The 132,782-nt window shown below is 41.5% G+C and overlaps 2 protein-coding genes across 2 annotated transcripts; one reads left to right on the top strand and one right to left on the bottom strand.

Moving 5' to 3' along the window:
• The first annotated feature begins 9,792 nt into the window (after positions 1-9,792).
• On the top strand, positions 9,793-16,877 carry CD8A (CD8 subunit alpha). Its single transcript, XM_008008502.3, has 6 exons — positions 9,793-10,688; positions 10,777-11,130; positions 11,706-11,816; positions 12,018-12,128; positions 12,906-12,936; positions 15,528-16,877. Exons 1-6 carry the CDS (start codon positions 10,517-10,519, stop codon positions 15,577-15,579), a joined length of 831 nt encoding a protein of 276 aa, XP_008006693.1. The 5' UTR covers positions 9,793-10,516; the 3' UTR covers positions 15,580-16,877.
• Positions 16,878-24,351: 7,474 nt separating this feature from the next.
• Positions 24,352-86,428, bottom strand: RMND5A (required for meiotic nuclear division 5 homolog A). Its single transcript, XM_008008504.3, has 9 exons — positions 85,706-86,428; positions 64,669-64,811; positions 53,493-53,627; positions 51,949-52,049; positions 37,393-37,559; positions 36,246-36,411; positions 32,112-32,214; positions 30,494-30,648; positions 24,352-28,824 (listed from the first exon to the last, which is right to left on the bottom strand). Exons 1-9 carry the CDS (start codon positions 85,845-85,847, stop codon positions 28,761-28,763), a joined length of 1,176 nt encoding a protein of 391 aa, XP_008006695.1. The 5' UTR covers positions 85,848-86,428; the 3' UTR covers positions 24,352-28,760.
• Between the last annotated feature and the right edge of the window lie 46,354 nt (positions 86,429-132,782).

Here is a 132,782-nt window from a genome sequence, read left to right as displayed (position 1 = left end):
TTTTGGGAAGCCAAGGTGGATGGATGGATGCCTTGAGTCCAGGAGTTCAAGACCAGCCTGGGCAATATGGTGAAACCCCACCTCTACTAAAAGTACCCAGGTATGATGGTGCACGGCTGTAGTCCCAGCTACTTGGGAGGCTGAGGTAGGAGGATTGCTTGAACCCAGGAGGTTGAGGCTGCAGTGACTCCACTGGACTCTAGCCTGGGCAAAAGTGCAAGACCCTCTCTCCAAAAAAGAAAAAGAAAGAAAGAAAGAGAGAGAGAGAGAAAGAAAGAGGCAACAAACACAATGTTATCTATCATCAAAAATTAATTTTAGTGATCTATTAGTTGCTGTATTAGTTTGCTAGGGCTGTTTTAACAAAGTACCACAAACTAGGTGGCTTCAACAAAAGAAATGTATTGCCTCACATTTCCAGAAGCTAGAAGTCCAGGATCAAGGTGTCAGCTGGGTGTGTTCCTTCTGAGAGCTAGAGAAGGAATTTGTTCCATGCCTCTCACCTAGCTTCTAGTCAGTTGCTGGCAATCTTTGGCATTCCTTGGCTTGTAGAAACATCACCCCATCTCTGCCTTGTTTTCAGATGATGTTCTCTGTGTGTGTGTCCTGATTGCCCCTTTCCATAAGGACACCAGTTATATTGGATTAGAACCCATCCTAATGGCCTCACTTGAACTTGATTACCTCTGTAAGGACCCTATCTCCAAATAAGGTCACATTCTGAGATGCGGGAGTATAAGACTTCAACAAATGTACTTGGGGGGACACAATTCAGCCCATGTTAGTTGCCAAATCTAGAAGGCCTTCTTCCAATTTTGTTGAAGGCAAAGACTTGGGAACCATTGACCTGCACATAGGTTTGTTACCGTCTTTAGATTTATTCACTTTCTCAGGTTTTGGAAGCCCTAAACTAGGTTGTACTGAAGCCTACCAAGTAGCCATCAATGACACCATTCTTCTTTCACTTAAAATTGATTGCTGAAATTGATTAACTTGGAAAGTGTTGGGGTATTATAATTATTTTAATGTAATTTCAAGACAAATTCCAACACAAACAATATTATGATACAATGCTTTTGTCTTTTTTTCTTTCTTTCTTTCTTTCTTTCTTTCTTTTTTTTTTTTTTTTTTGAGATGGAGTCTCAGCCTGTCACCCAGGCTGGAGTGCAGTAGTGTGATCTCGGCTCACTGCAACCTCCACCTCCTGGGTTCAAGCAATTCTCCTAACTCAGCCTCCTGAGTAGCTGGGATTACAGGCACTTGCCACCATGCCCAGCTAAGTTTTTTTGTATTTTTAGTAGAGACGGGGTTTCACCATGTTGGCCAGGCTGGTCTCAAACTCCTGACCTCGTGATCTGCCCACTTCGGCCTCCCACAGTGCTGGGATTACAGGCATGAGCCACTGCACCTGGTCAAAATGCTTTTATCTTATCATATATTTTAAACTTGTTAAAATTGTTTTCTTCTTTTTTTTTTCTTTTTCTAAGCTGTTTCTTAAGTGCTAAACTTGATTTTCATAAAAACCTTGGAGCTAAAGATGTAGTTCATTGGATTCAAGGAAAATTAAAATACTGCCGTTAACCTCATTGGTGAAGCTGGTCTTCAATGTCAAACCAATTAACAAATCAGACTTACATTCCGTTAAAAAAAAAAAAAGGAAGAAGTCTGATTCCTTCTGTAATTATAATGAACATGTTAATATGCATCCTTATAATGACTGTCTCACCTCTGAATTCTAGCTCAACGATAGAGAGCTGAGTAGAGTGATGAAGCCTCAAAGTCTGCTGTGAGGCACTCTGCCTCCTGTATTCCTCCCAGATGACCCTTTTTTTTTTTTTTTTTTTTTTTTGAGACAGAGTCTTGCTCTGTCGCCCAAGCTGGAGTGCAGTGTGACGCGATCTCGGCTCACCACAAGCTCAGCCTCCCAGGTTCATGCCATTCTCCTGCCTCAGCCTCTCGAGTAGCTGGGACTACAGGCGCCTGCCACGATGCCCGGCTAATTTTTTGTATTTTTAGTAGAGACAGGGTTTCACTGTGTTAGCCTGGATGGTCTCGATCTCCTGACTTAGTGATCTGCCCACCTCGGCCTCCCAAAGTGCTGGGATTACAATCATGGGCCATGGCGCCCAGCCCCCAGGTGACTCTTTACCTGAATACTGGGGACTCTTCTCAGGAGAAATGCATTCTTTGGCAATTTCTAACGGATGGAAATTACATGAAAAATGTTTGGATTTGTCTTTTTATTGGTGGCCCAGAGGATTATGCCCCCACCTCTAGGGCATAGTAAAGACCAGGAGGGTGGGAAGTTTGCCTTTCAGTTTTAAAGTGGAAAATAAAACAATCATGAACGAATAGGCCAGAAAGGAGAACCAGCACAAAGCCTAAACACAGGAACTTGTTCTTGGGCAGATCCATTTTATGAAGAGAGAACCAATGGGAGTTGAGAATCTGGAAAACAATTTCCTTAAAATTATGTGTATCCCCAAGGACAGCTTCCATGTACTTCCAGAGAGATGAACACTCTGGTTCAAGAACCACTGAACATAAAACTGTGGCACATTCACAAGATGATACACCACACAGTATTTAAAATAAATCTATATGTATCAACGTAGCTCAAAGACACACAATATGATGACATATCTGTATTTTGAAAATCTCAGAAAATAAAATTATATAGCATTTTTATATACATACACTTATACACGTATACATATGTAGTAAAAATTTCAAAACAGAGACGGGAAAGTTGAAAGTAAATGGATAGAAAAATATACATTATGCAGGCTGGGTGCAGTGCTTCATGCGTATAATCCCAGCACTTTGGAAGGCCGAGGCAGGTGGATCACTTGAGGTTGGGAGTTTGAGACCAGCCTGACCAGCAAGGAGAAATGCCATCTCTACTAAAAATACAAAATTAGCCAAGCGTGGTGGTGCATGCCTGTAATCCCAGCTACTCTGGGGGCTGAGGCAGGAGAATTGCTTGAACCTGGGAGGTGGAGGTTGTAATGAGCCGAGATCGTGCCATTGCACTCCAGCCTGAGCAACAAGAGTGAAACTCCATCTCAAAAAAAAAAAAAAAAAAAAAAAAAAGAAAGAAAGAAAGAAAAAGAAAAAGAAAGCTGTGTTGCTTATGAATAAAAGGTAGACTTCAAAACAAAGTATTACCAGAGGTAAAGACGGACATTTCATAATGATAAAAGAGTCAATTCATCCAGAAGACACAACAATTCTAAATGTGTATACACCTAATAACAAAGCTTCAAAATATAGGAGAAAAAATATAGACCGAATTAAAAGAAGAAATAGACAAATCTACACTCATTGGAAATTTGGCATCCTTCTCTCTCAGCTCTATAGGAAAGGTAAAAACATTGAAAATTAAAACACTTACCATCTTTCTGTCATAATGAACAAAACTCCAAATTTAGCTTTTGGTGAGAAGGTGGGTGGGGTGGTATTTAGAAGGGTACCATTTTATCTATAAGGTTCATATGAACATTATATGAACAAAATCCTAACACTTCTAAGTTATAAAGAGTGGGAATTTTATATTATTTGGTGTATTGCTCTATGTTAAAATGTTTTCAAAACTTTTCTTTTAAAAAAAGTGAATAGCAGAAATATTTAAATGAGTGAATAATGAATGAAGTTTGGAAGTCAACATCACTTCATCTGACATTACCCTCCACAGTTCCCCACGCTGCCCCTACCTGCCCTTCTTGGCCTTTCTCCTGTAAGTCTTCCTCATATTATCATCCACCAATGGCAAGCATGTGGGATGTCCTCATGTGGGCCAAGGGCAGACATGAGCTTACAATCTCTACCTGCCACAGGCTTTGATGTCCTCTCTGTGCCTCTCTTATCACCCTAACCTCCCCTGTGAAGTTTTTCCACCTTCTCAAGCCCCATTCTGAATTTTCTGCACTACCTGGATTCCTTGCCAATGTTTTATTTCTTGCTCTTCAATCTGAGCCTTTCCTGAAGGTTTCATATCCTCTTTTATATGTTTCTTTCCACACCACCTTCCTTTGCAATGACACCCACTCTCACAACTTATCACCTCCTTCCCAAGACTGCATCCCCAGCCCTGGCCCCTCTCCTGAACTCAAATCCTGGCTCTCCAGTTGCATTCAGAACACTTCTGTTTCAGTGTTCTTGAGATTAAAGATCTGCAACAATTTTGTTACCGAAACACCAGGGGATCCATCTAGGTCCTTCTGCTCGCCTCACAGAAAGCCAATCACTGAGAGAGCGTATTGCCAAGGGAGAAGAGTTTAGTCAGGTGCTGCATCCAAGGAGATGGGAGATCAGTCTCAAATCTATCCCTCTGACTGACTAAAATTAAGGGGTTTATATAGCAGGGAAGCCAGGTAACCATGTGTGGGAAAACAGGAAGTCGGGAGGAGTAAGGAAAAGGAGTTGGACAACAGGAAACAAGAGGTTAGTTAGGCCGTCATACCAGGTGAAGAGGCTGATGTCTTATTGTTTATAATAAGTGATCTGGTGAGTTTCAGCTCATTGCTACTATCTGGGAGCCCCAGTGGTTGGTTTCCCTAGAAAGGAACTCAGATAAGGCAAATATAACTTTCTCAGGTTTTAAGACTGCAAGGATCAGTTTCTATGTTTATTCGAAGAAACCACAAACATCAACTCTATGAGACCATTGGATCAGTTTTATAGTAAGCATGTGTCAGCACCAAGGGAGGGGGCTGACAGAGAGTCAATGCAAGGTATAACCAAAATTTTTCCCCATTACAGTTCAGCTTCTTACCCTCTCTGCCCAATCCAAACTGCAACTAAGGATTCTCCCAATTACATTTCAAACATCCTAGCTTCCTGGGATGCCCTCTTCTCTTTACTCTTGATTTCTTATAATTCACTTTGATATGTGCAAAGATGTATATGTTTTTATACTTGGCACTAAGAGTATTTTTGATCTGAGAATGTTTGTCTTTAATTGTGAACATTTTTCAGCCAAGCTTTCTTCCTGTATTTCTTCTCCACAGTCCCTTTGTTCTTCCCTTTCTGAAATCCTATTAAACACTTCACCATGCTAATATATCTCAACAGCTGTTTCAAACTGCTTCTGTCTTCATCTTCCTGTGTTGCATTCTCTGTGAATTTCTCCATACTAGCTTCCAATTCACTAATTATCCCTTCAACCATGTCCAACCTAGAGTATATCCTAGTTTAATATGTAGAGTGTTCATTTCCAGTATGCTCAGTATTTACCATCTTCAACTGTTCTTCTTCAATTTCTGCATTTTCTACATTTGTTGTTCTCTTTGTTTTAAATTTTTTTCAAATTGTTCAATAATTTGCATCTTTTTGGAAGTGAGTTCACATTCCACTTGTTGAGTCTTTTTTATGTATACTTTGAATTTTGAGTGTGTGTGCAGGATTATCTTGAATAGAAATTTTTAAAAATCTCTTCCTCTCTTTACTCTCTCTTTTCCTGAGTTTTTTTTTTTTGTAGCCTCTGACTTTCCAGGGCCCACAGTCAGAACTAGGCCTTACATGGATGGCTGTGGACTGTCTTTCAATCAAGAGAAACCCAGATCCAAATTCCTGTTTCAAGCAGAGAGCCTGGCTCCAGCCTTCCTCTATAGGCAAAGCACTGTGAAACTCTGTTAGCTGAAGGAGTCAAATTTTTGGTGCCTCTACACTAAGAACAGACACTCAAGACCCAGGCCCAAGAATGGTTTGCTAAGAACAGATCCCAGCAAGCCAGCCCCTGATTCCAGTCATTGCCCAGCAGCTACGTCCTTGAAGATGTTTATCTTGCTTTTGTGTACATCTGCCTTCTCCCCTTCCTCCTCTTCCTTTTGTTTTTAACTATACCATTACTATGTGTTAAAGCATGGTATCAGCCAATCTTGATCAGACATATCAAATGCCTCATTCTAAACAACCTCTCTCCTAATTCTTCCTTTATCTTCAAACCCAGCTATGTGTGAAGCCTTTCCTGGCCACTCTTACTTGGAATGAACTATCTTGGCCTCCTCTGGTCTGCTGTACCCTACTTCTACCTTCTTTTAGCTTTTACTGAGCAAGAATTTCTTGAGTGTGTGCCACTCAAGTGTGTGCCAAACCCTTTGTTTGGCACCCTGGTGTAAACATGAGAGGGACAAGTCTCCTTCCTCAAGGGACCAAGGGTTTGGTTGTCAAGCTGGACAGGCAAACAAACCATTGTACTCCAGTCTGCAGATACCCAAGGTCCGGGTGACACAGAGAAGAGAAGGATGTGGTCTGTACTGTCTGGGAGTGGGAGGGGAAGGAGCTGAACCCCACAGGAAGGAGATGCTTGAGCTGGGTCTCAAGGGAGAGGAGTTTGGTAAGCAGAGAGCAGAGGTGAGAACATTCTTGGCTGAGGGAATAGCATGTTTAAGGGCTCTGAAGTGTAAAGGACTAGGGCCCTGTTGAGAAATGAGAGATGCTGAGCCTAGGAGTAGTGAAGAAGGTGACGGGTGAGAGGACAGAGACTATGAAACCAAGTGTTCAGGGCCTCACAGGCAACGTTAGGGATCCCTGACATTCTGCTAGGGATACCAGGAAGCCCTCTCAGGTTGAAGCAGGAGGTTGGCATGATGAGATTTTCACTAGAAGGGACCAGAGTAGAAATGGGAGTGTCCAGTTAAGAGGCCATTGCAAAAGTTCAGGAAAGAAGGACAGCAGCCTAGATGAACTTGGGGAACTCAGGGTGGAGGAAAAGAAGGGTGACAGAAGTGAAGCCAAGTTGATTGGTATTTCTAATTGCGATAAAAAAAAGCCCTAATAACTCTAGAGTTTCTAGCCCTGGACAAGCTAACTCCTTCCAAGAGTAGTAACATCTCCTTAGACCTGAATTGGCAATGGGGACACAGCAGGCAATTTTCCAGCTATGATTCCAGCTTGTCCCTGCAGTCCATGTCTTAGGAGCAGTGGCACAGAACCCTGATGAATTTCCTACCACTGTTCTGCCCGCTTATGCATTTTGAATATGTCTTTAGTCTACATTAAAATTTTCCATTTCCATGGACCAGTTTAAATCAGCATAGAAACTGGTTACTATCTTACCCTATCTACTTCTGGATATTTTTTAAAATAAGGGGCTTGCTTAAAGGAGTGCAGTCATTCACATTTCTTCATGCCATCCCAAGTGAGTGCTGCAGTGTGGGGTTTGGGAGCTTACCTGGAAGTGATGGATAGGCCTAACCCAGCCCTCTGCACACCTGGTCTACAGAAAGTATCTCCAGAACTCGTGCAATTGCATCTGTTCTGCCTACTGCAAGGCGGATGTCATTGTGGTTACATCGAAAATCCACCACGTTCTGCAAAAAATATCATTGGGGTCACAAAGCCTCCTTGATGGGTTTGACATGTTGCCTTGTCCTCTCCCCTCCAACCCCCATGGTGCTCTGTACAAAGGGGCTGTCACCCCCACCGGCTGACACTTTTCTGAGCTGCAGGGCTAGAAGGCCCCCAAGCTGATTTCCGCGAGACTAAGATGGAACTACTCTATTTTAAAGCAGTACACCCCCAAATCTGGTCATCATCATACTCAGGGTCCTGATTTCCAAGATCCAAATATGTGGAGGTTGACTCTGGCCCCCTCCATGCTTCCACCACTGGGCAAGTGCAGTTTCGTATCTAGTCATCTTCCTTACCACCCTCTTGATTGTAGCCTTTGGCCAGCAGGGCCATTTGACACTCCTGATACAGTGCTGGTGGTACTGGGCAAAATGGCAAACTACCATCTACAGCAAGGATCGATGTGTTGGTGGCCTGTCTGGACTTGATTGCTTCCTTGTCTCCCTCATTCATGTGAATTGAGGGACAGCACTGTGTCTACACAGCGAGGGACCCACATACCATGCACATGCACACACACACACATACACACACATATGCATACATCGATATGCCAGTTATAACCATCATTGCAAAGGTGTTTTCTTTCCCAGCTACCTCATCTGCCATCTGAAAAAGCTGCAGGTACTGGTGCAAGCCCTCAGTGATACAGATACATTATATCTACTACAGCCTTGCCTTGCTAGTGTTGCAATAATGAGAAATTGCCTAAATATCCACTAACAGCAGAATTACATTATGGAACACCCACATAAAATGCCCCCATTTATAAGAATGAGGTGGATCTACATCTGCTGAAAGCTCTCCTTCCACTGTGAAACAAGATATGTTGCAAAAATACGTATCTCATACAATCCCACGTGTCTAAGATGATGTATAAACATCTGTTTAGGTACAGATAATATCTGAGGGACACATTCAACTGTAACAGTGGTTTTCTGGGGGGAGCAGATGACAATGACGAGAGTTGAGACAGGGGACTTTGTGTTTGTTTTTGTACAATAATACATTGCACTGTTGTCACTTAAAAGACATTTTTTAAAATTTCAGAATATAAAACGTTACATGTTCCATGTTAGAATAAGCATCTTGGATGCTTTGAGGGAGCTGGAAGGGGGTACTGAAATCCAAATAATTAAAAAAAGAAAAAAAAGTCAATCCAGGCCCCGATATGGTGGCTTACACCTGTAATCTCAACACTTTGGAGGCCAAGGCAGGGCAGAGTACTTGACCTCAGGTATTGGAGACCAGCCTGGGCAACATGGTGAAACCTCATCTCTACCAAAAATGCAAAAACTCAGCCCGGCATGGTGGTGCGCTCCTGTGGTCCCAGCTACTTGGGAGGCTGAGGTGGAAGGATCACTTGAGCCTGGGAGGTAGAGGCTGCAGTGAGCCGAGATCGTGCCACTGCACTCCAGCCTGGGCAACAAAGCCGGACTCCATCTCAAAAAAACAACCAACCAACAGCAACAACAACAAAAAAACAATAGCAACAACAACAACAAAAAACCATCCAACACTTAAGTTTGGGCCTCACAAGGAAAAGGAGAGTGTAGTTCAACAAGCACAGCTCAGCCATGCTGTGTTTCTGGGGATGGAGGACACATCCTGAAGTCTGGGGCATGGTCTTCACCCAGCAGAACTCATAGGTGGGGCAGATAGACATGTGGAACACAGAATGCCAGGTGTCTTGTCTCTAGGATCAAGCAGTAGTAATGTGAGGTGCAGCCACAATGGGATCCAAAGTGGAAAGACTCAGAAACCCTGAAGAAATGGGAAGAGGGCATGCCACTGGGGTTAGAAGGTTTCAGGACAGAAACAGGCAAAAAGGAAGGATGAGCCTGTAGTCGCAGCTACTCAGGAGGCTGGGGCAGGAGGATCACTGGAGCCCAGGAGTCCCAAGGCCAGCCTGAGCAAAACAGCCAGACTCCAGTCTTTTTTTACAAAGAAAGAAAGAAAGAAAGAAAGAAAGAAAGAAAGAAAAGAAAGAAAGAAAGAAAGAAAGAAAGAAAGAAAGAAAGAAAGAAAGAAAGAAAGAAAGAAAGAAAGAGAAGAGAAAGAAAGAAAGAAAGAAAGAAAGAAAGAGAAAGGAAGGGGACACAAGTGTGCTAGGGACAGAAGAGAGAAAACCGCCTCCACCCAAGCATTCACCCAGGTCACCCACACCTCCCGGCCGAGCACCCAGAGCTGGGGGTGAAAGAAATGAGGTCCAAATGAGACTGCACAGGAGCTGCCTCCAGGGCTTTCACAGACCAGCATTCCAGGCGGATCTACAGCAAGTGCAAAGGCGTGAAAGCACAGAGCGCAGGGGTTGAATAACCTCAAGCCTGTGAAACTGCAGCTGCAGCTGCAGGTGTTTGGGAAAGGCAGGGCAGGGGGCTGTGCGGAGGCTGGGAGGAGCCAGCACCCAAGGGCTGGTCAACCAAGCTGAGGGTTGAGTTTCCATCCAGCAATGCAGGACATGGGAGGCTGCAGGAGTGACGCTGTTAGATCCCCTTTATGAGAATAATAATTTTTATAACAACGTGGCTGGAGGACTGGTCAGGAGAGAGACTAGTGTGCGGGCTGTTGCAAAGGCTCCAAGAAGAGATGCGACTGTTTGGTGAGTTTCGCCGCTGGATGAAAGGCCGGAAGGATGAGGTCAGCAGCGCACTGACACCGCCACCCAAAGCTTCGGCTGCTGCCGCCCTCATGGAAATTTCCTGGGGGAAGGGAGAGGGCCCTTCCTCGGTGAACACTGGGGCTGCTCTGCGCGAGTTCCTGAGAAGCGGGCAGGTGGCTAGCTCCTCTTCCTTTTCAGCCCTCAGTGCCCATTTTGCCAACAAAAAGCCCCAGGGTGACAGTATAAGAGACGCCTTTAGTGAAGGCAAAGGAAGGGACACTCCCTCCTTTCCTGCCGACTCTCACCCTCACTTCTTGAAATCTTTGATCTCCCTTCACCCACTCTGTCACTCTCCTAACACAACCATTTCCAGGGACTATTTCCAAGCCCTTTTCCTCATCCCCGAACCCGCAGTTTTCAGCTGCCCCCAGTTGCCTGACCAGGCTGCCTCGACGGCCGCATTCACGGGCCCCAGCCTCCTCACCGGGCTGGAAGGCGACAACCGCGAAAAGGAGGGTGACTTTCCTCGGCGGGGGCTTCGGGTGACATCACATCCTCCAAATGCGAAATCAGGCTCCAGGCCGGCCGAAGGGCGCAACTTCCCCCCCTCCGCTCCCCACCTGCTCCCGCGCGCCTCCCGTGGCGCCCGAGCTTCGAGCCGAGCCGCGTCCTGGGGAGCGTGTCATGGCCCCACCCGTGACCGCCTTGCTCCTGCCGCTGGTCTTGCTGCTCCGTGAGTTTGCGACCCCCGGAAAGGCAGGGGATGGGGCGGGCGGGGGGCGCGGGTCTCGGGGCTCAGCCTCGCTGCCTGCTGCCTGCAGACGCCGCCAGGCCAAGCCAGTTCCGGGTGTCGCCGCTGGATCGGACCTGGAACCTGGGAGAGACTGTTGAGCTGAAATGCCAGGTGCTGCTGTCCAACCCGACGTCGGGCTGCTCGTGGCTCTTCCAGCCGCGCGGCACCGCCGCCCGCCCCACCTTCCTCCTATACCTCTCCCAAAACAAGCCCAAGGCGGCGGAGGGGCTGGACACCCAGCGGTTCTCGGGCAAGAGGTTGGGGGACACCTTCGTCCTCACCCTACGTGACTTCCGCCAGGAGAACGAGGGCTACTATTTCTGCTCGGCCCTGAGCAACTCCATCATGTACTTCAGCCACTTCGTGCCGGTCTTCCTGCCAGGTCCGGGCGCGGGGTGCGGCACCTCTCCGCGTGGGGCTTGGGGTTCACCTCAACCTGTTTTCCACACATAGGCCCTGCTTTCAAGCCTCTTAGCGCACCTGGAAGAGACTTAGATATTGTTCCCATTTCACAGACACAGCAAACTGAGGCTAACGTGCGCCTGAGTAGGGACTAGGAATAGTATTTTACGTCCGGCCGATCTGGGCTCGAGTTCGGATGCTTGTGTGATTCTGGGCGAATGACTTAAATTCTCTACGCCTCCGTTTGTTCGTGGGTAAAATGCGGACAGCAATCAACCCGCGCTCCAGGGTTGCTGGTTGCCCGGGAGAGAAGACAGGTGCAGGGGAGCGGGCTCCTACGCTTGGGCCAGGCGCCGCGTGGCTTGGCTAAGCCAAGGCCCGAGCACAGGGCCGCGCGCATTCCGGGGTACCTATCCCGTCTCCTCTGCCATCCCTTCTCCCAGGAAAACCGGGGGGAGGTGTTCCCGTGGGGAAAGGCGCGCGAGGCTGTGGCCGGGGCGGGGGCGCGTCCATAATCCCAGCCTGGCCCCCAGCCACGCTCTGTTGCCCCTGCAGCGAAGCCCACCACTACGCCAGCGCCGCGACCACCCACACCGGCGCCCACCACCGCGTCGCAGCCCCTGTCCCTGCGCCCAGAGGCGTGCCGGCCAGCGGCGGGGGGCTCAGGTGAGGCGTGCTGGGGCTCGGGGCGGGGGCGGCACGGACCGCGGGGAGAGCCCATGCCAAGGGGAGCCCTGATACTGTAGGTCAAGGGCTATCCAAGTGGTGGGAAACCGAGTCCTGAGGTGGAGAGACGTGCCTGGGATGGCGGGGCGGTTGAGAGGTCCCGGGCCCGCTCCTGAATGTCGGCGTCTTTGGTGTCGTCAGTGAACACAAGAGGGCTGGACTTCGCCTGTGATATCTACATCTGGGCGCCCTTGGCCGGGGCCTGCGGGGTCCTTCTCCTGTCACTGATCATCACCCTTTACTGCAACCACAGTAAGTCCCGAGGAATCGCGGCCGGGTGGAGACGGCTCTGCTCCTGCCTTTGGCGCTGCTAGCTCCAGGCGGACCTTGTGGGGTGTGGGGTTGAGATTTCTGGGACTCCCGAGCTGCCCCGCAGGTACAGGCACTTCTTTCCTGGAGAGAGAATGCGGGAAAGCCCTTCCCGCTCCTTGCGCTCTCAGAGAGGTTTTGGGAGACAAAGCCCTGTTCCCAGAGCCGCTGCAGCGGGTGTGTTCGGTCAGCGAAGCCCGCAGCGCGCGCACATGTCGGGACACAAGACAAACGCCCGCCAGGAGGCGGCCGCTGCGGCCCTGGGTCAAGTGCCCAGGGGGGTTAAGTCAAAACCACGACCAGTTTGAGGTTCGTCCTTGGCCCTCTTCCCGCGAACCGCCTACTCTGCTTTGGGTCCCATGCAAGGGAGGTGCCGGATCAGGTCTGCAGGCTCCCTGCTTTCGCCCGCGTCTGTAGTTGCAATTTTTAAAAAATTGATGCTTGAGACGAAGGATGGATAAGAAGCCCTTACTCGGCTCTCAAGAGTTATAATCCTCAAAGAAATAGGGGAGAATTCGTAGGGGCAATTCCCTATTTGCCTCATCCAATTTCAGCCCATGATGGTTCTGAAATGATTTTTTGTAAAATCAAAAAACAGCAACAGCAGCAACAACAACAACAACAACAACAACACTAAAACAAAACAAAAGAAAAACACTGTCTTTGGGGACTACTGGTGGATGGGGGCACTCACTTTTTCCCTTCTTTTTCCTTATCCAGGGAACCGAAGACGTGTTTGCAAATGTCCCAGGTGAGTCTCTTGGAACACTCAGCCTGCTCACCTTGGCCAGCCCTGGGGTGGGGTCCTGGTTTCCCCAGTAGCAAATAGTAGCAACTTTTCCCAGAGAGAGGTCATGGCCGTGGAGTCCTGGGGCAGGGAGTCAGGTAGTTTCTGAGCAAAGAGAGGCCAAGGCTGGCATCTGGCCTGCATCCTTGAGAAAAAGTAGGCCCAGGTTAGGCTGGTGTGGACACAGTGTGACTCCAGTAAATCTCCATCTTATTTGGCCTGGCACTTAAAAAAAAAAAAACAAAAAAACAAACAAAAAAGAAAACCAAAAAATCCTGAGGGATTCCCTCAATTCATCCTAGCTCCTTGGAGGACCTGACCTCCTCTTTATTCTGATTATTCCGTCTGGGTTTTGTTATTGTCTTAAGAAAACCGTTTTTTTTTGTTTTTTTGTTTTTTTTGTTTTTTCCTACTTGGCTGGTCTAGTTTTTTGAGGGAGAGCCAATCTTTTATCAGCTGAACCAAAAACATAATGGCTTTGCTTCCTAATTTCTCTGTGTCACGTAGGACCTTGTTTTGCTGTCAAGGACTGGAGTAGAAAAAAGGGGAATGAGATGCAGGGACAATTAGCTCCCTGGCAGCTCAAGTGAGTGCCCCATCCAGTTTCAGCCCATGATCATTCTGAAATGATTAAAACACACACACACACACACACACTCTCATTGTTATAAACCTCCTCTCTTCACCCGTTGGCTGAGGCATCCCTGTGGTAGCATCTAACAAGTGCCTGCTCTAGTCAGACCTGTGATAGGGGTAATACACCCCGTCTCTCTTAATCCTCACAGCAACCTTGTCCCATCTCACGGCTCAGGGATTAGTAAAGTGGCAAAGGCACAATTAAACTCAGATTATCAATGATAACAACCATTTGATGAAAGCCTCTAATGCATGTTACTTGCTTTATAGATAGACTTTTTTTATTTTAAGTTTTATAACAACCTTTAAAGTAGTCACAATTACCTGCATTGTACAAATAAGGAAACTGAGGCTTAGAACATTTAGTGATTTGTCCAAGGTCATACTGCCGGGGAGCTGCAACTTCCATCCAAAGCTCAGACACCTTCCCCGTGGCTGCAGGCTGAAGTGTTAAGGATAACCGAATATGTACACCAGTTCTATTCAGTAGATGAAATATTTTACATTTTATACCTGGAGTTTGCATTTTATACACCTTTACATTTTTCTGAGGAAATCCAAATTCAGGACTTTACACGTTGTTATTTTTACCAATGAATTTCCAATGCATATGTTATAGGTGATATACCAAGGGGATAAAGACTTTTTAAAAATCAGCCGGGTATTGTGGTGCATACCTATAATCCAAGCTACTCAGGAGGCTGAGGCAGGAGAATCTCTTGAACCCAGGAGGTGGAGGTTGCAGTGAGCTGAGATCGTATCACTGCACTCCAGCTTGGGTAACAGCAAGATTCCATCTCAAAAAAAAAAAAAAAAAAAAAAAAAAACAGGAGAAAAGTTTTAGCATTTTTATTATTCAGGGTACACTTGGGAACTTTTGTAGGAGGATCATCCCTTTTCTCAAAACTCTTATTTTGAGCTGAATAACTGAGAATAAAGTTCTGCCTTAAAATACAAAGCTATACAGATTAAACACATCTGGGGAATTCCAACACCTGAGTTATAATACTCAGTGATGATGGTGGGCCGCTCCACTTCAACAGAGAGGTTTTAGAGGGCCGAGAGTGCAGACATGACACTCATGATGAATTAGCATGTCTACGAAGTGCTAGCCTGGTGCTGAATTCACACTTTTTTTTCTTTCTTTCTTTCTTTCTTTTTTTTTTTTGAGATGGCGTCTTGCTGTGTTGCCCAGGCTGGAGTGCAATGGTGTGATCTTGACTCACTGCAACCTCCGCCTCCTGGGTTCAAGTGATTCTCCTGCCTTAGCCTCCCGAGTAACTGGGACTACACGCGCCCGCCGCCACGCCCAGCTAATTTTTATATTTTTAATAGAGATGGGGTTTCACCATGTTGACCAGGATGGTCTCGATCTCTTGATCTCGTGATCCGCCAGCCTTGGCCTCCCGAAGTGCTGGGATTACAGGCGTGAGCCACTGCACCCGGCCACTAACACGTTTTTAGTTACCCTAACATCATTTGGCTGATGATGGTGATTTGCTCACATCCTCCTCGCTCCCTGTGATCCTCCGGGGCTGAGAATCAGGTCAGCTAATGACTTTGGTTATCAGTCTCACTCTCACACCTCTGTGAAGACCTTGACAAGGGCTCCAGGAAGCTACACTAACTCCGTTTAATCCTGGCTCAGCCACCACCTAGATGTGTGACCTTGGGCAAGTTTAACTTCTCAAGCTCAGCGCCCACCCTTAAGGCTGCGGTGAGGATTACATGAGCTGCCGCAAGTAAGGCATTTAGCAGGGGTGCTGTGCTGAGGTCATTCAGCCAATCCCATGCTGGTGCCCCTGGAGCAGGTTCTCAGACTTTTCAAAGGCTAGGGGTTTGGGAGGCTGGACATGGCCGGATGGAAGCTGCACCGATGGGGTTCTCGCTACAATGATGGTCGCTTTCCTTTCTTTCAGGCCTGTGGTCAAATCGGGAGGCAAGCCCATCCTTTCGGAGAGATACGTCTAACCCTGTGCGACAGCCACCACGTTACTTCAAACTGAGATCCTTCGTTTTGAGGGAGCAAGTCCTTCCCTTTCATTTTTTCCAGTCTTCCTCCCTATGTATTCATTCTCATGATTATTATTTTAGCGGGGGTGGGGTGGGAAAGATTACTTTATGTGTTTGACGGGAAACAAAACTAGGTAAAATCTACAGTACACCACAAGGGTCACAATACTGTTGTGCGCACATCGGGGTGGGGTGTGGAAAGGGGCAAGTCAGAACTACCCGCAGAGTTCTCAGAATCATGCTGACAGAGCCGGAGGCACCCATGCTATCTCAACCTCTTCCCCACCCATTTTACAAAGGGGGAGCTAAAGCCCAGAGACAGCTTGATCAAAGGCACACAGCAAGTCAGGGTTGGAGCAGTAGCTGGAGGGACCTTATCTCCCAGCTCAGGGCTCTTTCCTCCACACCATTCAGGTCTTTCTTTCCAAGGACCCTGTCTCAGGGCGAGTTGCTTGAGTCTCCAACTGCAAGGGAACAAGTACTTCTTGATACCTGGGATACTGTGCCTAGAGTCTGGAGGAGGTAATGAACTAAAGACAACTGCCTTTGGCAGAGTTATATAATGTAAACATCAGACTCTTTTTAAAATATAATCAAGTCTAAAATTCTGTAGACCTAAAATAAAATGAAGGGGTGAGCTTAACCCTTGAAATCTAATCCCTCTGTCTCTAAAGAAAATCTCTGTGAAACCGCTACATGGAGGCGAAATTGCTCTCCCAGCCCTTGCATTGCAGAGGGGCGGGTGAAAGAGGAGAGGCCACTCCTTTACAAATAGAATTTGAGCATCAGTGAGGTTAAACTAAGGCCCTCTTGAATCTCTGAATTTGAGATACAAACATGCTCCTGGGATCACTGATGACGTTTTATACTTTATAAAGACAATTGTTGGAGAGCCGCTCGCACAGCCCTGGCCTCTGCTCAACTAGCAGATACGGGGATGAGGCAGACCTGACTCTCTTAAGGAGGCTGAGAGCCCAAACTGCTGTCCCAAACACGCACTTCCTTGCGTACAGTATGGTACAAGCAATGCCTGCCCATTGGAGAGAAAAAACTTAAGTAGATAAGGAAGTAGACCACTCATAATTCTTCACCTTAGAAATAATCTGTTAATATGGTATACTTTCTTCTTGATTATTTTCTATGCATACGTGTAAAATATGTCTTTCTTTTTAAAATGGGATTGTACAATGTTGTTATAAGTGGCTTTAATGAATAAACATTTGTAGTATCCTCTTTAATGGATAAATAGCATCCTATTTTGGTTGTGCCATCATTTATTTAACTATTACCTGGTATTTAGTTGTTTCCAAACTTTTCCTACTATAACACTACTAAAATGTTGCATATATCTTTGTTTCTTTAGGATAAAGACCTAAAATTATTGAATCAGTCCTCACCTTCACCTGAGCCTGCCATTTTCACATCAATCAAAATAGATTAGCTTCATCCTGCATCACCCTTCTTCCTTTTGTTCTTTCTTGGTAACAGATGAGACGATGCTCCTTTCATGATAAATCACAAAGTCGTCTTGTTGTTGAGGTAAAATATATGTACTGAAAATTGCTTAAGTTGTAAATGTACAGCAATGACATCATAAAGGAAACACACCCATGTAATCAGCCCTCCAGAAGTCTGTTGTAAGTTTTAAAACCAAGATACTTTTAGAGAACAGAAAGCAAGAGTGGCTTTCCATTCCCTAAGTGAAGTAGCCTGTGTCTGTTAAAGCAGAAGAGAAAGCTGAGATATTACCCATGAGACAAATTCCCCATGTCGCTCCTCCCTGAGCCCAGCTGATCAGAGCCAGGAGGTGCCTGGCATACTGAGGGCCCAGTCAGGGCAGGTGCCAGGTTTTGAGGCCTCCTGTGGAGGCAGGGCCTGGGCTCCAGGCTGTCTCCGGATTCTCCGGGGAAGGATGAGCATCTCACAACACGTCGCTCCCCTTCTCACGGGAGAAACTTGTGAAGTTGACCCTGGAGCACCAATGAATGTCAAAGAATCTGTGCCAGGGCAAAAACGGGAAAGGGGTATTTCTGCCACTAGCAGCATTTCCTCTTCAACCTTGAGCTCAAAGTTGGTGGTGGTGAGTGGTGGAGGGGCCACGCTTGGGAGGCTCTGGAGAGGGCCAAATACTTACTATTTTTTATACCCTCAAAACAACCAGGATTTCACTTGCCACAAGTAAAATGGTAAACAATAATTTGGACATTAAAAATATCAATATAGGAACATCCGTTCATTAGAGCTGGCCCTCTGGACCAGGAAGAAAACAGAAAACAAATCTGCAAGCCATGCAGGCCTAAAGCACGCTCATGGTGGGCTGTGAATTCAGGCTTAGGAATCACTGACAACCACGGACCTCCAACCTGTTCATTCTACACATGCAGAAGGAGCACCCACAGTTCAGAGCTGCCAGCCTCCAGTGCAACAATGTTTCATTTGCCAATTGCTAGCCTGAGACATTGGTTCTACAAACCCTCTTACCATGTATGTGGAAGATGCCCATAACAGGTTTTTTTTTTTTTTTTTTTTTTTTGAACCTGAAAAACACAAAGGAGAGAAGTGACTCCTCTGTTATGCTGTAAACTTGGTATCAGCTGCTGGAATCCAGCCTCAATGTGGGTCATTTAACATTCATTCATTTAATAAAAACATATCCTATTCGTGGAAGAGAAAAGCCAGAGAGAAATTTGTCATTTTCCTTCTCCAGCTTTCAATTGGTTTTAAGAGAGCCCACTCTACCTTAGAAAATTTCCCACGAATCTTTATCCAAGTGGGTTGGGGAGAAATCTCCCTTTTCTGTCAGCCAGAAGCTGCCCCCATTCCTGTCCTGGGTCTGTGTGCAAATACTTCTCTGCACACAATTTTATAAATACCTGGGGGCAGCCCCACTTAAGCTGCTCCTAAAAGCAGGGTTGAGCAGCGTTTCTCCACCAAAGGGAACTAAAAGAGGCCTCAGTAGCATAGTGGTTAAATGCAGAGGCTCTAAACCAGCCTCCTAATACCGGGCACAGCGGCTCAGGTCTGTAATCCCAGCACTTTGGGAGGCCACAACAGGCAGATCGACTGAGTCCAAGAGTTCGAGACCAGCCTGGGAAACATGGTGAAACCCCATCTCTACGAAAAATACAAAAAAATTAGCCAGGTATGGTGGTGCACACCTGTCGTCTCAGCTACTCAGGAGGATCTCTTGAGCCCAGACGTTTGAGGCTTCAGTGAGCCAAGACTGTGCCACTGCACTTCAGCCCGCGCGATGGAGCACAACCGTCTCAAACAAAACCAAAATAAACCAGCCTCCTGGCTCTGCTACTTATTAACTATGAGTTCTCTGGCAAGCGACTTAATGTCTTGATCCCTCAGTTTCCCCACTTATAAAATGGAACTAATAATAGTCCCTACCTCAAAGTACATGAGTTTATATATGTTTTCTCAGTTGCCTAGAACAGCTCATGGAACATGGTAAGCAAATAATAAATATATGCTGAAAAAATGAACTTGCACTGAATTTTTCTAAACCGGTGTCGTACTGATTATACTCTGAATGCAGCTACTTGAGTCTGATTCTTCTCATTTCTGTTCTTTCCCCAAAAAGGTAAACAGTAGCCCTTTCTGATCGATATATATGTTATTACATATACCCCAGGATCTCAGCACCCAGTGCACGGCAGGGCAACATCTCAGGAAACCTCTGTCCCAGATAGACTCAGCCAGCCCCTGACAGCACTGTGTCATTTGAAATTCCCCTCAGCCTTGAATCCTGAGTACCACCACGTGACTTCTGCTGTTGATGGCTGTGGCCATTCATTCCACAAGGGAGCTCTGTCATCCTCTGGGCAGCTGAGGAAGGGCAGAGGAGGAAAAGAAGTGTGCTGTACCATTTTGCCATCTCGGCACCTACTGAAGGCCCCTCCATCCCTTCAGACACATCTCACTTCTGAGTGCCAGTTACTATTTCCCCCTTTTCTATTCCCCCTTAGCTGACCATGGTCTGCAAATGTCATTTATGTTTTATTGACTTCATAAAACTACCAGTTATTCAACATTCACCACAGGTCAGTATCTCATTTAGGTCTCATCGAAACTATGATACAGGAACTACTATCATTCTACTTTGCAGTTGAGGAAGCAAAAGTGTAGGAAGTTTCTATCACTTGCCCAAGACCACACAATTAGAATCCGAAAAGGTGGTAATGCATCCACCTAAAAGACCACATTTCCCAGACAACCCTGCAGCCATACACAGTGAGTAAGTTGCCACATGGGACTTCCAGGAAGGCCTCCTAGAGGGGCTATCTCAACAGGGAAGTTCGCCCTTTCCCCACCCACTTTCCTCTTCCTGCCTGCCTGGAACACAGCTAGGATTAGACAAGGGTAAATTTGAGGTCGTATGTTAAGGCCATGGAGCAGAAAGGACTCTGGGACCCTGATGGTCATGAAGCCACCATACAAACCCCATGCTACCTACTCCACACCTGCCACTAAGCCTAGTCCTAACAGCACAACCTAGGAAGGACAGAGGCCCTCAGCCCCACATTTCCTGAGTCATCCTTGAAAGTTTTCAAGACAATTTAATAATTTCCCGTGAAATTCCTCTTTAGGGCAGATTAGCTCACTAATCTGAAATATCTGAAATAACTAAAGGCAACATAGTCTTGTGCTTAAGAATGAAAGAAAACCTAAAATGCTTTTCTAATCTGTTCTGAAGGGGAGAGCTTAGTCTTGAATGCTGAGGACATGTCTTCTAAGAAACATTTTTACTTCAGAGGGGAAATGACACACCAGAATCCTTCATTTGAATGGATCCAACACTTGCGCAGTGGCTAAATGTCCTATTTATTTACTGTTTATTTATTTATTTATTTTGAGACAGAGTCTCGCTCTGTTGCCCAGGCTGGAGTGCAGTAGCCCAATTTCGGCTCACTGCAACCTCCACCTCCCGGGTTCATGCAATTCTCCTGCCTCAGTCTCCCAAGTAGCTGGGACTACAGGCGCACACCACCGTGCCCAGCTAAATTTTGTATTTTTCAGTAGAGATAGGGTTTCGCCATGTTGGCCAGGCTAGTCTCGAACTCCTGACTTCAAGTGATCCCCCTACCTCAGCCTCCCAAAGTGCTGGGATTACAGGCATGAGCCACCATGCCCAGCCACTAAATGTCTTTAAAGAGAGTAAAAAGGCCAGCCCCAAGTGGAATTTGGGAGAATTTTACACAACCCACACAGTGTAGGAGCCCAATATAGAGACTGGCAAAGTTAGAAATTCATCCTTCTAGAAAACATAGATAATAGAGAGAAGTGGGAATACAGTTAAAATGCTAGAGCAAGGAAGCCCACTATCACTTGAGACAAGAACCTAATAGTGCTTCTCTAAATAATGGGAAGTTCAGAGCACTGTGTGATGAGCACATTGCCTTCCTGTATTTCCTTCATGACCTTGATTCCCACTTAGAGAACAAGTCTGCCTGGTTCACCACTCTATCCGAGACCTCCAAGAGTACCCGAGACCAATACTCAATAAATACTCACATTGACCTTAATTACCTACTGTCCTCCCTGGCTCTAGCCTTGTCCCCTCCCCAACTACCCTTCTTCCCATTATAGCTAGAGTGGGCCTTAAAAACACACAACGATTACAGCTCTCCTTTCTTTTCCAGCACCCTCTTGTTATTAACCTCATTACAGGACCTTGGCTCTACTTTTCTGTATTTTCCAGCAGATTGTAGGCTTTCATCTCAGTGCCCAGCAGAGTGGAATTTTAAAAATCTGTTAGATGAGTGACTGCTAAGACGTCATACCACATGCTAAAATACATGTCTTTTTATTAAAGGATTCTACATGCCAATGTTTAGCATGAAGCACTTTGTACTTTTCTAAGCTGAAAGGAAGTATAGCTAAATAAATGCAACATTGCCTGACACACGAGAGCTCAGTAATTAGTAGTTCTGGATTATACAAGCCTTCTAACATTGAGATGTATCACCACATTTGCTAGCATAGAAGGCTCACACAAGGATACGAAATACCCTACTGCTACAAGGAAAGTGTTTTTTGTTGCTTTTGTTTTTAAGTATTTTCTATCATAGATATATTGACAGATTTCAAAGAAGTATGGTGGATAAGTGGACCACTGCATCACTGTCTCATCATGCAAGGTTTTAAAAGCTGGCTCATAAATAGTAACACTTTTACACTGTTGGTTCAACCATTGTGGAAAACAGTATGACGATTACTCAAGGATCTAGAACTAGAAATACCATATGACCCAGCCATCCCATTACTGGGTATATACCCAAAGGATTATAAATCATGCTGCTATAAAGACACATGCACACGTATGTTTATTGTGGCACTATTCACAATAGCAAAGACTTGGAATCAACCCAAATGTCCATCAGTGACAGACTGGATTAAGAAAATGTGGCACATATACACCATGGAATACTATGCAGCCATAAAAAAGGATGAGTTCGTGTCCTTTGTAGGAACATGGATGCAGCTGGAAACCATCATTCTGAGCAAACTATCGCAAGAACAGAAAACCAGACACCGCATGTTCTCACTCATAGGTGGGAATTGAACAATGAGATCACTTGGACTCTGGAAGGGGAACATTACACACCAGGGCCTATTATGGGGAGGGGGGAGCGGGGAGGGATGGCACTGGGAGTTATACCTGATGTAAATGACGAGTTGATGGGTGCAGCACACCAACATGGCACAAATATACATACGTAACAAACCTGCATGTTGTGCACATATACCCTAGAACTTAAAGTATAATATACTTTATATAAAAAAGTATAATATACTTTATTAAAAAAAAACCAAAAACAACAAAAACTGCCTCATTAGCAGGTCACAAAATCAAATTAGTCTTGGGGAGCATTAAAAATAAAATAGCACATCACATATTTGTAGCACTCTTGTTTCGTAAAATGTTTCAGAATTCTAAATTTTGTGTACACAGGGTTATGTGATTAAGCTTCTTACTGGGTGCTAAGGAAAAAGAAAAGTTAAGAAAGGCTGTCTTCTGCTGGGATATTGTTTATTATCAAGTTTCTCTGCTGGGGGGTGAGAAGTATCAGGCTGTTTTGTTTAAAGATGCATTTTTAGTCCTTATTTTGTCATTACCAAAATTGTTTTTCATCTTTGATGCTCACCTTCCCTGTTTTGGTGGAGGGTGTAGAAAATGAATGCATTTTACCATACTGCAAATATAGCACTCCCTCAATTACCTAGATGCTTAAAGAAACACACTTGATTTTTTCAATAACTAGAGTTCAAAGCACACTAAATATAAATTTTCTTGATGACTAACAGATTTGCCCTTAGTCCTCAAGGGCAATTCTGTTCAGTAGGTGTGATCTTGACCCACCACATTTGAGAGGGAGGATACTTCCTGAAATAGGAAGCATCCAGGACACTCCTTGTAAGGGAAGCCCGTTTTCTCACGACCATGCCGATTTTGGTTCAGCAGCGTTGAGCTGAGGCCTGAGATTCTGCATTTCTCACAGGCTCCCAGGTGATGCTGATGCTGCTGGTCCATGGATCACACTTTTTGAGTCCTGAGGAGCCCAAATGCTGGAGGGAAAGGTGGTGAGAGCTTGGACTGGCCTACCAGGCCTCTTCTTCTATTACCTGGGCTACTAGCTCCAACCTGACTCGGTGGGACCACAAGGGTTTCCATAGGTAAGAAACATCCTAAAATCTCAGGTAACACCACTTCTCTTAAAAAATATACAAAAGCAGTACAGATAAATGCTTGGTCTCTACAACCTTGGCCTGCCATAGAAGACAAGGCAATTCAGTTTCTGGTCTTACCTGGTAATGCTGACAGCACAAGTTCCAGTCCCTCCAGCAGCCTGTTCATCGAGCTGTTTCCGGGCTCCACTTTACCAGTCATGCACTCACTGCCACTCTGGTCAGTACACAGGGGCAGGGTCCCCACTGTGCACAGGAGGGGCTAGAGGGGGCAGCAGCTTGGAAACATTAAAACAATTTCCTACTCAGAAACTCGGGACTCAGCCGGGCGCAGTGGCTCACGCCTGTAATCCCAGCACTTTGGGAGGCTGAGGTGGGCAGATCACTTCATGGTCAGGAGTCCGAGACCAGCCTGGCCAACATGGTGAAACACCATCTCCACTAAAAATAAAAAAAAATTAGCTGGGCATGATGGCACATGCCTGTAATCCCAGCTACCCGGGAGGCTGAGGCATGAGAATCGCTTGAACCCAGGAGGTGGAGGTTGCAGTGAGCCGAGATTGGGCTACTGCACTCCAGCTCAGGCAACAGAGTGAGAGTCTGTCTCAAAAGAACAACAAACAACTCGGGACAGTGCCCAGTCACCTCTTCTCACTGTTGGTGGCACAGAAACAGAGTAAGATGGGGACAGATACTTTCTTAAATTCTTGACACGCGGACCCTTAGCAAATGCAGACAGCAATTTTCTCTTCTCGCAATCAGCAACTCCCTACTCCCTCCCTCATACCTTTGTCACCTGGCACATTCATACAGACCGCTTCCACAAAATACTTTTTCAATGTGCATTTCTTTAATTTTTAAAAATATACACAGGAGAAGCCATGTGTTTTACATAGGAATACACACATTAACAAAGCATTTCTTATAGTTTTCCAAAATTCTATCAGTCCGATATTTATAAATTAAATATATCAGAATTCTTAAAGTTAAAATGAATTCCCTGAAACTACTGGATATGCTAGACTTTTTCCAAAATCAAATGAACAGAGGATATGGATGTGGTTTGTGTTAAATAAGGTTTATTGTTAGCTTTATTGCCTATAGTCTATAAGATGGAACTTTATTGTGCCTTTGCAAACAGGATACATTTCTTAAAAAATTGATCAAAATTTTCCATACATATAGCTCTATATGATAGATTACAGTGCAACACTATTCTCGTTACATAATTATAGAAATACTATAGAACCCAAGAGCACGGGGTAAGCAAAATAAATACAATCCTGAGCCATCTGAACAAGATGATTTGATGAATCCTTTAGTGTAAGTTTAGAAAACACAGAGAAGGAAAAAAATACATGCATACTGCAGTCATGAGCAAAATACATCAAACACCTGTTCCTTGCCAGGCGCAGGTGGGGGCAATGGTGAATTTCAGACACATGCACACTCACTCACGCTCCCATTTTCTGCTTCCCTCCCAGTCCCAACACATTCATTCCCGCCCCTTCCCCAAAAAAAAGATCAGGCACTAAATCATAGTGAACCCCACAACTGCCTTGCTGAAGGTTAAGTGACTGCTACAAGAAGAGTGTATGTAGGTCTTCACCCATAACACGAAACAAAGCAAGTGCTGTAAGCCAATTCCAGCTGCTTCTTCCTCTTTGGAAGTAAATGAAGCATATGCCCACTACTTGAACCTGTAGCGGAAATGTCTTGAAAACAAAATTTTGTTTCTCTTGCTATGTCTTGAAGTAAAATCAACAGTGGAAAATTCATCCGAAAACTAACTGCCTCATCTGCTATTAAAATACATTTGTCATTCTATTTTTGGTATCTATTCAATTATAGTTCATTAAGAACAGTTCATGAAGCTTGTACCTGCTTATGGTAAACATCGGTGTACCACACGAAACCTGCCACAGCTAGACAGGCTTACGAAACACCAAACCTTCTATGTGTCCCTTGCTAACACTCCCTCAAGACCACAGCATTCTAGTGTTACCAGAGATAAAGTACGTATAGTTAAGTGATGAAACAAAAGTATTTGGTTTGTGTCGTCACCTTATACATCCTAGTGATGAAACTAACCAAACTATGCCTCCATGCCTTCCCTGAAAATCACCTGAGTCGGCTGACTAAACAGACTGAGCAGCGTGGCTGTCAGTCCACTTTATCAGAGGTTGAGCTGGAAAACCAGAGGGCTAATGTAGTCTACCAGCAGCTTGTCTTGTGCGGATAACCAAGAGTTCTTGGCTGTTGCAGTATCCACTGTCCCAAAGGCTAAGCCACTGAGGTGGAAATAAATCACAGCATAAAGAAGACTGAACTTAAACTGCATAACCTGCGGGACTACCTGGAGAGGAGAAAAGAGGATCCTCATTTCCCACAAAACGTGGTGTGGGTTTTAGTGTCTCTGTATACATTAGCTGCTACAGAAAAGTTAAGATTTACTTCATAACTTTATTTTCAATTAAATGCTCACACACTCAAAAAATACACACTCTATGAATATGAGGTGGCTCTTTTCTTCAAAATTTTTAAAATAAAGAGGCACCAATACCCGTTCATTTATGTATTAGAAGTCTCATATAATCACCAATAAAACAAATAGCATCTGTGATGATCACACAATGGAGAAAAAAGATCAAGAGACAATCTTAGCCACTGTAAAACTGTACTTTGAACACTCAGATGCTCTGGCTAAGTCAGAATTTAAAGATTTGCTAAAAAGGTTTTATTGGTTTAGCATAGTCCCATGGCCTTTGTCTATAACTGATATGTGGAAACGGTTCCCAAGGAAATTTAAGAAACCATTCTGAAATTCTGTCTTTCATGTACATTATAATTAAATGTGACTGTTATAAACGTTGCCTCTATCATATTACCTTTTGTAAAGTAGAGGTAAAGAGACAAAAAGCATCCTCCTGGACTGCTGACGTGCAGAAAGTATCAGCGATGATAGGGTCGTGACAGCATTTATGGAGTTTCTAGGGTAGGGAGGACAGAATGCTGTACCTCAGCATCTTTGGTTAAGGTCTGGCCTCTTTAAATCCACTTCTCCCTCACATTTAGTCTCTCATGAATTTTAAGTCCATGCACTTAAAGGCAAGATGTAATTTCCATGTAATATGTCAGATTCATAAGAGTTTCAGAATTTTGGTCCTCACCCTGCCCAGTGGGAGTACACGGACCTTACACAGAAAGCTGCAGAGTCCAATGCTTCAGTTAAAGCATGTTCTTTTTAAAGTTGTCTTGAGCTGCACAAAAAACTGTCAACAGTTTTTTGGCTCCCAGCACTGGGAGAGGGATAAAGCTGAGCTCTGGCTTTTGTCCTTAAAAGTGGCCCAAGTCGACTATATGAAGTGCCTGGTCATCAAACACATTTACCACCAGCCTTCAGAGTACATCTGTCTTGTTCAAACCTTACATGAAACCTAAATGTTGTGTAGGTGTTTGGGCTGGAAAGATGACAATAAGCTAAACTTGGCCTAAGGAGAAAAAGGGTAAAACATAAAAACAAAAAAACAACACTCTAGGTTTTAATTCAAAGGCAAAAAAAATATATATAATAAACTGGTTTACACCCTTGGTCAGACTGTTGCCTGGAATTCTCTACCTTGTCTTTCATAGTCCAAAGAGTTTGTCTCTGTTCTCTTCCTTCACTGCTTTAGTAAAGAGAGGGGGAACTTCAAAGAGGACTCCAACAGTGAAGCAGAATCATGGGGCAAAAGTCGCTATGGGGCCAGAATGAGGTTGGACCAGAGAAGCACTCCAAGCTGGGCCAATCGCAACCGCTGGCGAACCCGCACAGTACTGAGTAGCCATCCACATAGGCCTGGCCACACGGCACTCAAGCAGAGCTTTTCCACAGTACTCTTTCCCTTCACGAACAAACCCCAGCTCTCCCAGGTAAACATTTCAGAAAAAAAAACATCCAGGTTGGTGTACTACTGTAAAACGCTGCCAGTTTCTAATTAACTTAGCACCAAATCTGTGATTCCCCCTCCCTCAAACCGAGTCCATCTGTAGTTTAAAATGTGAAGTGCCACATTTCTTTTTGCTTCTGTGTTTTCTTTTTTTCATTTTCTTTGAAAGTATTCCTATCGACGTTCACTCCATGTCAGATGAAATCAAGTTGCAAAATATTTGGTGATTTCCATGTAACATTCTTATACTGAAGTCACTTCAGGGGTTTCAGTCAGAATTCTGTCCACAGAAGTCTTTTCCATGTAGTTCATCATACAGAGAGACTCTTACACATGGCTATTTTTGGACAGTGCATTAAATGAAGATACCTCACAAGAGAAAAGATCATTATCTGTATCCATTAGAATAATATACAGATTCACAGTCAATGAGATGATACACTTTGCAGAAGAGAGGCATCAAACATTATACTATTCAAACACAAAAACAGCAATAAACATTCTGCACTACAGAAAATTTGCTAGCTTCTAACTTTAAGGGTTTAAAGTGATGGGTCTGGTAACTGCATTTTGGAACTGGAACATGCTGCTTTCCTTCCAGATACACAATGTTTGATGCTGGTGCACATATATAATACACGCATGCACAACACTGTGTCTGCAATGATACAATAGGGCTACCAAGACCAAGAGAGCAAATATCAACTTAAGAACACTTCTAACTTTAGAATTTCATTTTATTAAACATACTTTGAAAACAAGCACCTCTTGGCAATAAAAGCAAAAACAAACAAACAAACAAAAAAACCAAAACCAACTAAACAATAGTACTCCTTCCACTCTATGCTAACGGAAGACTTCTCACACCAGCCGGTTAAACAACGAAATTCTTAAAACACGCAGCCTGCTGGGGCTGCATGCAGAGCTAAAATGCAGGTGTGCTGACTTCTTGGAGCTGGAGCAGAGGAAAACATCAAAAAGCAAATCTGGAAACTATCACAGCTTTCTTTCTTAAGCAAATAAAAATGCAAATTAGTTTCATAACCACAATTCAATTTATCAAACTTTTTCTGAAGAATTTTCATTTACTTATGTATACATAACAGGAAATAAAACTTTTTCACAAACACTCTCAAGGCTTACGATTATCAAGAAAATGACAAAAGTAAAAGCAGGTGAAATATTAAACACATGGTGGGGAGGTCAATTTCTGTTTCTGCTCTTAAAAAGTAAAAAAATCACCATATAATTAAGTACAAAAACCTGCATTGAATGACAACTGCTGGTGTATTTACTTGATCAGAAATGAAGACCAAGAATATAATAAAGCCCTATGATAATATTCACCGGGAGCACTCCCCTCAGTGTGTGTCACTAACAGGTTGGCAAAGTTTCCGGAGCATTAGCTTATAGAAACACAGGAGTCCTTGGTTAGCTGCATTATATGGAACGTTCTCTTCTGAAATGTGCCCACGACTCAGTTTCACTTACAAATTGCAAACTAAAGTTATCTCTTCAGAAAAATATCTGTTTGGCATCTCCTGGACTTTGTTCCATTGGACAGTAGGGACATTTTAATCTAAAGACAAAGAAGAAAACACTGAGTGAAGGAGCAGGCTCAGTACTGAGCATTCAATTTTTATCTCGTTATACAGTATCTTTAACAATCACACACACATATAAGAACACACAAAAACAACAAGTCTGTTTGTATTTTGCTTTGAGGATGAATTATGCTTTCCCTTAATATAACCACGAAGATTTGAAGGGTCACAAATACATGCCACCTATGCCAGATCCTGAACTGAAAGCCTTTTCTTCATTGAAAATTGTTTCTTAAACAAAACAAAGATAACTTTTCTGGATATCATTTTTCGGGTTTTGAAAATAAATTCAATTTCTCTTTCCCAAAGGTTTAGGTTGCATCAGTCTTTAAATGAATTTCAAATGTACTGGTCACACAATCCATTCAAGGGCAGCAAATCTGATGGCAGCTTTACAAGCCCACACCAAGAACGGCCCACGTGCCTCACAGTGGCACATGAAACCAGTACAGCCTGAACTAAGATCAACAATTTTGGCTGGGCATGGTGTCTCACACCTGGGAGGCTGAGGTGGGTGGATCGCTTGAGCTCAGGAGTTTGAGACTAGCCTGAGCAACATGGCAAAACCCTGTCTCTAATAAAAATACAAAAATCATCCAAGCGTGGTGGTGTGTACCTGTAATTCTAGCTACTCAGGAAGCTGAGGCACGAAAATTGCTTGAACCCGGGAGGCAGAGGTTGCAGTGAGCTGAGACTGCACCACTGCACTCCAGCCAGAGTGATGGAGTGAGACTCAATCTCACCAAAAAAAAAAAAAAAAAAAAAAAAAAAAAAAAAAAAGCTGGGCTCACTATCTAAAATAAATTACAAATGCATATATCCTTTGAACCAGTAATTTCAATTCTAGGAATTTATGTATCAGGTATAGATAATTCACTTAGCACTGTGTTTTTTTGTTTTTTGTTTTGAGATGGAATCTTGCTCTGTCGTCCAGGCTGGAGTGCAGTGGCGTGATCTAGGCTCACTGCAAGCTCCGCCTCCTGGGTTCACGCCCTTCTCCCACCTCAGCCTCCTAACTGGGACTACAGGTGCCTGCTACCACACCTGGCTAATTTTTTGTTTTTGTATTTTTAGTAGAGATGGGATTTCAGCGTGTTAGCCAGGATGGTCTCAATCTCCTGACCTCATGATCCGCCTGCCTCAGCCTCCCACAGTGCTGGGATTATAGGCATGAGCCACTATGCCCGTCGCCTTCACTTAGCACTGTTCAGAGAAACAAATATTCATCAACAGGGAACTGGCTACCCCATCATATTTCTATACACTAGAATATACTGCAGCTTTAACCAAAAAATAATGGGGGCTGTTTCTGCAGCATAGAGAAAGATCTCCAAGACACATCACTAAGTGAAAACAGCAAAGTATAGAACATTTTTTAGTATGCAACTCCATTTGTATAAAAAAGGGGAAAATCTATCACCTACCCAAAAAATTAAAGACAAGCTTATAAATCTAATCACCAAATCCACAAACAAATTAAAAATACTCAAATCAGATACCACCCACTTTGCCAAATGAGTAGTTAAGAAATTTATTGAGTTCTAAATCTAGCTACATTTTTTTAATCCTCATCACTTCTTATCCTCCTACCAAGTTCTAAAACAAAATTTATTTGCTAACATTTTTTAAAAGTCATACACTTACTTGCTACCATTAAACATTTTATTCAGGGCATCTCTTGATATAATATGACCACAGACCAATTTCATGGGTGGATTGTTATCTGTCGTTTGCTGACGAAGAATGGGGCAGGCAAATATAGAGTGATACCAGCACTTTTTACCAAGGTCCACTTCAATCTGTTAGGAAAAAAAAGTAAAAAAGCTGAAGTCATATTTCACAAAATCATCCACATGGTAATATACACTGTGCAGTAAAGAACACTGATCATATCTATTCACCTGAATGTAACTTTCTATAGCACTCTTCTAACTCGGATGAACAGTCTTAGTGATTCAAAGTGATAAATTAGCCTTCAAGATTATTTTCAAGAAAGCTGACAAACTGTAAAAACAAGTCTGACAAAAAACAATGACCAGATCACCACCTCTAATGGGCAGATCACCACCTCTAATGGCTTTACTGGCTTGACACACAGTCTTTAGGTGAATTCAGATTTCAGTCTGCTCTGTCTTAGTGCATTGCAGAGATGCTTACAACATAAACGGGAAACTGCCAGATGCCAGGCACCTGCCTCCACAAAACAAGTGAAGGCTCAAGTTCTTTTCACTTGTTCAAGTTAGTGGCAGTGGAGCAGGAGTGCTGCTTGTGTCCTGACCACACTCAAGACCAGGACTGCACCTGTGCCTTTAATCAGAAAAGATCTTTGAGAAGCTGGGGCAACCAACTGACCGGGTTACCCGCTGGAAGAACAATGTAACTGCAAATAAACCTGTGTACAGGTGTGGTATAAAAGGGGCAAAAAACTAAACGCGTATGTTAGCTTTTCAGGGTCTGTGACACAATCATGACAGGAATGACAATTCCAGCCCAGAGTCTTAGTGCCTGTCAGAGACCTGGTGGAAACACACATACAATGACCTTCGCCACTCCACATCATAAGTGCACCATGGCAGCCACAATCTGAGTGCCTACCATGTGTCCCATCTCGTTCTAAGCATGCTTATGTTATCTACAGCCTTCAGCAGCCCCATAAAGAGAAAGCTGGTCCTTGTCTTAGAGATGAATACGCTACTGCTTAGAGAAGTTCTAGAGTTGGAAAGTGATTGTGCTGATGTTTAAAACCATGGTCCTTTCTAGGAGAGCAGTAGAAATACAGTACTAGAGGCCCACTGATGACTGCAGGTGTTACAGGGACGACCTTTAAGAACTCTGTACTTATTCTGTTGGCATTAGGAAAATGTAACCAGCACAAACCCATGATCTTATTGACAGCAATTGTTAAGACAAAAGTAAATCCAATTAACTTTGCCTTTGTATTAGAAAAACCATCACAGGAGCGGTCTGTGAACGGCACTGCACAACACACTGCATGCTACTGCATCTACAACTCTCACCACTTCTGATGTTTCCCTTCCCCAGCTTTCAAAGGCACTTCAAGTCAAAATTGTAATACTCCTCCTCCAGGGTCCCCAAAATGTACTAGGCTCCTCATTTGTATTGTTTAATCTTTTATATATATATAAAAAAACTCCTGTTGAATGGCTACAATAATGTTTCCTGGTTAAAAGGTGAACATTTAAAGATGCCATATTCTTCTAAAGGCAGTAAAAGTAAATAGCCAACAGAAAATGGAACTCACAGGTAATTCATCTTTCTGGTTCCAAACTCCAGTACACTGCCTCTGTTCAATCACAGCTTTGATGTTAATTAAAGCTGGCAGCGCCACACAACCTGCTGAGAAACTGGGAGAGCAGAAGAGGAAACGTCAGTGCCAGGCCAGGTGTCAGGCCGCTTGGTCCAAGGAGACATCAATTTCTCCAGACTCTGTGTACCGCAGACCCTGGCCCCTGGACGGGGTGAAAGCCTTCTGTTCTGCTAAAACTAAACCCAGCCATTTGCACTAGAAGAAAAATAACTTGTTTCCCTCCCCATCTTCCCCAGGCCCACTGGTATATTTCCTGAAGATATTGAAAACCAATCCCAGTTAAAAAACAAAACAAAAAATGAAACTCTAAATTTACTAAATAAACCTCACCAATATGCGGGTAAATGCAGTTAAAGAATGCAAACGTTTAAAAAAAAAACAACTCATTTGCTAGGGTAATTTAACTTTAGCTTACTTCCTCAGAAAATAGAAAAATAAAGTTTTAAAACATGTATTTTAAAAAAGAAAGCAGCTTTGGAGAACCAATTAATTCAAATGAAGAGCAGGAATTAAGAACTACTACTCTTCCAAATACAGTAGTTGTAGTTATCTGAGTTTGAAGGAAAAAGAGATGTTCTTGCACAAAATTCTTCATTCAGCAATACACAAGACATAACTTCCTTTCCTATTCCCTTCCTTACAGAGCATATACCACCATACTTATTTTTCTTACAAAATGTGCTCCAAGGTATATGCTAATTAGAATAATGATACTCAAAATGTGGTCTGCAGATGGTGCTGATTTATATACCATTTTCGGTCCATAGGAAAGAAGTATAGAATTGAGAATAAGGAGGTTTTTAGAGAATTTCATAACAGTAGATGGTGCTGGCTCACTCCTGTAATTGCAGCACTTTGGGAGGCCAAGGTGGGAGGATTACTTGAGTCCAGGAGTTTGAGACCAGCCTGGGAAACACAGTGAGATCCCTGTCTCTACAAAATATATAAAAATTAGCCATTAGCCAGGTATGGTAGCATGTGCCTAGAGTCCCAGCTACTGAGCAGGCTGAGGTGGGAAGATGCCAGGAAGTTGAGGCTGCAGTGAGCCATGATGGTGCCACTGCACTCCAGCCTGGGTAACAGAATGAGACCCTGTTTCAAAAAAAAAAACATAAAGAATTTCATAATAATCTTACATTAATGCCAAAAAAGGTTTTATATTGCACAAAATAGCAAAAAAAAAAAAAAAAAAAAAAAAAAAAAAAAAAGTTTAATGGGCTCAGTTTATCAGTCAAATGATATGCTTGCTCCTGAAACATTTTTTTGCATAGTTCCTCTTATCCCCAGATCACCCCTGTCCAGGGTAGAAGCACTCATTTCTCAGATCTGGAAGTGTTGGCAGCCAACTCTCGGCTGTGTCTGTCTCTTCAGGACTATCCTCAGTTGAAAAGAGTCATCTGACCAGAGTCATATCCAGCAAGTTGCTCCATGTGAGGGTACAAAAGCCCAGCCCTGTAGGCCCAATTTGGGACAACTCCACAGGCCCATAGCAGCTCCAGAGTTCCTCAGGAATGGGAGAGACCTTGTTGCCACTGTAACACAGTCCAACTTTCCTCTCTGCCCAATCCTGCTGTTTTCATTCTCCCACAGGTGCTGATGTCAATAAACTTTCTGCATGTACATTCCCACTTCAGAGTCTTCCTCAGAGACACTGATGGCAACAATGCCTCACATTATAGCTAATTGCATCTGTCTGCTCCTATGCTAGGATGGAGAACCCTGTGGAATACACCTTATTCATCTTATATCCAACACAGTGCCCACAGTGCCTCGCACATAGCAAATATACAAAACATTTGTGGAATTAAAAAAGTTATTTTCTTAAAACAGGTTCTTAAAATGTTTTGGTTTCAGGACCCCTTTATATGCTTAAATATTAAGGATCTCAAAGAGCTTTTCTTTTTGTGGGTTATATCTTTAATGCATTATAAACTAAAATGAGAAACATAAAAGTTGCGATTAGTCCATGTAAAAATAAAATACCATGCCATTGTTAAAAACAACATTCTTGTAAAAAAAAAAAAAAAAAAAAAAAACTACAGTTTCCAAAACAAAAATATATTTGTGAGAAGAGTGGCACTGTTTCACACTTTTACAAATCTCCTGAATGCCTACCTTGACAGAAGACAGCTGGATTATTATAGCTTACTCTGCATTACATCTATTGTGGTATGTTCTTCTGGTTGAGATAAATGAAAAAAAAACCTTGTTTCACACATATGTGTAGCACTACTTTGATCGCTTTGGATCACTGTGGAAACTCCTCCTCAATACCACACCAAAACTGACTTTAGAGTTCTGGCCAAAACTGGTAGTAGTTTTCTAAAGGTTGGTTGCAGAGCAAAATCTGAAACTTTACCATTAAACTTTTTGTCCCCTGCTACATTAAAATCCATTTGTCTGTCTTGTACTTTGAATGACTCTTTTACTCATGCATGCTTTTGTAGGATCATACTTAAGACCTTCCAAATGTGACAGGCTTGCTTCATTCACTTAAAAAAATGGCTGGGTGATGTGGCACACAACTCTAGTCCCAGCTACTCAGGAGCCTGAGGCAGGAGAATCACTTGAGCCCAGGAGTTTGAGTCCAACCTGAACAACACAGCAAGACCCTGTCTCTGAAAAATTTAAGAAAAAAGATTAAAAAAAAAAAAAAAAAAAAAAAAAAAAAGACTGCCAAAGACCTGAGTGTGGGTAACTATGTTAATGATTCTTTCAGGTAAAACCTATTCCATGGCTGGTGTGGTGGCTCATACCTGTAATCCCAGTACCTTGGGAGGCCGAGGCGGTGGATCGCCTGAGGTCAGGAATTCGAGACCAGCCTGGCCAACATGATGAAACCTCGTCTCTACTAAAAATACAAAAATTAGTTGGGCATGGTGGCAGGTACCTGTAATCCCAGCTACTCCAGAGGCTGAGGCAGGACAATTGCTTGAACCCAAGAGGTGGAGGCTGTAGTGAGCTGAGACTGCACCACTGCACTCCAGCCAGGGGACTCCGTCTCAAAAAAAAAACAAACAAACAAAAGAAAAAAAAACAAGAAACAAACAAAAAAAGTATTCCATGATAAAAAGTGACTAGCTAGCTTATAACTCAAAACAATATGCTTTTTCTCAAGACAATTACCATACTTCGACAAGAAACTGAAGTGCTTTATGTGGATTTCCTATTTTGTCAAATTATTAAGATGATGTGTACCAAAAGGTCAAGATGTAATAAAACTAATAATTTTAATGTTTCATCAAGAACATCCATTTTTTAAAAAGCTTTTTGGAGAAATGGAGTCTAGCTGTGTTGCCCAGGTGGGTCTCTAATTCCTGGCCTCAAGAGATTCCCCCCACCTCAGCCTCCCAAAGTGCTGGAATTACAGATGTGAGCCACCACACCAGGTCAAGAATATTCTTTCTTTCTTTATTTTTTTTAATTGAGACACAGTCTCGCACTGTTGCATGGGCTGGAATGCAATGGCGCAATCTCGGCTCACAGCAACCTCTGCCTCCTGGGTTCAAGCAATTCTTCTGCCTCGGTCTCCCAACTAGCTGGGATTAAAGGCACCCACCACCATGTCTGGCGAATTTTTTGTGTTTTTAGTAGAGACAGGGTTTCACTATATTGGTCAGGCTGGTCTTGAACTCCTGACCTCGTGATCTGCCCTCCTTGGCCTCCCAAAATGCTGGGATTACAGGTGTGGTTAAGTAAAACTAGCATTTCTTAAACTGCAAGGGTGTGGTGGTGAGGAATCCAGCAAGTATCTGTGGAATTTGTACCACCGCCCGGACTTGTGTAAAGACTCTAGCAGTTTAGTCCACCACTGTTTCTGGACCATCTGTACTAATGTCAATACAGTGGAAAAGGCTCTCAGGATCCTGTGAGGTTCACACACCACACTTTCAAAACTGCTTCTCTAAAACAGTCACTGCCAATTGTGATATCTTTTGAAATACCAATTGCACTCTTCTTCAGAAAGACAAAAGTTCTTTTGGCTTTAAATATCAAGAACCAAACAAGTTAAGGGGAGGTGACTAACGCAGTGCATACTTCAGTAACAGACAGGGCCAATTTCCATACCTGACACTGAGAGGGGACTCCACGGAGAGCCCCAGGAGGGCACAAGCATCCCGTGTAAAGATGTCACAGATATCAGCCCACTGGTTTGCATCAAGTAGGTGAACATATGGTGAGTTCTCAATCCCTTGTCTCAGGTACACAAGGCTTCCCATCAAAACCTGGATGTCTAAAAAAAGTACCAGCAAGAAAGCATTAGTTTGCTTGCAGTAATAAGCTGCGAAAAGCAAGAATACCCCCACCCATACTGATACAGCCTAAAATAATGTATTAACAGGTCTTTAAAATTCTGGTCCTTAAGCTTGGTTTCTTCCTTCATCCTAAATTAAACAGCATGGAGAGAAAAGGAAAGGAGTGAAAATACTGAACTTATAATTTAAATTCTTATATACAGCAAAGTATAATTACCATTACCTACAGGAGTAACAATTATGTCATCACATTATCTCTGATTGCAGAGTTAATGTATTCCTACACAAATACGTGGGGTTAACATTTGCTGCCTTGGCTCTCTGACACTTTGTTGTGGCAAAACAAGCAGCACACAGCCAGGTTGGGGTGGACGAGAGCAAGTGCACACCTTGCTCTTTCTCAGATCTCCTCTCAGTTTAATATGGAATTCCAAAATCTGCAACATCTCTGACTTCTAAGAGGCTTTAATATTTTTGTTTTTGTTTTAGAGCCAGTCAGAGCTTTTCCTGTGATTATCAACTACAACTGTTTACTGGCAAACATATATTAGCTCTAGTTAAGAACCGTTAAGTTGGGCTGGGCGCGGCGACTCACGCCTGTAATCACAGCACTTTGGGAGGCCGACGTGGGTGGATCATGAGGTCAGGAGATCCAGACCATCCTGGCTGACACAGTGAAACCCCATCTCTACTAAAAATACAAAAAATTAGCCGGGCATGGTGGCGGGCACCTATAGTCCCAGCTACTTGGGAGGCTGAGGCAGGAGAATGGCGTGAACCCGGGAAGTGGAGCTTGCAGTGAGCCGAGATCACGCCACTGCATTCCAGCCTCGGGGACAGAGCGAGACTGCGTCTCAAAAACAACAAAAAAAACCAAAACAGACAAATAAGAACCGTTAAGTTATAGTGGTGGCTATAGCCCTGTTTCAAACATTAATAACATCTGACTCCAGACTCACCTTTTTGATGATTTAGGGCAAATGGCTGAAAATTTTTAGCATACTGTAATGCCTCTCGCTGATTTGTGGTTCCACCCATTAACAAGCTAATAAAGTACAGTCTGTGTAGCTTAAATTCCAAGGAGCTGTTTTGAGCTATAAGCATTTCCCGGTTTGATACTGCCCACCTAAAGAAAAGGCAAAAAAACACTTTAAGAATAATCAAAAGCATAAGCAATGTGTCCTAAAAACTATTTGAAACCCAGTAAAACAAAAAAGGGGCTTGGTCTGCCATCTTGTGGAAGTCTATGGTAACATCAATCCCTAGGGCCCAGACTTTTGTCAGGAAAGTAACCGCCAATAACTACACCTGCAGAGGCCCTTCAGCCAGTGAAAGAAAACAGCATTAAGGTAGATGACAATCACTAGAATGACTCTGATGTGTCACATGATGCATCTGAACTTGCACAGGACCACACTTTGAAGCGGTGTCAGCCACGAGATTCACAATTAGATTGCCTAGATCCACTGCCCTTTTCCTGTAAAACTGGCCTGATATATACAAGCATGAATCAAAGATCCTGAAAGGCAACTATACTTTTAAACTTTCAATAGTTGCAAGATTTTGTGTTATTCATTTTGGGATTAAAAACAGTAAATACCGTTATTTCCCCCCAAGGTGTTTTCGGTCTGATCAGGAAGATAAAGCTAGACAAATATCATATAGTAAATCTTACTGTGCAAAATGGTTTGTACAAACATAGTTCTAGTAAGGGAAAAAACAAGATTCTATTTTAACTGAGCCAAAAATACAGTACCTCAGGCTTCTACAGAACAAACAGTTGGAATAATCAATCTTGAACTGGTACTACCAGGTCAGGTGAGGGCAAAGGCAGGAAAGTATATAGTTAGCTGTTAAAATCAAATCTTGTGATAAGGGAATAAGGAAACATTACTTTATTTCTCTAAATATATTAACATATAGAAGCTGTTAGCATTATATTATTTAATTTGACCATCAGTTAAGACAAATACTCCTCACTTAACCCAATTCACCAAAGACCACTGGAATCTGAACTGGGTAAGAATATAAAATCTGAGTAACTCCACCAACTACAAGAGTAAAACCTTTCAAGTTATTTATAATGAATTTGCTGATTGGGATTGGACTTCACAGAGCTGCACTTTTACTGGGTCCTAACCTTTCCAGAAAGGGCTGCACATGCATATAAACATTCTAATTAACTTGCTGATGTATTCACATCTTACAGTCAAATCATGACGCTTCTCTGACTTCAAAGTCAGTGATTTTTTAAAATATTAATCATCTGGATCTTGGAAATACTTACCTAAATTTGTAAGCCTTGGTTCCTTGCCTGGCACTAAAATGATGCAGTCAAGTGGTAACACCAAGTGAGATAAACCTGCTGACAATAAGGTACTTTTTTTTTTTGAGACAGGGTCTCACTCTGTCACCCAGGCTGCAGTGCAGTAGCGTAATCCCGGCTCACTACAGCCTCAGCCTCTTGGGTTTGAGTGATCCTCCTACCTCAGTCTCTGAAGTAGCTAGGACCACAGGTGCATGCTGCCATTCCTGGCTAATTTTTTAAAAAAATGTTTTTGTAAACATTATGTTGCCCAGGCTGCGTTTGAACTCCTGGGCTCAAGTGATCCTACTGCCTCAGCTTCCCAAAGTGCTGCAGTTACAGGTGTGAGCCTGGCCAACCAGCAAACTACTTCTGGCAGTGGTCTTTTGCGAATGCCCTACATCAACCAACAGTACCAACACACTGTGCCTTTTGCAGTCTCTAGCCTGCCAGTCTCTAAGCCTGCCAGGCACCTTATGGATTTCCAGTTCCAAGTAGTGCATTGAAATTAAATCACTTTCCAAAAGTTTATACACCCCTTCACTCATAAAAGCATAAGTATGTTTTCCTACTAGCAAATAAGGAAAGGCAGTAAGATTTTTCTTTTTTCTGTTTCTGATATGGGGTGTATGTGTAAGGGCTTGTAGAGCCAAAAGACTGGAGCTACTTAATAGAGTAACTATGAATTTTAATTTTAAAAAAGTCTATAGAAAAAAGGAAAAGTTCATAGACACTGGTGCAGTCTCAGCTCAACACTGCAACCTCTGCCTCCCAGGCTCAAGCGATTCTCTCACCTCAGCCTCCCAAGTAGCTGGCACCACAGGCGCACGCCACCGCACCCAGCTAACTTTTTGTAATTTTTTGCAGAGACAAGGTTTCACCATGTTGCCCAGGCTGGTCTCGAACTCCTGGGCTCAAGCAATCCTCCCGCCTTGTCCTACCAAAGTGATGGGATTACAGGTGTGAGCCACTGTGAACAACTTGAAAGTGTGACATATACAAATGTGATGAGATATAGACATACACACATTTTTTTTTTTTTTTTTTTTGAGACAGAGTTTCACTCTGTTGCCCAGGCTGGAGTGCAGTGGCACGATCTCAGCTCACTGCAACCTTTGCCTTCCAGGTTCAAGCCATTCTCCTGCCTCAGCCTCCCGAATAGGTGGGACTACAAGCATGCACCACTGCATCCAGCTAATGTTTGCATTTTTAGTAGAGACAGGGTCTCACCATGTTGGCTAGGCTGGTCTCAAACTCCTGGCCTCAGGTGATCCATCCGCCTCGGCTCCCAAAGTGCTGGGATTACAGGCATGAGCCACCACATCCGGCCAAAAGTGTGATATATTTTCAAAAGTAACTTTTAGACACCAGAATGTTTAACAGTAATGACTCTGGGATTTCAAGTATTTTTTATCAACTGCTACACCATGGGCTATGACTAATCAGAACAAGGCACCAACTCTTAGATCAGCACCAGGGGTCTGAAACAACCAGAAAGACACACCAATCAATTCCAGCTGAACAGCACTGATAACAGTCTATGCTGTCCTATATTTTCCAGGTTTTCTGTAATGAACATGTATTAATTTTATACTTTAAAAGGTAATAACTTTTTAAGCTAATGTAAAAGTAAAATGTCTTAACTTCCTTTTAACAAACAGGCCTATAGAGTAATTATAAATTACTTTTCCTGAAAGTTATGAATGATCAATTTTAGCTTTATAAGCTAGAAACACCTGTACTCCACTTAACCTGGAGATGCATTTATTTAGACAAATATAATTTTTAATGTACTACTTAAATTTATGTTTGCACAGTTTCAAATTTTGCTATAAACAAGGCTATGAAATAAGAAAAAAACTAGCATTGCTTAATTCCTCCCCTTTCCTTGCCAAGAAATATTTAGAAAAGTAAGTAATACCTTTACAAAAAGGAACTGGGAGGGAGAAGACAACACAAAACCCAAACTCATACAACACAAGATTTCACATTTCTTAAAAGTCGTATTTCTTTTCATCCTATTCGTTTTGAAACAATGTACTGTCCTCATTTAACCTCTTAATATTATACTAAGACTAAATTATACAAGGCAAAGGACTTCCAAGCTTCTCCCTCCCTGGCAAAATGTCTAAACTAAGGATGAGACACCCATTTTTAACTCTCCCAAACATTTAAGCACATGTAAGCAATTAAGGTGAAATCCTCACCTGACATGATATGACCTCTCTCTTATACCTCCAGGACTGTACCCAGAAACTCACATTTGTATTTCGTTGACCTCAATTCCCTGGCCACAGTTAAGTGGCCAAATAAGCATAGGTTTTATTCAAAGTCACTCTCCACAGCTGCCTCCTAATAAGAAAGTGAATCTATTTTTAACTCTCTTCACTATTCTTCACTATTCTATGCCTTTTGCTAAGCTCTGGTATCAAGAGTTGCCTTCTGTGATGATCATCGTTAACATCTGCCTTAACGAATCATTGAAATCTGAGTACAAACTTCACAGCAGCATTCTTACTCACAATAACATCTTCCTCAGATAGCTTAACATTAGTCAATTCACAATTTCTGAACATGATAGAAGCATCTTTTACTGGCAGTGAAGTTCTTCAATATCCTTGTAATTACCATCTTCTTTCAATAAGGCAACTATTATCAATTTGGCCCGAATAGTAGCCAAACCGGGACACACACACACACACACACACACACACATATACATACACACACACCCCCCTTCTCTCTCTCAATCCAAAGTAGAAGTAAATGTTCCATCTAAACCACAAGCATCTTGCTATTCTAGTGCAATATAAGTGAAAAGACGGTGAAGTGACTTTACCCTGGTCTTTATAGTGACAGGACTTTTCCAACATGCTTTGTACCATTAGCTTCCTATAGGCTTAGGTCTTGCCCTAGCTTCGTCTTGCCGTCATCCTTTTCAAATCTTTCTAATCACATTCAATTTCACTTCTAAGATTTTTCTTGTTGCCAAGTCTGTCTTCCAATTATTCATTTTTTGTAAAATGTCACATGGATAAGGGAGTTAAGGAGGTGACACAACTACACACTTGTTGCCTGAGGGTAACTGACAGCAGATGCACAGTGATCAAGAGCGAAGTGACAGAACTGGTCATGACCATGATGCGCCTGTTACGTCCTGATGTACAGACTGAAGAGCTGGCAGAGAAGTCTGTATTTTATACAATTGCTCACAGCTAATACATCATGGTGACTGAAATCTGAACTGCATTGTTGGCAGCCAGGTGTTATTTAACTAAACTGTGGTAAAAACGAATTTATATATCTTAGAAACCTGCAAAGACTGCCCATAGGTTCAGTAAAGAATACAAGGGATGGGTGAGGTGGCTCAGGCCTGTAATCCCAGAACTTTGGGAGGTCGAGGTGGGTCGATCACCTGAGGCTGAGAGTTTGAGACCAGCCTGACCGACATGCAGAAACCCCATCTGTACTGAAAATACAAAATTCGTTGGGTGTGGTGGCGCATGCCTGTAATCCCAGCTACTCAGCAGGCTGAGGCAGAAGAATCGCTTGAACCTGGGAGGCGGAGGTTGTGGTGAGCCAAGATCGCGCCACTGCACTCCAGCCTGGGCAACAAGAGTGAAATTCCGTCTTTGAAAAAAAAAAAGGAAAAAAAAAAATACAGGAGAGAAAGAACACAGAGATCTCAGTGGTAAGAGGTTACTTTATAAAGACAAGGAAGTTCCAGACTGATAAAATGAGGAAAGACATACAGTTTGAGAAACTGAGCAGGTCAGGGTGTCTATGGCTCATTCTCATAAATCTTAAAGAATTACAAAAAAATGAGATTAGATTTCTATTTCTCACCAAAATGATTCCTGCCCCTGCCCCTCCCCCTCCTTCCTCCCCACCTTTTTTCTTTTCTTTTTTTTGAGACAGAGTCTCACTCTGTTGCCCAGGCTGGAGTACAATGGCGTGATCTCGACTCACTGCAACCTCTGCCTCCCAGGTTCAAGTGATTCTTCTGCCTCAGCCTCCCCAGTAGCTGGGATTACAGGTGCGTGCCAACACGTCTGGCTAATTTTGTATTTTTAGTAGAGGTGGTGGTGGGGGGGTGGGGCGGGCAAGCAAACTAAAAATGCGTAAAATTATTAACTCTATAATTTTTTTTAAAAAAATTCTGATCCTAAATTTCCAGCATGGACCACGAGAACACTGTCACCTTTGGAATTACTCCATTTACGGAAACACTGAAGACCCCAAAAATGACAGTAAGATCAACAGTGTCACCCTCTGTGCACTGCGACCACATTCTTCTGATGAAGGGCCTTTTGGGGACTTTCCACCAACAAACCCCAAAACAATATTACTTACGAGAAGACTAAGTCAGAAGCCATCTGCATCTATACAATTACCCAGCAGAAATATTAGCATTAATTATCCGAATTGTCAGGCCTGTGAAAAGACTTGGCACACGGTTACCTCCATATTTAGAATTTCTACATCATTCCAAAAATAAATACAAGATTTCACCTTCATAGTAGCAGTTCTCCCTCAGGAACCTAACAGACAGCATTAGTGGGCTTATCTCTCTCATCTTACAATTTTGCCGGCCTGGTTGGGTGTCTATTTCTAGTAATACTGGAAAAAAAAAAAGGCCTCCTGCCAATCCCACAGCACATTCCACTATAACCTTTCACAGCATTTTAAAGCCTTACAAAAACCTCTTTTTCTAATTTCCTTTAAGGCTATACTCTTGGGGGTAAAAGTTGAAGTTGAGGGTGAATGAATGACATTTATTTTTACTCCACAGGTGTGGACCTCGTGAAATGTCCTTAGTAACATCAATCAAATGCTTAAAAATTCAGAGAATGGCAAACCTGACAAAAATAAAAGTTCAGTCAAAAAAGTGAGGAACTCCATAACTTTGCTTTAGAGATTGAAAAGAACACTTAATGTTTCATTTCTTAGATATTTTCAAATGGTAATTTCTCAGCTACGGGCTGAGTCCATTGCTGGAACTACTACCATTAAACTCATCTCACAGTTGGTGTGAGTCTCTGTCCTTTTCACATGCTATTTAAGAAACCACACAAACCATGGTATTGCATATCTGACTCTATTTAAAACACACACACACACATCCTTTTATATAAGGTTCTCAGTAATGCAGCGATTAGTAAGAGCTACAAAAAGGAGTGGTCACCATATTGGACAACACAACTCTACAGATCAATGATCTTTTTAAAATACTTAATATGACATTGCCTTATTTACTGCCTGTTTCCTACCACAAAAAAAAAACAAGGTATTTTATTTTATTTTTTTATTTTTATTTTTATTTTTTTAAACAAGGTATTTTATAAACCTAATACTAGACTTGCATTTTACAAGCACATGTCCGGTGTCTTTCCCAGGTCACCCTTTTCTTTTCTATCATGTGTGTTTAGCCTCTCAGTTAGTTTAGCTTCTTATGTTTTTAAACATTTATTCTCAGGGACCATTTAAATTTTCTCTTTCTCTAGTCTCAATTTCTCTAGTCACGGCTTGGGCACTCATTTCCAATACTGCCCAAGTCTTTGGTGAGGATGTATTCAGATAATGTCTATTTTTCTTCCTAAGGAATATCTACAGTCTTGGAACTTCTATAAACTTTCACCAGCAACGAATATAAAATAGACAATAGAAAACAGTGTTATCAACGCAATGTTTTTTCTCTTCTGGCTTTTCTATTCCTTCTTTTCTCTATCCTTCTGAAAAACGGCACCTCTTTCTACCTTTCAATTAGCTTCTCTTTAAGAGGTATGGTTTCTCCACCAGACTTAGGGCATAGAGAGTGAGTTAAAACGTATCCATTAACTCTTTTGTCGTCTGCCTTTTCAAAATTAAGACCAAAAGGTGGGGGAGGGAAGAAAAAGAAATCAACTTCTGGAAAAAAATCCAAGTTGTTCAAGCCTTGATTGTTCCTTCTGTTGGACTGGCACATGTATCAGAGCCTTGTTTCCTCTGTGGTTCTATGTGGCTATTAAAATGTGCCTGAGTCAGGGAGACCACTCACCTACAAGAAGCCACGAGTAGGAATAAGAAAACAGACACCAGGCCGGGCACTGTGGCTCATGCCTGTAATCCCAGCACTTTAGAAGGCCAAGGTGGAAGGACTGCTTGAGCCCAGGAGTTCAAGACCAGCCTGAGCAACAACATAGTGAGACCCCATCTCTATTCAACTAAAAAAAGTCGGCGAGGGGGGAGGGGGGAAGAACACTAGAAATTGCTGAATCACTGTTACCCTCATTTCCAGTGATAGTCAAGGCCCTGTGATCAGGCACCTCTGCTTGCTTCCTCCAATTTCATTTTCTAGAACTATTTCCCGCTTATAAACAGTTTTACCCATTGGTACTAGAATTTCTATTAAGTCTGTCAAGCATCTTCTCATCTTTAGGACTACTGGTCACACACACCACTAAGAAACCTGTGGTTTCTTTCTACACCCACCTATCTGCTGGCTTTGGAGATGGAGTCCTCCCATATTTCAGCAGCCTACCTGATACTGTTCATGGCCTGTCCAATCTAAATCCTTCTGTGGTCTGAAGTAATTTTTTTTCTCTCTTCTGTGAAAAATGCTGTAATGTCTCTCTTCCCTTTCTCATAACCATTCGGTTGCTTTTTTTTTTTTTTCTTTTGAGATGGAGTCTTACTCTGTCACCCAGGCTGGAATGCAATGACACAATCTCAGCTCACTGCAACCTCCGCCTCCCAGGTTCAAGGGATTCTCCTGCCTCAGCCTCCCAAGAAGCTGGGATTACAGGCATGCACCACCACGCCTAGCTAATTTTGTATTTTTAGTAGAGACCAGGTTTTGCCATGTTGGCCAGGCTGGTCTTGAACTCCTGACCTCAGGTGATCCACACGCCTAAGCCTCCTAAAGTGCTGGGATTATAGGCATGAGCCTCCACGCCTGGCCAGCTGCTTTCTGTATGGCATTTTACTGAGGCTTTGCTGTTAGCAAATTCTTTGAAAAAAGTGTTACGAGGTTCCCTAGAGGCAGTGATGAAATGCTCTCACAGGCCCATGGAAATGATTTTGTGGTATACGTGGTCACATATCTAAGCAGTGGTCGCTTCTGCCTTAAGATTGCCCTCAAAGACAGTCCAGGCCAGAAGTCTAGTGGACTTATAGCCTTTGCCACAATGAAGGTGTGAAAATATCTAGAAAAGATGTGGTTGAACTCAACTCACTCATATGATAAATGCAAACTGAAAATATGACATGTCATTCTTCCCCTACCACACATACCTATCAGTATCAGGCTCACAAAGTTTGTTTGTTTGTTTAAATGGAAGGAAAATCAGCTGTGACAACAAGGATGTGAAATGATCTTTGGTATTTTGTGCTAGGGTTGTATTTCAGGGCAACCTTTATAGACAGAAATATGGTAAGAACAATCCAAATTTTAAATGTACCTTAACCCAATATTCTAGAAATGTTCCCTACATATATAGTGGGCATGCTCAAAACAACGTGCAATGGATATTCGATGCTGCATCACTTATAAAGCAAAAGATCGGAAACTACAAATGTCCATCCATAGGAACTGGTTAAATAAAATTAAGGTATAATCCCTAAAAGAGAACACTAAGCAGCCACCAAAAAAAAAAAAAAAAAAAAGGATAGTTCTATATGTTCTGATATAGGTAAATACTTCAAACATTTTCAAGTAAAAAGCAGAACACTGTGTATAGTATGCAACGACTTGTGCATAAAAATGTACATAAACTTATTGCAGCAGGGTCTCAATTTATCTGTGGTTTCACTTTTTGAAGTTTCAGTTACCAACAGTCAACCATGGTCTGAAAATAGGTGAGGTACAGTAAAATAAGATACTCTGAGACAGACTACATTCATATAACTTTTATTACAGTCTATTGTTATAACTGTTCTATCTTATTATTGTGATTACTCTTTTACTATGCCTAATTTATAAGGTAAACTTTATCAAAGGTATGCATATATACAAAAAAACAGCATTTATAGGGTTCAGTACTGTTTGTGGTTTCAGGCATCTACTGGGGGTGCTGGAACATATCCCTTCAGGATAAGTGGGGAACTACCACCCACATAAACTTGTGGACTTACGGACTACCTCTAGAAGGATGCACAAGAAAAAAGTTAATGGTGGCTGCCTGTTTGGAGAGTAACTGTGATTAGAAGGCAAAGGTGGGGAGATTTACTTTTCACTGTATTTTTATTTTGTTGTGCCTTTTTATTTTGTACTCTTATATTTATTACCTATTGGGATACTTAATGCAGACTCAAAACTTGACCCAGGCAAGCCAAGGACAATTTTGAGAAAAGGGGTCAGTGAATGACGTATGAACTGTCCAATGGCTCTGCAACACAACCTCCATTGTGGAGATAATGGCATCAGGACATTTCAGCCTGAGAACATTGAACCTTTTTTTTTTTTTTTGAGGTGGAGTCTCGCTCTGTTGCCCAGGCTGGAGGTGCAGTGGCGCGATCTCGCCTCACTGCAAGCTCCGCCTCCCAGGTTCACACCATTCTCCTGCTTCAGCCTCCCAAGTAGCTGGGACTACAGGCGCCTGCCACCATGCCCGGCTAATTTTTTTTTTTTTTTTGTATTTTTAGTAGAGACGGGGTTTCACCGTGTTAGTCAGGATGGTCTCGATCTCCTGACCTTGTGATCTGCCCGTCTCAGCCTCCCAAAGTGCTGGGATTACAGGCGTGAGCCACCACAACTGGCCAACATTGAACATTTTCTAGAACAATCTCCTCTTGTTCCAACTCCAGGCTTAGCAAGCTCATGTGCCTTCCACATGGACCTGCCTACCAGGAGCTAGTTTCACAGCCCCTAATAATCCAAACTATACACGCAGCTTAGTAATTCAGGTTTTTATCGTTTAAGGCCTGTTCTTAGTGAAAACAAAACAAAACAAAACAAAACAAGGACATCAAAAACAAGTTTCCAAGTCTGCAAGGCTGAAAGTCAGATACTAGACTGTGGCAAATCCAGCAAGGTAGTATTACTCTTTGAGACACCTTTAGGAAGGCAATCAAGTAGCTTCCCCTAAAGATACTGCTTTCTTTCAATATGTATGTTAATAATGGCACAGCTACAAGGACAGTTCCTATTTTTTCTAATATTTCTCTGACCTCATTGTATTAAGTTACTATTATTCTCTTGTTAACACTATTTTTGGCTTTCTATCTGCCACCATGAAAGAGGATGACGTTTGCTCTAAATTCTCCTTCAGATTACTGTTATTCATTGAGGGCCTATTATGAGGTAAGCACTACCCTAGGCACCAAGGGAAATTCAAAAAGCAAATAAACAATCTGGGTGAGCATAAAAGAAATCTGAATGAGGGGGAAAATCTGTACAAACTCAGAGGTACAAGGGCACAAACACAGGAGCAGGCAAGGTCCTGATTAGACCTATGTAATTAGGTGTTGTTCTGCCACTTCTCTCCACAGTATCACCATTCCCCTGGGCCTTCTTTCCACTGTTACAACTAAACAGCTAACATTCTTCACGCTTCCTTCCCTTCTAGGCCCTCAATGGCCTTTAGCCACCTCAATTGTTTTTTTTTTTTGAGACCGAGTTTCGTTGTTGTCCAGGCTGGAGTGCGGTGGCGCAATCTTGGCTCACTGCAACCTCTGCCTCCTGGGTTCAAGTGATTCTCCTGCCTCAGCCTTCCTGAGTAGCTGGGATTACAGGCATGTGCCACCAGACCTGGCTAATTTTGTATTTTCAGTAGAGATGGGGTTTCTCCATGTTGGTCAGGCTGGTCTCGAACTCCTGACCTCAGATGATTTGCCCACCTCGGCCTCCCGAAGTGCTGGGATTACAGGCATGAGCCACCGTGCCCGGCCTAGCCACCTCAATTTTTTTGGCTGGCTTCTGCCTTTTCACCGCCTAGGCAGCCTGGAGGAATTGCTGCATCCTCTCCTTCCTCTTTTCCCTTGTGAGCTCCATGATATCCTTCCCAGCAGGAACAAATGGGATGCTGCATAACTGGCAGATATCTTCCCACTTGTACCTTAACTAGAATTCCCCAAATTGGTATCCCATATCATTCAACTTTTGCTATAAGTTGAATAAAGGGAATTTTCTGTACTTAGCTCATGAAAGACGCTTAGTCAGTATCTGCTCTGCATCCACAAGTAATAGGCAAGGATTGGAAAAATCTGAGTTGTTGTAATGACAATTTCTATTAAATCTTACGTTTTGTATAACTTATGTTTTGTGTAACTCCAATTTTATGGGTTTCAAATCTGTTATCTGGAGGGAAAACAAGATTGTTTGGTCAAATATGAGGAGAAAACACTGGGTTATACCAAGTTAAATGAGTTTCTTTACTGTAGGATTACTGATGGTACATTTTTACTTCTATTTATTTATTTTTTGAGAGAGGATCCCGCTCTGGAGTGGTGGTGTGGTCTCGGTTTACTGCAGACTCTGCCTCCCGGGCTCAAGTGATCCTCCCATCTCAGCCTCCCGAGTAGCTTAGACTACAGACGTGCACCACCATGCCCAGCTAATTTTTGTATTTTTTTGTAGAGATAGGGTCTTGCTATGTTGCCAAGGCTGGTCTCGAACTCCTAGGCTCAAGCAATCTGCCCACCTCCGCTTCCCAAAGTGCTGGGTTTACAGGTGTGAGCTACTGCACCTGGCTTGATGATACAGTTAATAAGTTAAAGTGAATCTCAAATGAGAATATTGGGGGACTATTATGTGAAGCATTTCTCATATAATATTTTGACTTTTTTTCACAGAGGATCTTCTAGGCCTTAATTGCTTCTCTGTAAGATGACTTACCTCATAGGTTAATATGAGGGTTGAATAAGTTAAGACATGTAAAATGCTTAGAACAATGCTAGGCATATAATAACCACTCAAGAAGAGTTCACTATAATTACCACTACACTCCCTCATGCTGATATTAAACACTATTCCCAGAAACATGAAATGAGAAAATTTTTACTTATGGAACAAGTCCTCTATTTGCCTGAGGAATTGTCTTAAGGCTACAAATAATAGACAAAGTTTACAGAAATAATCAATATACATAACATGCTTGTCAATAAGAAACAGATTATCTTATATATGCACAAAGTTAAAAAGGGTCTTAGGAAAAGTCTGGAGTACTCTGAAGGCTGAGGTAGCAAATACTATGTGCCAGTGACTATAGATATAGTCATAGTATGTACAGGACTAGCACATATGAACAAAGTTTAATGAAAACAAATTAAGAAACGCATAGATAAGTGAATATTACCTTGAATGACAACCCAAGTATTATTTTGCTAATCACTATAAAACAACTGGGAAACCCATTATATGTTTACATGTACGTAGGCTTTCTCGGGCACATTGGCCCATGCCTATAATCCCAGTACTTTGGGCAGCTGACGCTTCAGGAGGATCACTTGAGGTCAGCAGTTTGAGACCAGCCTGAGCAACATAGAGAAACCCTGTCTCTATAAAATATTTAAAAATTAGCCAGGTATGGTGGTGCGCACCTGTTGTCTTAGCTACTCACGAGGCCGGGGCAGGAGGATTACTTAAGCCCAGGAGTTTGAGAGGGTACAGTGAGCTATGATCATCCCACTGCACTACAGCCTGGGCCACAGAGCAAGACTGTCTCTTTGGGAAAAAAAAAAAAAAAAAAAGTAGTTGTTGCCATATTTTGTTTAAGAGGTGTTACAGGTATTTGGTTGAATTTATCTCCCAGATGTGTCACAATCTGAAATTTGCTTAAACAAATTCTGCAAAGATAATATGCATCTTACACTGCAGTACAGTTAAGTGAGATCTATTATAATTTATACAGGAATTTTATATAAATTTATACAGGAATTTCTATCTAGTCATCTGGGCTGGTTTTAGAACTATACAAAATTTTCTCAGAACTGAGAAATGGCCGAGTACAGTGGCTCGAGTCTGTAATTCTAGCACTTTGGGAAGCTGAGGTAGGAGAATTGCTTGAGCCCAGGAGTTCAAAACCAGCCTGGGTAACATAGTGAGATCCTGTCTCTACAAAAAAAATTTTTTAAAAATTAGCCGGGCCTAACAGCACAGTCCTGTAGTCCCAACTACTCGGGAGGCTAAGGTGGGAGGATCACCTGAGCCTGGGGGGTTGGGGCAGTAGTGAGCCGTGGTTACGCCACTGCACTCCAGTCTGGGTGACAGTGAGACCCTGTCTCAAAAAGGAAAAAGAAGTGAGAAATGATCAGAAAGAAAAAACTAAGCTATGAAGAATTAAATGGGTTAGTGGAACTAAATTTTAAGGGAAAAAGTGCACATTTTATAAAAGTCAACTTCCGTAACACTAATGGTTAATTTTTCTGGTTTTAAAATACCAGGATTCTAAAGCTATAATCTCACAACAAATCACTGCTTCTATAATCCAGTTTCTTCCCTTTAGTTTATGAACTATTTATTACAAATAACCTGGTAATCCTCGCACTAAAAAATTTTAGGACTGGGGTCAACAAACTATGGCACAGGCCAAATTCAGCTTGCTGCCTGTTTTGTATAGCAGATAGCCAAAAATTTGTTTTTAAATTTTTAAAGGGTTGTAAAATAAAATGAAGAACATGCAACAGAGACCTTATGTGGACTGAAAAGCCTAAAATATTTCCTACTTGGCCCTTTACGGAAAAGTTTGCTGACTCTGCTCTAGAATATTTATTATAGCTTACTCAGCAATTTCAGATAATTCTTATCAATGAGAGGTTCATGTTAAATTATCAAAATCCACAATAATTATGAACAGAGTACCTTTACAAAAATATTTATTCTCTTCATCCACACCCCTTAGTTCCAATAACCAATAATTTCTTAGAATGCTAGCATAAAACCCAGCAAAACCCAGCATATTCTGGAAGCTTAAATATCAAACTTGCACTGGCTGAACAATAGAGCTTGTTGTAATGCCAGCCCACACAAAGTGGTGGTGTAGCCTGGAAACAGAAAACCCTTTTCTCTCATGGGAATTCAGACCAACTGATAAGTGAAATAAGCTCTAATCATTTTCTCATATTGCACACCCCCCATATTTCACTTAGCCAAAATAAATAATTCTCCTTTGATTTCTCTGAAGTCTACTACAGGTAAGATAAATATATCTAAAAATCTCTAATGTGTTTTCTGATTGAGTTTTCTTACAAAGAGTTCTGAAAGTACTCAAAAGAAAGCAAATTCAATACTCACTCCAGAGCAGGTCTCAGAACTCTGACCTTTAATGCCTCTAATATTCTATTTAACTCCACAAATGGTTCTTTCTGACTTGGGTCTACAGAAAGACCAGATTCCTGAAAAACAAAAAACAAAAAACAGAAAGGACTTTTGTTAGCATTAATCAGGGTAAGGAGCTAGTGATTAAGTATATTCTAGATTGTAAAATATGGGGCAAGCCATTAAAGATAATTCCCTATAGTAGAGACTGATGACTGCCCTCTAGTACCATTCTTCCCCTCTGTTCCACAGTAGAATTCCCAAATTTCAGCAGGGTACATAAGCAAATGGAATAAAGCTGGGTATGGCTTTGTAAGACGTTAAGTTCTGACCAATGAAATATAAATATGCACTCTGCCCCTTCCTGGGATACAAAGGTATGGCTGGAGCTTTGGCTGCTATCTTTGGACCCTGAAGACAGGAGACACCCTGGGGATAACCGAGTCACAAGGTGCTAAGTCCCTAAGAGTTTCACGAAGCAGAGTTACCAAACATGCTGTGGACGTCTTACTACCTATTTCTGTGAAGAAAAATACTTCACTTTTGCTTAAGCCACTGTGATTGTGGGTCTTTTGTTACTTAAAAGCAAACAATCCTCAATGACAGTTTACTGCAGGAAATTACATGGACACACACATACAAAATCCCTGTAAGGTACAGAGAAAAACCGAGTTATCATTTATCCGAATTGCTTAAAACAGAAAAGGCTTAGCTTAGAGGTTTGGTTTACAGACTGCTTTTAAACTATTTAATTCTTTTAGTCCTTCATGCTTCTAAACAAAAATGCAACAGCACATGGTAACTTAGAACGGAGTGTGAAGACATATGAATCAGGGACTGAATCCCAGTTCTTTCACAAAGAACCCGTTAAGGCCTCAGGCAACTTATTTATCCAGACCTTAGATTTTTCATCTGTAGAATGGAAACAATAATTTGTACTTCATGGGATTGCAGCAAGGAATAAAGGCAGGGCTTCGCTTAAGGTAAGCACTCAAAATATATGGTAGCTGCTACTATTATGACTACATGGCATTGGTAAACTGTTCCAGAGTCCTAACTCATGTGTGATAGAAATAAAAGACAAATGCTGCTAATGTGAGGTAAAAAACTTTTAGTTGGAAATTCATTTGATAAAATTGTTTAAGCTAGGCTAGAAGAGAAGAATAAACATCAATGTTTTCGTCCCTTTCCTCTTGTCTGCTATAAACCTTCTCTATCAAAAAGGGAAATGAAGAAAGAGTATCACTTCTGAGCCCTTTGATTCATGAACTGAGACTCACATTCTGGGACAGGAACAAGAAAAAAATGATTTGGATAACAAGTTCTAGAACTATAATTTTTGCCACTTAAAAAATTCCCAAAAACACTCCTAGTAAAGTGAGGTCATCTCTGATAATTTAAATATTGAAAAAATCTATCTACAGTTAGAGGAAGACTCAAAACCCCATCCTGCAAATACTGTAAACTCCAAGGAGTTCCCTTGCTTCTTTCTCAAAACCTCCCAGTGGGCACACTGTTACCTGACAGAGCTCCTCGGCTACATCCAGCATTCCTTGTCGAAAGAAGTGCTCCACCATCACCTCATTGAGAAGCCTTTGGCTGTCTGCCTGCCAGCAGCCATCTATTCCCACACTGCTAATGTCAGAATCAAAATTCTGGGAAAAAAAGAGAAAGAGAATCATAAATAGATTATTTTCACCCCACTTAACAGGAAAAAAATGGTCTTTGTTTCAGTCTGAGATACCCCAATAAGTACCCAACTGCAATTTATAGTGTATCACAGGAAGGAATTTTTCCACTGCTCCTTTCTAAAACTTGTCATGCTAGAAGAGTAAATAGGTATATTTTTAGAGAATTTTTTAAAAAGTAGATTTAATAATGGCGTCCATGAATAAAATAGAATCAAGCGAATGAACTGATTTCTAGGCATTATATACAGCAATATTTTTAGAGGAATGCAATGATGACCTGTAAAAGCATGCTCACTGCAGCACTGTCTATAATGGGAGGGGACACATGCCTATCAACATATTAATCCATGGCACATCCCAACAACTGCAGTATTGAGGTTGAAAGTGGTTGCGGGGGGATGGCCAAGTAGTTAAGACAGTGGTTTACGTACACCTCTGGGTTTGCCTTTGAGATATATATGCATGGTCCCGACTAGAAACAGCATACTACAGATTTTGAAAACTGAACTAGGGAATAGACCTAATTCCTAGGTATCATATTGGTTACCAGGTGGTACACACACAGGACCAATCTAAATAACTGTAATGGCTTTAGAAACAAAACTAACATTGAAACCACAACCCAGAAAAGACTGGCTAGAACTTGTGGCCTGAATCCAACAAGGTTGATTGCCTGCTAAACCAAAAATACCAATATTCTCCACAGAACTGAAATAAGACCCAGAGTACTATAACACATATTCAAAATGTCCAAGATACTGCAAAATTACTTGGCATACCAAGAACCAAGAAAATCTCAACTCACATGGAAAAAGATGATCAACAGACACCAATGCCAACATGACAGAGATGGTGGAACCATCTAAAACTTTAGAGCAGTTATTATAAAAATACAATCAATCTTGAAACAAAGGGAGTGACTTAGCAAGGAAAAAGAAGATACAGTAACCAAAATAAAAAATTCATTGGATGGACTCAACAGCAGAAGCAAAGTGGCAGTGCAAAAAGTCAGTGAAGATCAACAGAAATCATCCAATCTGAACACCAGAAAACAAAACAAAACAAAACAAAACAAAAACAGAGCATCAGGGACCTGTGGGAAAATTATAAAAGATCTAACATGTGTGTCATCAGAATACAAGAAGAGAAACAGTACGGTACAGAAAAAACAGTTAAAGAGTATTTCCCAAGTTTAGCAAAAGACATAAATACAGATTCTAGAAGCTCAGTGAACTCCAACATGGACAAATTCAAAGAAATCTGACCCAAACATCTCACATTCAAACTGTTAAAACTAAAGATAAAGGAAAAAATCTTGCAGGCAGCCAGAGAAAAGTGACATGTTACTTACAGGGGAACCATGATTCAAATGACTACAGACTTCTCAACAGAAACTATGGAGGCCAGAAAGAAGTGGCATGATTGTCAAGCACTGAAAGAAAAGAACTGTCATCCTAGAATTCTACTTCCAGTGAAAATATCCTTCAGGAATGAAGATGAAATAAAGACAGTCTCAGATGGAGGGAAACTGAATTTACTGCCATCAGACTTGCTCTAAAAGCATTGCTAAAGTCTTCAGACAGAAGAAATGACAACAGAAGGAACATGAAATATCAAGAGTGAAAGAAGAGCAAATGTACATCACAGTGTGAAAGCTTTCCCTGCCTAATTCAGCACCCTTTATCTTTCATAGGCATTGCTCCCTAATAAATGTTTTGTATTTCTTTTTAAAAACGTATAAACTTCGCCAGGCACAGTGGCTCACGCCTGTAATACCAGCACTTTGGGAGGCCAAGGCGGGCAGATCATGAGGTCAGAAGATCGAGACCATCCTGGCAAACACGGTGAAACCCTATCTCTACTAAAAATAAAAAAAAAATTAGCTGGGTGTGGTGGCGGGCACCTGTAGTCCCAGCTTCTTGGGAGGCTGAGGCAGGAGAATGGCGTGAACCCTGGAGGCGGCGGAGCTTGCAGTGACCGGAAATCGTGCCACTGCACTCCAGCCTGGGCGACAGAGCGAGACTGTCTCAAAAACAAAACAAAACAAAACAAAACAAAAAAACAACTTAACTAGGCAAGGCTATCTAGATTTAACGAAAATTGCAATCCTAGTCAACCACTGCTTAAATATACAGTCCAACGAATATGGGATTATTTTATATGACATACAAGAACAGACAGTAAGTAACTAGTAACAGGAACTGCAAACAACCCACTATTTACAATCACAATGCAGGAGTGCCCTTCTCCAAAATTAAGCACATTTTTCTCCCTATAAAGAGCTATCTACCCTATTTCTAGACGTGAAAACAGTAGCCTAAAACTGCATACATACATTAAGGTTTGGAATCACTCAAGACAAAACAAACATAAAAAACCAACAGTACTGTCAGTCTTAATTTTTATTCATTTTCTTTTCACAGACATTTTTCTTAGCCAAGTACTTAACCTAAAGAATAGAAATAATTGGGCGGGCATGGTGGCTCACTCCTGTAATCCCAGCACTTTGGGAGGCCAATGTCGGAGGATCACCTGAGGTCAGGAGTCAACATGGTGAAACCTCGTCTCTATTAAAAATACAAAATTAGCTGGGCGTGGTGGCGGGTGCCTGTGATCCCATCTACTTGGGAGGGTGAGGAAGGAGAATCGCTTGAACCCAGGGAAGTAGAGGTTGCAGTGAGCCGATATCACGCCATTGCACTCCAGCCTGAGAGACAGAGCAAGACTCCATCTCAAAAAAAAAAAAAAAAAAAGAAAAGAAATAATACAAAGTACCTAGATGCTAAAGCAACGGCATCCATGCACATAATGAAAAAACTGTTACCTAGCACACACAACTGCTTGTATAAGATTATCATGTTTAATTTCTATTTATCAGATTCTGCCTGAAGAGCTAATTTTATAACAGTTCATCATTTTTTTAAAGTAACTTATTTTATTTTATCTTTATGCTGTCTATAACAACTAGAACACTGGAGGTGGTACTACTTTCTGCCTCTTCTGGAGTAGAGGCTCAGAGGCTGATCAATGTTATTCTCTCCCAAATTCTACTTCCCAAAGGGCCATTCAGAAGCATAAAGGAATGGGTTTCTAAAGATCTGAAGATGACAATTTATTACAAACTCAGGAACCTGCCTATAACTCTCTAAATGTCTAAATGCACAGTATAAGCAAAGAATCAAGAGATTAATTAAGAAAGTTCTCTCACTATCTTATCAACTGCATTAAATCCAAATACAACCTTCAGGTTTCTACTTATTCATTTAATGATTTTTCCCCAAACAACAAATTTATTAGTACCTATTCCTTAGGAAAAAATAAAATAAAACAACTCTGGAAGACACGCTGGTCAGCTCAAAGCACAGATCATGTTGAAACAATTTTATCTGGTAATATATATGTTAGGCCAGAATTTTAAAAGCTACCATCTGACAGTATCTGCTCAGATCAAACAAAATAATCCCTTGAATTCTTTCCTTAATATACATATTAAAAGTAAATATTGATCACCTAGAAAATTACAAAAAGAGTCTAATATCTAAACAATTTTCTTTGGGTTTGCTACAAAGTTTTACAACAATGCCCTATGTGTACCTCCATTTTCTTAAGGCTTACTATGGTCACTACTACATAGAAAAGAAAAGTCAAACACCCTTACACTCAAAATCTCTCTAACTACATTCAAGCTCGTAACTTATTTGCTGCTCTTGGAAAAGAAGCATGAGCAATGCATTCGATTGTTTTCTGGACACTTCTGAGCTCCCTTCTACCATTCTGATTTTCCAGTATTAACTACTGAGGTAGATAAGTAAACTTCCATAGCTTATTGTCTGGTCACATGCATTAAAAATTAAAGCTAAGATTATAAAATATACAGAGGTTGAGGCAATGCAATACAGAGTCAAACTCCTTTTGTTATAACTGCAGGTTCTTACTCACTGTTGCATCAGAGCTCGCATTATTTCCAGCTTCTGTTGCTAGGTAACCAAACTCGTTTGCATGGCTGTCCAGAAAATCCACAGCACTGCAAACCACCCAAGAAGTGGCTAATGAAGAGAAATACCATCTATAATTAACATCTTCTGTCTTACTATACTTTTTCTTTTCATATTTTTTAAGCAAAGAAAAGCTTTGGCATCCTGTTCTTAATTGGGAAGAAAGGATCCAAACAAGAACCAAAAGCAAAAAAGCACACATCCAGGGTGTGTCCATCCGGAGAGGATGTTCTGACTTGGAAGGAGAAATCCAGGACGTACTAAATCTAGAAGCTGAGGCAGAAGAGGAGTAAATAACTTTGATACAACATCATTATGAAATTGAGAGATCTAAACAGGCCACCCTACCTTTTTGGCCATATCATGAACACACAAATCAGTCAGAAATGGCTTTCACTGTTTACCATCAAAAACCAATCCGTTTCTCAAATATATTTTACAAAATTATAATGACTGAGCAGACAGTGGTAACAATATACAGTAAAACTCAGTATTTAATTCCTAAGTGCCAATTCCCTAATAGCATTAACATGTATTTTGAAACTTCTCCATCTACTTTGAAGAAAAATTAGTGTATGAACCAACAATGTGCTATTGTTGCACCTACCAGGAATTAATCTCCCTTTTAAGCATCCAGTTAATCTGGTTTAGCAGTGAGAGGTAGACAGCAAAGGATACTTAACAGAGTAAGAAGACCTGGATTCTGGTTCCCCTCAGACTAACAGACGATACCTACTTTGCATACAAACCACACAAGATTAGTATTCAGAAGAGTTTGAAACAAACACACATCTCTCAATAAGAAAGACAACAGAAAAAATGGACAGAACATGAAATACACAAATAGGAAATTCCTAATGTTAAACATGAAAAGATGCCCCACCTTCAAGATGGTCAAAGAAAGGCAAAATTAGTACAACTAGATACTACTTCACACCCATCTGATTAATCTTTAAACATCTGAAGTCTGATAATACCAGGTATAGGTGAGAAATGAGGAAGCAGGAAGTGTTGTTATATGTGTTTGGTAGGGCTGTAAATTGGTATAAACCCTTCAGGGGAAAATTTTACAATACCTAGTAAAGCTAATAATGAGGCACCTGTCCTATGACGAAATAACCCACCAAGGGTTGGAAAATAAACTTTGTAGTGTGTCATAATCAGCATTTTGTAGATGCATTTTTTGATGCAGACATTCCATATTCTCCTCACGGTATTTATACCTCTTCTTTGGTTATCAACATTAAGAGAAAGGTAGATTCACACTATTATGTTATTACTTTATTTAAAAAAGTGAGGGAGTAATGTGCCAAACCACTCTGCCAGGCCTTCTGTCACATTTGCATCCCTATCCCTCCACTAGTAGTTATCTGCCTTTCTGTGGCTATTTTATTAATTCTCCCAAGTATGACATGTATCTCTTACCATTCTATGGAAAGGAGAGAAATTCATGCGTAGAGTGGGTGCCCTCAGGGCACTAGGGATGAATTCTCTCAAGAACCTCCCGTTGAGAAAGGTTCCTCTAAATCTTAAAATCTGGGTTTTTAATCCCAGCTCTGTGACTTCAGGCAGGTTCCTTACACATCTAAGTTTTCACATCTGTGTCTAGAGACAATAATCTCAACCTTACAAGTGTTTGGTGAAGATTAAGGTAAATAATGTAGACGAAAACCTCTATGAGTATCCATCCATCAGTAAACCTTTAATACACAGTAGCTGAATCTGAGAGCCAGGCCAAACCTAACCAAACGTGAATCTGAGAGCCAGGTTGCCACCAAACCTTCTGCTTCTGTATTTAAAAAATCCTTATTAGAAAATATAAATAAAAACAAATACACAAAAGCATACAGAGATAGTAATATTCATTAATTTAAAAGCACTTAAATGCAAATTGCAGACTGTATTAGCTAGCACAGTTTAATGGATATTAAGTCCTTCTGTCCCTCTCTACCCAACACACATACCTTGTTTACCACACACATACCTACATAAAAGTCAGCTCTGGACTGCTCACCCAGAACTATCTTAAAATATTCTATATGTCATTTTTTTTATACCATTATTCCATTCACTCCTTAATACAGTCAGCATTTTGCCTCACCAATGTAGATACTCCACCCAGTGGCAAAATATATGTTTAGACAATGAGGTTTAAAATTTTTTTTAACTATTATGTTCCCCTTCAACATTACCAGTTCTGCAATGGCCTCAGTGATTTCCTATTATAGCACAGTATTTAAGAACAGATTCTTGAGTGAAAACTTTTTCCAAACCTTGATCCACCACTTTCAAATTATATACCTGGGGTATGTTATTTCCTATCATTGAGTCTCAGTTTCCTCATATATAAAATGGGAATAATGTCCCTGCATCATGGGATATAAATGTATGTAAAGCACTTAGCTCAGTATCTGGAACACGGTCAACCCTCAATATATGATAGCCATTATCCACCTACTTATGACTACTACTTAGTCTGTTTTCATCCTATTTAATGAGGTCAAGTTAACCCTCAACTGCTTTCATCATCTGATCAAATCCACACCTCTTAGGCCTTCCATCATTTGCCTTTCCCTATAACCAACAGAAAGAAGCACTCACTCTAATCAAGTCAATCTTGAAGCATCTTAAACATGAGTCAGGCATATTCTCACAGTTGCTATTTTGCCCTTTTCCAGTCTCAAGGAAAAATCTCATCTCACTGTTCTGCTGCTCTAAATCTTACCCGTTCTTCCAAGCCAAATGTAAGATAGCAATTACCTTTACTTTATAATAAGCAGTGTCTATTCCAGCAAACTTCTTCCATGTAGCCTAAGAATTTTTCCAGTTATTTTATGTATACAAAACAGCAATCTTATAAGGGACATGTACTATGTGGTCAACTTTTAATTATACCACATCAGATTTTATATATTAAAATTTTTAGTACTATTTAACACATATGCACACATACCTAGAAGTCTAAAGCAATAATCATTTTTGTTGACTTTTCTTAGGAAGTAAACTTTAAAAGTCAATTGACTAAATAAAATACTGAATAAAATACCCTAAATTGGACTGAATTCTAGATTACCTAAAAATGGGAGAGGAAATTAAGAACAGCCCAATACATTATCTTTACTAAAAAAAAAAAAAATTGTCACAGAGCAAATATTATTTATTTAAAATAAATAATGGGCCAGGCATAGTGGCTCACACCAATAATCCCAACACTGGGAGGCCAAGGTGGGAGGACCGCTTGAGGCCAGGAGTTCAAGACTAGCCTGGGCAACACTGCAAGACCACATCTCTACGCAAAAATGAAAAAAATTAACTGGGCATGGTAGCAAGCGCATGTAGGCCCAGCTACTTGGCTAGGACTGGGATGCTGAGGTGGGAGGACCAGTTAAGCCCAGGGAAGTCAAGGCTGCAGCGAGCTGTAATGCTGCCACTGCACTCCAGCCTAGGCAACAGAGCGAGACGCTGTTCATAATAATTAAAAGCCAAACAATATCTTGGCTAACACCACCAGAAGCTTCTATTCTGTTTACATTTTCAGAGACATGATGTAGAGAACTTTAAAACGTAACTATTAAAATATAAAAGAAAAAATACCATTGAGCATGACTAAAATGTACTGTTTCTCACTCAAAATCAGCCTGCTCATAAAGGAGCCACTGGCTTCTTTGTCCTCATCCTGTGAGGGTGGGAGCACGTGTTCATAAAGTGGTACGCATAGGCTGATGGACATTCCAGTTTATTACTCAGGTCTGTTTGGTGTGGTTCTTGAAAGTCTTGTGCCACAGTGGATTCAGCTTTATCCTGTTTGGTCACCACCAATTCAGGTCCACCCAGCCTTTACAACAGGCTGCCCAGAGCTTACACAACTACCAGGTTCAAATTCAAAGAGCTCCTGGAGGACTTAACAAGTCAATGGAGTCTTATGTGACACAGCCTACACGGAATTCCTCATGTATGTGAGAAGCCCATTCACAATGTCTAGGTACTTCTATTGGGGAAATAGCTTCCTCTTCAGCTGAGGCCAAGTAGATGCCAAAAATATGGGGAGAAAGTATACTGAAAGATATTAGGGAACTGAATTAAAAGATCCAGGCTTTCCTCTGTGGTGGTAGACTACAGTACCACAAACACTATTCAGTGTCAACTAAATAATATAGTATGTATGTATGTATGTATGTATGTATGTATGTATTGAGATGGAGTCTCGCTCTGTTGCCCAGGCTGGAGTGCAGTGGTGCAATCTCGACTCACTGCAACCTCCACCTCCCAGGTTCAAGTGATTCTCCTGCCTCAGCCTCCCGAGTAACTGGAATTAGAGAATGTGCCTAATTTTTTTGTATTTTTAGTAGAGATGGGGGTTTGCCATGTTGGCCAAGCTGGTCTTGAACTCCTGACCTCAGATGATCCGCCTGTCTCGGCCTCCCAAAGTGCTGAGATTACAAGTGTGAGCCATCATGCCCTGCAGACTAAATAATACAGTTTCATATGATGGATGAGAAGAATCCAGAATCCAGGTCACCTAGAACCAAAACTACTTTCACAGGAACATAAAACAATTTTTGGGGCTGGGCACTACTCAGGAGGCTGAGGGAGGAGAATCGCTTGAAACTGGGAGGCAGAGTTTGCAGTGAGCTGAGATTGTGCCACTGCACTCCAGCTTGGGCAAAAGAGTGACAGTCCATCTCAAAAAAATCAAACAAAAACACCCCAATTTTTTGAAAGAAACTGTAAAAGATTTACTTGAAAAAGTCCTTATAACTTCCAAGGGCATGAAAAATAATGTCCTCAAAAGAGCAACAAGTAAATTAAAATACGTAATTAGGAATCTTCACCTCGAACACAACCCCCTGCCCAAATAAGCCAGAACATAGATTATTCATGATAAATGTGTTCCCTTGATATCCATTCCCAATAAGAAACTTCCACTTTTGGCACCAAGTACATCCAGACAATGTTTTGCCTTAAAGATTAGTCAAAATATCTGACAACCCTTATGAATATCTATAAAGACCTGCTAGATCTGGAGTAAGACATGCTCAGCCAGGCACCAGAAGTAGGACAAGAGCAAAAGAAGGTTCTGATAATCATGACAGGACAACAAACATAAACTAGGAACAGGGACATATATAGTCACCCTACAAGCTGCAGAAAGCATAATTGGTGAATTGTTTGCCCAACTGCTCCAGATCTTGGTCAGTAGCCCACACGCTACAATTATAGTTGCTGAGCCCATCCCCCCTTATTCCAAGAATCTCTGATTGGCTGCCTTGGAAGCTTTAGTTCTTCTCACTGTCACAGCATCTTTGGTTCTACTGTCTAAATGCTGACCCTCTGTTATAATTGCAAGCAGACTGGTGGTCATGCAGATGTCCCCAGGAACTTATTGGGGTTCTCTCTGAACTTTGAGCCATTAGAATCACCAGGATGCCTTGGTCACTGTCAACATCAAAATCTGAATCTTCTTAGACACCACAAGTAGTTACTGTACCTCTACAGGAACAGAGGGTTCTTCACCCACAGTGATTTAAGACCATCTCTAAAGTGCCCCACCACATTCTAGAAGGATACAGCTGCTGGAAGAAAATGAAGTGTCCCACCACCACTCCCATAGTTCTTAAGCTCACACACACCAACAACCACTCCAGGAACCAGCTGAAGACTTCAAGTATCATAGTACCAAATAGGGTTGATGTCAAACCCACTTTTAAAATTGTGTTCACTCTCTTGGAGTTACCGAACAGGCTTCCCAACCTCAAAACCATTTCAGAGAATACTCACTGCCTTCCCAGACTTTGCTGGTGACTGCCATCACTGATATAACAATGTGGCTGGAACCCTGTGGCTGCCAAAACCAACCTTTGACTCTTTGGCCGAATCAAACCCCTCACACCACTATGGGAGTGCTAGAGAACTTTCTGAAAGGTCACGAACACTTCTGTAAGCCACGACTACCAAAACAAGTCCTCTGAGCCCCTGCCACTCACGGTCTTGTCATATCACACCTACCAGTGAACAGTAATGCCTTATAAGCATATAGTCCTGACTCAAACAGCATCAAGCCTAGCCTTTTCACGGGATATTTCTAACAGCTGGGTCTACTCATGAGTTACGTGAACCACTCTCCAGATTCAATGAGCTTCTATTACCTCTGTTACAACTATCACTCTTGTGAGTACAGACTAAGTAACTCAAAGGACTGTTCAGAAGATGCCTTTGCTACAAAGGGCACTCCTCAGAAGTTCTTCCTACCCTCCCAGCAGTTTACGATGTGTGAAGAGAAACACCCCGACCAGTCACAATCTCCCCTATGTCTGAAGTAGTCAGAGGTATCACACAGTAACCTTGCGCTACTTCTCTTAGGCTCCAATAGGATTACGAACTCCATGAATAAAATCCGCCAGTACTAAAAATGATAACTGCTTATAAATCAACCACCAGGTCAAAGATGGCTTACTAAAAAAATGTCACAAGAAAAAAAACATCAAATAAAAGTGACCAGCCTCACTGCCTAGCAACCAACCCACTCACTCATTCATGCAGAAGGCAAAATTCAAAAGTAGCTGGGATGCTCACAGGAAGAAAACAGTTGGGATGATGCAGGGGAGACTGATACAAGGCTGTTATTCTAATCATCCCATAACAGGGACAGAGTCACAGCTAGGGAATTATTCAGGAATTAGGAAAAGTTACTCCTGGTAAACAAACTCCCACATATTGGGTTAAAATTTCTTTGGAACTTTATTCATCATGACCCTAGGAGCTCTAGTCATGTATTCAAATGGATAAACAACAAGCTATAAAAGCAGAGAGTTTTAATTTTGTTTTTATTTTTTAAATAATAGCAACAGGGAACCTGAGTAAGAATAACATGGTAAAACTAGACCTGCAAAAGTTATCAAAAGCAAACATGACAGGAGTAGCACACTTTGTGAAAGCTAGTGTTATCAAAGTACTGACAGAAGAAAGAGAATGAAGCTAAAAAATACAAAACACTTCCTTCAATACCATACCTTATCAATGGCTTTTCCAACCCGAGAAACACTGCTGTGGATGTCTTTGTGGTCCGAGGCCAATTTTTGAACAGTATCCTTTATTCTTTTACAGCACTGTGTCAAAACAAGTGAAAGTGTCCCTGATAATTCAGCATCTTGGCCTATTAAAAAAGGAAGAAAAAAAAAAGAAAGATTGGTTACTCACTAAAACAAACCCCAAAATGGCAAGTTTCTAATGGGCCTTTTGGACCACAAAAGATGGAAGAAAAGTGAAGAAAACTCAGTATCTGCTTTGAAGCTGATGGTCACATTCATAGATGTGATTTTTCAAATGGATACTAAGAAAGATATATATTTTTTTTATTTTGGGAAATAAGAAAATTTTACTGTGAAAGGAATCATTTTTACCATCACAAAAACCAGCACAGACTGTGAATAATACTGTCAAGGCACTATTATTTTTGAGAAAATAAGTCTAAGTGAATAAACTCACTTATTAAACCCAGTTACACTGTTCAAGTCATTCTCAAAACGTTCTGATTGTTACTAAATTTCCTCAACAGAGATGATTTAGTGCAAACACATCATATTCCATATAAAGAAGTAGAAGAAAACAAACTTCCCTGGATACCACCATGTGCGGAAAAGAGTTAACACAGCAGGTCATAGACTGCTACCCTTAGAGAGTCCTGCTTACAAAGTCGCCTCTTGGCTGACATACAGAAACTCGGGAGTTTGGGAGTGTTCACATCACTCCCTAACTCAGTGTTCCCCCTACCTTTTTGGCACTAGGGGCCAGTTTTGTGGAAGACATTTCTTCCATGGACGAGGGCTGGGTGGGATGGTTTCAGGATGAAACTGTTCCACCTCAGGTCAGGCATTAGTTAGATTCTCATAAGGAGCATGCGAGTCAGATCCCTCGAATGTGCAGTTTACAACAGGGTTCATGCTCCTATGAGAATCTAATGTTGCCACTGATCTGACGGCAGGTGGGGCTCAGGCGGTAATGCTCGTTCACCGCCACTTGCCCCCTGCTGTGCGCGGCCTGATTCCTTAGAGGCCACGGAGGGGTACTGGTCCATACCCGGGGGTTTGGGGACCCCTGCCCTAGCTGAAAAGAATGGCTCATTGTGCCTAAACTGTTGTACAGTGTGGTTTATGGTGAACATCTGCTTTCCTTCTGGGAATCTAGAATTTTGATACCTGCTGGGCAGTGAGTACCTGGCTTTCTCCTGGCTTGGAGAAAGCTTCCAACAGTCCTCTCCCAGTGAAGTCACACGGAACATGCTTAATTCCTGCAGCCATGGGTTGTGAGAAGTGTTAAGGGTTGCCTACCAGGGAAACTCATTAGAAGCTCAGTGCCCAGGATTTTTATTGGGGGCTGGTCACCAGGGCACCCACTGCCTAACTCTGGACTGCCTAACTTTGGACTTTTGCCCCATGAATCTTTTCCCTTTGGTGGTTTTGCTTTGCACCCTTTTGCTGTAATAAATTTTAGCTATGATTATATGCTGAATTGTGTGAATTCTTTTAATGAATCACTGGAACCTAAAGGTGGGTTTGAAGACCCCTGACACACATGATCAACCAAAAGTGACTACAGTTTACGACCTTTCCCTGAGCTACCTCCCTCCAAATTTTGCTCCTACAGTGGGGCAAAAAAGAGGAGAAGGGAGTAAAAGAGACAGATAAAACAAATCCAGTTATGGTATTTGTCATTTATCTCTATATCTACATATTCCCACCTGTAAGCAACAGGCCTGGTTTCTGAAATCCTAACCAACATTATATAGCAGAGTTTCTTGAATTTTAATTTACTTCAGAATCACTTAAAGTTAAAACAAAGTAGCTGGACCCTATCCCCAGAGTTTCTCATTCAATAGGTCTGGGATGGGACCTGGGAATTTGAACAAGGAGCCCAAGAGTACAACAGCCCTAGGATGCCCACTCATTTAACCAATATTTATTGAGCACTCATTATATGTGACAGGTACAGCAGTGAAACAAAATAACCAAAAATCCCTTCCCAAGAACTTAACTTCTGGCAAGAGACATAACACACAAAATAAGCAAACTATAAACGATGACAAAAGATGATACATGCAACCTGGGGGAAAAAAGCAGGGTAAGAGAGATGGGGAGCATGTATGGGTGGAGCAACTGCAACTTTAAAACAGTGCTGGCATGGTAGGCTTTACTGAGTAGATGACACCGGAGCCAAGACTTGAAAAAAGTGAAGGAACTACCTACCATGTGGCTGGCTGCTTTGGGGAAAGCATGCCAGCCTGAGGGGAGAAAAGCCCTATTGCAAAATACACCTAGACTATTCAAACAACAAAGAGGCCAGCATGTCAAAAGTGGATTTCTGGCCAAGGAAAATAGAAGAAGAGGTCCAAGAGATAATGGTCCTGGTTTGGTAGGATCTTTGGCATTTTAAAGACTTAAAGCTTTTACGTTGACTGAAAGGGACCACTGCAAGGTTTTGAGCAGAGAAGGCATGTAAACTAATAAAAAAATTTTTGGGGTTTTTTTTTTTTTTGTTTGTGTGTGTTTTTGAGACAGGGTCTCGTTCTGTTGCCCATACTGGAGTGCAGAGGCACAATCTCGGCTCACTGCAACCTCTGCCTCCCGAGCTCAAGCAATCCTCCCACCTCAGCCTCACAAGTAGCTTGGATGACAGGCGCCTGCCACCACACCAAAATAATTTTTGTATTTTTGTATTTTTTGCAGAGACAGGGCTTCACCATGCTGCCCAGGCTGATCTCAAACTTCTGTGCTCAAGCAATCCTCCTGGCTTGGCCTCCCAAATTACTTAGATTACAGGCATGAGTCACCATGCCTGGCCGATAAAACATTTTCATATGGTCAGTCTAACTGGCAACAAGAGTACCAGAACTGAGCAGGAAAATAAGAGGCTGTGGCAGCAATCTAGATGAGAAATGACACTGGCTCAGTCCAGGATTTCATGGCTGGACATGAGGGAAGAAAAGGACTCACAGATGTCTCCAAGGATTCTAGCCTGGGTCAACTAGAAAGATGGAGTTGTCTTCAATTAAAACAAAAAACAAATCAGCACTTTGGGAGGCCAAGGCAGGAGGATCACTTAAGCACAGGGGTTTGAAACCAACCTTGGGCAACAGAGTCAGACCCTGTCTCTATAAAACATACAAAAATTAGCTGGGCATGGTGGCACACGACTTTGGTCCCAGCAACTTGGGAAGCTGAGGCGGGAGGATCACTTGAGACTGGGACATCTAAGGCTGCAGGGAGCTACAGCACTTCACTCCAGCCTCAGTGACAGAGCCAGACCTCAACTCCCCATCCTGCCAAAAAAGAATAAAGGCTGAGCAGGTATGAGGGATGAGGAGAGACAGAAAGTTCAGTTTGGGGCTTGTGAAGTTTGAGACGTTGAGTAGGCACCTCAGTGCATAAGTGGAGGAGTTGGTGAGATATACAAACCTGGAGTTCAACAGCAGTGTTAGGGCTGGAGATACAAATTTGTGAGTCACTGCCATATATATATAAAAAAAAAACTCAATGCATGGGACTATATGAAATCATCGGGGGAGTCAGTACAGACACAGAGAAGTGATAAAAGAATTGAGTCTTGAGAACACCAAGTTTATGAGGCTGGGAAGAAACAGAACTGGAAAACGAAGGCTAACAAAGACTGCTGAAGCACTAACTGTGATGGAGGAGGAAACTCAAGAAAAGTGTAATGCTGGGGAAACCAAGAGAAGAAAATGTGTCAAGGAAGGAGGAGTAACCAACTGTGTTGATGTGCTACTAGGTCAAGTAAGATGTGGACTGAGAATGGCCAGTGGATTTACAATGTGGAAGTAACCAGTGACGATGACAAGAATAGTTTCTCTAAAGCTCTATGAAAAGAAATTCTAAAAGGTTACAGGAACTGTGAAGAGGAACTATATTAAGTCTGGTTCAATGACAACTACTGAGAGAAATGAAAAGGTAAGAAAAAAGCTTTCCTTATCTCTAAATACAGTTGCACAAAGTTTCTATCAAGTGTTTCCAATTTTCAATAACACAATTAGGTTTCCAACTTCTAATAATTTAGGCTAAGACAAGACTTGGTACTTCAAGAAATTTTCAAAATCTGTTTAAAAGGTGTTCCATAGATTTCTTGGACCAAAAGCATCTAATTGCCTCAGTAGCTCTGTTCTGGCCATTTCTGATCTTTCTGTACTTAAAGCATACCTAACCTCAATAGCCTCATCTTCTCTATGAACCCATCTGACCACAGACTTACTCTCTCTTCTGAATTCCTGGTAACTTCTGCCCTCTCCCCTACTCCCCTCGCACTTAACTATAACCCATTGTAACAATTTCATGTATATATACCATCATCAGTCTCTACTAAACATAAGCCCCCAAAGGAAGGCCAAGTCCTTATTGCAAATTGTATACTCCAGTTTTATGTTAATAGTGCCTGCAAATGTGCAACACATACAAGTATCTGAATTGATGGTAAATAAAGTGAGGAAAAAATTGTTTTTTTGTTTGTTTGTTTTTTTAGAGCCATATTCGACAAATGGTGCTGAGACAACAAGATATCCACATGTAAAAGAATCACATAATATATAAAAACTAATTCAAATGAGCCGAATGCAGTGCCTCATGCCTATAATACAAGCACTTTGGGAGCCCGAGGTGGGTGGATTGCTTGAGCCCAGGAGTTTGAGACTAACTTGGGCAACATGGCAGAACTCCGTCCCTACAAAGAATACAAAAATTAGCAGGCGATGGTGGTGCACGCCCCTAGTCCAAGCTTCTAGGGAGGCTGAGGTGGGAGGACTGCTTGAGCCCAGAAGGTCGAGGCTACAGTGAGCTGCGAGCATGTCACTACCCTCCAGCCTGGGCAACAGAGCGAGACTGTCTCTCAAAAAAATAAAAACAAAAATAAAAATTAACTCAAAATGAAATAAAGACCTAAATGTAAGAGCTGAAACTATCAAATTCTCGCAAGAAAACAGATGCATTTTTGACCCTGAATTAGGCAATGGTTTTTCAGATACGACACCAAAAGCACAAGAAACCAAAGAAAAAATAATTAAAATGGACTTCATCAAAATTAAAAACTTTTGTGTTGCAAACACTATCAATAAAGTGAAAAGATGGTTCATAGAAGGGGAGCAAATATTTGGAAATCACATTCTGAAAGGGTCTAGTATTCAGACTATATAAAGAACTCTTAAAGCTCAACAATAACAAGACAAACAACGCAATTTAAAAATGGGCAAAGCACAAGGCACCATTCAAGCCTGTAATCCCAGTACTCTGGGAGGCCAAGGTGGGAGAATCATTTGAGCCCAGGAGTTTGAGACTAGCCTAGGCAACAAGGCAAGACCCTGTCTCTACAGAAAAAATACAAAAATGTGGCTGGGCGTGGTGGCTCATGCCTGTAGTCCTAGCAACTAGGGAGGCCGAGGCAAGTGGATCCCTTAAGCCCAGGAGGTTGAAGCTGCAGTGAGCTCTGATTGCACCACTGCATTCCAGCCCAGATGACAGAACAAGACCCTATCTCAAAAAAAAAAAAAAAAAAAAAAAAGAAGAAGTCAAAGATTTGAATAGACATTTTTCAAAAGAAGATACACAAATAGCCAATAGGCACACAAAAAGATGCTCAATAGTATTGGTCATTCATGAAAATCAAAACTACAATGAGATATTACTTCATGCCCACTGTGATTGGCTACCAGGAAAACACAGTAACAAGTGTTGGAAAGGATGTGGAGAAATTCAAAGCCTTCTCCATTGCTATTGGAATATAAAATGGTGCAGACACCATGGAAAACAAGTTGGCAGTTCCTCAGAAAGTTAAACAGTTATCATATGACCCAGAAATTCCACTTCTAGTTATATACCCAAAAGAACATGTCCACACAAAAACCTGATCACAGTAGTATTATTCATAAGACAAAAACTGGTAACAAACCAAACCTGCAAATGATGAATGGATAAACAATGGATTATCCAGTCATTAAAGGAAATGAGGTGCTGATACATACTATGACACAGATGAACCTTGAAAATATTACATTAAGTATTCAATAAGCCAGACACAAAAGGCTACATATTGTGTCATTTCATTTACATGAAAGGTACAGAATAGACAAATTTACAGAGACAGACGTAGATTAATGGTAGTTGGGGTGGGAGGAGGCAGGGTGGGAATGGAAAGTGACTGTTAGTAAGTGCTGGATTTCTTTTGGAAATAAAGAAAATGTTTTTTAAAAGAAAGTTATACCTCCTATCCATCCAGACTCATTTATTTCTACATCAGTAGACAACAAGGTAGGAAAAATATAAAAAATAAAAAGGGTGCCAGGCACAGTGGCTCACGCCTGTAATCACAGCACTATGGAAGGCCAAGGCAGACGGATCACTTGAGGTCAGGAGTCTGAGACTAGCCTGGCCAATATGGTGAAACCCCGTCTCTATTAAAAATACAAAAATTAGCTAGGCATGGTGTTGGGCAGGCGCCTGTAATCCCAGCTACTAGGGAGGCTGGGGCAAGAGAATAGCTTGAACCCTGAAGGGGGAGGCTGCAGTAAGCTGAGATTGCACCATTGCATTCCAGCCTTGGTGACAGAGCGAGACTTGAGACTCGGTCTCAAAAACAATAATAATAAAAATAAAAAAAGAGAAGCCAAGCTGGAGGAGAGAGGTCACCTAGAATTTACCACTGAACTTCCACGCGCCAACCTTGAAATCTGCTGATATTTTCAAATTGTAGTAACTTATATACCTGGAGTTTGGTGCTGTTTGTTACCTCCTTTTCTTCCTTTACCATCTACAAATTCCTCTAATTTTTGGTTTTCAATTTTATGAATGACAGATACAAGCAGTTTATGGCCAATTAATTAACACTGAGAGTTCTCAGAATGCTCCAAGGAAAAATAATTTCTACAAGGTATTTGGAAACTCAAGAAAAGCAGAATGGAATAATCTGAAAGAGAACCCTAGGAAAGCCCTGTTAAGAGAGAAATATTTCACTAATGCATTTTCAAATGGATTCAGTGGAAAGCAGCCAAAGGTAAAAACAGGTTTGAAAATCACTGTAATGACCAGACTGACAGTCAACCAAATTTCTATAAGTCCTACTAGGAGAGTTCTAATGTTTTTTTGATCTCTCTGTATGAAAACACAACCTGCTTTTAGGAGAACCTTTATGTGAATGAAATCTAACTGGATGCAGTTCCTAGAAGAAAAGCTGGGAAGTTAACTGTGACAGTCATCTGTACCATAACTACATCCAGGTTGGCCACGGCAGTGGTCACTTATCATCCAGGAGACAGTCCTGCACTAACTGTGTCTTCCAATGTAATAAACTCAGGGAACCCAGGCCCAATACATGAGCCTGAAAGAACAGCTCTGACGCAATGCTCACTCATCACTGAATGGTCACAAGTACTTTTTAAAGTCACTTTTATGATTAAACAAGTATAAGAATTAGCACGTTCAATACAAGCAAAGAACCAACATATGTAGACAATCTACTTGTGTTGCTTTATTAAGTTAAAAATTTCAATACAATAGAACAGCACCTTTTATTATATAAACAGATTTTAAGCACAACACTCTCAAAATTTTCAAGTTCTGCCCTTGAGACTCACTGCTTTGCCATTTTAGGATGTATGCCCACTAGTTTCACAGAAACAATAAATTAGAAAAATGTTTCCACAGCATCCTATACTTCCCTATCGGAGTTTCATACTTTGTTGTAAATAGTTATTTGTCCATTCCTCCCACAAAATTAACTTTAGTAGGAAATATGACTAATCCCCAATGTTTAGCATAGTAACTGGCATATACTACACATTCAATAACTAGTTACCAAAAGAATATGAAAATAATTATGTATTACATAATCTCAATTTCAAACCCAGCATTGAAGACTATCTGACACTACCAACACCCTCTAAAATTGCCAGCAGTTTCACTCAGCAGTTCACTGATCCCTCACTCTCTCACAGAATGTTTAGCATCTGCTACACAATAGCACTGCAGCCTAAGTTCTCCAAATATCAAGTAAGTTAGGAAATAATACTGTTCCTGATTGTCAACAACATTGTCGCCTAAGTAGAAAATCCCAAGGAATCTACACACAAACACAATCCAAGAATAGGTGAGAGTTCAACAAGGTCACAGTATCCAAGATCAACACAAACATACAAACACACATATGCCCACATATTTTCAAATAAGACACATTCATAAAAGAGTCCCCCCCGCATCAGTTCCTTCTCTCTTCCAAATAACAACTTCTCCCACCAACCCCAGGAATTAATGGGCTTGTGTTCTGACTCAAGTCACTTTTGAGACACTTTCTTTTTTACAAAACTATTCCCACGTTTGTCGAAGATGCAATGAAACATCTCTAGTACATAATGTGACCCTACAAAAGTACATTCTAAGTCAGAATATAGGAAGGTGGAACAAATTTACATATTAAAAGGGTGACTGGTTTGCACAAAGCTAAAAACTGTAAAATCCCTAGTTATACCTTGGTTACACCTTCAATATAGTTTTAGCATTTTGTACATACATTTGTTTTACTTTCTTCCCTACTGATCACAAGGGTTAAAAAAAACTACATCTTGTGTCCAGCTCTGTGACAAGATTTACCCACTATTTTGACTCACCTTAATACAATCAAGACAAATATATCATTAACACTGACAAGTATGTTTCTCATCCCTGCTCAGTATTTGCAGTTTTAATTTTCTGTCTGCCACTTATTTTTTTTTTTTTTTTTTTTTTTTTTTGAGACGGAGTCTCGCTCTGTCGCCCAGGCTGGAGTGCAGTGGCCGATCTCAGCTCACTGCAAGCTCCGCCTCCTGGGTTCACGCCATTCTCCTGCCTCAGCCTCCCGAGTAGCTGGGACTACAGGCGCCCGCCACCACGCCCGGCTAGTTTTTTGTATTTTTTAGTAGAGACGGGGTTTCACCATGTTAGCCAGGATGGTCTCGATCTCCTGACCTCGTGATCCGCCCGTCTCGGCCTCCCAAAGTGCTAGGATTACAGGCTTGAGCCACCGCGCCCGGCCCACTTATTTTTATGATATGGGGGGATGGGGGCTCAACTGCACAAACACACGGTTAAAGATAGCATTGCTAAAACTAAACAGCTGGTTGGTAGGCAGCACACCATGTTGTAGCCTGAAATGTCTGCTCATCAGGAGATAATAAAAAGTTCTAATTTGGTCTATAAAAGGCAGTTAGTTTAAAGGTGTCAATTACACCACGAAATACATGCTGCCCACGAGTCAAACATGAGACATGAGACCCACCATACTTGAGAGCACTCTATAAAAAAAGAGGGAAGCACAATATTAAAAAGTATTGTTGTGGTGATGATTTTCAAAAAGGTTGAAAATATCACCACTTAAGACTAGAATATTTTCAGAGAAATAAGATTTCCCAGAAATCACTAAGACCTGGCTTGACATTTTAATGAATATCCTGTAGGCAGGAAAAATTTAAAATATCCAAGTTTATAAATATTACATGTATTGCATTTGAGCTCTTCTGAGTTATAAAAAGTTAACTCCACTTTCATAAGATGGACAGAGATCTTAAATTTAGAATTAAGTGGAAAGCAAAATGGAACACAAGTTCTGATGCAGATAAATACGAAAAAATCCATTTAGGAAACAAACCTAACCATACCTAAATAAAAACTCAGACCTCATAGAGATATACTCCGGAATTCATTCTAGATTAGCTATTTAAATAAAAACATTAAAATCAGAAAGCTAAAAGAGTATTAGGAATCACTAAGAAGGCTGGTGCGGGGGAGAATCTACGATATACCACTCTTATAAAAGCCTTGATGCCTTAAAATACAAAACGAAACCAAGAAAAAACAGAAAAAAAAAGGTAAAAGGGAAAACTATGACATTTAGATTCAATTAACATTTACTGAGTGCTGAAGGCCTGCATCAGCAGTGTTCAAGATACTTTTCCCATGTTATCAATTTCTACACAGATTTAAGAAATTTAGAATGGGAATAAAGTAGATAAAGGATAAAAAGATCGAAGACTGACTCTACAAAAATCACTGACAAGGTGACCATGGATATCCTTGCGAAGTATTATAATAGAAAAACTTGAAACTTGAAAAGGTAAGGTTAGTATTTTTTAAAAATAAAGGACTATTTCACTTCGTCTGTAGTAAAATAAACTGCGGTCCACTGACACTTTGGGCTTCTTGTGAGCTACTTCAGTACCTAGGACACAGCGGCTGCTTAGAGGAAGGAGAAAATGCACAAATAGAACACATCAATTTTTTTCTGGAGGAGGTACACACAGAAAACAAATTTTTTTCCCATATATTAGTAGCTGGCAAATCTGCAAAGTAAAAGAAAGCATGGTATTTGGTGTTCAACTCCTGACCTTTCAGAGAACAGTAAATTGACAGGCATTCTGATCCAGAGAGATTATTAAAGACCACTGCATCAAATAGAACAATATCAATGACTATCACAGAGAAGACAGGAAAGGCTTCAAAATATATGAGGCAAGAACTGCAGAGAGAAGAAAAAAGATACAGGCACGAGATTTTATTTGTTTGTTTTTGTTTTGAGACGGAGTCTCGCTCTGTCGCCCAGGCTGGAGTGCAGTGGCGCGATCTCGGCTCACTGCAAGCTCCGCCTCCCGGGTTCACGCCATTCTTTTGCCTCAGCCTCCCGAGTAGCTGGGACTACAGGCGCCCGCAACCACACTCGGCTATTTTTTTTTTTTTTTTTTTTTGTACTTTAGTAGAGACGGGGTTTCACCGTGTTAGCCAGGATGGTCTCGATCTCATGACCTTGTGATCCGCCCGTCTCGGCCTCCCAAAGTGCTGGGATGAGATTTTAAACATATGTCTGTGACAGTCACATTTTAGAGAACCTGTTCGCTCCCTTCAAATTCCAACTATAAAGACAATCTCTAGGCATCTCATTTATCTCTGAAATGAATGGTGGAACCACATTAGGTTTCCTGTAGCATTGGAATCTGGATTTCATATTTAAAAATCAAACTCAGGCCGGTTGCGGTGGCTCAGGCCTGTAATTCCAGCACTCGGGGGGGCCGAGGCGGGTGGATCATTTGGGGTCAGGAGTTCAAGACCAGCCTGGCCAACATGGTGAAACCCCGTCTCTACTAAAATTACAAAAATTAGCTGGGTGGTAGTGGCGCACGCCTGTAATCCCCGCTATTTGGGAGGCTGAGGCAGGAGAATCACTTGAATCCAGGAGGCAGAGACTGTGGTGAGCCAAGACACTACAATCCAGTCTGGGCCACACAGTGAGATGCCCCTTCCACCCACCCCTCCCACCCAAAAAAAACCAAAACCAAAAACAAAATCCAACTCAGATTTCTACCTTTCCCTCTCCTAAACTTTCTATTTTCTACCTGGTTCCATAATGATCTACCCATCATTCATGCTTAAAACCTTGGATTAACCTTCGGTTTTTCCTGCCCTTTTCTTCTACTCTGCCAGACTCCATCTGTGCACCAACTCCTGGTCATTCCTTCCCTCAGAAGATCCCTTTCATGGGTCCCTTTAAATTTCTACCACCAGTACCCAAAGACAGGTCCCTATTTCATCAAATCTAGGTTGACACTTAGCCTTAACTAACCTTCTTGCCTCTACTCAAACCTCACTCCCAACTCCAAACCAACCTAAATATTGCTGACAACTGGTCTCTGATGATGTCCCTGTCCCCTCCCTATTCAAAATGTTCCCACCCCATCCCAAAGTAATTCAATATCTTCCCAGTCTACTACTTTCCCTGGTATCCATGGCTTTACAAAACCTGATTCCAATGTAATTTTAATGCTCTTATCGCCTGTCCCCTGCAATCTGGTCCTTCACCTCTCACTCCTCTCTACACCTTTGTTCTTGCCATCCTCCCCTCCAGGCACTCCATCTGCTTTTTCTACTATTCGCATTCAATCTCTGCTACTAAAACTTCCCACAGGTAAAAAGAGTCTCTCCTTGTCTCAAATCCCACCCCTTTCTATCTGCACCACTCATGTAGCATTTAGCCTAGATACATAACCTTGCATTATAGGGCACTGCTTTTGTTTGTGTGTTTGTTAAAAAAATGCCAGTCTCGTTTTTTTGTGTTTTTAGTAGAGACGGGGTTTCACTGTGTTAGCCAGGATGGTCTCGATCTCCTGACCTCGTGATCCGCCCGTCTCGGCCTCCCAAAGTGCTGGGACTAGCCGGGCGAGGTGGCGGGCGCCTGTAGTCCCCGCTACTCGGGAGGCTGAGGCAGGAGAATGGCGTAAACCCGGGAGGCGGAGCTTGCAGTGAGCTGAGATCCGGCCACTGCACTCCAGCCCGGGCGACAGAGCAAGACTCCGTCTCAAAAAAAAAAAAAAAAAAAAAAAAAAAAATGCCAGTCTCATCTCCCTAACTGGACACAAAGTTCTCAGAGGATGAAAATGCTTGTTCTTTGTAACTCCTAGAAGATTGTGCTTAGTTCTACCTAAGTGGTGATTAATAACTACTGATGAGGTGATCTAAAGTTCAGTTGAAATAATGCCTATCTACTCCCATGCAGTTCTTTCTAAGGGCTCTTTCTCTTCACTGGTGTCTGTACTAACCAGAAGCACTGTTATATACTGTGCTATGGTCTTGTTTTTTCCCCCTTTCAAATATGAGTCTGGTTTCTCCAACTAACTTCTAAGTTCCTTAAAGACTCTTTCTGATACCTTTTCAGCATTCTTTACAGTGTTAATCAGACCACTTGGCACAGAATGGTATTTAACATAAACCAGTAATAAAGACACCTAAATATTACGCAAAGCATCTCAATTAAAGAGTGCATGGGCCGGGCGTGGTGGCTCACGCCTATAATCCCAGCACTTTGGGAGGACGAGGCGGGCAGATCACAAGGTCAGGATATCGAGACCATCCCAGCCAACATGGTGAAACCTCATCTCTACTAAAATTTAAAAAAAAAAAAAAAATTAGCCAGGCCTGGGGGTGTGTGCCTGTAATCCCAGCTACTCGGGGGACTGAGGCAGGGGAATCGCTTGAACTCGGGAGGAGGAGGTTGCAGTGAGCCAAGATCGTGGCTGGAGCCACTGCACTCCAGCCTGGGCAACAGAGCGAGACTCCACCTCAAAAAAAAAATAAAAAAAGTGCTTAACACTACTTAAGGCACAGACTTTATAAATAACACGTCTACCCTGTTTTACAAATTTCAAAGCCAGTTCACATCTATTATCTATTTCATTCTCATAACTCTGTGATGTCAGTTAACTGAAGGAAAAACTGGCTAAGCAAGATTGTAGGATCAGGCTGGGTGTGGTGGCTCACGCCTGTAATCTCAGCACTTTGGGAGGCTGAGATGGGTGGATCACTTGAGCCCAGGAGTTCAAGACCAGCCTGGCCAACATGGGGAAACGCCATCGCTACTAAAAATACAAAAATTAGCCATGCATTGTGCACACCTGTAATCCCAGCTACTTGGGAACACATGGATCGCTTGAACCCGGGAGGCAGAGGTTGCAGTGAGCTGAGATCACACACCACTGCACTCCAGCCTAAGTGACAGAGTGAGACTCTGTCTCCAAAAAAAAAAACCAAAAAGGTTGTAGAACCAGTAAACTGGCAGTGCAAGGATTCAAACCCAGACCTCCTGGGCCCAGGGTCAAAATTTTAGGTACTACTCCACAAGTACAGACTCATCTTCTTAACTAGCCTCCATGTTCCTGAAGGACCAGGGCCATGAATAACATTTCTTTTAAAAGATTATTTCCTCATCTCCTCCCAAATGTCTTCATGTATCAATAAGATGAATTAAACCTATATGAATTCTGCAGATACAACAAACTCATCAGAAATAACACACAGCCTGACACTACATTGTGCCCCCGTAACAGAAGAAATCACCATCCGGGCCTCCATCTTAAGTGGAGATAGACTTGGTAATATAAGCCTATGTCCTCCCCAAACGACATTCCCAAACAACCATTTTGAGCTCAGCCACACGACTACCACACCCACATAAGGTGAAAGCATACTGTATTTCTCAAAATCCTCGAGTCCTGCTGGATAGTCTAGTCTTTGTTTTTTGAAGGGTTAAGCTAACATCTAATTTAAAGAGAATGGCCAGAAGTTTCTGCTACTCTTAGAGCTTTCAAGGAAACGGCCAGTGAGAGAGCATCATCTCCTGGAAGTACCATGGGTCTCCAAGTACACATAGCTCAGAGCCAGGGCCCTCCACAATTTTCTCCCTAAACTGCATTTTTGGATCATTTTCAAAGACTTTAGAAGCCTTACAGATGAAGAAGCAGGGTCCTAAATAAAAATAAGTTAGTTTTAATATTCCAAGTGAACAGTTTGCTAAAACACCGTTTTCACCATCCTAAAGACTAAGGGACTAAGACATGAAAACAACAGAAACTTCGCTATCAGCTGTAGTATAATAGTATCACACAAGTGTTGGCAAGTTTCTCCTTACCAACGTTATTATCCAGAGTTTACTTTAGAAATAAAATAACTTTAGGAAAATAACTTTACCATGTCAAGCATTAAAGTAATTTCAAAAAAGTTCCCAAGAGGAATACGAACCAAGTTGTATTCTCTAGTCTACAGATTAAGTCATACTAACAACTCACTACTTGAATTATATGAACATTAGAGTTAGGAGGCAAGGCAAAAGCTGAGAAGGCGAGACTACTCAGGAAAACATCTCAGAGAATGTTACTGATACAACATGTAGCTGTTCCACTGTAATAGACATATATTACTCTGTCTGGGTTTAAGTGTTCCTTTCTAGAACTGTCTCTTCTCTACCTGATGAACAGTGTATCATAAGGCCATATACCTCCTGAGGGGGTGAGCACAGCTCAAGGTGGCCAGAAGACCTGGCTCCCTGGCCCCAGTTACTGATTCAGGGAGAGAATCCAAAACGGAATAATAAAGGTACTCCCTGGAGTATCTCCAACAAAACAGCCATGTTCCTGTCTTTTGAGCTCCATTGGTCATCTCTACCCCATGGGAAGAAAACTTCCCTGAAAATGAAGCCAACAGTTGACAGAAGAGAAGATCAGTCCTGAGGACATCCTTGGTGCCCCTGGAGCCAGCCTAGCCCTAACCTCAGCCTATTTATACATCAACAAATTCCATTTTAATGAAAACTATTATGTCACCTGCCAGTCTAAATGAATAAGGTGCCCAATAACAAAGAATTAATTATCTCCAGAGTGAGCCTGGAAAAAAAAATGGCTAACAAAGTTAAATCTACTTCTAAACCCAACAGGAAACACCAATATACTGACCTTTTATTCTTATCACCTAAAATAGCCTAAATAACTAGAGAAACAGTCTGTTCTTCTCTTAGAATATCTGAACAATGCCCACTCAAACTTTTATTTATGACCTACTGATATCCTATTTTCCAGACTAGATGTTAAACACAGATACCAAATTGTATTCAAAACAAAGTCACTATTGACTCAAGAGTGTCTTGTCAGTATTTAGCAAAAGTCTAGGTAACAAAAGGGCAACCTGGCTATGTGGCCTACTCCATGTACACCACAGAATAAGGCTAAAAAGGTAAATAAGCTACTAGTCTACCAAGCCCTGATATAATACATTTACTTTCGTTCAAAACAATGTATTCAACACTGGTCAGCTCTGAAAAAGCACAGAACATTCATATATACAAATAAGCACACTTTTCAACACATATATATATAATATACACAATCTAAATTTTAGAGTGGAAGATTATACCTAACATGTGACCCTCAACCTCTGGTTTCTGTGTCCTGATGCAATATCATGCCACAGCAATGAGTTAAAAATGTGACCTCCACAAGATTTTTTTTTTTTCCATGTTTACTTGCCTACTTACCTTCTCATCTGTTACCCCCACATTTTTAAAAAGAAACCAGTTCTCCAACTGGTAACCAAATTTTCAACAGTTTCTTTGATTCACCAAAGAGATATGGGTAGGAGTTATGGTTTACATGAGTTTTACTACTAAAAGTCACAAAATACACACACACCAAAGGAGTTTTAGGTGCCAATAGAGTATATGTTGATCACTCCCACAGATGAAGACATCTTTACCAACTTGCAAAGTGAGATAACACTAAGCCTTAATCATAGTAAATGGAAATACATATCCGATTCCTTAAAGAAAAAAGGAAAAGTGACAAATCGTCATTTCACTGGATTCTTTTAAAATTTTTTCTGGAGGTCAGGCGTGATGGGTCACGTCTGTAATCCCTGCACTTTGGGAGGCTGAGGCAGGTAGACTGCTTGAGGTGAGGAGTTCAAGACCAGCCTGACCCACATGTTGAAACCATGTCTTTACTAAAAACACAAAAATTAGCCAGGCCTGGTGGTGGGCGCCTGTAATCCCAGCTACTCGGGAGGCTGAGGCAGGAGAATTGCTTGAAGCAGGAGGCGGAGGTTGCAGTGAGCTGAGATCACACCACTGCACTCCAGCCTGGGTGACAGAGGGAGGCTGTCTCAAAAAACAACAATGAAAATTTTTTTCTGGAAACTGACATTTATGTCTGTGAAGTGGGCAACCAGGTGGTCCAGGACCAAGAGTAGAAAGATTTTTCACTGGGTGTCCTTTTTTAACATTTGAGTTTATACCATCTGAATGTACTATTTACTGGGTTATCTTTTTCATTGTTTGAATGGATACCATTTGAATGTATGACCTACTAAAAGTTAATAAATGCATTTTAAATTTAGAAAATTCCTTGAAAGTCACTTTCAGAAACCACATTAGAACTCCGTTAAATAATAGTCTAAAAATAATCAGAAAAAAATACTGCATGTCCTTTACTCTTACAAAAACTGCAATTTTCCCAAGTATACTTTAAACATGTCCTGAAACCATTACCAACTGTTTCTGCCTAATTTTCTTTCACAAAGTATGAATTCAGAATACCAGCAAAACATGACAAATAGGTCTTTTCTGTTTTTCCCTTCCACCACAGTGGTGCTAATGGGAAACAATATAAATTTGCCAATAGGAAAAAAATGCTAAAAGGCATATAATCACAAATCAAATCACCAAAATTTAACCATACAGTAGCTAACCCTGTTAACTCAGGATTATCCAAAGCGTGGCTCCCATACCACTGACGCAAATGGTAATTTTAGCTAGTATGTAAACTAATATTTAAATGGTTATGAATTTATTTTAACATGTAGTGTATTATACCTAATACCTACGCACCACATGTAGGACTACACAAATATCATCGCCTAAGATAAATCTACTTAAGTAAAATCGTTAGTCCATCTGAAAAGTAAGAGTGCACATGTGTATGAGTGAAGTTTTAGAAGCACCAGTGCACTATACAAATTAGATCGAGGCACACTGGACATGACCACCAGCCTACATTAACCACAATGAACCTTAGACGAAACTTTGTGCTCACAGGGAAACCCTCACTGAAAGGCTGACACAACTAAATGACAGAAGTTGTGATCTCTATTCCTTTTACCTTGGGCACCTCACTGCAGGCTCTGGCTCACTCCCCACCCTCCTACCTACCACCCTAAGGTTTCTAATTCCAAAGGCATGAAGTCTAGAGTCAATCAGTCTCCAGCAAGAGGAATGGTTTGGGCCTTGACACAGCTCTTCAATATTCTCCCTGGTTCTTACTGCTTCTTCGTATTTCTATTACACCTATGTTGTCCCTGAACCACCAATATTCCCTAACTGGCTATGGCACCAAGTGAAAGCCTGCACTTCCCTCTCAAAGCCTTATATTCCATTATTATTCTCTGCTGCAAGCCTGATACCAGCACAACCCTATTTACAAGAAAAAAAAAAAAAAAAAAAAAGATATTCTGTTCTGAGGCTGATGGATTTGGCTAGAGGTGGATTAAATGGGACAGCACAAACCAATTCACCCAGGTATGAGAAACCAGCCCATACTACCCTCATTCCTCCAAGGGTATTTGCACTAAGAAACTTTCATTTAAAAAAGATTAATGAGAGAAATTTTATGTGAAAGAATTTCAGGCTACTTAAAGGTGATTTAGACCACCTGAGAAATTTTAGGGCTCACTGCAGGACTAACTAAACTCTATTTATGTATGATCAGTTTCCATCACAAACTATCCTAACAGCTCATTTAGTATATAGCTGTCTGCTCACAACTTTAGAGAGGAAAAAACATTTTTAACATAAAACATTCATCCTCAGAAACTGAACCAATCCCTTTACGTTAGCTAAAGGATGCTTCTGCAACAGTCATTCACCAGTATGATGCAATGATGTGTTCCATGTAGTCCTCAAAAATTCTGTTTTATTCACACCAGATTCTTGCAAGATTACCACACGTAATATCAGAGAATGAGGTCCAAAGTCCTGACAAACGGGTCCCAATTACAGCCTCTCAGGTTACCGGGATCATTTGCCCAGACAGGTATATTCAGAAGCCCTCAAATCTTCCCTTTAAACTTGAAAATAGAGTTCCAAACTCAGTTTTCAGTGAAATACCTTTGAGAAGGGTATATTTAAGTTTCAATGTAATACCTACCACATCACCTGCTGAGAACTTTAATTTAGAAATCACCTGTTTTCAAAAATACCATAGCCCAGATGCCAAAGCATGATGTTTATCTTCACACAAAAGAACACCAAAAGAAGAAAGATTTTATTTGGGAAACTGGACCTGACACTTGTGGTATTTATTTTCTTTCACGTTTTTACTAAGTTTTAGCTAAAACTAAAGTAAACTACCTTTAGTCACTTAATCCTATTATTGAAGAATTAAAGGAAATCAAAGAGATACCAACATAAGACTAGCAATTTGGTAGACAAGAGGGAAAAAATTAGGCTGAAAAAGGAACACACAAACTCACCAACTCAGACTGTTTTTAACAGCATAGCATACTGTGTGGACAACACCCCTCGGACCATAAATTCTGAGAAAAGTTCCCTAGTACCCAGTGAAGAGGTCAAAAACAAATTCTTGCCTCAGCAATTCCTCACCATCATTTTATCCATTTGAGACTGGCCCTAAATTTTCTAAAACAAAGCTCACAATCACATCCCCCTTCAACTGACATCCTCTATCATGGAAGAAAGGTACTTTTTGTTCCATCATTTTCCTCTCAAATTCTGCCTATGACCTGGTCCCTACAAAGGAAATGTTCCTTCCACCGCTCCAAGTCTAGGCCCTTCATTCTCTTCCTCCACTGGTTCCTTGGCGGGGCCGGGAGCACAGAGGGAATACCTCCCACCGCTGTACTGGATTTCCCACACCTCGGTTCACATCACATTTTTCTTCTTAACCCCCAGTAATCTGGCTTGTCTTAGCAATTCTATGAAACTGCAAACACAGAGGGTTACTGACTCCCAATAGCCAAATAAAAGCCGACCAATCTCTCCTTTTCTAAGCCCTCACCCTTTTCGGTTTCTGCTGGCTCTATCCAGCCTTGGCTCTCCACTCGCCAAGGGAAATTCAAGACTGCGGTTAGACCCGCCTTTCTTCTGTGCAATCTAAGTGATCCCCTCCACTGTCCTCCTAGAAATGACATCAGAAAACAGTCTTAGACCTATGCATCTTCAGCCACCAGTAAATATGAGAGCCCTCAATTCTATCTTCATTAAGCCCTTCAACTTTACCTCACATGTCCAAAACCAAATTCAAAGTCTTCCCAGGATTCCTGTCTCATTCCACCTTAACTTCCCTGTATCTATGAACTATATCATCATCGCCACGTCAAATTTCCCTTCACAGACAGCCACCAAGGTCTGCTCGTTTTTCCATACTAGTATTGCAACTCCTATGAGAATTAATATGGTTTTTCCATATTAATATCTCATCCACTATGACTGCAGGTTTGCTTCCTTCCTGGAGTTCAAAAATGACTGCAGTGCCCAGAACGAGAAGTTGCTGTAAGACTCCTTTCCCATGGACCAGCACCCATCCTCAACTGAAATGCAGTCTGGGAAAACAAAGTGTGAAAAAACGAAGGAGGAGGGGAAAGACACTCGGCTAAGGCCACTGCCCTCATCTCACCTGCCACAAATAATCTGCATCTTCCCCCAGCTACCAAACCGTCCTTCACATAAATTTCTGTTCAGTCCACAAGCTGAGAAGCCCCCTCAGCCTCTTTAATAAACCCATAAATAAGTCCTTTACTTATTGATCAAGAGGAATCATCGCTGTGACTTTTTAAGTGTAAGAAAACCAAGCCTTTAAAAGTACTTGTCCTCAGGGCTTGGGGCAATAAAAAAAAAAAAAAATCTAGGTGAAACACCTTCTATAGGAAAATTTATTTTTTTTGAAAGAACTTGACCAGACAAAGCAAGTAACCAGCAACATGTGCACAATTTACTTGGGCAAACGTCGCCCGTTCCTCCTTAGTGTCATCAGAAGGTACAACAGAAGAACAGAAGGGTTTGATTGAGCTGGTTTCCAAGGAACCATGTCAGAGCCGCTGCGGAGTTAGAAGCTGCGTCCACAGCAGCCAAATCATGAAGTTGCAGGAGAGGCTGTTGTTAACCCACAGCTAAGAATAACGCTCGACTTTCCAAAATAAGACGAAGAAACGAAGTCCCCAGGCCAAGGATTCGCGGCGGCACAGAGGGGAAAGGGGGCCGCCTGCACTGCCCTCATCACTCAGAGCCTGGGGTCCCAGGCGATTCGCGCATGGCCCGCAGGACCGCGCCGCGAGCACCACGTGAGACCCTCGGGGCCGGCTGGGGGTGGGGGACGAGGGGCGCCCACTCGCGGGGGCGACAATTTGCAGGTGCGGCAGGCGGCCCCCACACCCACGTTTATCCGGACTGGAGCCCGCAGCTCCTGGCCGGGTTTCCGGGTGGTTCGTGCTCCTTCTGAATTAGCAGCGAAGTCGCGGCAGGTTCGAGGTAAATCGGGCGAAAAGAGGAGAAAAAGTCTCAGGGGTCTGGGGGCCTCTGTGCCCCAGGGGAGGCGAGGGCCGGGCCAGAGGTGCGAGGGTGGGTGAGGGGTTCTCGCCGCGGGGCCGGGACCGGGGCTTGGGCGGTGGGCCTTGCCCCGCGCGCCCACGCGGGCCGCCCTACCGTGGCTCTGCAGGATCTCGTGCTTGAGGCCGCCGGTGTAGTCGATGAGCTCCTCCAGGCCGCGCTCGCACAGCTGCCCGTAGCCCGAGAACTTGTGCAGCACCTTCTCCAGCTCGCGCTCCACGGTCACGCACTGATCCATGCCGGAGGCGGCGGCGCTCGGTTCCTCGGCGCCCGGGTGTCCGCAGCCGTTCGGCCCGAGCCCCGCCGAGGCCGCGTCCTGCTCCTCGTCCCCCAAGCGGGCGGCGCGGGAGGCTGAAGCAGCCGAAGCGGCGGGCGCACTAGCCGCGGCGCCGGGGGAGCCCCGCGCAGCCGGAGCCCGCCTGCCCCATGGCGCCCTGGCCCCGCGGCGCGTCGCCGCTGCTCCCGTTCGCTCGCTCCACCCGGCCCCGCGTCTCCGGGCCCCGCTCGCGACGTTCGGGTACCCGCGGCGGCGCGGCCGATTGTTTTTGTTTTCACGGGAACCGACTGATGACCTGGTTCTCCCGGGCGGCACCAAGCGCTGCCGACTAGGGGGAAGGGGATGGCCACCCGTGCGAGGAAAGGAGGCGGCGCGGGCCGTACCAAGCGCACCCTCGGGTGGGGGGCGACCCGGGGAGAGCGGGCGGGGGAATGCGACCGGCGCCCACACGCACCGCTGCTCTAAAGGTGTGGGCCGTACCACGCGGAAGGCGTGCGAGGGAGAGGGCGAGGGTGGAGCGAGGCCCCAATTGGCCTGAGGAGCTAAATAGGTAACTTTAGAGACAGCCCCAGCGCTCGGAGAGCGCTACAACTACGCGCTCCGTAAACAAGGGGGCGGAAACCGGCCTTAACCACTACGCCCAGAAGTGGGGAAACCCAACCAATGGGCGCGGGGAGTGGTAAGAAACCAATCCCTGGCCGAGGCGTAAGCCTTCAGCCAATCCAGGCTGAGGGGCCAAACCAACGGGCTCGCTGTTGGAGGGGGTGACTTGGAGAGCGTACCGAGAGACGAGTAGTTTCTGGAAAGCCATAGGGGAAAACCAGACAAAAATACAAAGGGCTGTTTTCCGTAGGACGTCGCCCTGACCCCAGTTTATTTCGTCTCCTCATCGCTGTTAAGGGAAAGGGGTACCGTCATTCCGAACTTTTGGGCGACGCATCCACCTCCCGGGATGAAAAACCAAGCCAGGCCGCCCGGGCTGGTGCTGCGGCGGGTTGGGGCGCTAATGGGAATTAAAGGCGGAGATGATCAGGCCCGGGCGAGGGGAGCCGCTTGCTGCTAGCGAAAGGCCCGCGCCGGCTGTCAGCGCTACCCCGGGCTTGCGACACCCAGGAAGTCATGTCCCCATCCCCCGCGGGCCCTTTGGCCCCTTGGCCGGGAACCTCTTCTCCTGACGATGGCCTCGCCCCAGAGCCATGTGCCGGGTAGCTTAGCCGGGTGGAAAGAACACGCGCTGGAGAGCCCGGTGTGTTGCTCCCTAGGAAGCCTTATACTATCGGATCGGATCGGCTTTGCCCCCTTGGGTAAATCCTTCCCATAACTTGCTATGGCGTCTCCAGCCTTGGCCTAGACCTCCTTGATCAGGGTCGGCTGCACTACCTTTGCATTTCTTCAGTAGCCCAGCTAGTTCGTGATTCAGGGCCTCTGCACTTGCCCTTTCCTTGGCCCGGAAAACTCTTCCTCCTGCCTTTTTCATCCTAAAGTTCTCAGCTCACTTGTCCCCTTACAGGGTGCTCCCCTGGCTGACCACACAACTGTACTTCCTCCCCACCGTTAATACCATAACACATTTTATTATTTCCACACCACTTAAACTCTGAAATGATCTGATGTTTTATTTTTCTGTCTGCACTACTACGTAAAACCATGAAGGCAGGCCCCTTGCCTGAGTATTTTGCTTAGAACAGCCCCTGGCGTGAGGTGGTAGGCAATCCTTTTTTTAAAATTAAAGTGGTAACGTTTTTGAGCCTTAACTTCCGTATAACTGAGAAATAATTGGAATTAATGATACTTAACTAAATTGTGAGATAAAGGGGATAATATATGTAAATACCCATAATAGACTCAGGAAAACCACATGATAAAGGTGGTGGTAGTCATTATTAGGGCAACCCCAAATGATGTTATTTCAGATCTCCTTTCTCCCCACTCACCCCATTTTTCTTCCCTCTTCTTGGCAGATGTCTCTCATTCTTACTTCACAGATTAAAAAAAAAAAAAATTCCAGCTCCAGCAACCTCTGTCACTCTTTTGCAAGTATTGCTGTGTATTATCCATTTTGTGAACATTCTCATGTACCCAAAGGACCAGGAGCCCCTTCTCCCTTTCCAGGACAGCCATTGAGGCCTGCGGGCTGCCTCTCACCCCTGTCCAGATCTTCCCCCTCTTTCTCTGCAGTAGGTTCTTCCTTTCTGCTTTCAGCCCAAATGGGTTTGACCTACCTGGGGGAGCAACCTTCATTTAATCCTCCTCAAGCACTCATTTCTTTCCCTGCCAAGCTGCCTAGACAAATCTACGTTTATTCGTCCCTTTTCTTCAAGGATCTCCTTGATAAGCTGAGTCACCCTTTTCTCAGTCTTTTTTTTTTTTCTTTAAAGGGTTGTTATAGTATGAAATATTCCATTTAAGGCATTCAACAAAATGCCTGGCACAAGGTAAGAGCCATGATAATCCACTGATCTCAAATAATCAATGACTCCTCATTACCTACATCTTCAGATCCTCTCTCAAGGATGTGGGCTGCCCAGTGTAGCAACACAGCACAAACCCCTATCCAGGCATGAAGCACTTTTCTACCGTAGGTATGACTTGAGTACAGCTCATTCATGCTTTGTTTTGTCCTGGAACACTTTTCTTTATTCTGATTTTCGAATCCTCCCTTTCTTCAAGTAACAAGTCTTACTTTAACTAGCGACACCTTCTAGAACCTAGGCCTGCACTCTTGAATACCATAATCACCAGCCAGCCACATGTAGCTTTTTTTTTTTATTTTAGAGATGGAGTCTTGCTCTGTCAGCCAGGCTGGAGTGCAGTGCTGCAATCTTGGCTGACTGCAACCTCTGCCTCCCGGGTTCAAGTGATTCTCCTACCTCAGCCTCCTGAGCAGCTGGGACTACAGGCACACACCACCACGCCCAGCTAATTTTTGTATTTTTAGTAGAGACAGAGTTTCACCATATTGGCCTGGCTGGTCTCAAACCCCTGACGTTGTGATCCACCTGCCTTAGCCTCCCAAAGTGCTGGGATTACAGGTGTGAGCCATCACACCCGACCCACATGTAGCTAAATTGAAATATAAGGTAGATAATTTAAAATTTAGTTCCTCAATTGCACTAATCACATCTCAAATAATAATCACATGTAGCTGGTGGCTACTGTATTAATCAGTGCAAAATAATTATTTCCATCACTAGAAAGTTTTGTTGGACAGTGGTGATCTAGACCATGACCACAGTAAAGTTACCAGCCCTACCTTTCACTGCTGAAGACCTCTGTATAAGTCATTTCATGTCTTAGTGCATACTGCCCCCATCTTTTTAGTTAATTTTTCCAACATGTGCCTTGTTGACTCAACTAGACTATCAGCTTCCAGATCTGGGCTTTTTTTTTTTATCTCCCATGATTTAATCAGCATGAAAAGAAGTGCTTGTTAAAGGAAAAAGAATTCACAAATTAGAGGAGAAGAGGCTTCAGAGTTAGCTGGGAGAGAAAAATAGTACTTGTAAGGGCAGAGATTTATGTCCCCTCTTTACTTTGTATTGGCCCTTTCAACACAGTGCATAATTGCTTTAAGACTAAACTGAATTGTTAAAGAAGCACCTCTAGAAACAACAGGGAAACAAATTTACTTTTCAGAGCAACTGCAAATTAGTTTTCTATAATTGCATTTTCACTACACAACAAAGAAGAACTCACACACGCACAAAATCCCACTTTAGTATCAAGGGGACTCCTGCCCCCACATGCTGTTCAGCCTGGAGAAGCTTTAATTGACACTCATTCTGGACTTTGCTCGTCTTCCCCTCCACTCCAGATTTGACTCTGTAAAATATAAGTAAACATTAATCAAAAAAGAAAGGAAAAAGAAAACCTTTTGTCTTTCAGCCAAAATACGTATTTATTGTAGGAAAATTAGAAAACACAAATAAGTAAACAGAAATAAAAGTCTCATGAAAGCCCAAGACCCAGAAAAAGAAAATCAGTTTTAACGTTCGGGGTGAATTTCCACAGATTTCTTTTTTGTGCATACACATAAACTCATGCACATTTTTATGAAAGAAAGCTCTCATTGTATTTACTATTTTGTAAACAGCTTTTGTTGTCCTCTTAACATTTCTCCAACAACAACAAAAACAGTTTTTAGAACCGCTTTTGACATCTTTTTAAAATGCGTAATAGCTGTTACGCTAGCTTATAGCTTATTCAACATATCTCATACATGTTCTTTTCACTTTGATTTATTCTTAGAAGACTGAAACCAGAGAGGGACAAGATAGAAAAAGGCAAAATTTCATCTCTTAAATTTGAGAAATTATATTTTTAAAAACCTCTGCTTTTATGTAAAATACACTTTCAGATAAGGGTAAGAAAGACTATGTTTATAATTCTATTAATAAAAATGAATCGGCGAGGTTGGCAAAGACCTTACTAATTTCTTGACTACTCTAGCTCACAACTAATATAAAAGTAAAAGTAAACTGACAAAATGTGTTACTAAAAGAAATAATTACGAAAAATAGCGTTTCTTCTCATTTAAACAAATCAATTTTTATCTTGTTTTGTTTTGTTTTTTAAGAGTCAGTGTCTCGCTGTGTCACCCAGGCCAGAGTGCAGTGGTGCAATTATGGCTCACTGCAGTCTCAAACTCCTGGGCTGAAGCGATTCTCCTGCTTCAGCCTCCCAAGTAATCGAGATTACAGGCTTGAGCTACCCACTGTGCCTGGCACATTTTTATCATTTTCAAGTAAAAAATATATATCTATCTGAGACATTTCTGGGAATTGCTGCTATGACCAGTTGAAGTGAAGGGTGAAAGCACAACTATTAGCAAAAAGTCTTGATCTGAATATTTTCTGCATCTTTTGTGTCACCTGTGTGGTTTGGGGCCCATTTGCTGGCTGGATTAATGATACTTGCTCACCATTATGACTGACTCTTAGGGGTTGGATATGCAGTATTGACAGTATTGCACTTCTGTGTCCACCATCCCCGCCTTTCAGCTCCATAATGTTTGTAGAAGAGATCCTCTGCTCATCTGCAAAGCCCTCCTCAGTGTGGCCTTTACCACTCATGAAGTCCAGGTCAGTTCTAGTCTGGTTGCCTACCAGTTAAATTACCCCCTCATAGACTTCCATGAGGACCTCATAGATTTCCATGAGTATAGTTCGTAGGCACTGCCCTCGTACCTGGGTGCTTAGCCTGTAGGGGGTTATTTATACCTTTTGAAACCTGCTCTCTCAGGTTTTATTGTCTGAATCTTTTCCTTTCTGGAATCTGGATGTTTTTCTTAGGTTTGTTTCCTGCTCACTGTTGGTGTACTCTACCAGCTGTAGCAGGAAGAGTGCTAGCACTGTAATCTTGAAGTAATTCATTCAACCCCTCTCAGCCTCAGATTCTTTATCTATAAAATGAGAAGCTTGGAATAGATGACCTTTAAGTTCCTTCCAGTTCTAAAATTACAGAGATGCCAGGGCTTATTAAGTAACAGGTGAGGTGCAACACAACCAAACAGGAATAGACAGAGGCATCCTTCCTGTTTTTGAAAGCTTGGAGTCTGAATCATTACTTCCTCATTATGGAAATATGATGAGGTTTATTTTTCTGTTTTGGTTTGGATTTTTGACTTTTGATTTTGGTTTTAATAAATAGCTACAATTTATTGAGTGCTTATAACATGCTAGGCATTCTGCTTTAAATGTGTGATTATCTCAGTCCTCAAAGCAACCTTTTAAAGTAAATAATGCCGGGTTTGCTAATAGGAGTACAGGACTAAAATTCACAAAAATTGTTAACATTTCTCTTACCAGCTTTTTAACCTTAGGTAAGAACCTTAACCAAACTTCATTGTTCTGTTTTGTTTTGTCTTCAATAACAAAATCTACTCCACCTACCTTGCAACAATATGTATTGAGAAAATATATATCAATGTTGCAAGGTAGATGAAGTAAACATTGTTAAATATACATTTTTAAATCACATATATATTTAAAAATATACACATATTTTTATATATATAATTTTTTAAAGTGCTCACAAATCACGAAGCCCCATAGAAGTGCAGGGTGCTATTATTTCCTCTTACGATTTCACTTTTTGTCTTTCCTTTCTTAGCATATGAATTGTACTTCTTTTTTCAACATTTTTTAGTAGTTACCCTAAAGTTGCAATATCATTTATAACTAATCCAAGTCCACTTTCAGATAGCACTGTACCACTTCATGGGTAGTGCAAATACTTTATAATCATGAAATATCCCTAATTATTCCCTCCAGTCCCTTGTATAATGGCTGTCATTCTTTGTATTTAAATATAAACTACAATCATTCAATACATCATTGCTATCATTTTGAATAAACTCTTATCTGTTAGATCAACTAAGAAAAAGGTTTTTTTACTTTATTTTCAACTATGCTTTCTCTGTTGCTCTTCCTTTCTCCATGTAGATCAGAATTTCCAACCTACATCGTTTTCCTTCTCTCTGAAGAACTTCTTTTAACATTTCTTGCAAGGCAGGTCTACTGGCAACAAATTCCCTCGATTTTCATTTGTCTGAGAAAGTGCTTATTTCTCCTTCGTTTTTGAAGGACAATTCCACAGGATACAGAATTCTACATTGGTGGGTTTTTTCTCAATACTTCAAATACTTCATTCTATTCTCTTCTTGCTTGCATAGTTTCTGAGAAGCCCTGATATAGTTCTTATCTTTGTTCTTCTATAGGTAAGGTACTTTTCTTCTCTGGCTCTTCCAAGATTTTTTTCTTTATCGTTGAATGCTCTGGCATATTTCAAAATAACTTTTTCCTTTCTCCTTCCAGAAGCATGGATTTTTTCTCTGATATTCACTGTGAGAACCTGCCAAAGCTCTAAAAGGTAAAACCCACACAAGTGTGAGGATCTTCTAGGACAGCCTCCCCCGACTGCCCCATCCTAGGATTTTTAACTCTCAGACTTGTCCACTGTGAGTCTCAGCATTTCCTCAATTACAGTTTAGGTTTTCCTCATGAGTACTGCTTCACTCAGAGATTTCTGTTTCTGAGATTCTGCTCCAGCATGTTGCAATTCTCTGTATCTGTCTATCTAACCCTCCAGCTTAGGAGGCAGCAGTTTGCCCTGTGACCTCACTTCTGTAAAGAATCTAAGAATAATGGCCTCAGCAACATGGTGAAAACCACCTCTACAAAAAAATACAAAAAATTATCCAGGCGTGGTGATGTGCACCTACAGTCCCAGCTACTTGGGAGGCTGAGGCAGGAGGATTGCTTGAGCCCAGGAGGTCGAGGCTGCAGTAAGCCATGATCGTGCCCCTGCACTCAGCTTGGGCAAAAAGAGACCCTGTCTCAAAACAAAACAAAATCTAAGAAGAGTTTGTTCAGTTTTTGCTTGTTGTTAGGACAGAGTGATGACTTCCAGACTCCTTACATGAACTGGAAACTGGAAGTCTTCTTAAGTATTTGATTCAGCCTGTTTCTATATCTTAGTATGCATCTGTGCAGGGCAAGGTTTGGGTTGTAAATTGATAAAGTACAAAATTCATGGCTTTTGACAACCTGGAGGAGACTCTAAGCAGTAAACTAAAGCAAGTGTTTACAAATGGCCTTTTGAGGCCAAGCACTGTGGCTCACACCTGTAATCCCAGCACTTTGGGAGGCCAAGGTGGGCAGATTGCTTGAACTGAGGAGTTCAAGACCAGCCTGGGCACCATGACAAAATGCCATCTCTACAAAAAATATAAAAATTAGCAGGACATGGTGGCATGTGCCTGTAGTTGCAGCTAGTTGGTAGGCTGAGGTAAAAGGATGGCTTGAGCCCAGAAGGTAGAGGTTGCAGTGAGCCAAAATCACAACACTGCACTCCAGCCTAGGCAACAGAGCCACACCCTGTCTCATAAAATAAAATAAAAATGGCCTTTGAGACTTCTGGTTCCACCAAGATAGAGTAGTCCCATTTTTCCTAGGCCCTCCCAGAAAAACCTGCACATAACACAAAAAACAAGCATAGGAAGACTTCGAAAGGTGGAAAGAAGTCAGACTGCCTAGGGATCTCAAGACTTGAGGAATCAAATGTGGTAAATTCCCTAGTTTCCTCATTTCCTTCTAAATTTCAGACAAGGCACTATAGAAGTCTGCAGCCCTGCACCATGAATAGGCACAGACAAAACAAAGACCCATGGAAAGACCGTTTTCCCTAGTCAAAGAATAGAAAAAAGTGTGACCCAACGATGAAAAACCTCATCAGCTTCTTCCCTAGTCCAGCCAAACACTGATGGAACAACTGCATTCCCCAAAACTCAACCCCCAGCAGTTTCAGCAGAGCCAACCAGGAAGTTGACCTTCCACCCTACCCCTTAACCTATGGAAGTGGGAGGCAGCTCTCCAGTTCCCTGTGGGTGACTTTGGTAGGCCTGACTGGGAGCTGACCTTTTATTCCCTACCTTATAGAAGCAGGCAATGCTCCAATTCCCCCAGCAGATTGAGCAAGGGGGATTGACCAAGCTTACATCCCCAGTCAGAGGCATCAAGGTGGTCAAAGTTGGTGCCACACTTTCACTGGGATGTTGTCAGTGGAGCAATAGGAGAGCTGAACTTCCAGCCCACCATTTGCAATAAGGCCATGTGAGTCAGTACTTCAATTTTGTCAAGGTACTGTCAGTGGGGCCCAGAGGGAAGCTGAACATGCCTGTGAAGAAGAAGGAAGAAGGAAGAAGAAGAATTATTAAATAGGATACGAATCCAAACTCTTATAATATTCTATCCAAAATATCCAGGATACAATAAAAAATCATTCATCCAAGAACCAGGAAAATCACAACACAGATGAGAAAAGCAATCAACAGCTGTCAAATGATGAGATAAACCAAGTATTGAAATTATCTAACAATGATATTAAAATAGCATCATAAAATGCTTCAACAATCATTCAAATTCTCTGGAAACAAAAATTTAAAACCCAGCAAAAAAAAAATTTATTAAAGAATTAAATGAAAATTATAGAACAGAAAACAGGTACAAGTAAAATTTTAAAACTTGCTGTATGGGTTCAATAGTAGAGTGAAGATACCATATGATAGAATCAATGGATTGAGGGCAGACCAGTAGAACTTACCCAATCTGAACAATAGAAATAGGGGAAATAATGAACAGTGTCTCAAGGATCTGCAGGATATTTAAAAGGAAAAAAAAATATTCAAAGAATAGCTGAAAATTCCCCTTACTTGACAAAAGAGATGAACCTTCAGATTCAGGAAGCTGAACAAATCCCAAGTAGGATAAACCGAAAGAAATCTATGATGCTAAGACATGTGATAATTAAACTTCTGAAGGTTGAAGATAAAGAAAAAATATTGATACTCAAAACAGCCAGAGGGAAATGATGCATTATTGATAGGGGAGAACCAATTCAAGTGACCGCAGATTTTTAACTTGAAACCATGGAGACCAGAGGGAAGTGGCATAACATTCTTCAAATACTGAACTAAAAAAATTGTCTACCCAGAATCCAATGACCAGTAAAAATGTCCTTCAGTAATGAAAGGGAAATGGAGACATCTCAGATGAAGGAAAGGTAAGAGAATGTGTCACCAGCAGACCTACCAAAAAGAATGGCTAAAGAAATTTTCTAAACAGAAAGGAAGTTATAAAAGAAGGAAACCTGGAAAACTAGGGAGGAAAACCACAGCAAAAATATGGGTATATACAATAAATTTTCCTCCTCTTGAGTTTTTAAAATTTCTAAATTGGTATTGGAAGCAAAAATTATAGCATTGTTTGATATAGTTCTAAATGTATGTGGAGAAAATATTTAAGACTATTATAAACAGGGCAACAATGTAAAGGGAGGTAAGGTTTCTATACTTAAACTGGTAAAATGATGACACCAGTAGACTGTGATGAATATATATATATATTACATATATATTATGTATATATGTATATATATTACATATACACACACATATATAACATATACATATATATAATATATATAACATATATATTTAATGGGTAGAGAATTTCTCTTTGGGATGATGAAAAGATTCTGGAGATGGAGAGTGGTGATCATTGAAAAAATAACCCACAAGATGGCAGGAAACAGGAAATGAGATACATGAAACCAGAGAACAGCAAAGACAACAACAACAACAACAAAATGGCATACATAAGCCCTAACATGTAATTACATTAAATGTAAATGTACATTTGCAAACATAACAATTAAAAGATGAGATTGGCAGAGTGGATTAAAAGCCAGGTGCTGTGGTGCATACCTGTAATCCCAGCTACTCAGGAGGCTGAGGCAGGAGGATCACTTCAGCCCAGGAGTTTGAGACCAATCCTGGGCAGCATAGCGAGACTCTGACTCAAAAGAAAAAAAAAAAAATGACCCAACTCTATGATGTCTACAATAAGTTCATTTCAAATATAATGATACAGGCAGGTTGAATGTAAAAAGATATGTAAACATAATCAAAAGAAAATATAAATGGCTATATTAATATCACACAAGGAAGACTTCAGAGCAAAGAAAATTACCAGTGACAGAATTGGACGTTATATGATGATAAGAGGGTCAATCCACCAAGAAGACATGGCAATTCAAAATATGTAAGCACTAGACAACAGAACAGCAAAATATGTGAAATAAAAAACTGATGGAACTGGAAGGAGAAATAGATCAATTCAAAATAATAGTTGGAGACTTCAACACCCATCTATCAACAATTGATAGAACAACTAGACAAAATCAGCAAGAATATGAAAAACCTCAACATCACCACCAACAGACATGATTTAATCAACATTATAGAATACTCCACCCAATAACACCAAGAATACACATTCTTTTTCAGTGCCCATGAAACATATACCAACATAGATCATATTCTGAGCCATAGAACAAAACTCAACAAATTATAAAAAATTGAAATTTGTTCAATTTCTTCAATTGAAATTGAAGTTATATTCTGTGAGCACAATGGAATTGAACCAGAAACAATAACAGAAAGATAACAGGAAAATCTCCAAACACTTGGGAACTAAACAGCACATTTCTACATAATCCATGGGTCAAAAAGGAAGTCTCACTTCAAGACACAAGAAAAAGAGGAGCAAAATAAACTCAAAGCAAGCAGAAGGAAGGAAATAATAAAGAAAAAAAATGAAATTGAAAACAAAAACAGTAGAGAAAAATCAGTAAAACAAAATTAGCAAGCCCTCTAGCAAGACTGACAAAGAATAAGACACAGAAGACACTAATTACTAATATCAGAAATAAAACAAAGAATATCACTACATACCCTGCAGACTTCAAAGAATAAGGGAATACTAGTGCAACTCTACACAGGTAAATTTAGCAACTTAGATGAAATGATCCAGTACTCAAAAAACACAAACTACCATAACTCACTCAATATGAAATAGATTGTTTGAACAACCCTCTAGCTGTTCATGAAATTGAATTCATAATTTTAAAACTGTCAAAGAAGAAACCTGCAGGCTCAGAAGGTTTCACTGGAGAATTCTGCCAAATCTTTAAAGAAGAACTAACACCAATTCTGTGCAATTTCTCCCAAAAAATATGAGGGGAGGGAATACTTCCCAATTCATTTTATGACACTAGTATTACCCTGAAACCAAAACCAAAGATTATACACCAAAAGAAAACTATAGACCAATATTTTTCATGAACTTAGTTAAAAAAAACAACAAAATAGTGAATGAATTCTAGCAATATATAAATAGAATTCTATACCATGACCTAGTGAAGTTTATTCTAAATAAATGGAAAAACATACTATGTTGATGAATTGGAAGACTCAATTTAGTGAAAATGTCAATTATCCCCGAGGGGGCAGAGCAAGATGGCTGAATAGGAACATCTCCAGTCTCCAACTCCCAGCGCAAGCGACACAGAAGACCGATGATTTCTGCATTTTCAACTGAGGTATTGGGTTCATCTCACTAGGGAGTTCCGGACAATTGGTGCTGGTCAGCTGCTGCAGCCTGACCAGCGAGAGCTGAAGTAGGGCGAGGCATCGCCTCACCTGGGAAGTGCAAGGGGTAAGGGAATCTCTTTTCCTAGCCAGGGGAACTGAGACACACAACACCTGGAAAATCGGGTAACACCCACCCCAATACTGTGCTTTAAGCAAACAGGTACACCAGGAGATTATATCCCACACCTGGCTGGGAGGGTCCCACGCCCACGGAGCCTCCCTCATTGCTAGCACAGCAGTCTGCGATCTAACCGCAAGGCAGCAGTGAGGCTGGGGGAGGGGCACCCGCCATTGCTGTGGCTTAAGTAGGTAAACAAAGCCGCTGGGAAGCTCGAACTGGGTGGAGCTCACAGCAGCTCAAGGAAACCTGCCTGTCTCTGTAGACTCCACCTCTGGGGACAGGGCACAGCTAAACAACAACAAAAAAGCAGCAGAAATCTCTGCAGACTCAAACGACTCTGTCTGACAGCTTTGAAGAGAGCAGTGGATCTCCCAACATGGAGGTTGAGATCTGAGAAGGGACAGACTGCCTGCTCAAGTGGGTCCCTGACCCCTGAGTAGTGTAACTGGGAGACATCCCCCACTAGGGGCAGTCTGACACCCCACACCTCACAGGGTGGAGTACACCCGTGAGAGGAAGCCTCCAAAGCAAGAATCAGACATGTACACTCGCTGTTCAGCAATATTCTATCGTCTGCAGCCTCTGCTGCTGATACCCAGGCAAACAGGGTCTGGAGTGGACCTCAAGCAATCTCCAACAGACCTACAGCTGAGGGTCCTAACTGTTAGAAGGAAAACTATCAAACAGGAAGGACACCTACACCAAAACCCCATCAGTACAACATCATCATCATCAAAGACCAGAGGCAGATAAAACCACAAAGACGGGGAAAAAGCAGGGCAGAAAAGCTGGAAATTCAAAAAATAAGAGCGCATCTCTCCCGGCAAAGGAGCACAGCTCATCGCCAGCAACGGATCAAAGCTTGACAGAGAATGACTTTGACGAGATGAGAGAAGAAGGTTTCAGTCCATCAAGCTTCTCAGAGTTAAAGGAGGAATTACGTACCCAGCGCAAAGAAACTAAAAATCTTGAAAAAAAAGGGGAAGAATTGATGGCTAGAGTAGTTAATGCAGAGAAGGTCATAAACGAAATGAAAGAGATGAAAACCATGACACGAGAAATATGTGACAAAAGCACAAGCTTCAGTAACTGACTCGATCAACTGGAAGAAAGAGTATCAGCGATTGAGGATCAAATGAACGAAATGAAGCGAGAAGAGAAACCAAAAGAAAAAAGAAGAAAAAGAAATGAACAAAGCCTGCAAGAAGTATGGGATTATGTAAAAAGACCAAATCTACATCTGATTGGGGTGCCTGAAAGTGATGGGGAAAATGGAACCAAGTTGGAAAACACTCTTCAGGATATCATCCAGGAGAACTTCCCCAACCTAGTAGGGCAGGCCAACATTCAAATCCAGGAAACACAGAGAACGCCACAAAGATACTCCTCAAGAAGAGCAACTCCAAGACACATTATTGCCAGATTCACCAAAGTTGAAATGAAGGAAAAAATCTTAAGAGCAGCCAGAGAGAAAGGTCTGGTTACCCACAAAGGGAAGCCCATCAGACTAACAGCAGACCTCTCGGCAGAAACTCTACAAGCCAGAAGAGAGTGGGGGCCAATATTCAACATTCTTAAAGAAAAGAATTTTAAACCCAGAATTTCATATCCAACCAAAGTTTCATAAGTGAAGAATAAATAAAATCCTTTACAGATAAGCACATGCTTAGAGATTTTGTCACCACTAGGCCAGCCTTACAAGAGACCTTGAAGGAAGCACTAAACATGGAAAGGAACAACCGGTACCAGCCATTGCAAAAACATGCCAAAAGGTAAAGACCATCGAGGCTAGGAAGAAACTGCATCAACTGATGAGCAAAATAACCAGTTAATATCATAATGGCAGGATCAAGTTCACACATAACAATATTAATCTTAAATGTAAATGGACTAAATGCTCCAATTAAAAGACACAGACTGGCAAACTGGATAAAGAGTCAAGACCCATCAGTCTGCTGTATTCAGGAGACCCATCTCACACGCAGCGACATACATAGGCTCAAAATAAAGGGATGGAGGAAGATCTACCAAGCAAATGGAGAACAAAAAAAAGCAGGGGTTGCAATCCTAGTCTCTGATAAAACAGACTTTAAACCATCAAAGATCAAAAGAGACAAAGAAGGCCATTATATAATGGTAAAGGGATCAATTCAACAGGAAGAGCTAACTATCCTTAATATATATGCACCCAATACAGGAGCACCCAGATTCATAAAGCAAGTCCTTAGAGACTTACAAAGAGACTTAGACTCCCATGCAATAATGATGGGAGACTTCAACACTCCACTGTCAACATTAGACAGATCAACGAGACAGAAAGTTAACAAGAATATCCAGGAATTGAACTCATCTCTGCAGCAAGCAGACCTAATAGACATCTATAGAACTCTCCACCCCAAATCAACAGAATATACATTCTTCTCAGCACCACATCACAGTTATTCCAAAATTGACCACATAATTGGAAGTAAAGCACTCCTCAGGAAATGTACAAGAACAGAAATTATAACAAACTGTCTCTCAGACCACAGTGCAATCAAACTAGAACTCAGGACTAAGAAACTCAATCAAAACCGCTCAACTACATGGAAACTGAACAACCTGCTCCTGAATGACTACTGGGTACATAACGAAATGAAGGCAGAAATAAAGATGTTCTTTGAAACCAATGAGAGCAAAGATACAACATACCAGAATCTCTGGGACACATTTAAATCAGTGTGTAGAGGGAAATTTATAGCACTAAATGCCCACAAGAGAAAGCAGGAATGATCTAAAATTGACACTCCAACATCACAATTAAAAGAACTAGAGAAGCAAGAGCAAACACATTCAAAAGCTAGCAGAAGGCAAGAAATAACTAAGATCAGAGCGGAACTGAAGGAGATAGAGACACAAAAAACCCTCCAAAAAATCAATGAATCCAGGAGTTGGTTTTTTGAAAAGATCAACAAAATTGACAGACCGCTAGCAAGACTAATAAAGAAGAAAAGAGAGAAGAATCAAATAGACGCAATAAAAAATGATAAAGGGGATATCACCACTGTCCCAAAGAAATACAAACTTCCATCAGAGAATACTATAAACACCTCTACGCAAATAAACTAGAAAATCTTGAAGAAATGGATAATTTCCTGGACACTTACACTCTTCCAAGACTAAACCAGGAAGAAGTTGAATCCCTGAATAGACCAATAGCAGGCTCTGAAATTGAGGCAATAATTAATAGCCTACCAACCAAAAAAAGTCCAGGACCAGATGGATTCACAGCTGAATTCTACCAGAGGTACAAGGAGGAGCTGATACCATTCCTTCTGAAACTATTCCATTCAATAGAAAAAGAGAGAATACTCCCTAACTCATTTTATGAGGCCAACATCATCCTGATACCAAAGCCTGCCAGAGACACAACAAAAAAAGAGAATTTTAGACCAATATCCCTGATGAACATCGATGCAAAAATCCTCAATGAAATACTGGCAAACCGGATTCAGCAGCACATCAAAAATCTTATCCACTATGATCAAGTGGGCTTCATCCCTCGGATGCAAGGCTGGTTCAACATTCACAAATCAATAAACGTAATCCAGCATATAAACAGAACCAAAGACAAGAACCTCATGATTATCTCAATGGATGCAGAAAAGGCTTTTGACAAAATTCAACAGCCCTTCATGCTAAAAACGCTCAATAAATTCGGTATTGATGGAACGTACCTCAAAATAATAAGAGTTATTTATGACAAACCCACAGCCAATATCATACTGAATGGGCAAAAACTGGAAAAATTCCCTTTGAAAACTGGCACAAGACAGGGATGCCCTCTCTCACCACTCCTATTCAACATAGTGTTGGAAGTTCTGGCTAGGGCAATCAGGCAAGAGAAAGAAATCAAGGGTATTCAGTTAGGAAAAGAAGAAGTCAAATTGTCCCTCTTTGCAGATGACATGATTGTATATTTAGAGAACCACATTGTCTCAGTCCAAAATCTCCTTAAACTGATAAGCAACTTCAGCAAAGTCTCAGGATACAAAATTAATGTGCAAAAATCACAAGCATTCGTATACACCAGTAACAGACAAACAGAGAGCCAAATCATGAATGAACTTCCATTCACAATTGCTTCAAAGAGAATAAAATACCCAGGAATCCAACTTACAAGGGATGTAAAGGACCTCTTCAAGCAGAACTACAAACCACTGCTCAGTGAAATAAAAGGGACACAAACAAATGGAAGAACATACCATGCTCATGGATAGGAAGAATCAATATCGTGAAAATGGCCATACTGCCCAAGGTAATTTATAGATTCAATGCCATCCCCATCAAGCTACCAATGAGTTTCTTCACAGAATTGGAAAAAACTGCTTTAAAGTTCATATGGAACCAAAAAAGAGCCCGCATCTCCAAGACAATCCTAAGTCAAAAGAACAAAGCTGGAGGCATCACGCTACCTGACTTCAAACTTTACTACAAGGCTACCGTAACCAAAACAGGATGGTACTGGTACCAAAACAGAGATATAGACCAATGGAACAGAACAGAGTCCTCAGAAATAATACCACACATCTACAGCCATCTGATCTTTGACAAACCTGAGAGAAACAAGAAATGGGGAAAGGATTCCCTATTTAATAAATGGTGCTGGGAAAATTGGCTAGCCATAAGTAGAAAGCTGAAACTGGATCCTTTGCTTACTCCTTATATGAAAATTAATTTAAGATGGATTAGAGACTTAAATGTTAGACCTAATACCATAAAAACCCTAGAGGAAAACCTAGGTAGTACCATTCAGGACATAGGCATGGGCAAAGACTTCATGTCTAAAGCACCAAAAGCAACGGCAGCAAAAGCCAAAATTGACAAATGGGATCTCATTAAACTAAAGAGCTTCTGCACAGCAAAAGAAACTACCATCAGAGTGAACAGGCAACCTACAGAATGGGAGAAAATTTTTGCAATCTACTCATCTGACAAAGGGCTAATATCCAGAACCTAGAAGGAACTCAAACAAATTTACAAGAAAAAAACAAACAACCCCATCAAAAAGTGGGCAAAGGATATGAACAGACAGTTCTCAAAAGAAGACATTCATACAGCCAACAGACACATGGAAAAATGCTCATCATCACTGGCCATCAGAGAAATGCAAACCAAAACCACAATGAGATACCATCTCACACCAGTTAGAATAGCGATCATTCAAAAGTCAGGAAACAACAGGTGCTGGAGAGGATGTGGAGAAATAGGAACACTTTTACACTGTTGGTGGGACTGTAAACTAGTTCAACCATTATGGAAAACAGTATGGCGATTCCTCAAGGATCTAGAACTAGATGTACCATATGACCCAGCCATCCCATTACTGGGTATATACCCAAAGGATTATAAATCATGCTGCTATAAAGACACATGCACATGTATGTTTATTGTGGCACTATTCACAATAGCAAAGACTTGGAATCAACCCAAATGTCCATCAGTGACAGACTGGATTAAGAAAATGTGGCACATATACACCATGGAATACCATACAGCCATAAAAAAGGATGAGTTTGTGTCCTTTGTAGGGACATGGATGCAGCTGGAAACCATCATTCTTAGCAAACTATCACAAAAGCAGAAAACCAAACACCGCATGTTCTCACTCATAGGTGGGAACTGAACACTGAAATCACTTGGACTCGGGAAGGGGGACATCACACACCGGGGCCTATCATGGGGAGTGGGGAGGGGGGAGGGATTGATTTGGGAGTTATACCTCATGTAAATGACGAGTTGATGGGTGCTGACGAGTTGATGGGTGCAGCACAGCAACATGGCACAAGTATACATATGTAATAAACCTACACGTTGTGCACTTAAAGTATAATAATGGAACTTAAAGTATAATAATAATAATAAAAATAAAATAAAAGGTAAACAAAAAAAAGTCAATTATCCCCAAATGGATTGCTGTAAGTTTAATGTGATTCCAATAGAAATCTCTGCAAGATGTTTTATAATATTGATAAGCTTATCTTAAAATTTATATGGAAAGGTGCACGCCTTAGAATAGCTAAAACAATTTTGAAAAAGAAGAATAAAGTAGTAAAAATCACTCTAGTTTTAATATATGTCTTAATATATGTAATATTGTAAGGATACAGTAACTAAGACTGGGTGGTATTGGCACAGACATAGACACATAGATCGATGGAATATAGAGAACTCAGAAAAAATAGACCTGCACAAATATGCTCAAAGTGATTTTTGACAAAGGTGTAAAAGCAATTCAATAGAAAAAGGATAACTTTTTCAGCAAATAGTGCCAGAATAATTGGGTATGCATAGGCACCCCGCCAAAAAAAAGAGAACCTCAACCTAAGTCTCACACTTTTAACTTAAAATGGATTACTGATTTAAATTTAAAACATGTAGGCCAAGTGCAGTGGCTCATGCCTGTAATCCCAGCACTCTGGGAGACTGAGGCAGGTAGATCACCTGACGTCAGGAGTTTGAAACCAGCCTGGCCAACATGGTGAAACCCTGTCACTACTAAATATATAAAAATTAGCTGGGTGTGGTGGTGGGCACCTGTAATCTCCGTTACTCAGGAGGCTGAGGCTAGAGAATCACTTCAACCCAGGAGGCTGAGGTTGTAGTGAGCTGAGATCATACCACTGCACTCCAACCTGGGCAACAGAGTGAGACTCAGTCTCAAAAATAAATAAAACATTTAATGTAAAATGTAAAACTTAGAAAAAATATATGAAAATCTTTGGAACATAGGACTAGACAAAGGGGTCTTAAATTTGACACCAAAAGCACAGTCTATGAAAAGTTGTTAAACTGAACTTCATCAAAATTTAAAACTTTTGCTCTGCAAAGGATTCTGTGAAGACATTGGAAAAAACAAAATACAGGCTGAGAGAATGCCTTTGCAAACCACATATCCTGCTAAGGACTTGTATCTAGACTATATACATAGAACTCTCAAAACTCAAGAGTACGAAAAATCCTATCAGAAAAAGGTAAAGGACATGAACATACATTTCATTAAAGAGGCTATACAGATGGCAAATAAGGACATGAAAAGAATTCAACAATTACTAGTTATTAGCAAAATACAAATGTATACCACAATGAGATACTGCTATACACGTATCAAGATGGCTAAAATAAAATATAGAAAATATAGTAATATACCAAATGCTACTGAGGATGCAGAAAAATTGGGATTACTTATACGTTGCTGGTGGGAGTATAAAAAGATACAGCCACTCTGGAACAGAGGATGGTGTTTTGTTTTGTTTACAAAACTAAACATGCATTCAGCAATTACATTCTTGGGCACTTATGTTCCCACAAAAACCTGTACACAAATGCTCATATAAACTGTATTTATGATAGCCCTACATAAGAAACAACCCAAATGCCCTTTGGTGGGTGAACAGTTAAACTATAGTATATTCCATGCCATGGAATACTACTCAGCAATAAATTGGAATGAACTGTTAATACCACAATAACATGGATGAATCTCAAAGGAATTATGCTGAGTGAAAAAAGTCAGCCTCAAAAGATTCTTTTTATATAGTGTTCTTGAAATGATAAAACTGTAGAAATGAAGAACAGATTGGTGTTTGCTGGGGACTGGGGACAATAAGAGGGATAGAAATGGCTGTGGCTACAGAAGTGTGGCATGAAGGATCCTTGTGATGAAACAGTTCTGTACCTTGATTGTGGTGCTCACACGATTCTATACACATGAAGTAAGCACATACACACACAAGTGCATGTAAAACTGAAGAAAATGGAATACATTCCATGGACTGCATCAATGTTAATTTTTTGGTTGTAATGTCGTGCTGTAGTTATGCAAAATGTTATCATTGGGGGAAACTGGGTTAAGGGTATATGGGATCGCTCTGCATTATTTCTTACAACTGCATTTAATCTACAATTATCTCAAAACCATTTTAATGACCCTTTAAGGATAATTATGATAATGAGGGGAAAAGGCAACCACTCTTTTTATGTCCCTAGTTATATCTACAGCCTCTTCTCTCTGTTTTTAGTGTTGCCTCTTTTAATTTTTCCAGTGAATAATTAATTCCCCCTTTTTTCTGTTCTCATTTTTCTGTCATATTTGGGTCTGATGTGAGATTATTTATTTATATTTTTATTTTTTGGAGTCAGAGTCTCACTCTGTCCCCCAGGCTGGAGTGCAGTGGTGCAATCTCAGCTCACTGCATCCTCCACCTCCCAGGTTCAAGTGGTTCTCATGCCTCAGCCTCCCGAGTAACTGGGATTATGGGCGCCCATCACCACACCCGGCTAATTTTTGTATTTTTAGTAGAGACAGGGCTTCACCATGTTGACCAGGCTGGTCTCGAACTCCTGACCTCAGGTGATCCACCCGCCTCGGCCCCCCAAAGTGCTGGGATTACAGGTGTGAGCCACCGCACCCAGCCAAGATTATTTAAAGTTACATTTAAATATAGAAACTTGATTGTGGTTCTCAAACTTATGACTGATCTTTGCCTTATTCCCAAGAGCAGTGGACAGTACTGTAGTGGTTGGGCACTCTAAGTGGACAGCACGTAGACAGTGTGTAAACAATGTGCTTCTGTTGCTCCAAGAGACAAGTGCCTCCATTACTAATCCCCTAAATCACCTCATGTCAAAACAAACAGTGATTTTTCTGCTCAACTTATTCTGAGCCTCTGTCCTGCACTTGGTTCAGAATCAAGAATTACACTTTTCTTAAAAAGAATAATGGTTTACTAGAATTCAAAGAGGTGGTGTTTATCAATGGAAATGAAGGTCAGAATATGAAGAAGACCATACTGCCTGATTACAAACATTTGAAAGGAATAGTAACAGTCAGTCTGTGCCCCCATACCTTAACGTATGCTATTCCATCTGACTGGAATCCCTTTCCTCCATCTTTCAAATCCTACTTAGGTGTCTGCAAATCCTCTGACCCTTTTATCCTACAGATACAATCATTCTCCATGCTGTAGTACTTCCATAAAGCATACATACTTCTATTGTGGTGTATGAAATGGCAAGAGACAGTACAGATGAATGTGAAATCCAGCACCAAACTGAGTTTGCCACTCAACTCTACTGTGTGACCATGAGCAAGTTATTTAACCTCATGTTGCCTTAATTTCTTTATAAAATGGTGATAGTAATAATACCTAATAGAGTTGTCATAAAGATGAAATGATTGACCTGGCATGGTGTCTCACGCCTGTAATCCCAGCACTTTGGGAGGCCAAGGTGGGCAGAACTCTTGAGGTAAGGAGTTTGAGACCAACCTGCCCAACATGGCAAAACCCTGTCTCTACTAAAAGTACAAAAAAAAAAAAAAAAAAATTAGCCGAGCATGGTGGTGGAAGCCTGTAATCCCAGCTACTCGGGAGGCTGAGGCAGAGAATCACTTGAACCCGGGAGGCGGAGGTTGCAGTTGCAATGAGCTGAGATCATGCCACTGTACTCCAGCCTGGGTGACAGAGCAAGACACTGTCTCAAAAAAAAAAAAAAAAAATTAATGATTGGCCAGGAGTGGTGGCTTATGCCTATAATCCCAGCACTGTGGGAGGCCAAGGTGGGTGGATCGATTGAGCTCAGGAGATCAAGACCACCAGCCTGGGAAACATGTCAAAACTCCATCTCTACAAAAAATACAAATATTAACTGGGTGTGGTGACATGCACCTGTACTCCCAGCTACTTGGAAGGCTGAGGTGGGAGGATTACCTGAGCCTGGGAAGTTGAGGCTGCAGTGAGCTGTGATCATGCCACTTCACTCCAGTATGGGTGACAGAGTGAGACCCTGTCTCAAAAAATAAATAAAAATGACTAATGATTAATTAAATGTAAAATGCTTAGAAGCATCTCTGGCATATGGTAAATACTATACTTGTTAGCTATTATTTTTATTTATGTTCTTAGTTTACTTAATTAGACCATATGCTACTTGAGGGCAGTGTAAATTAAGCTCTAAATTACTCCAAACTTACTCCAAAACTTGACTTAACATTGTCTCGCCCGGCGAGGTGGCTCATGCCTGTAATCCCAGCACTTTGGGAGGCCGAGGTGGGTGGATCACGAGGTCAGGAGATCGAGACCATCCTGGCTAACACGGTGAAACCCTGTCTCTACTAAAAATACAAAAAATTAGCTGGGCCTGGTGGCGGGCACCTGTAGTCCCAGCTACTCAGGAGGCTGAGGCAGGAGAATGGCGTAAACCCGGGGGGTGGAGCTTGCAGTGAATCTCCTGCCACTGCATTCCAGCCTGGGCGACAGAGCAAGACTGTCTCAAAAAAAAAAAAAAAAAAAAAAAAAATTGTCTCACAAGTGGGTCAGGGATCTGGGAGTGCTTAGCCGGGTCACTCACAGCATGCAATTAAGGTGTTGGCTGAGCCTGCAGTCAACTGAAGGCTTCATCTGTTTTCAAGCTCACTGATGTGGTTGTTGGCAAGATTCAAGTCCTCATGGGTTGTTGGATTCAGCCTCAGTTCTTCACTAATTATTGGCCAGAGGCCACCCTCAGTTCTTTGCCACATAGGGCTTGTCCATGGGGTGCTTACAACAAGGCAGCTGGCCCCCCTCAGAACAAGCAAGACTGCAAGACAGATGTCACCCTATTTTTATAACCTAATCTCAGAAGTGACTCACCTTTCTGGCATTCTGTTTGTTAGAAGCAAGTCACTAGATCTAGGCCACAATCAAGGTGAGGGAGTTATACAAGAGCAAGAATAAGAGGAGGCTGCTGTCACTGGGAGCCATCTAGGGGCTGCCTACCCTAGTCTATCTTCTGACCCCTGTGATTCACATTCCACATGCACAATATACTCACTGCCTCCTGAAGTCCCCCAGAGCCTCATCCCATTGTACGTAGGTGACTGTAACTTATTTGTAACTGCAGTCACTTTTTCTTATTGATTTGAACAAAAGGAAAGGGTAATCTTCATTATGAAAGAAAAATATAAACTCATGTCTCTAAAACTAAAGCCATATGAATAAAATTGCATAAAAATACAATAAAGAATAAGATTTTTTTCTTAGCTGTTATTTTGTATACCCTAATATGTGAAAGTCACTATGGGACTGAACAAAGGAGGACGAAGGCCGCTGGTGACAGTTACTACAGGACTGAACAAAGGAGGACGAATGCAGAAATGAAAACTTAAGACAAAATAATCTGTTTTAAAGAAGGGGTCACAGGGGCTCCTTGCTTCTAGTGAGCCAGGGCCTTGAGTTTTCACAGCCCTCCGTATTTGTTGGATAGAAAGAACAGGGAGGAGGAGGTAACAATTGGTCAGCTGCTTGATTGATCACGGGTTCCCATTATTGCTAACAGGCTTCAGATGTGCCTAATCACAAGAAACATTTGTGCCTGAGGTGTGACTGCCCTCAGCATTGCCTCTGGGTGGCAGACGTGATTTGTCAGTTTGCCAACATTCTGCATTTATGAGAACAGTTTGCTGTTTACTCATATAGCCTCCAGTGGTATACTGACTTGATCACAACCCTCATTCTTTTGGCCTCCAACACTGATATAGTTGGAGAATTTAACAACTACATTTTAAACATGCATTGTTTTGTTTCACATCCATGTTTGATTCAAGGGCAAAGATGTTGCAAGAGATCAGAAGGTAAAACCTCATTTTATGTTTTAATTTTTAATAAGCTTGTTCATATAATTCTGTTTACAGTTGGGTTCACAATTGCAAGGAATGTGGATAATTTATACACCTTTTTCCAAATCAACCCCCATCATGGTTATCCAATAATGTACGATCAGCTAAAACACATTATTGCATTGAAATAGATCATTTTTCATCCAATCATCTCCGGGGTACTTCTCCAATCCCTAGATATGGGTGCATTCAGTCTTAGTGTCTACACCCTGGGATATGGAAGAAAGACAGAGTAGGTATACATCGTACCCTGTGCCCTTTTCTCTCTAACCCTCCTCTCCATGACACATTTTCCAAGGCATAAGCAAAAGCCACAAAACTAACTATTCATACTTTGCCGGGATCCTCTGGCTTGGGTTTGCAACAGCTTTTTTCAATGGAAGAGTTGAGTTCAATGCCTTAAAGCAAATCAGAGGAAATGAACGTAAAGTCTACAAGTCTGTTCAAGGTGTATATTTTGATGGCATAATGACCGAAATCTTTTTTTTTGTTGTTACCGGTCTAGTGGGCCAGAAAATGGTTTTCCTCTTTTTAAACAAGGATTTGAAGACAAAGATTGTTAGATTTAAATTACTGAAATAAGGGGAGATTCTCAAGCTACTTTATCTACCAGGAATAAAAATCCTTGTACCTTATCCTGCCAAAAAAAAGCAATAAAGTCTTTCAGGAGGGATCTTTAGGATAAAATATTATTTTTCATGAGAAACTATGAAGGAATTTATTCATAAAAAATCAAATGGTTTATTATAAATAACAAACAGTTCTGTCCATAGATGACTAATCTCCTGAAATAGAACCTCCAGGGGTCTCCATGCACTGCACAGTTATTAAACCCAGTAACTTTCCTTGTCTCTCTCAACTGATCCATTGGTTCTGGAAATTACTTCCCGGCATAAGCCTTTACTCCTGATCTAAATTCATCTCCTCATTTTGTCTATTCTCACTGTTCTTAGTGCTTCCCTCAGCTCCTCTGCTAATCTAGTGCCTTCCTCTCAATCCCAAGTCTGATCCTACCGTCAGAGCCCAGCTGAAATCACACCTTTTCCTTGAAGCCTCTCTACATCACAGGAGCACCCTGGGACCGCTCCCTCCTACATTTCTCTTGTAGGTAAAATTGTCACTGCTTACTCTGGTTCTTCACCAAATATTCTCTGTTTAGTTATAACCTTTTTTTTCTTTCTTTTTTTAGACAGGGTCTGGCTCTGTCACCTGGACTGGAGTGCAGTAGTGCAATCTTGGCTCACTGCAACCTCTGCCTCCCAGCCTTAAGCGATCCTCCTGCCTCAGCTAGCCACCTGAGTAGTGAGGACTAGAGGTGTGTGCCACCATACCTGCTAATTTTTGTATAGACAGAGTTTCACTATGCTGCCCAGACTGGTCTCGAACTTCTGGACTCAAGCAGTCCACCCACCTTGGCCCCTAACATGCTAGGATTACAGGTGTGAGCCACCATACCAGGCCTATAATCTTTTTTTTTTTTTTTTTGAGAGACAGAATCTCTATCTGTTGCCTAGGCTGGAGTGCAGTGGCATGATCTCGGCTCACTGCAGCCTTCACCTCCCGGGTTCAAGCAATTCTCCTGCCTCAGCCTCCGAGTAGCTGGGACTACAGGTGTGTGCCACCACGCCCGGCTAATTTTTGTATTTGTTTCATAGAGACAGTGTTTCACCATGTTGGCCAGGCTGGTCTCGAACTATTGACCTCGAGTGATCCACCTGCCTCAGCCTCCCAAAGTGCTGAGATTACAGGTGTGAGCCACTGTAATATACCCTTTTCATAAATGTGTCCACCATATCATGAGAACTGTTTTGCAATTTTAGACCTTTGGAGATTAAATACTTCTATGAAGGGGGAGTTAGTCCTGCAGATGCTGTACAACTTTACCAAGTGGGGGCAAACAGTGCTACATTTTCTTGGAATCCTTGGGAAAGGTGCAGGAATAGAAGATGTCTTTCCTTAATTAAATGATGGGTTTCTGCCTGACCCTATACCAAAGTTAGAGTTCCAAAACACAGCACAGAAATCAGCTAAAACAATTTGCAATTAAAGTCACCTAAAGCCTATATATATATATATATATATTTTTTTTTCTTCTTCTTCTTTTTTTTTTTTGGAGATGGGGTCTTACTCTTGTTGCCCAGGCTGGAGTGCAATGGCGCCATCTCAGCTCATTGCAACCTCTGTCTCTCAAGCGATTCTCCTGCGTCATCCTCCTGAGTAGTTGGGATTGCAGGTGTGCACCACCATGCCTGACTAATTTTTTGTATTATTAGTAGAGATGGGATTTTACCATGTTAGCCAGGCTGGTCTTGAACTCCTGATCTCCGGTGATCCACCCGCCTCGGCCTCCCAAAGTGCTGGGATTATAGGCGTGAGCCACCATGCCCAGCTAAGCCAATATTTCCTTAGAGTATCTTACTAAAAATATTACATTATACATGGGTTTGCATGTATGTGTATATGCATGTGTGTATATATTCTATGACACATATGGATTTCTTTCCTCATGGTTTCTTAATTCTCTCTAAAACTATAATTTTCTAAATTTCCTGAATTTTTACTTAGACTAAGTCCTTTTGTTGGCAGTTTGTCAAGTTTACTACTTTTTCTGGGAAGAATTTTATATGACTGCTCCTGAGACTCAGAAGTAAAATATCTACATGCTTCTGAAAGAAATTGTAAAAACAGTGACAAGATTTTTTCAATCTTCCTTGGGCAGCTTGTCACATATTTTTCCAACCTCATTCTCACTTTTCTCACTCTCATTTCTCCATATAAAACATACAAGACACTGTGTGTTATAGTCAGGAGCCAAAACTTCTTGCATATTTTCCACCAAACAGAAGATACTTTTCAGCGACTTAGGAAAATTCAACCTAATTTTACTGTCTCCCATGGCCATCTTAGGCAGGAACCCAGTTTGGCAATTTTAACTTACTAACCTATTAGCAATTTAACAACTCTTTTGCCAGTTTCCCTTGGCAGATCAGTGTTTGCTTTATATTAAATTTAGAGTGACGGTATCCCTTTCAGGGGAACAGAAAAATAACTGGTCTCATCCTACCCGATAACTAAATTGTCAATTTCTCTTCAATTTTCTCTTCCCTGCACCTCTCCCAATTCAGCACTAGTGTTTAAGTAGTATAGAAGCACTGAGTTAAAATTGTGTTTTAGGCCAGGCGTGGTAGCTCATCCCTGTAATCCCAGCACTTTGGGAGGCCAAAGCAGGAGGATCACTTGAGCCCAGGAGTTCAAGACCAGCCTGGGAAACATAGCAAGACCCTTCTCTCCAAAATAATTAAAAATTAGCTGGGCATGGTCGCATGAGCCTATAGTCCCAGCGATTTAGGACTCAGAAGTGGGAGGATCACTTGAGCCGGAGGGTTGAGGCTGCAGTGAGTCGTGATAACACCACTGCACTCAAGCCTGGATGACAGACTGAGACCCTGTATCAAAAAACAAGAATTCTGTTCTATAATACAAAAATTATAATATGTCAATGCACTGACTGTTATGAAAAATTCTAGGTCTCCTCCTTTTCTATTACCATTAATATTAACTGTAATTATATAAATTTCACTTGTTAGAAATGAAGTTTTTAAGACCAATGAATAATTAGCAGTTTAATAAATTACATTGCCAGGTGCAGTGGATCAAGCCTGTAATCCCAGTACTTTGGGAGGCTGAGGCGGGCAGATCACTGAGGTCAAGAGTTTCAGACCAGCCTGGCCAACATGGTGAAACCCCATCTTTACTAAAAATACAAAAGTTAGCCGGGCGCAGTGGCGCGCACCTGTAATTCCAGCTACTCGGGAGGCTGAGGCAGAAGAATCGATTGAACCCGGGAGACAGAGGTTGCGGTGAGCCGAGATCACCTCCAGCCTGGAGGACAAGAGCAAGACTCCGTCTCAAAAAAAAAAACACCAAAAAATTACATTTAATGCCTGTTGATGAGGGCTCAAGATGATGATACTCCTTAATTTTTCAACAGATTATTATTATTTTTTTGAAACGGAGTCTCCCTCTGTCGCCCAGGCTGGAGTGCAGCGACGCGATCTCAGCTCACCGCAACCTCACTCTGCCTCCCCAGTTCAAGCGATTCTCCTGACTCAGCCTCCCGAGTAGCTGGGATTACAGGCGAGCGCCACGGCGTGGCTAATCTTTGTATTTCGAGTAGAGATGGGTTTTCACCATGTTGGCCAGGCTGGTCTGGAACTCCTGACCTCAGGTGATCCGCCCATCTCGGCCTCCCAAAGTGCTGGGATTACAGGTGTGAGCCACCACGCCTGGCCTCAACACATTAACTTTATACACACATAAAGAGAAAAATGCCTCTGTGAGAGACTCCATGTTCTTGCTATGATCAGAGTCAAGGTTCTCCCTTTAGAACTAAGGGAGTGCCAGAAATCCATGACTCGACTTACTGTTGGATAAGAAGTGACAAAGGATTGATCCAACCACTCCCAATGATGAAAGCCCTGGAACAATTTCCTGAACTGGTCTTCCTTTCTCATTACCCAGTCCCCTGTACCCTGAAAGAGTTTTGAGGAAATGTCATGGCAGAGTTGCTGTATTAGTTAAGTATGGCTGCATAACAAATTATCCTAATACTTAGCAGCTTGAAACAACAAACATTATGTTGCACAATTTCAGACATTCAGAAATCCAGGAGTAGCTTAGTTGGGTGGTTCCAGCTCAGTGTGTGAAAAATAGATGATTGAAGATTTTACTGTATGTAAAAATGTATACGTACAGATAATTGCAATCAAGTAAGCACATTTTATTTTATATGAACATTATGTTTCATCAGATGTGTTATGTGTTTTATTATAATTCCAATTGATTTCTGATCATTTAAAAAAATAGTTTCTGAAATGTGGCTCTGGCCTGCATAGTTCTGGAAAAAGGAATTCCAGTACAGTGGTCCACCATGTGCCCCCCACAACAGCAGCACTTAATTTAACTGTAATATACATATAACTATCCTTTATCTTTTATTTTAAAGTTTAACATTAATTAATAATCTTAGTTAATTGATATCATGATTTTGATGCTAATATATTTGCTCCGTGTATTTTTAGTTAAATTATTTTCATGCACACTTTCTCATTTGATCTCATATCAATTCTGTTTACCTGGCAGCAAGAGCTCATCAGGGAAACAAGGGGTGCTCAGAGAGATGGCTCACAAGGGGAGGAGTCAGACAAAAACTATTTACCATCCTAATCTTTACTGGTAATTTACTTCACATGATAGTTTGTAGACTACAATTGAACTTCTCTGTTTTCCCGAATTATAAGCAAAAGGGTTCTGTGAAGAAGATGGAATGAATATGAGTGTTTTCAGAAAACCCACTAAAGTAACAATAGAGATGCAGAAGACAAACAAAATAAGATTAAACAAGACGTGAATTAACAAAGTCTCAGTCATAATGAGGGTGGGAGGGAAAGGTTTTTTAACATCAAGATCCCAAAGAAAAAGGAAGAAAATGGAGGGAAAATCTTAAGAACCACAAACATGAGACTAAAGCAACTGAACTGACTGTAAGAAAAGAAAGTAAAAACAAAAAACAAGACCTGAGGACTACAAATTAGGAAAAGACAGTGTTATCAAAAGACAGGTCATAGTCAGCATAGCAGGATAGGGGAAAAGGTTATTAAAAACGTTCTCACACAACAAAGGTTTGCTTCCCCCAGAGAAATGAGGCAATGTAGCTAGTAAGTAATAAAGGAAACAACATGAAAACATATCTCAAGTCACAGGGAGGTTAAGCAGAGAACCCTTTAAGGGAAATGACGATCCATCTTAAAAAGATGAAAAAGAGGATGTGTAGTACAAAGGGCATAAAACTTTGATGTTCCAAACCAGTTCACCCAGTTATTTGGCCTTAGGTAAGACATTCTCTGTACCTTTGTTTCCTTGTGTATAAGTTGAGGAGGTTGGGAGATCACAGTATCCAAAGTCTCTTCCAAAAAGGATGTGGCTCTGTGCATCTAAGCTCCAATTGACAAGACACAGAGCTATACAAGAAGGTAAAGGAAAGGCCAGCAATATGCGCGATTTTTTTTTTTTTAGATGGAGTTTTGCCCTTGTTGCCCAGGCTGGAGTGCAATGGTGCGATCTTGGCTCATTACAACCTCTGCCTCCTGGGTTCAAGCGATTCTCCTCCTTCAGTCTCCAGAGTCGTTGGCCAGGTTGGTCTCCAACTCCTGACCTCAGGTGATCCACCCGCCTCGGCCTCCCAAAGTGCTGGGATTACAGGCATGAGCCATCGTGCCCAGCCAATATGCACAATTTAAGAAATAATTAAGCTGGGTGTGGTGGATCATACCTGTAAACCCAGCACTTTGGGAGGCCGAGGTGAAAGGATCACTTCAGCCCAGGAGTTCAAGACTGGCCTGGGCAACATAGCAAGACCATGTCTGTACTTAAAAAAAAAAAAAAAAGGCCAGGTGCAGTGGCTAACACCTGTAATCCCAGCACTTTGGGAGGCCGAGGCGGGCAGAACAGGAGGTCAAGAGATTGAGACCATCCTGGCCAACATGGTGAAACCCTGTCTGTACTAAAAATACAAAAATTAGCTGGGCGTGGTGGCACACGCTTGTAGTCCCAGCTACTTGGGAGGCTGAGGCAGGAGAATTGCTTGAACCTGTGAGGCGGAGGTACAGTGAGCTGAAATCATACCACTGCACTCCAGCCTGGCAACAGAGTGAGACTCTTGTCTCAAAAAAAAAAGTGCTGGATGTAGTGGCACTTGCCTGTAGTCCCAACTTCTCAGGAGGCTGAAGTGGGAGGATCACTTGAGCCAGGGCGGTCAAGGCTGCAGTGAACCATGATTGGGCCACTTCACTCCAGCCTGGGTGACTGAGGTCAGAGCAGGTGACCAGGGGTGACTCGGGATGGAGCAGGTGATAGAGGCTAGGAGGGGGTTGTTTACTGAAACTAGGGGTAAGGAGACAAAGAGAATGAGGAGGTTAAGCTGTAAGTAAAATAAAGAACAGGATGCTGAACATACTGATACCAGAACGCATTGTACTTAACAATTTACAGGCTAAAACCTTTGAAGAGGAATTTGTTATATCCTACAACTGGGTTATATGGTAAGAGTATGTCTAAATTTTAAGAAGCTGCCAATCTGTTTTTCAAAGTGGTTAACCATTTTTCATTCCCACCAGCAACATATATGAGTTACATTTGTTGCACATCCTTGATAACACTTGGCATGGACAGTCTTCAAAATTTAAGATGTTTCAATTGGGGTATAGAAGATTCTCATTGTGATTTTAAATTTGTATTTGTCTAATGGCTAATGATTTTTTGAACATCTCATCATTTGCTTATTTGCCATCTGTGTATCTTCTTTGATGAAGTCTTGTTTTGCCCATTTTTGTACTGGGTTGTTAATGTTTTTTTTTTTTTTCTTTTCTTTTCTTTTTGAGATGGAGTCTTGCTGTGTCTCCCAGGCTGGAGTGCAGTAATGCGATCTCAGCTCACTGCAAGCTCCACCTCCTGGGTTCACTCCATTCTCCTGCCTCAGCTTCTCGAGTAGCTGGGACTACAGGCACCCACCACCATGCCCAGTTAATTTTTTTGTATTTTTTTAGTAAAGACAGGGTTTCAGCATATTGGCTGGGATGGTCTCAATCTCCCAACCTCGTCATCTGCCTATCTCAGCCTCCCAAAGTGCTGGGATTACAGGCATAAGCCACCGTGGCCCTGTGAGTTGTTAAGTTTTTGAATTTTTATTAGTTAGTTTTGAAAATATATGTATTCTTTGCACATTACAGGACACTTTTTTTTTTAATCAGATATGTGATTTACAAATATTTTTCCAACACTTGTCTCTTTTCTTTTCATTCTCCTTATAGTATTTTTCAAAGAGCAGAAGTTCTTCATTTGGGTAAAGTTAAAAAAAAAACAAAAAACCATAGATGGATTGTGATTTTGGTATTGTTTCTAAGAAACCATTGACCAAACCAGGGTCACAGAGACTTTCTCCTGTGTTTTCTTCTAGAACATTTATAGCTTTAGGTTTTACATTTAGGTTTGTGATCCAGTTTGAGTTAATTTTTTTTATGTACTGTGTGGTATGGATTAAAGTTCATTTTCTTTTTTTCTTTCTTTTTTTTTGGATATGGATATCCAATTGTTCCAGTAAAATTTGTTGAAAAAAATAGAATTGCCTTTAAAGTTTATGAAAACTTCAGTTGTTTATATATATGTGGGTTTATTTCTGGAATCTTATCTATTTGTCTGTCTTAATGCTGATTCCATACTGTCTTGATTACTGTAGTTTTATAGTGCCTTGGAATCATGTTATGAAAGTTCTTCAATTTTGTTCTTCTTTTGTAAAAGTTGTTTTGACTATTCTAGATACTTCGTATTTCCATTTGAATTTAATAATCAATTTGTCAATTTTTACAAAAAACCTATTGGGATTTTGGTTGGGATTGCATTGAATATATAAGTCAATTTGGGGGCAGTCGACATCTTAATATTGAGTCTTCCAATCCATTAACAAAGTGTGTTTCTCCATTTAGGTCTTCTTTAATTTCTTTTAGCAATATTTTGTAGTTTTCAGTCATCATTAAGTATTTAATTTTTTATGCAATCATATGTGTGGTTTTAAATTTTTTTCAGTTTCAAATTGTTCTTCAATAGTGTATGAAAATACAGTAGAATTTTGTATTTTGACCTTATATCCTATAACCTTGTTAAACCTACTTTTAATCACTTGTCACTTCTAATATCTACCTGTTTTGCAAATTCATTTGGATTTTCCATAATGATCATGTTGTCTTCAAATAATAACAATTTTACTTCTTCCTTTTCAGTCTGGATGCCCTTTATTTCTTTTTCTTGTCTGATTGCACTGGCTGTAAACTCCAGTGCCATACTGAATAGCAGTGGTGAAAGTAAACATCCTTATCTGTTCCTGATGTTAGGAAGAAAGCATTTAGGTTTTTGCTAGTAGGTATAATGATAACTGTAATTTTTTTTGGATACCCTTTATCAAATTCAGGATGTTCTAATAGTAATTTGCTTAGAGTTTTTATCAGAAATTGTTGCTGAGTTTTGCTAAATGCATTTTCTTCATCTATTGAGAAGATCATGTGTTTTTTCTTTTTGGTTTGTTAATATGGTAAATTACACTGATTGGTTTTTGTTTTTGTTTTTTGTTTGTTTGTTTTTAAGAGACAACTTCTCAATCTACCACCCAGGTTGAAGTGCAGTAGTGCAATCATGACTTACTGCAGTTTTGACCTCCCTGGCTCAAGTGATCCTCCCACTTCAGCCTCCCAAGTACCAAGGACTATAGGCAAGTACCAGCACAGCTGGATTTTTTTTTTTTTTTTTTTTTTTGGTCAAGACAGTGGTTCACTATGTTGCCCAGGCTGTTCTTGAACTCCTGGGCTGAAGTGATCCCCCTGTCTTGGCCTCCCAAAGTGCTAGAATTACAGTCATGAGCCACTGCACCCAGCCTTCATTGGCTTTTGGATCTCAAACCAGCCTTGCATTCCTAGAATAAGCCCCACTTTGGTCATGATGCATTATCCTTTTTTTTTTTTTTTGAGGTGGAGTCTCACTCTGTGACCCACGCTGGAGTGCTGTTGCACCATCTTGGCTCATTGCAACCTCAATTGTGTGGGTTCAAGTGATTCTTCTGCCTCAGCCTCCTGAGTAGCTGGGACTACAAGCATGAGCCACCATGTCCAGCTAATTTTTTTTGTATTTTTGGTAGAGATGGGGTGTCACCACATTGGCCAGGCTGGTTTTGAACTCCTGACCTCATGATCCATCCACCTCAGCCTCCCAAAGTGCTGGGATTACAGGCGTGAGCCACCACACCTGGCTGCATTATCCTTTTTATATATTGTTGAATTAAATTTGCTAATATTTTGTTTAGAATTTTTGCATCTATGCTCATGAGGAATATTAGTCTGTAGTTTGCTTGTCTTTGTCTGCTTTTTGATAACAGGTTAATCCTTAATTTATGGAATTCATTGCAATATTCCCTACTTTTCAATTTTCTGAAAGAGTTTTAGTAGAATTACTATTATTTTATTTTTGTGATTTTGTAGACTTCATCAGAGCAGCAAGTCATCTGGATATGGAGTCTTTTGTGAGAAAGCCTTTAAGTACAAATTAAATATTTAAAATAAGTATAGGACTATTTAGGCTATCTATTTCTGTTTGAGTGAGCTTTGGTATTTTGTGCCTTTCAAAGAATTCGCTCAAACTTGTTGAATTCATTGGCATAGAGTCATTCATAATATTCCATTATTATCTTTTAATATCTGTATAACTTGCAGTGATGTTGTGTCCCACATTACTGATATTAATTTGCACCTTCTATCTTTTTTTTCTAATCACCCTAGCTAGAGGTCTATCAATTTGATTGATTTATTTTTTCAAAGAAGCAGTTTTAGTTTCACAGATTTTTGCTATTGTTTTTCTGATTTTTATTTCATTATTTTTGTTGTGATCTTTATTATTTTCTTTTTTCTATGCACGTTGAGTTTAATCTTTTTCTGGTGTCTTAAGATGGAAGCTGAAGTTATTGATTTGAGACCTTTTTTTCTATTCTAACGTAAGTGTTTCATGTTGTAAAATTTTCCTTAAGTGCTGCTTCAAGGGCATCCCACACATTTTGATATATGGGTTTTCATTTTCACTCCATTTAAAATACTCTCATTTCTCTTTTGATTTATTCTTGTCCTGTTGATTATTTAGAAGTCTGTTATTTAGTTCCCAAATATTTGGGGTCTGCCCAGCAATTTTTCAGCAGTCATTGATTTTTAATTTATTTCAATTGTGGTCAAAGAACATACTATATGTGACTTAAATTCTTTTTAGCTTATTGACACTTGCTTTTTGGGCCAAAATATGCTATATTTTAATAAATATTCTCATGGTCACTTGAAAAGAATTTATATTCTGCTGTTGTAGGGTGTAATGGTCAATAAATCTTAATCAAATGAGGTCAGTTGGTAGTGTTAATGATAAAATTCTATGACTGAAACAGTAGCTTCCAAAGTGGGTGTATGCATCCCTAAATGTATGAAAAATGATTTATTGGGGTACAGAAAGAAATTATTAAAATTAGGCCAGGTGTGGTGTCTTACATCTGTAATCCTAGCACGTTGGTTGGCCAAAGTGGGAAGATCACTTGAGCCCAAGAGTTCAAGACCAGCCTGGGCAACATAGTGAGACCCTATCTCTACAAAATATTTTAAAAATTTTAAAATAAGAATTAGCCAGGCATAGTGGCACATGCCTGTAGTCCCAGCTACTCAAGAACCTGAGCTAGGAAGATCTCTTAAGCCCAGGAGGTCAAGGCTGCAGTGAGCTGCAATCATGCCAGTAGGCTCCAGCCCGGATGACACAGCAAGACTCTGTCTAAAAAAAAAGAAATTATTAAAATTATATATATATAATTTAATGTATTATGTATATAATTTGCTAAAATTATATATAATTATTAAAATAAACAGTATTAATATTTATAGATCGTATCATATACTTTTTAAAATTTTTGGTATATTGTTACAAATTACAGTGTATTTGCCACAGGATGTCATGAACATGATTTTTTTAAAAATTGTAAGCGATAGACGCTATATAGTATTTTGTACTGAGATGAGGAGATACTATGCAATTTTTTTATCCCACAAGCAGTTCAACCAGCACATTTTTTCTCCTCTGGAGTAGCTCTTAAAACAATTTCCAGGTCTCAAGGGACCTCTGTATAAAAATTATTTTATCTAAGCCCATAGTACATTAGCATGACCAGTAAGGTGTAGATATAACAATCCAATAATAATTGCCAATGCTCTTTTGAGTAGAGAATTATATTTTTTCCTGAATATCTGTTTATTTTGGCTAACTTATTTGCCTATCATTTTATGTGGTTCCTCCTCTCAAAAACAAGATATTAATTCATTATGTCTACTTGAATTTTTACCTTATCCAAGTAGATCCCAAATTCTTATTACAAATTTCTACTAAATGAGATTCTACTGTGGTTGCTATGTCTTTTTAACCATCTGTCCCTGAAATAAAATCAGATAATTAAGATTAGCTTGCCTTTCTTGAAATTAATCTCCCTAGTTGCCAAGACCAGCTCAGTCAGGGAGACCCTAACCCAGTGGCGCTAGAGGAATTAAAGACACACACACAGAAATATAGAGGTGTGAAGTGGGTAATCAGGGGTCTCACAGCCTTCAGAGTGGAGAGCCCTGAACAGAGATTTACCCACATATTTATTAATAGCAAGCCAGTCATTAGCATTGTTTCTATAGATATTCGATTAACTAAAAGTATCCCTTATGGGAAACGAAGGGATGGGTGGAATTAAAGGAATAGGTTGGACTAGTTATCTGCAGCAGGAGCATGTCCTTAAAGCACAGATTGGTCATGCTGTTGTTTGTGGCTTAAGAATGCCTTTAAGTGGTTTTTCTGCCCTGGGCGGGTCAGGTGTTCCTTGCCCTCATTCCCGTGAACCTAAACCTTCCAGCATGGGCGTTAGGGCCATTATGAACATGTTACAGTACTGCAGAGATTTTGTTTATGGCCAGTTTTGGGGCCAGTTTATGGCCAGATTTTGGGGGACCTGCTCCCAACACCTAGTGGCTTTTCATAAAATTTTAAAACTCATGTGGTAAAAATAATACATTTTTGTTAAACAGGCTTAAGACAAAATGAAATTTTTCTAAAGGTAGGAGGAGTTGATTTAATTTATATAAAGGTTGTAAATTGATTTTAATTAATGTTATTTACAACATGAAAATTTATTGAAAATGTTAAAAGTTAGTAAAACTGCAAAGAAAACAATATGAATAAAAATGGCCTAAGACTGTTTTAAGACAGTTTAAAAGCATTTCCTTACTAAGTGACATGATCAGGCTGCCTGATATGGTTTGGATATTTGTTCCCTCCAAATTCCATGTTGAAATATGATAAAGTTGGAGGTGGGGCCCAATGGGAGTAGTTTGGATCATGGGAGCAGATCCCTCACGAATGGTTTGAGGCTGTCCCAGTGGTAATGAATGAGTTCTTGCTCTGTTAGTTTATACGAGAATTAGTTGTTTAAGAAAACACTGCCCCTCCACCTTCTCTCTCTTCCTCTCTCACTATGTGACACTCTGGGTCCCCTTCACCTTCAGCCATGATTGGAAGCTTCCTGAAGGCCTAGCCAGGAAGAGATGTTGGCATCACACTTCTTGTATAGCCTGTAGAACCATGAGTGAAATAAACCTGCTTATAAATGACCCAGCCTCAGGTATTCCTTTATGGCAACACAAAATGGACTAACACACTCCCATGTAGGCCTAGCAATTACAAAATTGTTATATCTATGTATTACTTTCTTGATCTCTTTAACTGGTCTATATAAAAGTATTGAAAGTGTATTAAACACTTTTTTGAAACTAAAACTAAAGAATGAACTTTACCCCTTAATTGAAACTTGTGCTTGTGTATTTGCTTGTCAAATACACAATCTTCAACATAAATATGACAATTTCAAATGCTTCTTAAAAAAGAAAAACCAGCCTGAGCAATATAAGGCGATCCTGCCTCTGCAAAATAAAAATAAAAATAGCCAGGTGTGATGGCATGCATGTGTTGTCCCAGCTACTCATGAGACTGAGGTGGAGGATGGCTTGAGGCTGGGAAGTTGAGGCTGCAATGAGCTGTGATCATGCCACTGCACCAGCCTGGGCAACAGAATGAGACCTTGTCTCAAAAAACAAAAACAAGAAAAAGTTTATTTGTAAGTTTAAGAAGTTAAAAACCAACCAGGCATGGTGGCTCACGCCTGTAATCCCAGCACTTTGGGAGGCTGAGGCGGGGGGATCACCTAAGGTCAGGAGTTTGAGACCAGCCTGACCAACATGGAGAAGCCCAAGTCTCTACTAAAAATACAAAATTAATCAGGTGTGGTGGCACATGACTGTAATCCCAGCTACTCGGGAGGCTGAGGCAGGAGAATCACTTGAACTCGAGACACGGAGGTTGCCGTGAGCCAAGATCGAGCCATTGCACTCCAGCCCGGGCAACAAGAGCAAAACTCCATCTCAAAAATAGAAGTTAAAAACCACCAAGGTGTTTGTTGCTTTCCAATGAATAGCAGAAACCTATTTTTTCATAGAAATCCACAGTTTGTCAAGAGATAGATGAGTAAATCTCATCTTCAGTACATGATCAGACTGTAGTTCTGTTTAAGAAAGTTGACTATTTTTGTCATATCATCCAGACTTTTAAAATTTCTTGACAGGCTTTGACACCAGCACCTCTCTATGAAGAAAAGAGTGTGTTGTGAATGAAGTCAGAATTTCCTGTGTTCCCTTTGCCTTTCCTGGAGTTCACTGATGAGTCTTGTCAGTATAGATGCCCACATGTTTCTTCCAGATCAGATCTTTTCATTCCAGATACAATGACACAACATTAAATGCATCCGGGGCCGGGCACAGTGGCTCACGCCTGTAATTCCAGCACTTTTGGAGGCTGAGGCAGGCAGATCACCTGAGGTCAGGAGTTCAGACCAGCCTGACCAAAATGGAGAAACCCTGTCTCTATTAAAAATACAAAATTAGCTGGGCGTGGTGGTGCATGCCTGTAATCCCAGCTACTTGGGAGGCTGAGGCAGGAGAATCACTTGAACCTGGTAGGCAGAGGTTGTAGTGAGCCAAGATCGTGCCATTGTGCTCCAGCCTGGGTGACAAAGCAAGACTCCATCTCAAAAAAAAAAAAAAAAAAAAAAAAAAATGCATCTGGGATTTTGCTTGTTTGGGACAACTCTTTGCACGGGGGAGGGGGGGAAGTCTTGAAAAACACCTTGTATACAAATCTTACAAATGTTATGACATTAATTAGCCAGGTGTGGTGGCGTGTGCCTGTAGTCCCAGCTACTTGAGAGGCTGAGGCAGGATAACTGCTTGAACCCGGGAGGCAGAGGTTGCAGTGAACCAAGATTGCACCACTGCACTCCAACCTGGGCGACAGAGCGAGATTCCGTCTCAGACAACAACAACTAATGTTATAATGAGAGGTGAAAATGTGCTAGCAGCCCCTCACTCTCAGTGCCTCCTTGGCCTCCACGTCCACTCTGGTGGTGCCTGAGGTGCCTTCAGTCCGCCATGGCACCGTGGGAACCCCTCTCTGGGCTGGCTGAGGCTGGAGCCGCCTCCCTCTGCTTGCCAGGAGGTGTGGAGGGAGAGGCGCGGGCGCGAACCGGGGCTGCCCGCAGCGCTCGCAGGCCAGTGTGAGTTCCAGCTGGTGAGGTCGCGGGCTCGGAGGGCCCCGCACACGGAGTGGCGGGCCGTCGCCGCCGGCCCAGAGCAGTGAAGGGCTTAACATTCGGGCCAGCAGCTGCAGAGGGTGCACCAGGTCCCCCAGCAGTGCCAGCCAGTAGGCGCTGTGCTAGAATTCTTGTGGAGCCTCAGCCACCTCCCCACGGGGCAGAGCTCAGGACCTGCAGCAGACCATATTTGAGCTCCCCCGCTGCTGTGGGCCCCTGCGCAGCCTGAGCCTCTCAGACGGGCTCCACCCCCTGCTCCGTGGAGCCCTGTCCCATCAACCGCCCAAGGACAGAGGAGTGCAGGCATGGCTTGGGACTGGCGGGCAGCTCCTCCTGCAGCCCCAGTGCAGGATCCGCTAGGTGAAGCCACCTGGGCTCCTGAGTCATATGGGGACTTGGAGAACTTTTATATCTAGCTAGAGGATTGTATGTGCACCAATCAATACTTTGTATCTGGCTAAACTGGTGGGGACTTGGAGAAATTTTATGTCTAGCTAGAGGATCATAAATACACCAATCAGCATTCTGTGTCTAGGTCAGGGTTTGTAAATACACCAATCAACACTCTGTGTCTAGCTCAAGGTTTGTAAATATACCAATTGGTACTCTGTATCTAGCTAACTCTGTGTCTAGCTAACCTAGTGGGGACTTGGAGAACTTTTCGATGTAGCACTCTGTGTCTAGCTCAAGGATTGTAAATGCACCAATCAGCACTCTGTCAAAATGGACCAATCAGTTCTCTGTAAAATAGACCAGTCAGCTCTCTGTAAAATGGACCAATCAGCAGGATGTGGGTGGGTCAGATAAGGGAATAAAAGCAGGCTGCCAGGGCCAGCCTGTGCAACCCGCTGCGGTCCGGGGCCACGTAGTGGGGAGAGTGTTATTTTATTCTTTGCAAAAAATTTTGCTATTGCTGGCTGTTTGGGTCTGGGCTGCCTTTATGAGCTGTAATACTCACGAAGAAAGTCTACAGCTTCACTCCTAAAGCTAAGGAGACCATGAACCCAAAAGGAAGAACGAACAACTCCAGAGGTGCTGCCTTTAATAACACTCCCCGCGAAGGTCTGCAGTTTCACTCCTGACAGGGAGACCACGAACCCACCAGAAGGAAGAAACTCCAAATACATCTGAACGTCTGAAGGAGCAAACTCCGGACACACTGAGAACTAACACTCACCGTGAGGGTTCGTGGCTTCATTCTTGAAGTCAGTGAGACCAAGAACCCACCAATTCTGGACACAATAATACGACATTTATTGGTAAAATCTGTTGATTCATCAACGTATATAGAGAACTGTTTGTTTACATTTATGACATATATCATCAATATGTTGATTAATGGTATTGAGAGAGAAAACTTTTCATTTTCGCATACTACGTGTTGTCCTAGTATTTCATTTGTTTGTTTGTTTTTAGAGACAGCGTTTTGTTATGTTGCCCAAACTGGACTCAATCCTGGGCTCGAGCTGGCCCTAGCATTTTATTTACTCTAATTTAGGTTCTCGTCACTCTGCATTTTCTTTTTCTGGACAATAAATAATTGCTACTAAATAGCTTGCTTCCTGAGGCTACTCACTGACTACAACTTTGTTTTTTGCTTAACAAAAGCTTTACTCTTTTTCAATGTTCCAGTAGCCACTGAAAATAATCTTCCCTTCTACTTGTCAAATGTCTGTGCTTTGGAGTTAAGAGTCTTGGCGGTTTTGCTGGAGCTGTTGCTGGATGTGTAAGTTGTTTACCACAGACAATGCACAAAGGAATGGAACAATTTGGATTACCAGAGTTCCTTGTGGCCTAGTACAGTAAAATGCTTCAAAAGATTGAAATTCTTGGCATGGTGACTCTCATCTGTAATTCCAGCACTTTGGGAGGCTAACATGGTAAGATTGGTTGAGGCTAGTAGTTTGAAAACACCTGGACAACACAGCAAGATCTCTACAACAACAAGAAAATAACAAGGCATGGTGGCACATGCCTGTAGTCCTAGCTACTCTGAAGGCTGAGGGAGGAGGATCATTTGAGCCCAGGAGTTTGAGGCTACAGTGAGCTATAGTTACACCACTGCACTCTTCTATCTGGATGACAGAGTGAGAGCCTATCTCCTAAATAAATAAATACAGGTTAAAACTCTTTACCAACCCCATCAGAAGAGTCCATGGATCTAGGCCTATAATATTTTCTTCTGTCTCATACCTTGTCTTCAAAAATCACTGGATACCTAATAAAATATAAAATCACTAATAAAATATAAAATGGTAGAGCATAACAATAGCCACGAGAAAAATTAATTATAAAATACATGAAATTTTCACTATACAATTTAGTTCTAACTTATACAATCCATGCTTTCAGTGACCATTGCTTATGAATAAGTGAAATGATTGGCCACAATGCTGTAAGGCGTGGGAGGGAGGCACAGGGAAAACCATTATAAGGTACTTGCACTGTGAAGCTGTACACTATTACTTTAAAGTGGGCTTGCATTAATTGTATATTAAAAATTTAGGAAAACCACTAAAAAGAAGTATAACTGATGTAAGAGAGAAGAGAAAATGGAATCATAAAATGCTAAATTAAAACCAGAGAAGGCGGGGGGGCGGAGCAAGATGCCCGAATAGGAACAGCTCCAGTCTCCAACTCCCAGCGTGAGCAACACAGAAGACCGGTGATTTCTGCATTTTCAACTGAGGTACTGGGTTCATCTCACTAGGGAGTGCCGGACAATCGGTGCTGGTCAGCTGCTGCAGCCCGACCAGCGAGAGCTGAAGCAGGGCGAGGCATCACCTCACCTGGGAAGCGCAATGGGAAAGGGAATCCTTTTTCCTAGCCAGGGGAACTGAGACACACAACACCTGGAAAATCGGGTAACTCCCACACCAATACTGCACTTTAAGCAAACAGGCACACCAGGAGATTATATCCCACACCTGGCCGGGAGGGTCCCACGCCCACGGAGCCTCCCTCATTGCTAGCACAGCAGTCTGCGATCTAACCGCAAGGCAGCAGTGAGGCTGGGGGAGGGGTGCCCGCCTTTGCTGAGGTTTAAGTAGGTAAACAAAGCCGCTGGGAAGCTCCAACTGGGTGGAGCTCACAGCGGCTCAAGGAAACCTGCATGTCTCTGTAGACTCCACCTCTGGGGACAGGGCACAGCTAAGCAACAACTAAAGCAGCAGAAACCTCTGCAGACTCAAACGACTCTGTCTGACAGCTTTGAAGAGAGCAGTGGATCTCCCAACACGGAGGCTGAGATCTGAGAAGGGACAGACTGCCTGCTCAAGTGGGTCCCTGACCCCTGAGTAGCCTAACTGGGAGTCATCCCCCACTAGGGGCAGTCTGACACCCCACACCTCACAGGGTGGAGTACACCCCTGAGAGGAAGACTCCAAAGCAAGAATCAGACAGGTACACTCGCTGTTCAGCAATATTTTATCTTCTGCAGCCTCTGCTGCTGACACCCAGGCAAACAGGGTCTGGAGTGGACCTCAAGCAATCTCCAACAGACCTACAGCTGAGGGTCCTGACTGTTAGAAGGAAAACTGTCAAACAGGAAGGACACCTACACCAAAACCCCATCAGTACAACATCATCATCATCAAAGACCAGAGGCAGATAAAACCACAAAGATGGGGAAAAAGCAGGGCAGAAAAGCTGGAAATTCAAAAAATAAGAGCGCATCTCTCCCGGCAAAGGAGCGCAGCTCATTGCCAGCAACGGGTCAAAGCTTGACGGAGAATGACTTTGACGAGATGAGAGAAGAAGGCTTCAGTCCATCAAACTTCTCAGAGCTAAAGGAGGAATTACACACCCAGCGCAAAGAAACTAAAAATCTTGAAAAAAAAGTGGAAGAATTGATGGCTAGAGTAATTAATGCAGAGAAGGTCATAAACGAAATGAAAGAGATGAAAACCATGACATGAGAAATACGTGACAAATGCACAAGCTTCAGTAACCGACTCGATCAACTGGAAGAAAGAGTATCAGCGATTGAGGATCAAATGAATGAAATGAAGCAAGAAGAGAAACCAAAAGAAAAAAGAAGAAAAAGGAATGAACAAAGCCTGCAAGAAGTATGGGATTATGTAAAAAGACCAAATCTATGTCTGATTGGGGTGCCTGAAAGTGAGGGGGAAAATGGAACCAAGTTGGAAAACACTCTTCAGGATATCATCCAGGAGAACTTCCCCAACCTAGTAGGGCAGGCCAACATTCAAATCCAGGAAATACAGAGAACGCCACAAAGATACTCCTCAAGAAGAGCAACTCCAAGACACATAATTGCCAGATTCACCAAAGTTGAAATGAAGGAAAAAATCTTAAGAGCAGCCAGAGAGAAAGGTCTGGTTACCCACAAAGGGAAGCCCATCAGACTAACAGCAGACCTCTCGGCAGAAACTCTACAAGCCAGAAGAGAGTGGGGGCCAATATTCAACATTCTTAAAGAAAAGAATTTTAAACCCAGAATTTCATATCCAACCAAACTAAGTTTCATAAGTGAAGGAGAAATAAAATCCTTTACAGATATGCAAATGCTTAGAGATTTTGTCACCACTAGGCCTGCCTTACAAGAGACCCTGAAGGAAGAACTAAACATGGAAAGGAACAACCAGTACCAGCCATTGCAAAAACATGCCAAAATGTAAAGACCATCGAGGCTAGGAAGAAACTGCATCAACTGATGAGCAAAATAATCAGTTAATATCATAATGGCAGGATCAAGTTCACACATAACAATATTAACCTTAAATGTAAATGGACTAAATGCTCCAATTAAAAGACATAGACTGGCAAACTGGATAAAGAGTCAAGACCTATCAGTCTGCTGTATTCAGGAGACCCATCTCACACGCAGAGACATACATAGGCTCAAAATAAAGGGTTGGAGGAAGATTTACCAAGTAAATGGAGAACACAAAAAAGCAGGGGTTGCAATCCTAGTCTCTGATAAAACAGACTTTAAACCATCAAAGATCAAAAGAGACAAAGAAGGCCATTACATAATGGTAAAAGGATCAATTCAACAGGAAGAGCTAACTATCCTAAATATATATGCACCCAATACAGGAGCACCCAGATTCATAAAGCAAGTCCTTAGAGACTTACAAAGAGACTTAGACTCCCATACAATAATAATGGGAGACTTCAACATTCCACTGTCAACATTAGACAGATCAACGAGACAGAAAGTTAACAAGGATATCCAGGAATTGAACTCATCTCTGCAGCAAGCAGACCTAATAGACATCTATAGAACTCTCCACCCCAAATCAACAGAATATACATTCTTCTCAGCACCACATTGCACTTACTCCAAAATTGACCACGTAATTGGAAGTAAAGCACTCCTCAGCAAATGTACAAGAACAGAAATTATAACAAACTGTCTCTCAGACCACAGTGCAATCAAACTAGAACTCAGGACTAAGAAACTGAATCAAAACCGCTCAACTACATGGAAACTGAACAACCTGCTCCTGAATGACTACTGGGTACATGACGAAATGAAGGCAGAAATAAAGATGTTCTTTGAAACCAATGAGAACAAAGATACAAAATACCAGAATCTCTGGGACACATTTAAAGCAGTGTGTAGAGGGAAATTTATAGCACTAAATGCCCACAAGAGAAAGCAGGAAAGATCTAAAATTGACATTCTAACATCACAATTAAAAGAACTAGAGAAACAAGAGCAAACACATTCGAAAGCTATCAGAAGGAAAGAAATAACTAAGATCAGAGCAGAACTGAAGGAGATAGAGACACAAAAAACCCTCCAAAAAATCAATGAATCCAGGAGTTGGTTTTTTGAAAAGATCAACAAAATTGACAGACCGCTAGCAAGACTAATAAAGAAGAAAATAGAGAAGAATCAAATAGATGCAATAAACAATGATAAAGGGGATATCACCACCGACCCCACAGAAATATACACTACCATCAGAGAATACTATAAACACCTCTATGCAAATAAACTAGAAAATCTAGAAGAAATGGATAATTTCCTGGACACTTACACTCTTCCAAGACTAAACCAGGAAGAAGTTGAATCCCTGAATAGACCAATAGCAGGCTCTGAAATTGAGGCAATAACTAATAGCCTACCAACCAAAAAAAGTCCAGGACCAGATGGATTCATAGCTGAATTCTACGAGAGGTACAAGGAGGAACTGGTACCATTCCTTCTGAAACTATTCCAATCAATAGAAGAAGAGGGAATCCTCCCTAACTCATTTTATGAGGCCAACATCATCCTCATACCAAAGCCTGGCAGAGACACAACAAAAAAAGAGAATTTTAGACCAATATCCCTGATGAACATTGATGCAAAAATCCTCAATAAAATACTGGCAAACCGGATTCAGCAGCATATCAAAAAGCTTATCCACCATGATCAAGTGGGCTTCATCCCTGGGATGCAAGGCTGGTTCAACATTCGCAAATCAATAAACATAATCCAGCATATAAACAGAACCAAAGACAAGAACCACGTGATTATTTCAACAGATGCAGAAAAGGCTTTTGACAAAATTCAACAGCCCTTCATGCTAAAAACACTCAATAAATTCGGTATTGATGGAACGTACCTCAAAATAATAAGAGTTATTTATGACAAACCCACAGCCAATATCATACTGAATGGGCAAAACCTGGAAAAATTCCCTTTGAAAACTGGCACAAGACAGGGATGCCCTCTCTCACCACTCCTATTCAACATAGTGTTGGAAGTTCTGGCTAGGGCAATCAGGCAAGACAAAGAAATCAAGGGTATTCAGTTAGGAAAAGAAGAAGTCAAATTGTCCCTCTTTGCAGATGACATGATTGTATATTTAGAAAATCCCATTATCTCAGCCCAAAATCTCCTTAAGCTGATAAGCAACTTCAGCAAAGTCTCAGGATACAAAATTAATGTGCAAAAATCACAAGCATTCGTATACACCAGTAACAGACAAACAGAGAGCCAAATCATGAATGAACTTCCATTCACAATTGCTTCAAAGAGAATAAAATACCTAGGAATCCAACTTACAAGGGATGTGAAGGACCTCTTCAAGGAGAACTACAAACCACTGCTCAGTGAAATCAAAGAGGACACAAACAAATGGAAGAACATACCATGCTCATGGATAGGAAGAATCAATATTGTGAAAATGGCCATACTGCCCAAGGTAATTTATAGATTCAATGCCATCCCCATCAAGCTACCAATGAGTTTCTTCACAGAATTGGAAAAAACTGCTTTAAAGTTCATATGGAACCAAAAAAGAGCCCGCATCTCCAAGACAATCCTAAGTCAAAAGAACAAAGCTGGAGGCATCACGCTACCTGACTTGAAACTATACTACAAGGCTACAGTAACCAAAACATTATGGTACTGGTACCAAAACAGAGATATAGATCAATGGAACAGAACAGAGTTCTCAGAAATAATACCACACATCTACAGCCATCTGATCTTTGACAAACCTGAGAGAAACAAGAAATGGGGAAAGGATTCCCTATTTAATAAATGGTGCTGGGAAAATTGGCTAGCCATAAGTAGAAAGCTGAAACTGGATCCTTTCCTTACTCCTTATATGAAAATTAATTTAAGATGGATTAGAGACTTAAATGTTAGACCTAATACCATAAAAATCCTAGAGGAAAACCTAGGTAGTACCATTCAGGACATAGGCATGGGCAAATACTTCATGTCTAAAACACCAAAAGCAACGGCCGCAAAAGCCAAAATTGACAAATGGGATCTCATTAAACTAAAGAGCTTCTGCACAGCAAAAGAAACTACCATCAGA

Source organism: Chlorocebus sabaeus, chromosome 14 (genome assembly GCF_047675955.1).
Source record: "Chlorocebus sabaeus isolate Y175 chromosome 14, mChlSab1.0.hap1, whole genome shotgun sequence".
NCBI lineage: Eukaryota > Metazoa > Chordata > Mammalia > Primates > Cercopithecidae > Chlorocebus > Chlorocebus sabaeus.
Note: the sequence above shows the minus strand (reverse complement) of the source record. Positions and strands in the feature narration are given on the sequence as shown.

What these genes read in the sequence shown, in the direction of transcription:
- CD8A (XM_008008502.3), top strand. Translation starts at nt 10,517, where the DNA reads ATGCGAAATCAGGCTCCAGGCCGGCCGAAGGGCGCAACTTCCCCCCCT. An exon ending in GCCGCTGGTCTTGCTGCTCC is followed by an intron (nt 10,689 to 10,776) that starts GTGAGTTTGCGA and finishes TGCTGCCTGCAG; the next exon opens with ACGCCGCCAGGCCAAGCCAG. An exon ending in GCCAGCGGCGGGGGGCTCAG is followed by an intron (nt 11,817 to 12,017) that starts GTGAGGCGTGCT and finishes TGGTGTCGTCAG; the next exon opens with TGAACACAAGAGGGCTGGAC.
- RMND5A (XM_008008504.3), bottom strand. Translation starts at nt 85,847, where the DNA reads ATGGATCAGTGCGTGACCGTGGAGCGCGAGCTGGAGAAGGTGCTGCAC. An exon ending in CGAGATCCTGCAGAGCCACG is followed by an intron (nt 64,812 to 85,705) that starts GTAGGGCGGCCC and finishes CTTTTTTAATAG; the next exon opens with GCCAAGATGCTGAATTATCA. An exon ending in AAAATGTTTAATGGTAGCAA is followed by an intron (nt 28,825 to 30,493) that starts GTAAGTGTATGA and finishes CTTTGTCTTTAG; the next exon opens with ATTAAAATGTCCCTACTGTC.